This window comes from Phyllostomus discolor, chromosome X (genome assembly GCF_004126475.2).
Source record: "Phyllostomus discolor isolate MPI-MPIP mPhyDis1 chromosome X, mPhyDis1.pri.v3, whole genome shotgun sequence".
Taxonomy (NCBI): Eukaryota; Metazoa; Chordata; class Mammalia; order Chiroptera; family Phyllostomidae; genus Phyllostomus; species Phyllostomus discolor.
This window is the reverse complement of record NC_050198.1, coordinates 102762505-102906683: the sequence shown is the minus strand read 5'-3', so window position 1 is coordinate 102906683 and position 144179 is coordinate 102762505. Positions and strand designations below refer to the sequence as shown.

The 144179-nt window shown below is 35.7% G+C and overlaps 1 protein-coding gene and 1 pseudogene across 1 annotated transcript; both read left to right on the top strand.

Annotated features, from left to right (window-relative positions):
- Window positions 1-30924: 30924 nt before the first annotated feature.
- Window positions 30925-143604, top strand: RPS6KA6 (ribosomal protein S6 kinase A6). Its single transcript, XM_028522999.2, is given in 23 exon segments — window positions 30925-32078; window positions 56148-56207; window positions 64817-64933; window positions 71997-72078; window positions 73028-73108; window positions 73913-73992; window positions 83562-83668; window positions 83950-83987; window positions 94329-94471; window positions 97800-97870; window positions 98106-98194; window positions 98966-99024; window positions 101986-102088; window positions 102666-102796; window positions 103932-104054; window positions 104557-104596; window positions 104599-104645; window positions 108189-108350; window positions 110364-110525; window positions 124346-124422; window positions 126033-126150; window positions 137191-137331; window positions 137999-143604. Coding segments are annotated over 23 exon segments (2235 nt in total). The 5' UTR covers window positions 30925-32000; the 3' UTR covers window positions 138125-143604.
- Window positions 105513-106645, top strand: LOC114505117 (annotated as a pseudogene).
- Window positions 143605-144179: the final 575 nt, after the last annotated feature.

Here is a 144179-nt window from a genome sequence, read left to right as displayed (position 1 = left end):
TGTTTGAAGACAAATAGCAATTCTAAATTATCCTGTGAGAATAAGCCTATTAGGAAAGGAGATAAAGATGACAGAGGTTCTAAGATGTCTCTTGTAGTTACTGCTCTGGAATTGTACCAAAAATGTATAATGAGAAAAAAGAGGGTCTAAAATTAAAATTTTAGATAGCAGTAAGTCAAATACTATAGAGCATACTAACAAGTGCCTACAAACAGTGGTGGCTGAATAGTTAGTGTGTCTTTGTTCTACTATATGCATGCACCTTTACTCCAAAATCAGTTAGTTGCAACTGTGAGCAAAAACAAGGCAACCATAGTCATTTATTGCAGAACAGTAATTTAGAGCAATAGAAAATGCAAGGTAATTAATTTATCATCATTTCTTTCAAATCAGGAAAGCAGAAAAGCAAATCAATCCAGATAATATGACTATGGAACAAGTTGTAGATTCAACAAATTTAGGATTTTGAAATTAAGGATGTGTGTATAATCATGAAAACAGATCACACAAATATCTGAATTCTGGTACAGTGTGATCAATATAAACTAGTGACAGGCTAGACATACATTTGTAATAATTAACCATTAACATGTCACCCTTCAGTCTCATTTCCTCCCCCACCCAAATGTAGATATTTTTTAAATTGTTGTTCAAGTACAGTTGTCTCTATTTTCAACCCACCATGGACCACTGCCCCACCCATCCCCACCTCCCACCCTTGAACCTTCCCCCTTTGGCTCTGTCCATGTGTCCTTTATACATGCTCCTTGATGACCCCTCCCCTTTTATACCTCTTCCCCTCCTCTCTGGTTACTTTCCCCTCCTCAATGTATCTGGTTGTACTTTGCTTGCTTGTTTGTTTTGTTGCTTAGGTTCCTGTTAAAAGTGAGATCACATGGTATTTGTCTTTCACCACCTGGCTTATTTCACTTAGCGTAATGCTCTCCAGTTCCATCCATGTTGTCATGAAGGGTAGGAGCTCCTTCTTTCTTTCTGCTATATAGTGTTCTGTTGTGTAACTGTACCACTGTTTTTTGATTGACTTGGTTACTGATGGGCACTTATGTTGCTTCCAGCCCTTGGCTATTATAAATTGTACTTCTATGAACACTGGGGTGCATAGGTTCAAATGTAGGCATTTTTATACATGTTTGCTGACATAAGTTTAAAAATTGAAGAACTGGAAGTTAAAAGAGCTTAAAGTATCTTTCCTAAGATGACATAGCTAATACATGGTACAAGGGATAATTTAAATCCAAGTTCATCAGATGCTATATCACTCTACTACTTGTTGATGAGAAAAAAGATATGTAAATAGAGCAGTCATTAAAGCAGTTGTCAGTGAATAGATGCCACCATTTACAAATGCATCTATTATATTATGAAGTTTTATTTGAAATCCAATTTACAATATTTACTATCTCTATGATTTGGGGCACATTTTTATAAATGGGCCCAATTTTCCTCATTTACAGAAAAATATGAAAATCTCTGAAGCTTTTCTTTGGTGCTTCCATTTATATCATGCATGTAATTTCATCAAAGCTTTTTCGCTTTGAAGCTAATCAGAGAAATAGGTATGTACACAGATAATCACAGATAAGCACAATAGAAGAGATATGTACAAAATAAAGAGGTGGCATAAGGGATCCATATTTATTCATCCAAGTTATTTACTGAGCATTTAATCTATGCTAGGAGCTGTGATGTATTATGGAGTTATATACTGTGAGAAAAATCAGACATGGCTCTGCCATTTTATAGCTTATATTTTTAGTGGAAGAATCAGACTGTAATAAAATAATCTCACAATCAATGTATGTATACAGACTGTAAGTGCTATGATGTAAAGGTATGTGATGTTACTAGAAAAAAAAAGGAGAGGAATTTGACCTAATCTGCTGACTTAAGAAGATTTCAGAGAGAAAGGGGTTGCTTATATTAGGCTATGAGAGAAACTTGGGTTACTTGGATAAGGAGGGGAATAGAGAGATACAGAAATGGTTTATACAAAGACACATAAGCTTAGGCAATGTGGCATAGTTAGGGAAATATAAGGTATAAATGGGGATTTATCAGAAGGTAAGGCTAGAGAATTATAGAGGCACCAGTTCATAGAAAGTCTTGTATGCTACTAAGTTTAGATTTAATTCTAAATTGATGGACAGTCATTGAAAGTTTTTAAGCCAGGAGATGACATGATCAGTTATACATGTTAGAAAGATCCTTTTTTCAAAGTCCAACTCAAATCTTAAATTCTAAAAGGCCTTCTTTGATTTCCCCATACTCTAGTAAGAAAAATATTTTCATTTTCATACTGACAGTATACAATCTACTTTTTAATAATATTACAGACATATTAGTGTCTCCTCCACATTAAATTGTGCACTTCTGAAGGTCAGGAAATATCTTGGTCTCCTCGTAGCACATCTGCAAGGGAAGCATATGTGTGAAGAGCCAGAGAGATGAAAAGGGAAAAGTCTCAGAGGGTTTATAAGCTAGACTCCCAATGTAGGTCCAAAAGGTAAGTTAAGGAGTCTACTTGGAGGGTCCTGAATGACTCCATATGAGATATGATGAGTGACTGAACTGGAACCAGTAAAAGGGGGAATGGAGAAAACAGCTCTAAGGGACTCTTCATATATACATTATTTTTTTCACAAATATTTACTGAGCACCTTTTATGTGCCAGGAACCAACTTAGCTGTTGAAGATACAGCATCAAACAAGACAGATATTTATCATCCTCCACAATGTGGATGAGGTGTAATATGGTGGTTCAGAGCACTGGCTACCAGTTGGATTGTTAGGATTTGATTCCTAATTACTTGTTAGTTGTGTGAACTAGGACAGGTTCCATTACTTGTTAGTTGTGTGAACTAGGACAAATTATTTAACATTGTGAAGATTCCTTACCTATTAAGTAGAGATACAAATATCACCTATTTCATAGTAAGTTCTGATATTAATAAGTGACATAAAAGGAAAATAGAATGCCTTGAAAATACTAGACAGGAGATTCTAATGCACTGGAAGGGGTGGAGTCAGAAAAAACTTTCCTAAGGAGAGGAAAGAGTCATCACATTGGGTATTCATGGATTTCCAGGTAAAATATAAGGCATAAGGAAAAAAGGGTGGAAAATAATCAGTCTTCCCAGAATTTAGTAGTAATATGAGGCAGGAGAGCTGTATAGAGCCTTATAGATCATTGGATGGAGTTTGGAGTTTGTTTTACATACATTCAAGGTCCATTGAATATTTTCTGGAAAAAAGATATAATGGTATTATTTGTGCAAAACTGTCCAAATTTTTCAATTGGATGTGGGAAATGAGGAAAATGTAGGAGTTAAAGATAATGACAATGTTTCTAGCACAAATTACTGTGTACAAGATGATACATTAACAAAGGTAAGCAAAAAATACCAATAGTAGAATTTTTATGAGGGAAGAAATAATGACTTTGGTTTTTGACACACTGAATTTGAGGTGACTGAGGAATTTCATGTAAAAATGTTTAGCAGCTATTCACAATTTATATTTAGAGTCCAGGAAAGTAATCTGACTAAAGACAACGATCTAGGAGTTATCAGTTTGTAACAGGATGACTGAAGCTATAGGATGATTGATGGGATGGGGGGATGAAAGGAAAAATGTCTATATTTTATAGGCCCTCATAGAAAGAGTAGGCATCATAGAAGACTGGAGAAGGGTCAGAAAGTTATGAGGGAACCTAAAGGGTACATTAGGGAAGAACCTAAAATTATATATAGTAAAGCCCAAAGATATTTTATAATCATTTAGACACATTCTAAAATGGATTATCCAGTTGACTGTTTGGCATAAGCACTCTGGCATAAACATTTATAGTAGGTTTTTTTCCTTATGAAATCTGGCATCCATCAACAGTCAGTCCAGCTCCAAACCCACCTTTCATTTGTTGCATTCTTAGAAATGACCATTTGTCTTTGAGGAAATAATTTGTCTATCAAGTGCTAAGTATTGCTGATTTCCATCATTTAACTACTAGGATAGTTACATGTGGGTGGAAGAATACAGGGAAAGGGTAAAACAGGTGACTTATAAAAGAAAATGGTCAAATTATCAGGGAAAATTCAATGGATGAATAAATGATGGCATCATGAATCCATATTTTCCAGAAACATTATGCATCATGCATGTCAGAGTTCACACACAAAGTTACTTTTGCTCCAACACAAAGTCACCCTATTTGGTTGCCCCAAAACAACAGGCTTTCTCATGCCTCAGGACTTTACACATACTGTTTCCTTTGCCTGGAATATCTTTCTATCCACTAATCTTCCTCTCTCCCTGTATTCCCTCCCTGCATCCTTGGGGCATGCGCAAACCAAGTCAAACAAATTCCCTTTTTTTTCCTTTAAGACATATCCTAGGAACTCGCACAACATCTGTCAATCAGTCCACCCACTGATTGCCACAACACTGATTTTTGCACCCTTTTTATATTCTCTTAATTGCCTTGTGTGTATTTAGATTATAAAATTTATTGCAGAAATATGCATTTATCCATTCTTCAGTATTCTTTTCCCACTCAACTTTTCTAGTGAACTTTTTGTTCTGAAACAGTTTTAGATTTCCAGAAAAGTTGTGATGATAGTATGTATTTCCCATATACCTGACACTAATTTACTGTACTGTTAACATTTTATATAAATAGGTATATTTAACACTAATGATTGATACATAACTGCTAATTAAAGTCCATACTTTATTCAGATTCCTTAGTTTTTACCTGATATATATTTTTTTTGTCCTAGGTTCCCATCCAGGACTTCACATTAAATTTATTAGACTTCTTGTTGACATGAGCTGCTGTATTTTGTTCACTTTACTATCACCATTACCTAGTAGACTGCCTGTAGATGCTTAGGAAGTATTTGTTGGATTGATAGAAGAATGAATGAATACATACATTGGTGAATAATATGCACAATACCAGGCATAGATAGATTCTATGTACTTTATATATTAAATATTTACTCTCAATTTATATATATGCTAAAATCCTTTGGTTTCTCTTCAGAATGAAAAAAAAAATCTTTAGCCAAAAAAATATATATGTGGCCAAAAAGTTCGTGCAGTTTTTTTCAGTAAGATGGCTCTAGTAGTGCTTAATTGTCTTTAACTTCATTTGAAACAATTTTGTTAGATCATATTGTGACAGCTGTCATGTCAGTGTGCATTAAAAATTATCAAAGTTGGTGGATTTTTATGTAGCCATTTTAATATTGAACATGGAAGAAGATAAGTGACATTTCCAGCACATTATGAAAGGTAAAGGTAAAAACACATCTGAAATGCAAAAAAATATTTGTACAGTGTGTGGAGAAGGTGCTGTAGCTGATTAAATGTGTCAAAAGTGGTTTGCAAACTTTTGTGCTGGAGATTTCTCACTGGACTCTGTTCCATGGTTGGGTAGATGAGTTGAAGTTGATAACAATAAAATAAAGACAGTAATTGAGAATAATCAATGTTCTACCATGTGGAAGATAGCCAACATACTCAAAATATCCAAATCAATAAAGTTATTGGTGAAAATGAAAAGTGTGTCTTTTATTTTATGGAAGAAACTAAATGGACTTTTTGGCCAACCATATATATATAAACTTCAGAGAAGAGAATCAAGAGGTAATATAGTCTCCATCAAGAACAACTTTATGATGTCTCTTAATAACAATGTAATTAGAAAATAAATTTGTGACTTCAACTACATGAAGATAAAAATTTGCAGATTTCATAGTATACTACACATTATTAAATTTCCAATTACAAAGTCAGATATTCAGAATGACTACGAAGGCCAGTTTTAAAGATGACACATTGAAACAAAACTAACTAATTAAATGGCATTGTAATCCCTTGCAGTTCTATAATACTCTATTTTGCAAAACTTTTACACATGGATTATTGTACTTTAGCTTCACAATAGTTAGTGAGATATCGCAATATAAATATTTTTAAACACCATTGCCAAGAATAGTGCTGTGGTAACATAGCTTTAATAAAATTTACTACTGTCAAACTGACACAGCACTGCCCAGTAGGAGCTAATGAGTATCAATTATGCTGGCAAGGCTCAGGTTAACAGAAAAGAACTGAAGTGAAACTCTTGTGGATTTCCTTCTTATGCACACTTGACACACTGTGAAAGGAAGGTGTCATAACCACGTAGCCAACACAAAGCTGTTGGCAGCTAATTTCTATTTCTACACAGAATAACTGTGGATGAGACAGGCTTGCCTCCAAGGTGAGGGCTGGGATCTTCCCTGTGGAGTTGGTCTCAGGCTGGGTCTATAAAAAGGATAACACACTTGCATAATCAAAAGTAGTAGGTTAGAGATTAGGATTGATAGAGGTTAGTTCTGGAGGGAACAAATAGTAAAGGAGTCTTCTGGGGCAATAAGGTTTTATCTGGGGAAATGGGTAGAAAGTTAAATCAAAAGGATGGGTGGGGGGCTGCTGGTACAGATGTCAGCTGAGGTTTGACTGAGGTTTTTGCAGAAAGAGCAGCTGATTCTGGACCAAATGTTACAATGGGGGAATTTCCCAAATGGAATAGTTGGTTGACAGGAGTTTGTAGCCAAATATTTCTGGCAGCAGTGTGGTCAAGGCATTTCTTTGATATAATAGGCACTGAGTGAGCTATTCTGGTTTTAAAGACTCCCAGCCTTTGGGGACAGGAGTTTATGCTTTATTTATTCTAGGAGTTCCCGCCTTCTTCACCCCCAAAATCTGTTTTAGAACAAAACCATTTTGGAGATTCTGACAGGGAATGGTTGACAGTTGAAGGAACCGAGAATTGTTCCTTTGGAGTAATGCCAGCCTCCTGGCAGCACTGCATTTCACTGTGATACTGACTACTCAAGCCAGTGGGGAATAGTACTGGCAATGTAAATAAGTTTTATATTATGATACTTTACTCATGATTCTTTCCTACAAGTTATCCTTAGTTATTTTATCCATTTATTTCTAAGAGAGACTAAAGCAGAAAACAATTATAAATATTTTAGCTAGAAACAAGCTCTTTCCCAAGGACTGAAAAAAAGAACTATGAGAACATGTGTCAGTGATATACAAAGTTCATTTCTCTAATGGTTATAAGGTCAGGTTGATTAAATATTTTTCTGGAAGCTTGATACTTATCTCTGAAAACAACATTGGATATGTATCACGATGAATGAATATTTGTAAATCAAGTAAATGGGACACACCATATACAATGGATCTAACTCTAATTTATTCATTAGGCATATAATTCAAAATGCAGATTAGTTTTAAAAGTACGAGTTGAAAAGTAAAAGTAATCTGCTTTTAAATTGCAAGCATATTAGCTTCTATGGTAGATGGAGATAGTCTAATCTAAGCAGAGCCCTGTGCTTTTGATAAAGGTTTTAGTGCTGGTTCTAATCAAGTTGAGATCAATAGTGCATTGTTCTCTTTCTATAGTTCAGATGAAAAGAAATGGGTGACATTAATTCAGGCCTGAGTAGATGGATAGCCATATCAGAGTAAGACAATTAGGACTGATAAGTATCATTATTTGAGGAGTTAACAGAGATGCAAGGGCTGAATAGACAAATTATAAAGACTCCATGCACCTATCTAGTCATTTGTGTAGAGATTATAAAAATAACAACTGCCTGAAATCTCTGGGTAGTGGCAGATAGAATCAGCATGCTAGGAAGAAAAACATACTACCGGTTGGTAACTGAATTAAGAATGACCTTTGCCAACAGCAGATGATAGCTATGGGTAGGCCATCACGTAGGCACAATGGTCTGATGGTCCCTACTTATTTGCCAATGGCAGAATTAAAGTTTTCAGTGACTACAAGTACTGTACTGACTCAGGTCACTGGAAGTCAATATTGCACAGTCAATTTATTCACTAGAAATTTTATAACCACTACACTTCCAAAGGTTTAAAGAGAGTGTGGCCCCAAGTTTTTCTTTTATTTTATTTTAATCATTGTTCAAGTATAGTTTTTTGTCTTTTACTCCCATCCCAGCCCACCCACCCAGCCCTCCCCACCTCCCTCCCATTTGACCCACCCTTTTTTGTCCACATGTCCTTTATACTTGTTCCTGTAAACCCTTCCCATTTTCCCCTGAAATTCCCTCCCCTCTGGACACTGTCAGCCTGTTCTCTATTTCAGTGTCTTTGGTTATATTTTGCTTGTTTCTTTGTTTTGTTATTTAGGTTCCTGTTAAAGGTGAGATCATATGGTATTTGTCTTTCACTGCCTGGCTTAAAATACTATTTTTATTTTTTCACTGCAGTTTCAGGTTTACAAGAAAATAGGAAGATAGAGAGATTTTCTATATGCCCCCTGCCCACACACCTGCATAACTTTTTCTATTATCAACAGTGGTACAGTTTTTGTATCAAGGATGAACCTACATTGACACATAATAACTATCCAAAGTCAACAGTTTATCTTAGAGTTCACTGTGGTGTTGTAGATTTTACAAGTTTGGAAAAAAGTATAATGACATGATTATCATTATAATACTATGCAGAATATTTTCTGTGACCCCCCTAAACCCTCAGTCCTCTGTGCCCAAATTCTTATTTATTTTTCATAAAGTATTGATGATCTTTATTCTTTCCACAGTTTAGCTACCACTAGTTCTCCATCCCGGTCACTGAAGGAGAAATGTGTTTAGAAATAGTCTTACCAGGAGATGTGATACATATTTTTTTCAAATTTCTTATATAAAAGCATGCCTGTTGGTCTTTCTACCGCCTTACTAAAATTGGAAATTTGATTATTTAACATAAAATATGTTCTATAATTCTCCTATCCATTTATTAGGCATACTCAGCTGTTCTAGCATCCCATATTTATATTATATCATGTTGTAAGGATAATAGAAATCAGAACACGTGAAAATGGGAACTCAGTCAAAAGCATGATGGCCCATATGCCAAGACAGGTGAGTAATTAGAGTTTAACATGGGCAGTAAGATAACCACTTTAGAATAAGTTTACCTGCAGATAATGAAAAGACATGCTAGAAGGCAGGTGCAAGTGTTCAGAGGGCATGGTGGTAGCCAATAGCTAGTAATCAAAGTAATATTAACAAGGTAGTTGACGAGTGGCCCTAAAATCAGATAAGCACCTAGGGCATCAGGGCAGGAGATCAGGAAAGACATAAAGGAGTGAGAGAGAAGGTGACAAAGAGTTAGGATCTGGGTCCGGTGAGAAAATGTTGAGGTAGTAAGGAGACAGTACAAACGAGAGAGTAAGAGTATATTGTCTGGGAGCAAGAGTGGAATAAGGGGATGGAGAGGGTGCAAAGGGGCTGAGGGAGCCTGAACATACAATGCGGACAGAAGGAAGTGGGAAGGCAGAAGTGGGAGGGGACTGGGAAAAGAGGCGAGTGAGGTTGATAGAGGTGGAGTACTGTGAAGGCAACCAGCTGGTTATTACAAATTTGATGTATTCAAAGCAAAGAGGATGGGTGGCATCTATGGATAATTTAAGTTCTATCAATATGAGTCATTTATTTAATTCCCATTTCTTTGCTCCAGTGAGTATAAACAATCTGGCTCCTCAAATCATTTTGGGGCATAGGCAGGTTAAATAAATTACATGTAAAGTATATATTAATGAATAATTCTAACACTTCCACTACTAATCTACCTTCTAAAAAAGAGCTATAATTAAGATTGAGCAATGGAATAATTAGCATGGCATGTAGCCACCTGGTTGGGAGGGGTGTTAGTACTGAACAGACGGTATTGCGGCTAGTTTTTTATCTTCAAGGAAGTTTTTGTTTTTTTTTTTTTTTCTTTTTATGAAACACTTCTATCTTAAATGCAATAATGCAAAAGTGCTAATATGATAATCAGAGTTGGTAGATATTTGTAAATGGTCATCAGAAACTACAAGAGGAAGTATGTAAGAAGTAGCATTACTTTTACTTAGAAATATTCCAACATCAGTATTTATGAAATCTCTACATATAACCATATTTATGTCTGTGATATTGATATGAATGTTAATTTTAATGATATTTTTCCAAATATACATTCTTAACCATATATATTTCACACAGATTCCAAAGAAAATGAATCTAAGAGCACTTGAATAATGACTTCTATTCTTCTTGTATAAGTAACTGAATGTGACTAAAGCACTTAGGAAAAGTGATTTCTCTGCCAATTTAATAAACTAATTTCAGCTCTACTATAGCTACATTAAAAAACATTGTACAAATATCTATCCACAGATCAAAGGGATTTACTTAAAATAACTGCTAGTCAATGTCTCACTGATCTCATGTAATATTAAATTCTTTTTAAAATTTTTTCTTAAATAACTGTTAAACTCAGGATGTGAATATGATCTACTTTCAGGGCACTAATAATAGTCATCTCCTTTTTATGATAATTTTTTAAGTATTTATTTTTTAAGTAATTTGAATGTGCTCCTTTCTGAGTCTATCCATCAAAAATCATTAGGTGGGGCAGTTTGAACCTAGGGTATAGCATATCAGAGCTACCCCTCTGGGCCTCCAATTTTAGGATGCTCTGCACTATAGCAGGCAATATGTTGCTTTGTGCTGCACAGATACTCTGGAAAAACAATGACTCAGTATGTTAGTGGGAGGGAAAAATCAGGGACATAACAGGCTATTGCTAAAAAGGATTTGATGTGTTCTTATGTAATCAGCACATAAACACCCACACCCATAACCAGGTAACAAGGCTAGTTTGGTCACAACGGTTTTCCTATCCTTAACATACCCCTTCTTCAAGCCTCAAAATGCCATGTTTGCAACATCCATTCTTTGTTTGTCCCAACAAATCCTCAACCCTCTTAAAATTCCCTTCCACTATTGTTCATATTTTTGTATATCTACATGTTGTGTATTTTTTTTTATCTTGGCCTTACTTATATTGCCCTTGTTACAAATCAGGTTTGTATTACTGAATACTTTTAATACAATAAACACCACTCTGTTCGATACACTTCTATAATTTGATAAAAATTTTTTTTTTTTTATTTTTTTTTTTTAGGTTCCCCCCCCCCCCCACATAACACAACTACAGAACATTTTCAATAACCCCCCAAAGATCTTTAGACCCTTTGTATAAACCCTTCCTTTATGTCCAGGCTCTGGCAACGCGCATGTTTTCTGCCCCTATAGTTTTCCTTTTCCTAGATGTCATACAAATGAAATAATAGAGTATGAAGATTTTTGAGGCTGGCTTTCTTTTTCATTCGGAATAATGTAGTATTTGCAATTCTTGCATATTGTTACAGCTACCAGCAGTTCCTTCATTTTTATTGCTGAGTAGTATTCTCATCAATGAATGTACCACAACTATACATTCTATAGTTGAAAGGGATTTTGGTGGTTTCCAGTTTTTGGACATTATGATTAAAGCTGCTATAAACATTCACATACAGGTCATTGTAAGAACATATAACCTGGGTGCTAGGTTATATGATAAGTGTATGTTTAACTTTGTAGGAAATAGTCAAACTGTTTTCCAAAGTGGCTGTGAAGTTCTGCATTCCAGTCAGCAATGTAAGAGAGTTCCAGTTACTGCACATTCTCTTAAATACTTGGTATTGTCAAATTTTACTTGTTTGTTTGTTTTTTAGACATTCTAATAGATGGTGTCTCCATCCACTTGGGCTGCAATAACGAAATACCATTGAATAGGTAGCTCCAACAACAAACATGTATTTTTTACAGTCCTTGACGCTGGAAAGTTCAAGACTCAGGTGCTACAAGCACCAACTTCCTGGTTCTTACCATCTTCTCATTCTGTATTCATATGGCAGGAGAGAGGGAGAGAGGAGGAGAGCAAGAGCACTCTGGAATACCTGTTATAAGGGCACTAATAGCATTCATGGTGCTCCATGTTCATTATCTAATCACCTCTCAAAGGTCTCACCTCCAAATACCATCACATTGGGTACTAGAAATTCAAAATATGAATTTTGGGAGAAAACATTCAGTCCATAACAGGTATTCAGTGATGTCTTATTGTGGTTTTCATGTGGATTTCCCTAATGATTAATGTATTTAGATTTTCTCATATGATTTTTCCCCATCAGTATATCTTCTTTGGTGAGGTGTCCAAATAATTTGCACTTTACCTAAGTGCCCATCAGTAAATGAATGGATCAAAAAATTATAGTACATTTACACAATTGAATACTACACAGCAGAAAGAAAGAAGGAATTCCTACCCTTCATGACAGCATGGATGGAACAGGAGAGCATTATGCTAAGTGAAATAAGCCAGGTGGTAAAAGACAAATACCATATGATCTCACCTGTAAGTGGAACCTAATCAACAAAACAAACAAGCAAGCAAAATATAACCAGAGCCATTGAAATTAAGGACAACCTGACAGAAACCAGAGGGGAGGTGAGAATGGGATAATGGGGGAAGTGTTTTCAGGAACAACTGTAAAGGACACATGGACAAAACCAAGGGGGGGGGTAGGGATGGAAGCAAGGGAAGGAAGTGGCATGGCTGGGGTGTAGGGGAATGGTGGGGGGGGTAAATGCAGACAACTGTACTTGAACAATAGAATAAATTTTTAAAAGAAAAATATATAAAAATAAATAAAACAAAGGAATAGTAAAAATTTTTAAAAATTAAACATTGTTTTTCTTTGTATTATTTTTAAATTTATTTTTATTGTTAACACTATTACAGATGTCCCTATTTACCCTTTGCCCACCTCCACCCAGTCCTCACCACCCTTCACCACTGTGTCCATGGGTCATGCATATGTGTTCTTTGCCTAATACCTTCACCTTCTTTCATCCAGTCACCCTCCCTTCTGACAGCTGTCAGTTTGTTCCATGTGTACTATTTTGTTCCTCAGTTTATTTTGTTCATTAGATTCCTCATATAACTGAGATCATATGGTATTTGTCTTTCACCAACTGGCTTATTTCACTTAGCATAGTAATCCAGGTCCATCCATGCTGTTGCAAAAGGTAACAGTTCCTCTATTTTATGGCCATGTACTATTACATTGTATAAACGTACCATGGCTTCTTTATCCACTCATCTACTGATGAGTACTTGGGCTGTTTCCAGATCTTAGTTATAGTAAATAATGACCCTAGGAACATGGGGGTTGCATATATTCTCTCAAATTGGTATTTTAGGATTCTTTGGATATATTCCCAGAAGTGGGATTGCTGGGTCAAAAGGCAGTTTCATTTAAGTTCCTTGTATGTTATGGATAAAAGTTCTTTGTTTGATATATGATTTGCAAATATTTTCTCCCATCCTGTGATCTGTCTCTTCATTTTTAAATAGTGTCTTACAAGAGCAGACATTTAAATTTTCTTTTAATCTGATCTGACTTCTCTATTTAAAATCAGTTTTTATTTTTCAATTAAGTTGGCAGGCATTATTACATTAGTTTCAGGTGTATACCCCAGTGATTAGACATTATATAACTTACTAAATGATCATTCTGATAAATTTCATACCCATCTGACACCATACATCATTATTAGAATATTTTTGACTATATTGCCAATGCTGTACTTTACATCTCCATGACTATTTTGTACTACCAATTTGTACATCTTAATCCCTTCAACTTTTTCACCCATCCCTCCAACCTGCCTCCCATCTGGCAATCATCATTTTGTTATCTGTATCTATGAGCCTGTTTATATTCTGCTTATTTGTTTGCTTTTTAGATTCAACTGTTGTTAGATATGTATTTTTTTGCCATCTTACTGCTCATATTTACCTTTTCTCCCCCTCCTTCTCTTCTTCTCCTTCCTTCTTCTCCTTCCTTCTTCTCCTTTCTTCTCCTCCTCCTCCTCCTCCTCCTCCTTCTTCTTTTCTTCACCCTGTTAAAAATTCATATAATATTGTTTTGGTGGTGATGAACTCATTTACCATTATCTTATCTGGGCAGCTCTTTATCTGTCCTTCAGTTCTAAAGGATGTCTTTGCTGGGTAGAGCAATCTTGGTAATAGGTCCTTGCTTTTCATCTCCTTGAGTATTTCTTGCCACTCCCTTCTAGCCTGCAAAATTTGTTGAGAAATGAGCTGACAGTCTTATCGGAGCTCCCTTGTAGGTAACTAACTGCTTTTTTTCTGGCTGCTCTTAGGATTCTCTCTTCGTCTTTAAACCTTTGCTATAACCTTTAATTATGATGTGCCTTGGTATGGGCCTCTTTGAGTTCATCTTGTTTGGGACTCTCTGAACTTCCTGGACTTATATGTCTGTTTCCTTCACCTAGTTAGGGAATTTTTCTGTCATTATTTTTCCAATAGGTTTCCAATTTCTTGCTCACTCTCTTCTCCTTCTGCCCCCCCCCCCATAATGCAAATGTTAATATGCTTGAAGTTGTTCCAGAGGCTCCTTACACTATCCTCATTTGGGGCCAGGATTTTTTTTTTTTTTCTGTCCTGATTGGGTATTTTTTACTTCCATATATTCCAATTCACTGATTTGACTCTCGGCTTCATCTACTCTATTGTTGATTCCCTGTAAATTATTATTTTTTATTTCAGTTACTGTATCCTTCATTTCTGACTGATCCCTTTTTTTTAAGCTGTTGAGGTTCTCACTAAGTTCATTGAGCATCCCTATAACCTGTGTTTTCAATGCTGCTTCTAGCAGATTGCTTGTATACATTTTGTTTAGTTCTTTTTCTGAAATTTTGTTTTATCCTTTCATTTAGGCCATGTTTCTTTGTCTTCTCATTTTGGCTGTTTCCTTGTGGTTGTTTCTATGCATTAGATGGAGCTGCTACTTCTCCAAGCTTGGTAGAATGGCCTAATGTAGTAGGTGTCCTCTAGGGTCCAGTGGCACAGCCTCCCCTATCACCCTGGGCACTTGAGGTTGGCCCGCTGTGTGGGCTGTGTACATCCTCTTCTTGTAGTTGAGTCTTGATTGCTGTTGGCATGTCAATGTGAGGGATTTGCCTGTAGACTGATAAGCTGCAAGGACTGGTTGCAACCTCCAAAAACCAACCTCTGACCACACTGCTTCTGTCACAGTGGAGAATCTGCTGTGCAGGGGTCTCACCATAGAGCAGGACTTACTTCAGTAGGCTCTGGTACCCACTGAATCTGTCCCTTGAGTGTGTTGCTTATGGAGGTGGTTGGGTGGTACTTTGATGTGGTCTGAAGCTGTCTACTGGGTGAGCTGACTCTGGGGGCTCTCAGAAGGTATAGGCCAAGGTCAGCCACAGCCTGTATTCTGCCAGGAGCCACCCAGCATAAGCTACAAAGTGATCTGCAGGTGGCTGCTATTTGTGTTGGGCTTGAAGGTACCCAGGCAAAGCTAGTCTGTAAACCAAGGCCAGCTGTTGCTAGTGCCAGGCTTGGGGACACTTAGTGAGAGGGACAGGGCTCCCTGAGGCCAGATGCTGCTTGTTTGAGAGGTGTCAAGAAAATCTGAAGTATGAGCCAAGACAGGCCATTCATATGGAAAAGCTGCTGGAAACAGCTTGGGTGAGCCCTAAAGTTGGGTGGGGAAGGGTCTCAGGGAGTCACCAGAGTGGAGCAAACAATGTTTGACAGGTTGATGGAGTCTCAGATATGGCCCTGCCTGCTGGCTCTGTGGGGGAAGAAGAGCTCAAAAAATGAACAATGGTGTTTGCCAGCACTTCTGTCTGGGAGAAAGCTGCCCCTAGCTCTCACCCTGATGCTGGACAGTTTATTTCCTCCCTGTATGTCTCTGGCACCTTTCAAGCTGTTGTCACCATGCTGGAGCTCAGAAGGAGTGAGTCTGAGTAAGTATGTGTAGGCCCTCTAAGGGGAACTCTGTGGGCTTGCACTCTCCCCCGTGGGAGTATGTTCATGTCATTTTTCCCTCTCAGGGGTGCATCTCCTAAACTCTAAGGATCCCCACAAAACTTGCAACCAGGGGAGCAATGGACAGCAGTAGCACATCCTGGGCTAACCCCCTGAACCTCTCTCCAAGGCCCCATTCTCTCTGATTTCTTTCTCAGTGAACCAAAGCATCCCCTCAATGCTGTCTGCTGTTACTTCTTCAGTCCAAAGCCCTTCCTTGTTTCACTGTCCCCAGATTTAATAAATGTACTCTTAAAATTAAAAAAAAAGTTACTGCATTGGACTGTAGCAGCCTCCTCATTCTTAATCCCCACTGGCTTTTTACAGCCAGAAGTTATAGAGACTTCATGGTACTGGAAAAATGGGCTGGGGGGCCTGGTGTGGGTATGGGATACTTCACTCATCAGGGGGGACCTCCAGGCCAACATAGCCCTCCTTATTTTTATGTATGACACATGGACGTGGGACCAGACCATTCTGTGTCTCCACCTTTTCTACCAGTTTTAATGTAGCCTCTTTAATTCCCTAGTCATTCATTTCCATTCAACTTGATTTCTGTCAGTTATGAATGATGGTTGTTTTGTAGTTTAGCTATAATTTTGATGTGGTTAGTGGGAGGAGGTGAGTACCATGTTTACCTATGCTGCCATCTTCTATACTTTTTATATTTTGATGACTTCCTTTTTTTTTCTTTTTATGGATAGTGTGTTCAGGGTCAAATCTAAGAAAGTTTTGCCTAACAGAATGTCACAAAAATTGTCTTGCCTTTTATATTCATTTTTTAAGAAATTTTATGGTTTAAGGTTTTACACTTATGTTTATATCCATTTTGACTACTCTTTGTGTATGCTGCAAGGAATGGACCAAAGTTCATTTTCTTCCACATGGGTGCCCAGTTTTTATAATAGCCACTGTTGAAAAGTCTATTCTTTCTCCATCCAACTGCCTTTACAACTTTGTGAAAAGTCATTTGACCATGTATGTATGCCTTTATTTTTGAGTCTGTATTGTGTTTTGTTTATTCATTTGTCTTTCTTTAATAATACAGTTTTGATTACTGCAGCTTTATAAGTCTTGAAGTGTGATACTGCAAATCTTCAACTTTGTTGTTTTTACAATTGTTTGGCTCTTGTAGGTCTTTGCCTTTCTGTATCAATTGTAGAATCAGCTTATCAATTATCTGTGATTTTCATTTGAATCTATAGATCACATTGGAGATAACTGACATCTTAATAATACTGTCTTCAAATCATTCTATGAATTTAGTACATCTCTCCATTTATCTATGTCCTCTTTGATTTTTTCATTAACATTTTGTAGTTTTATCATACAAATCCTGTACAAATTTGTTAGAATTCTAAGTATTTCATATTTTTGCTATTATAAATGGTGCAGTTTACTTAATATCAACTTCTAATTCATTGATAGTATACAGACATTAAAAGATTTTTGTATAGTGATATTGTAGTCTATGACCTTGTTAAATTCACTTACTTGTTCTAGTAGATTTTTAATATTTTTTAAATTTTGTTCTATGTAGACACTCATGTCTTCTATGAATGGAGTGTTTTATTTTTTCCCTTCTGTGATCTGTATACCCTTTGATAACCCCCAGTGCAATGTCAAATAGCAGTGGTTAGAACATTGTGCCTTTCTTGTTCCTGATCTTAGAGGGAAGAACATTCAGTGTTTATCATTATCCATAATGTTAACTGTATGTTTTTCATAGATATCCCTATTCATGTTGAGAAAGTTTCTTTCTGTTCCTAATTTTCTGAGCCATCTTTTGTCATCATGAATGGATGTCAGATTTTGTCAAATGCTTTTGCTACATCTACTGAAACAATCAAGAATATTTTTCTACTTTAGTCTCTTAATATGATGAATTACATTGATTTCTTTTCCAATGCTGGACTAACCTTTAATTTTCGTGAGACATCTCTGTTGGTCTTAATGTACTTTCTTTTTTAATTAATCAGTTTGTGGACTCTGCCTATATATTTATCGAAAATACATCTATGCTCTTGAAGTACATTGGTCTATACTTTTCTTGTAATCTTGGTCTTTTCCAGTATTAGATTAATATTGGATGATAAACAACTTGGAAACTGTTTCCTCCTTTTTCATTTTCTAGGAGAGCTTGTGTTGAATTGATATTATTTCTTAATTAAATGTTTGTTAAAATCGAACCACCAAGGTATCTGGGCCTAAATTTTCAAAACTATGAAGTACAATTTCTGGATCATATGTTAAAAGTTTTGTTTTCCAAATTTGATGTACCATTTTGCATTCCCACCAGCAAGGGATAAAAGTACCTGTTGCTCTATATCCTTGCTAGCATTTGGTGTTGTCAGTGTTGAATATCTTTACATATGTGCTTGTTCACACATTTCCCCTGCTTGGTGAAGTGTTTGTTTCAGTATTTTTCCTAGTTTTAAGTTGCATTCTTTGTAGTTTTTCCCTCTTGTTTACAGAATTCTTTATACATTCTAGAAACAAGGCCTTGTCAGGTATGTGATTTGTACATATTTTTCTGAGTTTGCAATTTATTTTTTATACTCTTAATACTTTTTGCATAATAAGATATATTTAATTAAATTTATTGAGGCGACATTGGTTAATAAGATTGTATATGCTTCATGTGTAGCATTCTATATAATCTCTATATTATATTATGTGCCTACCACCCAAAGTCAAATCTTCTTCCATCACCAGATATTTCAGCCCATTTACCCTTTACTACTAACTCACCCACCTTCCTTCTGGTAACTACTGTACTGTTTTCTGTGTCTATGAGTTTTTGTTTGTTTGGAGTTTTTTGTTTGCTCATTTGTTGCTTTGAGTTTTATGTCACATATGAGTAAAATCATATGGTTCTTAATGTTTTCTGTCTGACTTATTTCATGTAGCATGATATTCTAAAGATACATCCATGTAGTCACAAATGGCGGTATTTTATCTTTTCCTATGACTGAGTAGTATTCCACTGTATAATATGTACCACATCTTCTTTATCCACTCTTCTATGGAAGGACACTTGGGTTGTTTCCATATCTTGGCCACTGTGAGTAATGCAGCAATGAATATAGATGTGCATATATCTTTGTGAATAACTGTTTTCAAAATTCTCAGGCCGATACTTAGAAGAGGGGTTGTTAGGTCATATGGTAACTATGTTGTTAACTTTTAGAGGAACCTTCATACTGTTTTCCATAGTGGCTGTACCAGTTTTTATTCCCACCAGCAGTGAATGAGGTTTTTTTCTCCACAACCTCTCCAACACTTGCTATTACTTGTCTTCTTGATTATAGCCATTCTAACGGGTATGAGGTGGTATCTCATTGTAGTTTTGATTTGCATTTCCCTGATAGTGATGTTGAGCACCTTTTCATATATCTGTTGGCCATTCGTATGTCTTCTTGGGAGAGCTGCCTGTTTAATGGAATTATTCACTTGTTTGTTTGGTGTTGAATTGTATGAATTCTTTATATGTTTTGGATATTAACCCCTTGTAGGAGAGGTCATTGGCAAATGTCTTCTCCCATTTGGTTGGTTGTCTTTTGTTTTGTTGGTGGTTTCTTTTGCTGTGCAGAAACTTTGTAGTTTGACATAACCCCATTTATTTATGTTTGCCTTTGCGTCAAATTTATAAAATCCTCCCTAAAACTAAAGTCCATAAATTTAGTGTGTATGTTTCCTTCTATGTAATTTTTTGTCTTAGTCTTATATTTAGGTGATTGATTCATTTTCAGTTAGTTTTTGTATAGGGGACAAACAGTAGTCTAGTTTCATTGTTTTGCCTATGGCTAAGAATAAAATATTTTAATTTGATGAGGTATAATTTATCGATTTGTTCTTCCATGGATCATGGACTTGGTGTCATATTTCACAGCTCTTCACTTAAGACTTGTGACCCTAAGTCACAGAGATTTTCCCTATGTTTTCTTCTAAAAGGTTTAGTTTTTCATTTTACAGTATGACTAATTTGTTGTTGCTTTTTATTTTGTGCATGCTAGCATGGTTGGTGGAACAAGGTGGTTTCTCTATTGTCCTGGTTTAACCTCAGTCTTAGGCCTCATGTCCCTGATTTTCAGAGTAGAGGGTTTTGTTTTTTTGTTTTTGGGGTGTTTTTAGTGATGCCACCTGTCTTCCATATGGCAGCAAAATTTCATCTTGTATATTTGGTGTGTCTTTGATGGAAGGAGTTTTCTGTCCCTCCTTACTGGTAGCAAATCTCTAATTGTCTGGGTCTAGGACAGCCTTCTGCCCCTCTGCTAAGGAATAAAAGGATTCTTTTCCTTCCTCCTCCTCCTTCCCCTCCTCCCCCTGATCACACAGTAGCATTTGTGAAGAATGTTTGCCTTTGCTGCAACAGTGCCTATAGCCCTCTTGCATTCCTGCGATGTTCAGAAAGGCTTTATCTGGTATTCTGCCCTGCCACTCATCTCTTTCATGATCACTAGATGTTAAGTTAAGCCTGTGGAGGACAGCCTGAGAGTGGATGTCAATGTCCCTTACCTCTACAGCTCCAAGGAGTTCTATAATCTCATGCTTCTAGACATATGGTCTGTAGCAATTCATTAAAATTTTTAATTCAATTCTCCTTAGTATTTTATGGTACCCTATGTCTCTTACCCCTGTGTTCTGCTATAGGTGAACCAGTGCTTGCTTTCTTTTTCTCCTTAGATTTTAGGCTACTCTGTTGCCCTGTGACCTCAACTATCTGATGGGTATGAGAAATGTTATGATTTTGATTTGGATCTCTCTGATGACTAGTGATGTTGAGCATCTTTTCATATGTCTATGGGCCATCTGTATGTCCTCCTTGGAGAAGTGTCTATTCAGGTCCTTTGCCTATTTTTAAAATTAGACTGTTTGTCTTCCTGGTGTTGAGTTGTATGAGTTCTTTATGTATTTTGGAGATCAGACCCTTGTCTGAGGTATCATTGGTGAATACATTTCACATATAGTTGGTTCCTTTTTCATTTTGCTGATGTTTTCTTTAGCTGTGCAGAAGCATTTTAATTTTATAGTCCCATTTGTTGATTTTTTCCTTTATTTCCCTTGCCCTAGAAGATATATCAACAAAAATATTCCTACATGGGATTGACACAGATACCAGCCTGCAGTATCTGTGGCGCTGTGGATGGCTGAGACATGAGAGAAATTCACACAGACTACCAAGTCCTCTGGAGGAAAAGGGATGGCACTGCCACTCTCTCAAGAGGAGAACGCACTGCTGCCCTGCCTGAACAGGCTTTTACTAGTTTGGGGGGTAGGAATACAGATACAGCTTATTAATCATTGTCTGGCAGTGAGCATCAAACAAATAGATAACATTCAAAGAATTAAAAAGTGCTCACACTGAGCTGGGGTCTATCACCTAAAAAAAATACAAAACTTAAGGGGCCAAACTCATTTCCTGCCCAGGCCTTTATAATCTAATTAAGAGCATCCTCAGCAAAGCAGGTTTCACAGGATTTTACATATCCTTCCTCAGGCCTAATTACCCTGGGAAGTTCGCCATTTCCAGCATAGGTCTGCACCACCCCTTGTCATTGCTACAGGCTTGAGTCAGGCGGAAGAGACAAGACAGCCGGGAGATTTGAGAGTGCTCACAGGCAGAATGAGGACTCAGGCTTTGTCAAAGCCTAGGGGTGAGGGTCGATCACCCCTCTTTCCACAGCCCTCCAAGTCTCTCCCTGAGGGCCTTCCCACATGATCGTGCCTATCTTAGATGACCCCTCCCATGAGAGATCTTACCCGTCATTGGCTAACCCACCAAGCAATGGGGGCCAGGCAAGGAGCAGAAACAGCGCTCCTGCCAGGGAGATAAGCTTGTCTCCTCAGTGGCTTCTGGTCTGGAGGTCTCTCACTCAGCCTTAGCCATGGGGGGTTACAGCTCCTGAAACCAGGCAGGGCGGTTCCCAACATGGGATATCTGAAATTTCCCTGCCTATGTTTTCCTCTAGGACTTCTATTGTATCACAACTTATATTTAAGTCTTTTATCTATTTTGAGTTTATTCTGATGTATGATGTAAGTTGGTTGTCTAGTTTTATCTTTTGCATGTACCAGTCCAGTTCTCCCAACACCATTTATGGAACAGACTACTTTTACCCCCTTATATGCAAATTAAAACTCCAATGAGATATCACCTCATGCTGGTCAGAATGGCCATCATAAACAAATCAATCAACAACAAGTGCTCGTGAGGAGGCAGAGAAAAGGGAACACTGGTGCACTTTTGGTTACAATGCAGGCTGGTACAGCCACTATGGAAAATAGTACAGAATTTCCTCAGAAAACTAAAGATGGAACTGTCTTTTGACCCAGCAATTCCACTATTGGGAATATACCCTGAGCATCCTGAACCACTATTTCAAAAGAATTTATGCACCCCTATGTTCACAGAAGCACTATGTATAATAGCCAAGTGATGGAAGCAGCCCGAGTGCCCATCAGTAAATGAGTGGATCAAAAAACTGTGGTGCATTCATGCAATAGAATACTATGCAGCAGAAAGAAAGAAGGAACTCCTACCCTTTGCCACAGCATGGATGGAACTGGAGAGCATTATGCTCAGTGAAATAAGCCAGTCAGTGAAAGACAAATGCCATATGATCTAACCTATAAGAGGAATCTAATGAACAAGTTAAACTAACAAGCAAAATAGAACCACAGGTATGGAAACATAGAGCCAACTGAAAGTGACAACAGGGGATGGGTGAGGAGGGTAATGGAGGAAAGAAGGAGAAGGGACCAGTCAAGGAACATGTGTGAATGACCCATGGACATGGACAACAGTGTGGGAATTGACTGTGGGAGTAGGGGGTGAAATGGTTGGAGGAGGGGGAAGGGGGGGAAATTGGGACAACTCGTATGGAATAACAATAGAAAATGATAAAAATGTAGCCCTGGCTGGTGTAACTCAGTGGATTGAGTACAGGCCTGTGAACCAAAGGGTTGCTAGTTTGATTCCCAGTCAGGGCATATGCCTGGGTTGTGCACCGGGTCTCCAGTAGGGGGCACGAGAGAGGCAACCACATATTGATGTCTCTCAACATCTCTTTCTCCCTTCCCCTTTCTCTAAAAATAAATAAATAAAATATTTAAGAAATGATGAAAAATAAAAGTTATGATTTTGTTGCTTTTTGCCTTTTTTGTTGTTGTTAGGCTAGACGTGATGCACTTTCCATCTTTTTTACACCCTAGGCTGAAATGTAACTCAAGTTGCTATCATCATTTAAAAATCAATTTGTTTAAAGAGTGTTGATGAAGAGGACATATATGAGTGTCCTTTGGTGTCATTCTTCCTTGTGTATAGGCCTCATTATCTATTCTAGTTCTAGATTGTTTGCAGCCTTAATATTTTATTATTTAGAAGGCTGCCAAGACTCTTATGACTTAAGGTATATTATTTATGTTTTTAATGAATTTTATTTTCATTTCAATGTCATATGATAAACAAGAAAGTGTTTCTATGGTATATTAGATTCAGTTTGAATAGCTTTTCATTTAAGTAAGACTGTAACTTAATTATTTTATTCAAATGGATTAAAATTCAGAAGGCAAGAAATGCCTTTATGGGACCTCCAATTAATGGTAAATTTTACTAAAGCTAGAAATTAGATGTAATCCAGCAATCCCTCTTTAGGGTATATACATAAAAGAAATGAACTCACTGCCTCAAAGAGATACCTGTATTCTCAAGTTCATTGTAAACTGTTCACAATAGCTAAGATATTGAAACAAACTAAGTATTTGTGGATGGATGAATGGTTAAAGAAAATGTTATATTTGGAATATTATGCAATCATAAAAAGGAGGAAATCCTAACATTTGTAACAACATGGATAAACCTGAAGGACATTATGTTATGTGTAGTCCTGTAGACACAGAAAAGAAAATACTGCATGATATTCCTTATATGTAGAACCTAAAAAAATTGAATACATAGAAAAAAGAATAGAATGGCGGTTACAGGGGCTGGGGGTGGGTAAAGGAAATGAGGAGCTCAAAGGATACAGAGTTGCAATTATGTAAGGTAAATAATTCTAGATATCATCTACAGCATGATGGCTACAGTTAATAATACTGTACTGAATAATGAAAGTTTGCTGAGAGAATAAATTTTACATGCTATTACCACATAAAAAGTGATAACTGTAAGAAAATATGTAAATTAGCTTGACTATAGTAATACTTTCACCATGTATATGCATATCAAATTATATTGTACACCTTAAGCATATGTAATTTTATGAAAGATAGGTTTTAATCTTGTTTCAAATAAATGTCCATTTAAGTATAGTAGATCATACTCTAAGACATAAAAAGCAAAGAAATTAGATAGAAGATATGCTGCCTTTATGAACTTTTCATGCTTATGTAAGATGCACTTTCTAGGAATTTTTAAAGGAGTTACAAGATTATTTTGCATAATATTTATTTTAAAAACAGCTTGACACTACACAATAAGTCAATTCAATAAATAATTTAGGAACTAAATGAACTCTTATTCACTAAATGCAGGAAAAATTATAAAACTAGTTATCAGTTTTAGGATGGAAACTGATTCTTGGTTTTTAAAAGTGTTGTTTTGTTTAAATACATCAGGATCCTGACATAGGCCCACTTGGGATTATGGATGTCTGTGTTCCTCTAAATTATATCAAAATATGTACCCCTTTCATCTGACAGGGTGTTCAAATGCTACTTGGAATATTAAAATAATTCTCCACCCCCTAGTTCCCAAGGACACAAGCTTACATAAATGTGTGGGCTCCTTTAGCATTCAGAATTCTAACAAGAAATAGGGCTCTAAATAGAAAAAAAAGGCTTAATTTGGTAAGACCTGGCTTTGATTGAAAGCAACTTCTTTACCACGGAGCTATCCAGGGTACTACACCACATCTACTTGAAGCTGTCCTGATCCACTGGACAAGAACCCTATGCCCATATCCATATCAATGTCTACCTATTTTCCTAATTTTAATCTGCTTATCTTAGATTTGTTGCTGACCTCAGCTAACCTAGAAGTTTGACACCTGCCCCTATCTGTCCCTATTTGTGCCCAGTCTGAATGAAATATATATATATATATATATATATATATATATATATATATATATGGAGAGAGAATCTGTCCAGAAGATATCCGGCCATATAATATGAAAAATAGACATTTATTGAAGAAGATGCAAGAAACATTGCACATAGGACAATGATGGCTCAATCCCCTTCAAAGTAGGCACCTTGGGACCTCACACAGTTCTCCCAATTACCATCAGCTGCCCCATTGTATTTTCCTGAATCTCATCAATGGTCTGAAACCTCTTCTCTTTCAAAGGTGATTTTAATTTGGGAAAAAGGCAGACATTGCAGGGCACCAAATCTGGGCTGTGGGGGGCTGAGTCCCCTCGGGGATTTGATGTTTCACCAAAAGCTCTACATAAGACATAATGCATGAGTGGGCACATTGTTGTGATAAAGTTGCCAATCACCATTTTCCCATAGCTGCCTTCTGAATGATCTGAATATTTTCCGTGGAGGAATGCTCAAGCTTAATGCAAAATCTGATGTAGAGTCATTGCTTTATGTGCTCAGATGCTTTCAATGTGATGGCACATGTTGCACATGCTCACTCAATGGCACCTACCACCCCCACTGACTAGTACAGTGAAGTCATCATTGTTCATGCTTGTGCATTCCAGTCCACTCTCCTTGGCTCCCAGGTCACATTGATGTCGCACAAACCATTCTGATTATATTAACAGTGTGTGTGTGTGTGTGTGTGTATTTTTCTTTTGTAGCCACCACATTTTCCCATCTTCCCAGTTAAATTTTTAAACAGGGCATGAGGGAAAAGGCATTTTTATTACATTCAGCTATGTACACTAATAAGTAGATATTAGCATGCTAGCTGTTTTTATATGAGGTCTTAAAGTGCCTCAATAGAGTTTGTACCTTATATAAGATTTCTTTTATAAATTCATTTGTAGTTTTAATTTTCATTTATTTTCCAAGTCCCTATGCATTGTTGATATGAGTTCAAGATATATAAAATTTGAATGAATCATCTAGGCTTTTTGAATGAAATTACTTTAAAAAATATCTGTCTCTTACTTTCGCTAATTATAACTTAGGGCAGTGTTTCTAGAAGTGTGGTCTCATTTGAGCACCATTAAAATCACCTGAGAACTGGGTAGAACTGAAAACACTCAGCCACTGACCCAGATTTACTGAATCAGAAACACTGGAGCTCAGTAATCTGTGCTTTGATAAAGCCCAGCAGATGATATACACTTAACCAATGACTTCGAGTATGATGTTAATAAGACCATGACTATGAGTGTGAAATTATCTGGTTCAGTTTAACATAAACCATATTTAAAAGCCTTAAATACCAGAGAACCCAGTGAGCAGGTATGCGTGGGCTCATGGAAATCCTTTGTACTTCAGTCATGGTATTTCTGATCAAATGTGTTTATTATAGGTGATAAAACCTTTGCAAATTATATGCAAATGACAGTCTGAAACTAGGTACATTGATAGATGTGCAAAATCAAAATTTTTATTGCTTTACAGATTTTTTTAATATGTCAGAAGTTTGAATAGGGTAATATAGTGATTCCCATATCCTTACTCAAAGACTGCTTCAACTTTTTTTCATAAAGAACTCTCCTCAACAGAGTTCCTAGATTTGCAAGGGACCTAAATGGAAAAACGAGTTAGGGAAGAATAACAAATCACATGGGCTGACTCAACCTTGGTGAACCTGTGGAAAATGTGGGCAGCTGGATTACCTTCATATCTTGCATTGTTGCTTTGGCTTATAAAAGTGTATCTGTTTTTTAACTATGGCTGATTATTACATTTATGTATGTCACCCTTGAAATTCACTTCCTGTTTAGTAGATTCATCATTCTAACATTTTGGCAAACCCACTGGTAAGATCAACTGTGTTTTTCCCCCAGAAAATAACATTATAACCAAATATGTTGAACTTATTTTAAAAGATTTAAAAATAACAATAAAATTAAAATTTTACTATTTTGTATTTTGTTTATACATAATAGAGCACAACTCACTTGTAATAGGTGGCATTGTTAAAATTAAATGATATGCAGTTCCAGCTAAATCATGAAATGTGAGTATCTTTCATAAAAATCTCAAGTTAGACTACAAACAATGGTTACTACTCTTCCTGCTCTCTACTATTTTTAAGTGATTTCACTCTCTATGTACTATAAAATTTACTGTTCAAAGAGGAAAAACTATTAAACTATGCTCATAATTATTTATTTAACATCATTCATTGCAACAACAAGGTAATAATGAGCTTATATTCCACAAGTATGTATTAATTGATCCCCCTCCTGAAATTGATTTTAGGGGACCCAAAGTCACTTAGTGTTTTAGAGAATAAAAGTTCTCTGACACTCCTAAGAATGAAAAATAATACATATTTGTTAAAACTTAAACACTTAAAAGTACCATGGCTATGTGCACAAATCCCATTTTTATACTTTAAATCAGAGTACCTTCAAAATAAAATATTTTAATATTTTTGTGATAGTGCTTTTACACCCTGTGTTGGCTCACCATTTCCCAGCTATTTGGAGTATAAACTTTTGGGAAATAGTCAGAGAATACTGATAGACTGTATGACTCTTTCTATAATTATATCCCAAACGTGCATTATTTTGCATATGTCACAGTATAGAAATCAGAACAACAGTGTAGGATCTGTGGGTGGTCTGTGAACTGCTGATGAAAGGCCCTGGGTTCATATTTCACACTCTCTTAGTAGGGCAAGGTGAATTGGTTTTTATTTCCATAGGGAAAAGTTAAATTTTTCAGTTAAATTACATGTCTTTCACCCCTAGTCCTAGTCATCCAAAGTGTATCATTTGTCCCAGGGTAAAGAAGTCAGTGTGGAGGCTTAAGAATACCCTTCCCTAGTCCTAGAAATACTCAGAACACATTCTAATGTTCTAATGGTGGTAGAACCCATCTTATTATCTTTTATTATGAATAACATATTATTTAGAAACTAGATATTGTACATTTCCAGTTCCAGAACCACCAAAATATTGCCAAATGTGTAATTTTTAATGCAATGCTGCAATAATCGGAAATACAGAGATGCATAGTTATGTAGAAAATTTTCCTGATGACTGAAAACAAAGCAACAATCTCTTCTGTGTACAATTTGCAGAAGATTGAGAAGGTCAAGTGTTTCCTAATAATTGCTGTTGTGCTAAAAATAAAGTCATCAGGATTTTCACCAATAATCCAAGGGCCTTCTCAGCTAGTAGAATTAGATCCAGTAGGCCCTGTTTACTAGTAACTTAAAAAATCAAATGATAGGTCTTTGATATATGGAGTCAACACAGAACCAATAAGCATTAAACTTTGCAGAGTTAAGTACTGCCAAACACTTTTATATCAGCTTTAATACAATGTCTGGCTAGAGTAGAGAAATTTTGTTTGTTTAATATATTTATTGAACACCAGCCATATGCTGTGAATGAAGAGCTTAGTAGGTTAATTCACTCACACAAAACAAAATTAAAAGTTTGTTGGTAAAGAAAGATAAAGACATACTGAAAATATGGATATAGAAAAGATGTTATTGAAGTACAAAGGACTGGGTGATTCATTTTCCCCAGAGATGAGTGAAATGAGAGTATGGTGTGGGGTAAGATCAGAGAGGCTTCACAGAGCATCAGAGTGGGGTAGAACATTTGGCATCCAGGCAGACCTAGTTTTAATCCTAGATTTCCCATTTATTATCTGTAAGGTCTTGGAAAAATCACTGAGACTTTTCCAGGCTCAGGGTCCTCATCTGTAAAATACAGATAATATATATATATATTTTTTTACAAATTGTCATGAGGACTAAATGATTTCATGAAGAACATATGCCTGGGGCATAGTGAGTTTTCAGTAAATTATAGTTGTTAGTATTGATTGCTATTAAAAATAAGTTGCCCAGGGAGATTAGGATAAGGAAGAGACAATAACATGTGCATAGATTTGACTGGAATATGAGGTGGTAGATGAAGCTGGAAAGACAGTCAGAGGCTAGATGGTGAAAGCATTTGCATTCAGAGATAAATGAGTTTGGATAATTCACTGGAAATGATTGAAAATCATTAAAGAATTTTGACCACTGGGCTGCCAGTGAGGAGAATGGATTGGAAAGAGAGAGAGTATAAATTTAGAGTCAGAATTACCAGTAGAGGTATCATTAGTATCATTAGTTCAAAGAAATGTATGAGTTGAATTGGGGCAAAGGCAATGGGGATGGAACAGACATTTAAAAAATATTTGAGGTAAAAATAAAAGACTTGTTAACTGATTGAAACATCTGAGAAACAGGAGCCTATTAAAATCATTGAGCTGAGGATAGAGTTTTAATAATTTTTTTTAATGAGAGATGTGTGCATGTGTATACGCTAAGGGGAATGTTGAATAAATGGACATAGATAAAGGTTAACTTTTATATAGAAGCAAAGTAATACATTCACAGTGAATAAGCTTCCTAAAATAGGTGATATGGTGTATTTATTAAATGCACAAACAAAAGAGCAAATATATTCATTCAGAAAATATTTACTAGTCCCATCATGTTCTGGGCATTATGCTAGGTGCTGTGGGGAATAAATTAAAACTGTATCATAACCACATGCTGATTGGTGTTATGAAGAAAAAGCGGGATGAGGCTAGAGAGCATGAAGATGGTGTTTTAGAAAGTGTGGTTATAGAAGGATTTGGAAGTGACATTTGAACAGTAAACTAGGTGGATGGCGGACATCATTAATTCACCTGGAGAAGTCTGAAGGTCAGCTTGGTTGGGGTTGAATCAGTAATCTGGTTTGGAATAGGTTAAGTTTCACATAACTGTTAATCTCCAAGTAGAATAAGTAAGTTGCATATACAAGTATTGGTCTTAAGAGTTTGTAGTTGAAGATAAAATGTAAGAGTCTTGAACATGCACGTGGGATTTAAAGCAGTGGAACTGGATGGGGTATGGGGATATTCCATATAGGATGTTGCAGGAAATAGAGGTGGAGGACTGGGCCTTGAAGTCAATAACTTTTAGGGATTGGAAAGATGAAGGATGATCCAGCAAAGAACACAGAGAAGAAATGGCCAACGATGTAGGAGGAAAATGAACAAGAGAGACAGAGTCATGAACTGCACCAGTAACTTGAAATCAGTGGCATCATGCTTTTTGCTGATGGAGAAGTTCAGTAGAGGGATGAAAATAGTTGCTGTGAAACAGAAGAGGGTGGGATTGCAGGACAAAGCCTTTGAATAGGCAAGAAGGGATGCAATCCAGTGCTCAAAAAGTTGGCCTTGGTTAAGAACACTGTCATTTTGACCAAATACAACTTCATGCACGTGTGCGTGCATACTCATATATTTTCACTATTTATAGCCCTATTCACCCACTATTCTCCAATCTTTCAGTTTTACAGTATCATATTCATAAAGCTTTCTCCCTGGGATTTTACACAGAGTAATTGGGAGGGCACTATTAGTGATCCTTGTTCGCAATTCATGGCGCCAACCTCTGTAGTCCGCTGGAGCCAGATGGTGAAATAAATGGAAGGCACACTTCATTGTTTTCTGGGGGCACAACACAACAGCTTTAGGTAGGGAGTGCTGTGTTGTACCTCCACAATTAGAAAACTGTCCAAGGTACTGAGCCGCCTTAGCCGCTGCTACCATTTTCTTTTAAGTGTGTATGAAGTGTCGAAGGTATAACTTTACCTTGGGTTCTAGAGTGTTTTGATGAGAAGGATCTTCATCATGTCCCGTGTATGAGAATGTACTTCATCCCAGTTATATCACTAGCGCCTAGTACAATGTGACTTTGAGTAGCAAAGCAGTAAAGCGGGGTGGGAATGAGGTTATCTTTTACGGGGTGGGCAAAAGTAGGTTTACAGTTGTTTGAATGAAAGATAACATAATAATTAATAAATAATAATACAAAAATAACCTAAGTGTTTTATGTTCTGGCAACCACAAACCTACTTTTGCCCACCCATGCATATTTTACCTTTATTGCTGTGTGTCTAATAAGTGACGTATGTGTGTTTGTGTGTGTGCGAACACCAGAAACAACATAATGTTTCTAGTGTTCACCCAGTAGGAAGGCAAACCGCTGAAACAGCCTGAGAGGGTCAAGTCAGAGGTCAGGGGAGTTAGGGACGACAGATACACTAATCTGTTTCAAATGCATTTTCTTCCTGTCTCCCGCTTCTTGTCGGCTAATGTGTAATGGACTAAAATCCTCACCCTAGTATTTGTGACTAAGTATTAAAATGGGCGTGGTTCGGTGCATAGGACACCTGCTTTTGTGCGCCTTGCAAGCAGCTATTCACGGCGTCCTCCCTTGACACCGACTCCTACGGCGTCTAGAAGGGTCCCCAAGTGTCCGCATCTTTTTTGGGAATCCTCCCGCCGGCAAGGCTGCTTCGTAGACTTGAGAGGGCCTGCTGAGCATGTGTGAACAGCGCCGCGCATGCTCCGTGGAGTGGGCAGGTTTACCCAGGCGCTAGCACTGGCTTTTACTACTCCTCTCCCGCCTCCCCCGCCCAGCACGCCCCCCTCCCCTCCTTCCCACCCCCCACCACGAGGTCCTCCGCAGCCACCCCCTCCCTTCTTTCCCACACCCCCATCACCACGGGCTGGGGAATCTCCATTGACGTTCGGGTGACGCTGCTGTGCCGCCGCTGTGGGGGGTTCCAGGCGCCGCACAGGTAACGCCGCCGCTGCCGCCATATTGACAGAGCCGGGAGCGGGGAGGGGGCCCCCGAGAAGCAGGGTGGGGGCGGGGGCAGTCAGAGCCCGGCGACAGTCGCGGCGGCGGCGGCGGCAGTGCTGAGCGGAGCCCAGCGGCAGCTACCGGAGAGACAGCATAGAGTTGTCTTCTCTATGGGGAGCAGCAGCCTGCGGCGGGGGTGACCTCCTGCTCCCAGCCTGTGGGGGACACTGTGGCGAGGGCAGCGGTCGCTGAAGGCGGGGCTGGGAGTCGCGGCGGCGGCGGCGGCGGCGGCGGCGGGCAACCTCCAAAGACAGGATGCGCGGCGGTGCTGGAGGTTGGCAGCTCCTGGTCGAGTGCTCCTGAAGGGGCGATGCTACCATTCGCTCCTCAGGAGGAGCCCTGGGACGAAGACATGGAGGTGTTCGGTGGCAGCGCGACCAGCGGCGAGGTTAGTGTGGTGGCCACCGCGGGCTGGAGCCACCCCTCCTGTTCCCTCCAGACCCTGGCCCGGGCTGCAGAAAGAAGGGGCGTGGGCCCACCCTGGGGAGCGGGGTGCCCAGGCAAGCCCCCTGGAGGCTGCAGGGCGGTGAAACAAGCACTGCCCCGAGTGTGCTTTCTCTCGGAGCAGGCAGGGACTACGGAGCTGGTTCAGGCGTGGGGAGAGAGTGCCTGCCTCGCGGGCTCCAGCGGAGTTGAGACTAAGTTTCTGCACTTTTCAGCCTAGAGTGGGACTTGGGGGAGCGTCAGGTGTCGCGCTGGGGTCCGCACGTCCCTCTTTCTCCGCTGCTCCCGGTCTCGCTGGCAGCACTTTAGGGGACAGCTGCTAACTCCGGCTCGATATTGACTCCTGGGTGCTTTAGGGACCCGGCGCAAGAAAAACACACCAAGGTGACTAAAGGAACTCTCGGGACATTTGCACCTAGGGATGCGTGCTCCTTAGTTAGCTTTCTCCTTTTTGTGCGGCTTCTTGCAGTTCTTTGTAGCAACCCAGATGCAGATTAACTGCACGCCAGATTTCTTAATCTACATTCAGGTGATGTTCTCTTGCCTCTTCTGTGGTCCCCTCATTCTGCCGCCCTCTTCCCTCCGCCTCTTCTTTCTGCCTTTCACAACTATTGTCCCCGCCCCCGTTGGTCCATAAAAGACGCAAACTAAACCCCAGCCTTTACGAGACGTGTCTTTGCTAAGACAGCGACATTTAACCATGATAGTTTGGTTCTCCTCTCTTCCCGCTCTTCTTCTAAAACTGTTCTGGCTCAACTTTGATCAGCTGTGCAAGTAAGAACTTAGATGTGCGCAGGTACTTTGCTTTATTGTTGTTTGTTGTTACTATTAAAAGCGGGCAGCATTTAAACACAATAACGAGACTTTTGGGACAGAAAGTCTGGTCCTTTCCTGACAACTTAATCAATTGACAGCTGAGTACTCCTGTAGAGGCCACCATAGACCTCCTAAAAATACTTGAATGCCAAACTGAATCCCAGTAGGATATTTTGAGGTAGAACTCAAAATCCTCAACGTCTCAAGGTGCAAACTTGTCTTTAAGTGTTTCTGGATCCTTAACAACACTCTTTGGACTCTTACTTGTTTAACTCGTTCTTTTTTCCTTTTAATTTTTCAGCCGAACTGGGGTTAAAAGTGCCTGCTAGGATAACCTTTAACAACAAATGTAGTGGAAACACATTCAGGAGTCAAAAGTTGAGCCTTCTGTAGTTATAAGAAATATTTTAATACAAAATTAAGCAATTCCAAAATACTCTTTAATATTGTAAATCTCTTCAGAACAGGACAGATGAAGAAGAGTTCATTTCTTCTTGGATTATGGGAAAGTTTTATGCTTGCAAGAGTTTTCTAGCAAGACTCTTGAAGAAGAGAGGAATTTTGTTTTATTCATGTGTGTAATCTATTGACATAGACCCAGGCATCTCATTTATAAAAACAGTTGAATGCATGGATATAAGGATGGGATGGGAGGTGCGGAAGGAGCCTTTCGCATGCCTATTACTTCATTAGTTTTGTTAACTTTCAATGTAGAAATGTTTTGTATTGTAATTACCACATATGGTTTTTTATTGTTTGCAGTATGTTTTAGGTGTTATAGAGATTTAAACAATGGGTCTTTCTACCTCAGCAATTTGGAAAAATACTCAAGTGGAAATTGTTAATCCCTGTGAAGTAAAACGAAAGGTAAACGTAATGTGAAGATAGTATTTCTGCCTTCTTTGTCTAAAATAGTTCATGTTTGGTTATATTTAACCCTAAAAGTAACTTAATTAAAATATTCTAGGTGAAAACTAAATGCTACATATCACCAGACCTGCTTAGTACTTACACGAGTTTTTTTTTTTTTTTTTGATAATTGTATTCTTTTGATAAAAAGGAAACAATTTTACTTCCCTGAATTTATATTTAATTACATGTTTATTGATGTTGGCTTTAGAAATATTAACCTTTGAGCATAAGCTTTGCAGCCCTCAATTGTGATAGTTTTGGGGACTGAGGGTTCTTTCATTGTAGAACATATACAGGGTCCAGCAGAAGTAAGGCCTGCTTGAGTGCAGTTGGTAGAGTAATAATATGGATGTAATAACTTATAGTTTTATTTTGAACATTTCACCTAAAATGTCAGATGGTGTGCTTGAGTGTGATGTTGTTATGTTACAGAATTACATGCTTATGATTTTGTAATAAAGGATTTTGTAATAAAATGGGTGTTATTTATGCTAGACCTTGTATTTTGAAATTATGTTAGAATCCTTAAAGAAAATGTAATTAAGAATCTCTTAAATTTAAAGGCAAATGAGATAATTTCTGTCGATTTCTGGTGTGTTGAATTATGATAAAATTAAAGATTAGATACACTATCATGTTGTGGAGTGTTTTTCAGCGTCTTTTACCTGTCTCATTTTGTGGGTCTTTGTTAACTTTTGAATCATCATTCAGAAGTGTGAAAATTGGTTGTTTAAGACTCTTAACATATTTTCCCATAGGAAGAGTTATTAAGGATAGTTACATTTTCAGACCACTACACAATAACAATGCATAATGATGAAGAGCCTAAACACTGTAAAATTGGCCTACGGGAAAATGTGTTGGAGGTTTCAAACAAGAACTAGCTTGGTTGTAGTGAGAGGTGGAGAATGGACCTGAAAAAGGGAAATATGGGCTCTGTTGGCTACTGGGGAAAGGGTTTTAGGGAGAAAGGAAATAGGATAAGCAAGATTTGATTGTGAGAGGTCTTATAGGGACTGTCTCAGGTAGGCCTACTGGGAATTGGGACTTCAAAGGGCATCACCTCTCAGGCACCCACAGTTTTCGCTCTTGCCTGATTGTCAGGATCATGGAAGAGGTGTTACTTGAGGTATGATGGGTATTGGCTATCTGGTCAAGGATCATAAAAGAACAACATGTTTTAGTAAAGTGAACTTTTCATGAGTTAGTACCCTGTTCATTACAGCTTGTGCAGTCAGTTGTGTGTTTTTTTGGTGAGAGTGTTTGTTTCTTGATGGACGACTCAACGGTAGAGTTTTAAAATTGAATATATCATTATATTATATTGTGTATTAAATTATAATTGGTACTTTGATATTTATCAATACTACTTCTGTCTTAGTAAGTTAGTTTTGAGTGTAATATAGTTCACTGAAAAAAACAGCATGGTATTAAGGCCACATACTTTAAAAATTTAACCAGGATTACAAATATATGGCAAATTAGGAAAAAACTGCTAGTTTTAATTAATTTCATGACACCCTGTATTAATAGAGAAAATGACACAGACTTTGGAGTGGTTAATCTAGGTTCCAATCTCAGTTGCATTCATACTAGCCATGTGACCCACTGCAAGTTACCTGATCTCCCCAAGCCTCAGTTTCTTCTTTTGTAAATGGGAGAAAAAAACCTCTTAAAAGATTCATTATATTTTTTTAAATGCTGTACTGGCTTTAATACACTTCGTAAGGTACTTTGCACATAGTCGCTCTCTAGTACACAGTAGCTTCTTCTCTTTTCCTACAGTCATCATCATGCCCCTTTCTGTGCCCCTAAACTCTGGATTGTTGTCACCTGTATTAAAACCTTAGGGTTTAGATAGCCACTGCCACAGCTAAAAGAGAGAAAAAATTAGCTTTCCCAATTATGAGCAGTTTTTAAGATCTTTTTCCTAGATCTGATCATTTCATCTGAGCATGGTAATCATATTTATAATCACAGATAGGGTGATTCAGGGCTAAATGTGAGGTTATAGTTAGGAATACTTTGGGGGATAAGAAGAGACAATTTCATTTCTTATTACTGTCTAATGAAGTCTTTCACATTTCATTTTTAGTTTTTCCCCCCTAGTGTGAAATTTTGTCATAGTAGGAATTGGTTTAGTTCATCCAGTGTTTATTGGGTACAAGGCAGGTAGTCTACCCCACCCCCACGGGTTAACATTCAGATAAGCAAGATAGACACATGCAGAAATTGTTATTATACAAGTCATAAGACAAATGATAATAAGGTAGTTATGGTTGTGGTTTAGGGATTGATCTGGTAAGGCCCTGTCAAAGACGCGGAATTTGATCAGGGCCTTAGGGAGTCTATAATATTTTCACAGAGATGAAAGGACCTTATTTATGGTGGGTAGGGACAATATAAGCAAAGTCATGGAAGTACTTTTGGAGGAAGGGAGGATCCGATATTGCTAGGATATAAGGCTGTGATGTGAAAGTGGGAATGTAGTATGAGATAACGTAGGCAATGTATTGAAAGTAGTAGGCTAAGCCCTTATTGTATGGGCTTTTAAAGACACTTTAAGTCTTCAGTATTATTCTGTAAATTGGAGTTACTGAACTTCTTTGAAGACATGAGTGACATGACCAGATCTACGCTTTGAAGAATAACCAGTTAGTGTGTAGGATGGGTTGGAGTTGGGGAAAGACTGAAGGTGGGGAATACCAGCTAGGAGGCTATTGTATTAGTCAGTGGAAGTAGTAGTGAGATTTCTGAACTAGGGCAGAAGGGGTAGAAAGGAGAGGACTGATGGTAGAGACCTTGCACAAATAAAACAGTTATAATATGGAAACTGACTAGATGTTGGGGACTAAAAGGAAAGAATTAAAAACCACAGAGATTAGGAGTATTGTGGTAGGACTTAATTCAATTTAACAGATATTGAATACCATTCTGCCAATATAAGTGTCTATACTAGCCACTGGACTAATACAAAAATAAATAGATTTTTGCAGAATGGGGAGATAGAAAGCTAAAATGAACTTCCTCATTCACATTGTCTTGAATAGGAGGAAAACACCCTAAAACACTTTAAAGATTTCTGGTCATGCTTGGCATGCTTAAAATTTTTTTTTAAGATTTTTTTTATTTATTTATTTTTTAGAGAGGGAAGGGAGGGAGAGAGAGAGAGAGAGAGAGAGAGAGAGAGAGTGAGTCATCAATGTGCGGTTGCTGGGGGTTCTGGCCTGCAACCCAGGAATGTACCCTGGCTGGGAATCGAACCTGGGACACTTTGGTTCCCAGCCCGCGCTCAATCCACTGAGCTACGCCAGCCAGGGCTTAAAATTTTTACTACCAATGGTGGGTGTGCTTATTACTAGCTAAAAAGTTTTGCATGCTTTTTAAATAATCCTTAGACCTGTAATTCTTGCTTTATCAATATTCATCTGAAATAGTCAGCAGCCCCTGGGTGCAGAGGGAGGCTCTAAAATAGTGATTGGTGCTTCTTTCTGTAATGTGGAAAAGACAATGGGGACATCTGTATTTCTTATATGCTTTCACAAGGTTTATTTCTAATAGAAAGGGTGCTATTGGCCCCTCCCCCTTGCTGGTCCCTTCCCAGTTCCTCTAAGACTATCTTCTTTAAACAAGTTTGGTCTGGAAATATTCAGGTCAGTTCCTTCAGGGCAGGGCCTCTGTGTTTCCCTACCTTGATTATTTCATCAAGAGAGCTAATCATTACCTCATTCCATAGTAAGGCCTGTCTTGGTGCTGCTGCTTTCTTAGGCCATATTGTTTGAATACCATTCCTTTCATAGCCTCCCTCATCTGTAATTTTGAGGAGGAAATACAAGATTTTTTTCCCTTCCTGTAATTTCTCATTTGGTGGGTGCTGTCATTTGTCTTTAGCAGCATTTCTGAAGATCTGGAGAGCACTTGCAATCTTGAGATAAGCCTTTTAGTACTTTATTAGAATTTCCTATACAATGTTTACACTTTTATGTAATTTCCAAAGACTATTTAATGTTCTTGCTGATAGGAAAGAAGTCGAATATGAGATAGATTTAGAGTTAAGCCTAATTTGTCTTTTGTAGATAATAGAGATGTTTTCTGAGTTGTGGTGAAGGCATTCTGTATAACTGATGTTTTGCTGCTAGATTTTAGTCTCTATTTGTGTACTTGATGTCCTGCTGTGTGTGTGTGTGTCTGTGACAGAGAGGGAGAGAGAGTTTATGTATGATTTGCTTCATTTCAGAGAGTATTTGAGATGGTTTATAAGAAATACAATTCAATAGAGGCATACTTTGGAGATCTTGCTGGTTTGGTTCTGGACCACCATAATAAAATGAATATCTCTATAAAACAAGTCACAGGGATTTTTTTTTTTTTTTTGGTTTTCCAGTGCATATCAAAGTTATGTTCACACTATACCGTAGTCTATTAAGTGTGCAATAGCATTATGTCTAAAAATGTACATAAACTTAATTATAATATCTTATTACTAAAAGCATGCTATCATTTGAGCCTTCAGTGGATGGTAATCATTTTGCTGGTAGAGGGTCTCACCTGGATGTTGATGGCTGCTGAATGACCAGGGTGGTGATTGCTGAATGTTGGAGTGACTGTGGCAGTTTCTTAAAATAAGACAACAATGAAGTTTGCCACATTGATTGACTCTTACAAACAATTTTTCTGTAGCTGCAATGATGCTCTTTGATTGCATTTTACCAGTAGTAAAACTTCTTTCAAAATTAGAGTCAATCCTCACAAACCCTGCAACTAGTTTTTCAATTAAGTTTATGTAATATCCTTTGTTATCATTTCAACAGGCTTCATAGCATCTTTACCAGGAATAGATTCCATCTCAAAAAACTACTTTCTTTGCTCATTCATTAGAAGCAGGTCCTCATTTATTAAAGTTTCATCATGAGATTGCAGAAGTTCAGTCACATATTCAGCCTCCACTTCGAATTCTAATTCTTGGTATTTCCAGCACATCTGCAGTTACTTCCTCCACTGAAGTCTTGAACTCTTCAAAGCTATCCATAAGGGTTAGGATCAACTTCTTCCAAATTCCTGTTAATGTTTACATTTTGACCCCTTCCCATGAATCACTAATGTTCTTAATTGATTCTAGAATAGTGAATCCTTTCCAGAAGGTTTTCAGTTTACTTTGCCCAGATCCATCAGCCGAATCACAATTTGTGGTAATGATAGCCTTACAAAATGTATTTCTTAAGTTATAAGACTTAAAAGTCTAAATTACTCCTTGTTGCATGGTTTGCAGAATGAATGTTGTGTTAGCAGGCATGAAAACAACATTAATCTTGTTGTACATGTTCATCAGAGCTATGTATAGGGTGATCAGATCATTGTCAATGAGTGGAATCTTTAATTAAGTTATGTACATTTTTAGACATAATGCTATTGCACACTTAATAGACTATAGTGTAGTGTACACATAACTTTGCTATACACTGGAAACCCAAAAATATTTTTGTGACTTGCTTTATGGTGATATTCGTGTTATTATGGTGGTCCAGAACCAAACTAGCAACATCTCCAAAGTATGCCTCTATTGAATTGTATTTCTTATAAACCATCTCAAATACTCTCTGAAATGAAGCAAATCATACATAAAACTCCATTTCTCTCTCTCTCTCTCTCTTTCTTTGTGTGTCTGTCTCACACACATACACAGAGCTGTATGTAGGGTGACCAAGTCATTGTCAATGAGTCAAAAGGAATCTGAGCAATAGGTCTCAACAGTGGGCTTAATTATTCATTCAGTGAACCATGTTGTAAACAGATGTGCCATCATTCAGACTTTGTTGTTCTATTTATAGAGCAGAGGCAGAGTAGATTTCACAGAATTCTGAAGGGCCCTAGGATTTTCCAAATGATAAATGAGCATTGGCTTCAACTTAAAGGCAGTAGCTGCATTAGTTCCTAACAAGAGAGTCACCCTGTCCTTTGGAGCTTCGAAGCCAGGCACTGACTTTTCTCTAGTTATGAAATCAGAGATAGCATCTTCTTCCAATGTAAGGACATTTCATCTACATTGCAAATCTGTTGTTTAGTGTAGCCACTTTCATTAATTGTCTTAGCTAGATCTTGTGGATCAATTGCTGCAGCTTCTACATCAGCATTTGCTGCTTCACCTTGCAATTTTTTTGTTTGAAATTTTTTTATTGTTGTTAAATTACAGTTGTCCCCATTTTCCTCCCATTACTCTCCCCCTGCCTTTCCCACCCCCACCTCCCACATTCATACCACCCCCTCCATCACCTTGCACTTTTATGACTTCTTTCCTTAAACCTCATTTACAACTTGGCTGTTAGTCTCCAGAGGACTAGTTTACAGCTTATCTAGGCTCTGACATTCCCTCCTCACTAAGCTTAATCATTTTTAGTTTTTTATTTAAAGTGAGAGACATGCAACTCTTCCTTTCACTTGAATTCTTAGAGGCTATTGTAGGGTTATTAACTGCCCTAATTTCAATATTGTTTCATCTTAGAAATAGGAAGATCCAAGCAGAGGGAGAGTGGGGAATGGGTGGTCAGTATAGGGGTTAGAACATACAAAACATTTATCAACTAAGTGCACCATATTTATATAGACAGTTTGTGGCTCCCCCAAATAATTACAATAGTAACATCAAAACAAAGATCATTGATTACAAATCATCATAACAATATAATAATAATGAAAATGTTTGAAATATTTTTAGAATTACTAAAATATGGCACAGACAGAAATGAGCAAATGCTTTTGGAAAATGGTGTAGGTAGACTTTCTTGATGCAGGGTTGCCACAAATCTTCAATTTGCACACAAAAAATGTAACATCTGCAAAGCACAACAAAGCAAAGAACAATAAAATGAGGTATGCCTGTACCAAACTATTTTGATATTGAAGATTAGGAAAAATATAAATTAGGAAGTATATGAAAAGAATGGAAGATAGGTTTAGAGGGTGAAATAGAACAGAGGTAAGCAGGCTCTGAGGGTATACTACACATTTGAAATATAGTTGGATTGCAAATTTGGCCTTGGATTTCCTCAGCCTGGTGTTTCTAATCACTCTGATTGCATTTTAAATATACCTAGGAGTTTAAAAATTCCATGATAGTGCCTTACTTGCTAAGATTCATAATTAACTTCTCTGGTGGGAGCCTGGGCATCATTGCCCAGATTATAATGTATAGCCAAGGAAGGATACAGAATCACAACTTGAGGCTAAAGTTAAAAGAGAAATATGTAGTTCTCATTCAATAAGAAAAAAAAAAACAATATCAATTCCTAAGCAATTATTTTTAAAATACATTTTCTGTGAATTGTAATGTTTTTTTTAGTATATTTTATTCAGCTATTTTAAGATATGATGAGGCAAAGGACATATTTGAGCTGTCTTGTGTGCTTTTGCTGTGTAGTTTGAAATTTTGCTTTTTCATAACAATAAAAACAGAATTTTAGTGTTGTCCTGATTTTGACATAGTTTAGCCTTATAATTCAGAGGTTGTATAATCTGCATACCTTATTACTAGCTAACTAAGGGGATAATGACTTCATTTTGAATAAACTATCTCTCAAATCTCTAACAAAAAGTTCAAAGGTCATGGATAATTATTCTTATTATAGGACCTATCTACTTCTCCTATATAGTACTTGGGGATAGACTTTAAGAGTAAATACAGTAATTTTAGCACTCAATGTAAATGCTTTATTTACCTAAAGAGATGTTTTACCTTAAATGTGTCTAAACTTAAGGGAGAAAGATACGACATTTTTTTATTGTTGCTCAATTACAGTTGTCCCCATTTTCCCATATTGCTCTCCCCCGCTCTACCCACCCCCACCTCCCATATTCAATCCTCCCTGCCTTTCCCCTTCCCCTTCTATCCCCTGTTATCCCCCTCCCCTCTGGTTAGTGTCAGTTCTTTATTTCCAGGTCTCTGGTTCTATTTTGCTTGCTTGCTTGTTTTGTTGATTAGGTTCCACTTATAGGTGAGATCCTATGGTATTTGTCTTTCACTGCCTGGCTTATTTCACTTAGCCAAATGCTCTCCAGTTCCATTCATGCTGTTGCAAAGGGTAATAGTTCCTTCTTTCTTTCTGCTGCATAGTATTCCATTGTGTAAATGTAGCACAGTTTTTTGATTCACTCATTTACTGATGGGCACTTAGGCTGTTTCCAGCACTTGGCTATTGTAAATTGTGCTGCCATGGACATTGGGGTGTATGGGTTGTTTTGAATTAGTGTTTCAGGATTCTTAATGTATAATCCCAGCAGTGGAATTGCTAGGTCAAAAGGAAGTTTGATTTTTAGTTTTCTGAGAAAATTCCATGCTGTTTTCCACAGTGGCTGCAACAGTCTGTATTCCCACCAACAGTGCACTAGGGTTCTCTTTTCTCCACAACCTCACCAGCACTTGTTGTTTGTTGATTTATTAATGATGGCCATTCTGACCGGTGTGAAGTGGTATCTCATTGATGTTTTAATTTGCATCTCTCTAATGGCTAGTCATGTTGAGCATTTTTTTATGTGTCTTCTGAGGCCTCTGTATGTCCTCCTTAGAGAAGTGTCTGTTGAGGTCCTTTGCCCACTTTTTAATTGGATTGTTTGTATTCCTGGTGTGGAGTTGTGTGAGTTATTTATATATTTTGATATCAAACTCTTGTCCAATATATCCTTAGCAAATATGTTTTCCCATACAGTTGGTCCTCTGTTCATTTTGATGATATTTTCTTTAACTGCACATGCTTTTTAGTTTGATGTAGTCCCATTTGTTTATTCTTTTCTTTGTATCCCTTGCTCTATGGGACATATTGATGAAAATATTGCTACATGGAATATCTGAGATTTTCCTGCCTATGTTCTTTTCTAGGTCTTTCATGGTGTTACAACTTATATTTAAGTCTTTTATCCACTTTGAATTTATTTTTGTATATGGTGTAAGTTGGTGACTGAGTTTCAATTTTTTGCATGTAGCTGTGCAGATATCCCAACACCATTTATTGAAGAGGGCATTTTTACTCCATTTTATGTTCCTGCTTCCTTGTCCAATATAATTGACCATAGAGACATGGTTTATTTCTGGGCTCTCTATTCTGTTCCATTGGTCTATGCATCTGGTCTTATGCCAGTACCAGGCTGTTTTGATTACAGTGGCCTTGTAATATGGTTTGATATCAGGTATTGTTATCCCTCCTACTTTCTTCTTCTTTCTCAAAATTTCTGAGGCTATTCATGGTCATTTATGGTTCTATATAAATTTTTGAAATATTTGTTCTTGATCTGTGAAATATGTCATTGGTATTTTGATAGGGATCGTGTTAAATCTGTAGATAGCTTTGGGTGGTATGGGCATTTTGATGATGTTAATTCTTCCAATCCATGAACATGGTGTATGCTTCCATTTATTTGTGTTTTTCTTGATTTCTTTCTTCAGTCTTGTGTAGTTTTCTGAATACAGGTCTTTTACTTCCTTGGTTAAGTTCATTCCTAAGTATTTTTCTTGTTGCTATAGTGAATGGGATTTTTTTCTGATGGAGTCAGTTCATGTGGAGTTGTTTCATATTTTTTTTATGCTCAAGTTTCTGTCTTCCTTCTGCATCATTTCTAGGTTTGTATCTTCTACAGCACTAATTACTTCATTTGGTTGACTATTTCCTATGCTTGCTTGCTTATTCTTGATCTCTTTTATTGAGTTCCTCATCTCCAGAATTTCTGTTTGGTTCTTTTTGAAAGTTTCAATTCTTTTGGTAAGGTACTCATTTTGTTCAGTGATTTTTCTGTGCTTATTAAATTGCCTGTCTATATTTTTTCATAACTGCATTCTTGAATTCTTTTTCATTTATATCACACATTTCCATGTCTTGAAGTTGTTTTTTCCCCCCCTGGAGATCTTTCCTTTGTGAGCTGTCTTATTAGTGTGATTATTCATGTTACTTGATGGATTCTTTCTCTGTGTAGGCATCTATGTATTACTGGCACTTCTCTAGCAGATCAATATGAAGAGTTCTTTCTATTGATTTTTAGTAGGTGGAACTGAATCACCAGTTTCTAATTAGCTCTCTTGCTCTTCTCTGGCTATTCAGAGCTCCACCTGGAGGTGTTTGCTGGGTAGGTTGATTCCTCACTTGTGCTACGGTTGCCCCAGTCCCAGGGGCCCAAAACTGCAGGGGAATGCAGTGAGTGTTGGGTCTCTAAATTCGTGAAATTCCAGGCTGTCTTCTGGGGCCAGGTGCTGTCATCAGTGTAGCAATGTGTGGGTTTGTACTGATCTACGGGATCCCAGCTGGCTTCTTTGTTGTTTTACTGTCTTTGTTTGCTCTCTTGATAAAGGTGATCTCAACCTCTGTGTGGTCCCCACTGTGTCCTGACCCCAGGCCTAGTCACAGAGTGCAGTTTTTGGTCAGGGAAGTAAGTGATTCTGTAGTATAAGTTGTCAGGTTTGCAGATAATGTACTCAACAACCTGACACCAGGGGCAAAGGCAGGTGGGCTCTGGGAGGTTACAGGGTGGCTAGGCTCTGTGGTTTCGTTTCTCTGCCTGGAATGTGGACTGCCTGACAACCATGGCCACAAGGCGCTATGTCCCTGCCCAGGTCTTTGGGTTCATCCCCAACTTGTACTGCTCACTCTTGCAGGAAAGCCCACCAAATCTCTTTGCTCCTACCAGCTGAAGTGAGTGCCAGCCACAGCCTGATTCCTCCCGTGTTTGGGCTGAGCCCTGCCATAAGCTCCTGGCTGTAGGTCTGCACCTGTGTTTCATCTCAACTTCTCTCCCTTCTTGCCTCCCCAGTTTGCTCCTACTTGCCTATCTTTAGATGACTCAATGAGTGGGTCTCTCAGATGTGTTTGTGCATTAGCAGGGAATCCTTTGTTGAATTATAACTGTTCAAATTGTTGAAACTTCAAGGGAAGAAACCAAGGAGATCTCTCATGTTGCCATTCCTGTGTCATCCAAAATTTAATTAATTTATAAATATTTAAAAATATATAGTTTAGACCAAGGGCCAGATAAATATTTTATTTTTTATTATTGTTCAAATACAGTTGTCTCCATTTTCCCCCACCACTCCTGCCCACCTCAGCCATCCCCCACCTCCCACCCTCGATAGGATCCAGATAAGTATTTTAGAGTTTTAGAATTCATTTGCTGAATATAACCTCTATCACATATTCTTTTTCTAAAAACATCTCTTTAAAAATATAAAAAATAGTCTTAGGCTATTGGCCCCAGTTTAGACTTATAGCTTCAGAATATGTTTTGTGAAGTTAAGTTTGTACTAATGCTGCTGACAAATTTTAGGGCTATGACTCTAACTGAAAAATATAGTCTTTTGAATTAATTTGCATACAGGTATGAAATACCAAGAATTTGTCAGATACTTTTAAAAAGTCTTATGAATGACCCAATCTGTGTACAGGTTCTTTTTAAAATGATTTTGAAAGAGCTGACTTTCTGTTATCTATCAGAATTTAAAATTCAGAATTGAGAAACAAAGTGACTCATAGGAAATACGTTATAAAATTAGGTTTGAAAATGGCTTTTAAATGTTTCAAGTAAGAAAATAATATCTAAGAAAAATCTATGGCAGTTATTTATTATTGAAGTTATTTTTATATTTATTCACATTACAAATTCAGTCATTCCACAAGTATTTTTCTAGGCTCTATTGTGTTTCAGAGAATATACTATTACTGGGGTTATAGAGCATCATTAGATGTGATCCCTTCCCTCAGTGAGCTTGTAGTCTGTTAGAGGGATGGAACAGATACTTAAAGTAATACAGTATTTATGGGTAGAAGTTGTGTATGGTAAGGAGGAAGGAAAAAGGGAAGATATGACATCGAATCTTGGTAAAGATCAGTTGATGTTCAAAAGCACAGGTAACCCAGAATGGTAAATACTTCAAAAATCATCCGTATTTACATTTGGACTCTGTTTTTATCATTTGATTTGAGCATGGAGATGTTTTATCAACTATTTTTTATAGCAGATTCTCATAATTGGTTTTAAATACCCAACTAAATGAATACCTTGGAGGTCATGCACACTTGCCGATCCTGAGACTCTTTAAAAGACAATTCCATCAGATCAATTTCATACAGGATTGTTATTTCTTATATCTTCACTGAAGAAATGGCAGTGGTTAGGTGAGTGGGTTTCAAATGATAAAGCATTTGAGATAAAAACTGCAGGAGTATTATATAATTAGGAAGCCATATAAGATTAAAAGAAATAATTTTACATGAATGTTGTAGGCACTATCCAATTTTCCATAGGTACTGTGGTGAATATAGAGTTCAATTTAAAAGATTAAAAAGATAAAGTGTCTACTGGGGAAATGGTCATAACTATTAACAAACCTATGAAAATATGTAGTATTTTAAAGCTCGAGATATAAATTAAAACTTCTATGTGGAATGCAAAAAAAACAAAGAGACTCATAGTTTTGGAAATGTGCCCCTCCCCCCCAAAAAAGACTGTTAGTGAAAATTATAAAATTCATTATACTAATATAAAAAGATACTTTGTACTTCTCTTTAATTTGTGTTTCTCTAAAGCAAGGTATATATGCATTAGTATGTACATACCTTTTTGGATTGGTTTGGAAGATTTTCCCTTGGGAGATTATTGTAAAGTTGACCAGAAATGGTTCTATTGGTAAAAGTAATCATCCCATAATAATATGACATGTCAAAAGTAAAACTATTAAGTCAGTAATGTATGATAGAGTAGTAGTAAGGTTTGATTCACAGATGTATTATTTTGTATACAGGTAACAGTATTCACCTTTGGTGAATTATTAACTAAAATGTTTCATATACTTTTTCTGTATTTTGTTTTGGCAGGAAAACATTCACACATCAGGAATTTATTGGGCACATATCAGATACTGTGCTAGGTGCTTTAAGAACATTATATTAATGCTGACAACAATCTTAAATTGTTTATTTTACAGATGAATAAATTGAAACTAAAGAAGTTGTAGAAACTTTTTCAAGGAATTGAAACCTAGGTCTGCTTGCAACCAAAGCATTGCTCTTTTTGTGATATTACTATTCTGCCTGCCTCATGAATAAAGCACAGTATCTGTCCACAAGTAGCTTTAAGTTTAGATGCTTATGACAAGAAATTTATGGAATATGGTAGAATTATTATTTTACTATTTTTATAGCATTTGAAATTGTTACACAACATAAAATTTGCCATCGTAGGCATTTTTAGGTTTACAGTGTCAAGTACATTCACATTGCTATACAATCAATGTTCAGAACTCTTATTTTTTAAGATTTTATTTATTTTTAGAGTGAGGGGAAGGGAGAGAGAAAAGGAGGGAGAGAAACATTGATGTGAGAAAGAAACAGTGATCTGTTGGCTCTTGTATGTCCCGACTGGGGACCGAACCTGTGATCCAGGCATGTGCCCTGACTGGGAATTGAACTGGCGGTCTTTTGCTTTGTGTGACAACACCCAACCAAGTGAGCTACACCAGTCAGGTCCAAAACTCTTTTCATCTTGCAAAATGGAAACTCTTTACTCATTAAACAATAACTTCTATTTCTCCTTCTGTGGCCCCAGGCAACCAGTATTGTACTTTCTGTCTCTATGAATTTGACTGCTTCAGATACCTCACATAAATGGAATTATACAATATTTTCTTTTTTGTGACTGGCTTATTTCAGTTAGCGTAATGTCTTTAAGATTCATCCATATTGTAGCGTGTGTCAGAATTCCCTTTTAAAGGTTGAGTAATATCCCATTGTATGCATAGAAAGGGATGATTCTTAAGACACTGCAATATCCCTGATTGTTAAAAGAATATGATATTTTACTTTCTATGCTGTGTTTATAAAGTTGGTAATTGATTTTCTCAGAAAATAGGTTAAAGGATAAAAATATAACCACTCAATCTTAAGTTAATTAAAACCAAAATTATTTAGGTAGTCCTATTATTACTTTTTGTTTAACAGGAATTTGGCTTTACTTGATTATTTTTCCTAGTTCATTTACTAGTATGTAACTTATAGTTTGATGTCTACCAAATGAGAACAAAGACATGAGTTTAATAAATAAAGATAATATTGCAAAATATTAAACTAAAATTGTTTACAAAGTGTGTTTTAGAGGGTAATTTTAAATTACATTTTTATACAATAATAATGTTGATTGTATTAATTACTCATTGTTGCATAACATTACCACAAATTTAGCAGCTTAAATCAAGATATTCATTATTTCACAGTTCCTGTTGGTTAGAATTTCAGGCATTGCTCAACTAAATCTTCTTCTTAGGGGCCCACAAACAGTTATCAAGATTTCAGCTGTCCTACATTCTTATCTGGAGGACTGACTGGAGAAAGTATGCTGTACTTTCTCAGATTCTTGGCAGAATTCCTTGTTTTGTGGTGGTGGTACTGAGGACCCTGGCTTCTTTTGGGGTGTTCACTGGAGGCTACTGACAACACCTAGAGGCTGCCATGCTATGTGGACTTCTTCGATGTGACCACTTCAATCAGGCCAGCAAAAAGAGTCTCCTGAGTCTTATATCACAGCATAGAAATAAAATCCCACCACCTTTCCAATATTCTATTGATTGTGGAAGCAAGGCACAGATGCAGTCCACTCAAAGCGGTGAGTGTTTATGCAAGCACATGAACACCAAGAGGTGAGAATTGTGGAGGCTCATCTTAGAATCACTTTGCCTCATTGGTAAATTGGGAGCTTTCTTTAATTTTGCCATGGGCAAATTCATTATACAGACATAGTTCTTTATTCCAGACAGATGTGGACTCACTTCTAAGTTTAGATCCAATTTGCTGTAGTTATTTAAAGGAAGTGAAAAAAATTGAACTGTTCTTTCCATATCTGTCAGTGGCTAACCTGTAAACTTGAAGCTCATTTGAGAGAGCACATTTTCTCTAGAAGTGAACTTCTTAAACATTTTACCATTAGGTACTATATAAATATAGTGCTTTTGTTGACTAGGTGGAATTTGGGGATCCTAGAGATCACTTGAAAGTTTATAACACTATCAAGTCTGTTGTGAAGACTGGTGTCCTGTGTATGTTTTGTTAATAATTATCACCCATATTTCTTCTTACCCTTACCTTGTTCTTTTTACTTGTTTATCTCTCTACTTCCTTCTTCAGTATGTCTTTCAGCACCAAGCTATGAGCTCTGTTCATTGGTCTTGACTTTAACACTGAGGAACAGAGTTATTGTGGACAGATAATAACCCTTTTATAAAACTATATGTACTTACATGTTCACTTCCCACACCGCCTCCAATTCTAAGGATCTGAGGGGAAAATATATATATTTTTTGGTTCAGTCTTCCATGCTTAACTGCTTTTGTCATTAGTAGTAAGAAAATGAGAGGTTCAAGATGACCTGTGTGATTTTCTGAGATTGAGTGAGTACAGTATCTCACTTTAGTATCCCTATTTGACAACAATCTTTTATTTACTTTTTAAAATAATTTTTATTGTTCTATTAGAGCTGTCCCAATTTTCCCACCTTTGCCCTCCTCCGCCCATCCCACCCCCACTCCCACAGTCAGTTCCCACACTGTTGTCCATGTCCATGGGTCATTCATATGTTTGTTTTGTCTAGTCCCTTTGCCTTCTTCCCTCTGGTCAGTTTCAGGCTGTTTCATGTTTCCATGCCTGTGGTTCTATTTTGTTCATTAGTTTATTTTGTTCATTAGATTCCTCTTAAAGGTGAGATCATATGGTATTTGTCTTTCTCTGACTGGCTTATTTCACTTAGTATAATGTTCTCCCAGTCCATCCATGCTGTTGCAAAGGGTAGGAGCTCCTTCTTTCTGCTGTGTAGTAGTCCATCATGTAAATGCACCATGATTTTCAATCCACTCATTATTTAGGGATGGACATTTAGGCTGTTTACAGCACTTGGCTATTGTAAATAGTGCCTGTGTGAACATAGGTGTGCATAAGTATTTTGAATTGGTGATTTGGGATCCTTAGGGTATACACCTAGCATTGGAATCACTGGGTCAAAAGGCAGTTCCATTTTCAGTTTTTTTTGAGAAAATTCCATACTGTTTTTCACAGTGGCTACACCAGCCTGCATTCTCACCCACAGTGCACTAGGGTCCCCTTTTCTCTACATCCTCTCCAACATTTGTTATTTGTTGATTTGTTTATGATGGCCATTCTGACTGTTGTGAAGTGGTATCTCATTGTGCTTTTAATTTGCATCTCTCTGATGGCCAGTGATGCTAGGCATCCTTTCATATGCCTCTTGTCCCTCTGTATGTCCTCCTTGGAGAAGTGTCTGTTCAGGTCGTTAGCCCACTTTTTTTAACATTTTTTATTGTTTTTCAAGTACAGGTTTCTGCCCTTCCCCCCCCCCCCCCGCCACCATTCCCCACTACCCCAGTCCTCCCCCTTTGCCCATTTTTTTAATTGGATTTTTTCTCTTCCTGGTGTGGACTCTTGTGAGTTCTTTATATATTTTGGAGATCAAACCCTTGTCTGATGTATCATTGGCAAAAATGTTCTTTCATATAGTTGGTTCCCATTCCCACTTTGATGATGGTTTCTTTCATTGTTCAGAAGCTTTTCAGTTTGATATAGCCCCATTTGTTTATTTTTTCCTTTATATCCCTTGTCCTAGGAGATATGTTGGCAAAAATATTACTATGTGGGGTATATGAAATTTTCATGCCTGTATTTTCCTCTAGAGCTTTTAGGGTGTGAAAGAAGAACAAAGCAGGAGGAGTCACAATACCTGATATCCTACAAAGCCACTGTCAAAACAGTTTGGTACTGGCATAATAACAGACATATAGATCAACGCAACAGAATAGAAAATCTGGAAATAAACCCAAGTCTCTACGGTCAATTAATATTTGACAAAGGGGGCATAAGCATACAGTGGACTAAAGACTGTGTTTTCAACAAATGGTGTTGGCAGAACTGGACTGGTACATGCAAAAAATGAAACTAGATCACCAATTTATACCATACACCAGAATAAACTCAAAATGGGTAAAAGACTTAAAAGAAGCCAAGAATCTTTTAAAGTGATCTAGTTCATTATTTTTTGAGAAGATGAGAGTAATTTTAAAGAATTCTTTACTAAGATAGCCTGTTCACTTGGGTTTGGAGTACCTGAGTTAGTTATTGTTACCTTTATAATTGTTGATAAGCTTTTCAGAGTCTTCTGTAGGAAATTGTTTCTTCCTTATTTGGCACTTAATTGTGGGAAACAGTGTTTGTAGTTGTCTTTTCAAATTACAAATGCTATTTTTGAAATAAATGTTTAATGTCCTCTAGAATTATGAAAATATTTTTGTTTTCATACAGGTGAAAATGACTTACATTGTAGTTAATATCAGTGAATACTGAGGTCTTCTATATGAATTAATACTCTTATAGTGACAAGATGGTACCTTGCTGAATGTGGATGAGGTGGAGGTAATGGAGGGTCTGTTTTTAAAAGGCTCTTTCTGTACACTGAAATGATTTTTAGGATACAGTGATCTTTTTGGATTATTTAGATTTATTTTATTTCTAGTTCCTTCAGACTCACAGTTCTATGATAAATTAGTCATGAGATGGAATCAATGGGAAGTAACCAGTAAGTAAGCAGTATTACCTTTTTATATGGGTCATCCTGAGAGTTATTTTGTAGTCAAATTTCATTTATCAGAATCCCATTAAAATTGGTTTGTGGACTGCTTTGTTGAATGTGCCTTTTCCTATATGTTAATGATAAATCCATCACTGTTTTCTTCCCACCCCCCATAGTCTATCTGTGCTTTTGAGATAAGATGGTAGATGGTGTTATGTATTGAAATTGGTAACCCTGGAAGGAAAGCAGATTTAGAGGGTCACCAACTCCTTTTTGTATTGGTTATTTTTGAGAGGCATATGAGATAAGCAAGCGGGAATGTCAAATAGGCACTTGGATATATGGGTGTCAAGAGCTGAGAAGAGTAGTCTCAGTAAATGTGAGTCTTGTCAGTAAATTAGCTGTCTGGAGTGAGATGAGGAGACCAAAGTCCATTTCCTGAGGATCTAAAATGTTTCAAGGACTTTGAAAAAGAACAAATAAATTGAAGTAAAAGAAAATGAAAGTGTCATCATAGAAAACAAAAACTCAAATAAGAGAAAATGGTCCATTGCAGCATGCTGCAGCAAGATCAAGTAAGATAAGGACTGATGGATCTATTAGCAAAATAGACATTATTGATGACTTTATGTATTCTTCATTTGGTTTTTTAGAAGAAAGTCCTAGTCAAATAAACAATGCTTGGTAATTTACTTCCTAATAATTTATTTTAAAATTTACATGTAGTGAAATTCAGTCTTTTTTTCTTGCATGGTTCTGACATTAGACAAATGTATAGACTTGTGTAATCACCATCACAATCAAGATAGAAAATAGTTTCATCATCTTCCCCGCAAATTCCCATTGTTGCATCTTTGTAGTGCGCCCCTACCCCTAGGCCTAACCTCTGGCAACTGCCAGTCTCTTCTCCATACTTTATAGTTTTACCTTTACAGAATGTCACATAAATGGAATCATACAGTATGTAGACTTTTGAGGCTGTTTTTTTTTTCATTTAAGTACAATAATATATTTGAGATTTATCAATGTTGTTGAATATATCAATAGATCATTCCTCTTCACTGCTGAGTGGTATACACTTTCTTCTGCCCCTTCCTATGGAAACCAATGATATAAATTCTTTCACTATAGGTTTGAATTTTTCAGAGGGTCATATACTTGTTGTCATACATATTATTCCTTTGGGTTTAAATTTCTTCAGTTAGCAAAATGCATTTAAGATTTATCCATTTTGTCACAAGTATCAGTAGTTCTTTCCTTTTTATTGATGAATGGTTTTCTATTTCCCTACTTAACTTCTCTGTCCTTAGAAGGACATCTGGAATGTTTCCAGTTTCTAATAATTATGGACAAAGCTTCTATACATATTCATGTATACTTTTTTGTGTTACATAAATTTATGTTTACTTCACGTAAATATTCTTCCAGTGTTTTCTGACCTTCATGACTTCTTGCAAGAAATCCATAGTTATTTAATTTGATATATATGTAATATGTTGTTTTTCTCTTACTGATTTCAAAATTTTACCTTTTTCCTTTTGTTTAGAATAGTTTATTAAGATATGTTTTGGAGTAGCTTTCTTTAATTATGTTCTTGCTGGTGTTCACTGAGCTTCTTGAAGCTGTAAATTTATCTCTCACCAAATTTGGGGAATTCTCAACCACTTTTTACTTTTTTTAAAGATTTTAATTATTTATTTTTAGACAGAGGAGAAGGGAGATAGAGAGGGAGAGAAATATCAATATGTGGTTGCCTCTCGCACACCCCCACTGGGGATCTGGCTTGCAACCCAGGCATGTGCCCTGACTGGGAATCGAACCAGTGACTCTTTTGTTCACAGGGTTACGCTCAATCCACTGAGCCACACCTGCCAGGGTGAAATTCTCAACCATTTTTTAAAAGAAACTTTATTGAAACATAATTTATAGAAACATACAATTTGCCCATTTAAAATGGACAACCTAATTGTTTTTAGTATATTGTCATATATGTACAGTCAACAGTACATTCAGTTTTAAAACATTTTTTATCACATCAAAAATAATCTTTTTACTTTTTAGCTCTCGCTCACATCTATCCATCCCCCAGCCATAAGGAACCAATAATGTATTTTCTGTCTCTCTAGAATTTCCTCTTCTCAACATTTTATATGAATGGAATTGCCATTATTTATGTATTTTTTCTGTACCACCCTTTTCTTTTTCTTGTATGTTAATGAGATTGATTTTAGATCTTTTGTTGTTGTTCTACATGTCTCTGAGGCTCTATTGATTTGCTTTGGATAATTTTTCACTTTCTTGTTCATATTGGTTAATTTCTGTTGATCTGTCTTCAAGTGTACTATTGCAGTGGTACCTCGGTACTTGTTAATTCATTCTGGAACTTGAGATGAGTGCTGAGAGCAATGAGTACTGAACAATGAAGCATTTTCTCTTGCCTCATGGCATGGTGACCGATACAAATTCTAGCCAAGTGCTATGAGTCCCGAGCAAGCACCAAGTGCTAAAACTTTTTTTTTTTTCTTCATAAAAATGGTTTGACAAGTTCTGAAGGTGATGAGTAATGAGGTACACTGTACTTCTGCCATCTACATTTTTTATTGAGCTCATCCAGGATTTTATAAATTTCATATATATAATTTTTAGTTCTACAATTACTTACATTTGATTCTTTTTATAGGTTCTGTTTCTCTGCTGATAACTTTATCATTTCATTTGAGTGTGTTTTTCACCCAAAAGAGCATATTTTTTATTTGCTTAAATCCTTGTTAGATACTTCAATATGGAGTTATTCTGTAATTGAAGCCTGTTGATTTTGAGTTTTTGTTTTGTTTTTCAGCAGAAAATTTACCTGGGTAGGTTGAGGCTTTCACGTTTTATCTCACCTTCTCTGGATGATGGTTCCCATGTTAATTATGCTTTCAGAGTGTTTGTGTTAGCACCCTGCATGTGCCACTCAGTACATGTGCTAATTCAGTGGCTAGTCTGAGGCTTGAGCAGTGCTTGATATTGCAGTTCATTTTCCAAAACTTCGTTAGGTGCCTTTGGTTCTATTCCACAGTTTGTAGTTGACACCAGGACTCCTGTCTCTTCATAGAGGGAATTAGGGGATCTCCTACCATTCTATCCTCCCCATGATCTCTTCTATGGATTCTCCAGTTACCGTGAACCCATTATCATTGTTCATCTGACCAGAAATGTGAGTTTCTCTCAGGGCCTTAGCCTTTCATGCTGTCACACAGCTCTGCCCTTTTGGGGCTACCCTTGGAGTGAAGTGAAGGAGAGAATGAAAAAAAAAATAACAGTGATTAACTCCATACTTTTCTTATCCTATGGGCCTCTTTTTCTGGTTCCTCTGACTACAGAGATATAGGCCTTATCTTGATTGGGGCTTGTTTTGGACCAGGACTGGGAGTCAAAAAAAAAAAGTGGGGAAAAATTGGGATTCTTATGTTCACCTGCTCAAAGTGCATCTTTTCTTGGTCCTCTGGTCAGAAAGTGCAATCTCTGTTTGAAAAATTTTTATGCCCATTGTAGAATGCCACGAATCAGTCTCTCTTTGGGTCAAAGTCAGGAGATAAAGGTGGAAAGTAAACTTGAGCAACTCACTACAGTGCTGGTTATTCTTCAAATTTTGATCTCCCTCCATGAACTTCGTGTTATTAATTTTCTGAGTACTCAGGTAGTTCATGTTGTATTTTGTGTAAATGTTTTGGTTTATAATCAGAAGAGGGATAGGCTTATTCCACCTCAGTTGTCACTAAAAGCTCTGTTTAGTTTTCTCTATTTATTTATATTTTTTACTTTTCTGTGGGCTCATAAATAGGCATTGGTAAAATTCATTTGTTTAGACCATCTTTCTGTTGCTTAATTTTAAAACATCTTAGATCAGTGGTTGGTAGGCTTTTCCTATAAAGAGCCAAATAGTAAATATTTTAGGCTTTTTAGGCATAGGGTCTCTGTCAACTGCTCAACTCTGCTGTTGCAGTGGGAAAGCAGCCATAGATAATATGGAAACAAATGGATATCTGCATTCCAGTAAAAATTTATTTACACAAACAGATAGTGGGCCACATTTGGCCCGTGGGCTAGAGCTTATAGACCCTTGTTCTAAGTCCTCTGCACTTCCTCTTTCCTGAAGGACTGCTTGGAGAGTAAATATTATTACCTACTGAGCTTTGTATGTTAGAATTTTTTTCCACAACCACTTACATTTTTCTCCCACAGTTCATTCTTCTGTAGAGTAACTCAATATTTAATAGAACTGAATGAACGGAAGGGGATTCACAACAGTGTAATTATGTAAAACTCTTCCCATCCTAACTTGCTTTGAATATATCCCCACAATAGATTTTTCTCTGTGACAGTTTTCTCTCATCTCATAAATATTTGGTTGAGGACAGTCTTAATGAAAGTACACATGTCATATGTTCATTCATCACAGCAAAGCTCTAAATAATATGAAATGAAACATTTGGCTCTGAAATTCAGTGATCCTCAAAGACAATCTGGAATCTATATTAATATTGTTACTTTTCTAAGTACCTTCTATATGTCCTTTGTCCTTTTGTGTTTCAGTAAATGTGGATATTGTTAGATCGTGAAGAGAAATGCCTAGGGTTATATTTTTCTTAGTTATTACTCTTGTTCTAGTATTCTCAAACTTCAGTTTTTGAACAATATTTTGCAGGTCAATCATCTTAAAGTGGTTGATGAGCCAATGGAAGAGGGAGGAGCAGATTCTTGCCAAGTAAGTACTCATGCTACTTTATTAAACTACATTTTTAGAATCAAAGGAAAAAGAGTAATTGGAAAGCAGAAAATTTGTCAGTTAAAGGAATTTATTCAGGTACATAATGATAAGCAAATCCAATATTAATAAAACAATAGGTCAAAATACAAGACAGATTTCTTGTCAGACACTCTTACACATGAATTTCTAAAACAACTTTATTCAGATATCATTTTTATGCCATGAAATTCATCCATTTTAGTGTAATGGATGAAATTTTCACTTGCTAGTATATGAGTAACTATTACTTAGATGCATAATCCTCTGAGTTAAACTTTCACTCATATGTGGACTCTAAAACAAACAAAACAAATGAACAAACAAAACAAAACAGAAACAGATTCATATAAACAGAGATCAAACTGATGGTTGCCAGAGGGAGGAGGATAGGGAGATGTGTTTGAAAAGGTGAAGGGGAATATAGTCGATAATATTGTGATAAATTTTCACTGTGACAGATGATTAGATTCAGTAGATGAGGTGATTGCATTGTAAGGTTGAGTCACTATATTGTACACCTGAAACTAAGACCAACTATACTTGAATAAAAGAAATGCAATGAAAAGTGAAAAAAATTAAATAACATTATATTCATCTTTGGGGTAGAAAGGAGACATAACATGGACATGCTTACAAAGATAACATGAGGTTATTTAAAATCAGTTTGCCTTCTTTCAAAAAGGATTACATCTAAATTATTTTAGGAATTTCTAACTAGTTTTAAAGAATGCTTAGCTATTAGGTTGTTCTATGTGAGGCCTATATACTAGTCTCTCATTTCACAAGATCTAGTTTTACAGAAGAGTGATGGTAAGATTTTAGGGAGGGTGTGGCTAAGGTAGATATCTCTGTTTATGTTGTTATTTTATGATTTTCATTTCTGTATATATTTTCATAGAATTACAGTTTTTTTTAGGCTGTAAGTAACCTGAGATACGGTAGTTTAGTATCTTCATTGTATAGATAAATCTACTGAGAGCTGGACAGGTTGTGACTTACACTAGGTCATAAAACTAACAAGTAGCAGAATCAAAACTTATGATTCAGTGTGCCTCATGTTAGGTCAGCCATATATTGTGCAGATTCAAAGAAGTGGGAAATAAGGAAAGCACATTCCTTTTCTTATTTAGTTGTGGATAAAATCAACTTTGATGTCCCCTTCCACACAAAATTGGTTCATAACTGAATTTCTCTCGGATAGGAACCAGCTGAGGGATTTAAATTAGGTTTGTTCAAGACTCTCCTTTGAAATGTGTTGTATAAAAATCAACTGTCTCTGCAGATAGTGGTGATGTTAAAGTAATCTCAGTTCTTCCACATTATTTTTTATTGTTGTTCAAGTACAGTTGTCTCCATTTTGCCCCTACCACTCCCCCCGACCTCAGCCACCCCCACTTCCCACCCTGGATCCTACCCCCTTTGGTTTTGTCCATGTGTCCTTTATACACGTTCCTGAAAACCTATCCCTCCTTCCCCCCATTTTTCCCTCCCAAGTCCCCTCTGGCAGCCATCAGTCTGTTCTCTGCATCTGAGTCTGGTTCTGTTTTGTTTGTTCATTTATATTGTTCTTTAGATTTCACATATAAGTGAAATGATATATTTGTTTTTCTCAGACTGAGTTATTTCACCTAGCATATTTAAAGGATGGGATATGTTGATTTTAATTAGGAGAAGAGGCATTGGACAAACATTTTTATTTGGAAGACTTCCTTAGATTCAGTGAAATTAACTGAAATAGAGTACAGCTGTTTCATAACTGTGAACAATTTTTTAAAAGTGGTAATCCAGGTTTATAATGATCTTCAACACTGCTGAAACTGAAGTGCCTTCTTAAACGTAAAAATACTGTATTGTGCTCAATGTAGAATCACATACTTGGAGGGGACCTTAAAGATCCATCTAACATAACCAGTTTGTTATGTGAGAGCACTGAAGTAGAATAATTTCTGACTTGGTGAAGGCTGCTTCACTTACACATGGCAGAGGTAGGAACAAAATTAATAAAGTCTATTGACTCTTCCAGCAATGTTCTTTTGGCTAGAGAAAACTTCCAAACAGTAAGTTTTTGTTGTGTTACATTTTTTGAAAACTAAATTCATGATATGTGATAAAAACTCAGTTAACTATAATATTAATAAGAGTATACTATCCGATGTTTCTTTTGGTACACATATATTGCAAGGGTTTATACAGATATGCTATACTTTAAAATAATCAAAAAATGTCAGCTACAAAGCATATGTATTTTCATTTAAAAAAGTTCTTTTAAACTTTTTATTAAATGTATTGGGGTGACAATGGTTAATAAGATTATATAAATTTCAAGTGTATATTTCTGTGATATTTGATCTTTGTATTGCACTGTGTGCCCGCTATCCAAAGTCAAATCATCTTCTGTCACCATATATTTCACCCTCTTTACCCTTTAGTACCTGCCAATCCCCTTCCCTCTGGTAACCACCATGCTGTTGTCTGTGTCTATGAGTTTTTGTTTGTTTTTCTTGTTTGTTCATTTGTTGCTTTCAGTTTTATATCCCACATAGGAATGAAATCATATGGCTTGTAACTTTTTCTTTATGACTTATTTTGCTTGGTATAATCTCAAGATATATCCATGCTGTTGTAAATGGCAGTATTTTATCCTTTCTTATGGCTGAGTAGTATTCCACTGTATACATGTACTACATCTTTATCCAATCATCTATCAAAGGGCACTTTGGTTTTCTCATGTTTTGGCCTCTGTGAATAATGCCGCAATGCACATAGGGGTGCATACATCCTTGCAAATAAGTGATTTCAAATTTTTTCGTGTAGCTACCCAGAAGATGGGTTGCTGGGTCATACGGTAACTCTATTCTTAAGTTTTTGAGGAACCTCCATGTTATTTTCCATAGTGTCTGTACCAGTTTATTCCTACCAACAGTGGATGAAGGTACCTTCTTTGTAATTTATTACTTCAGATCTTATATTTAGGTCTTTGATCCATTTTGAATTAATTTTTACATATGGGAACAAACTATAATCTAGTTTCATTCTTTTGCTTGGGGCTTTCTGATTTTCCCAGCACCATTTATTGAAGAGGCTTGCTTTTCTCCATTATGTATTTTTGACTCTTTGTTGAAAAATTATTTGTTCACTTGTATGTGGGTTTATTTCTTGGTTCTCAATTCTGTTCTGTGGTCTGTGTGATTGTTTTCCTGTCAATAACATGCTGTTTGATTTTTGTTGCTTTGTAGTATAATTTGAAGTCAGTGTGATACCTCCAGTCTCATTCTTTTTTCTCAGGATTGCTTTAGCAATTGGGGTCCTTTGTAGTTCCATACAAATCTGATGATTTTTGTTCTACTTCTTTAATATGCATCATCACAATTTTGATGGGATTGCATCAAGTCTGTATACTGCTTTGGGTAATATGGATATTTTAACTATGCTGATTCTTCCAATTCAAGTACACAAAATATCTTTCCATTTCACTGTGGGTTTTTTTTTTTTAATCTTGTAATAATGCTTTGTAGTTTTCAGTATGTAGGTCCTTCACATCCTTTGCTAATTTTCTTTCTAGACATTTTATTCTTTTTATTCAATTGCAGAAGGAATTGCTTTTTTCATTCTTACTCTGAAATTTCTTCGCTAGTATATAATAATGTAGTGCATTTTTGTACATTGATTTTGTGTTCTGCAACTATACTGCATTTGTCAATTGTTTCTAACAGTTTCTTTGGTGGATTCTTTAGCATTTTCTATATACAGAGTCATGTAGTCTGCCAAGAGTGACACTTTTACTTCTTAATTTTTAATTTGGATGCCTTTTATTTCTTTCGCTTGCCTAATTGCTCTGGCTAGGATTCCCAGCACTATGTTGAATAAGAGGTGAGAGTGGGTATACTTGTCTTGTTCCTTACCTTAGAGGAAAAGCTTTCAGTTATACACCATTGAGTATGATACTGTCTGAGTGTTTTTCATGTATGGCCTTTATTATGTTGAGATACTTCTCTTCTGTACCAATTATATTGAGTGTTTTAATCATAAATGGATGTTGTATCTTACCAAATACTTTTACTGCACCTAATGATATGATCATCTTGTTTTTCTCATTATTCTATTAAAGTGGTCTGTTACACTGATCTAATTGCATATGTTGAACCATACTTTTGCCCTAGGAATGAACCTCACTTGATCATGATGTATTAATTTTTTAGTGTATTATTGTATGTGATTTGCTAGTATTTTGTTTAGAACTTTTGCATCTGTGTTCATAAGAAGATACTGGTCCGTCCCTTTCATTTTGTGTGTATGTGTGTGTTATCCTTTCCAGGTTATGGTATCAGGGTTGAGTTGACCTCATTATATGTGTTAGGAAGTATTGCCTCTTCTTCAGTTTATTGGAAGAGTTTGAGAAGGATAAGTGTCTAATCTTCTTTGAATGTTTTATAGAATTTACTAGTGAAGCCATCTGGTCATGGACTTTAACTTTTTAGGAGGTTTTGATGGTTGTTCCAATTTCCTCACTGTTGATCAGTCTATTTAGATTTTCTAATTCTTCATGATTCAGTCTAGGAAGGATATATATTTCTAGGAACTTATGTATTTCTTCTAGTTTATTGAATTTGGTGACATATAGTCTTTCATAGTATTCTAGCATGAATCTTTGTATGTCTGTGATATCTGTGGTAACTGCTTCTCTTTAATTTCTGATTATTTATGTGAACCTTTTCTCTCTTTTTTTTAAGTGTGTCCCACCAGGGGTTTGTCAAATATATTAATCTTTTCAAAGAAATTGTTCTGTTTTATTAATTTTTGTATAGTCTTTTTGTTCTTTATTTCATTTCATTCTACTCCAATTTTTATTATTTTGTTTCTTCTACTGACTTCTTTTCTTTTCTAGTCATTAAGATATAGTACTAGTTTGTTTACTTGAGATTTTTCTTGTTTCTGGAGATAGGCCTGTAGTGATAAAAACTTTCTTATTACTGCTTTTGCTACATACCTAAACTTTTGGTATGTGTGTTGTTATTCTCAGTCATCTCTGTAAAGAAGAAAGTAACCTATAAAGGAAAGGCCACTAGATTATCATCAGTCTTCTCAGCAGAAGCCCTACAAGCCAGAACAGAGTGGAACTAAATATTCAAACTACTAAAAGAGAGAAATTACCAGCCAAGAATAGTATATCCAGAAAGATATTCTTTGGCTATGAGGGAGAAATAAAGACTTTTCCAGACATACAGAAGCTGAGGGAATTTATCACCAGATGTTCTCCACTGCAGGAAATACTCAAGGGGGGTTATTCTATCTGTAACAAAGACCAAAATGTCACAAAAATACAAGTAAGATCACCAAAAATCTCACAGTGTAAAAAGGAATAATGTATGACAACAAAAATATAAAAGGGACAGAGCTAAGGGTCTGAATTTGCAAAGGAGGATGGAGATGAGATGCATTCAAAAGTAAGAGGATTACTATATATATATACATGAAACTCTTTTTCATAAACCTAATTGTAACTGCACACACACACAAGAAAAACAAAATTGAGACACATAAGTTTTAAAAAAAGAGAGGAAATGGGGAAAATATGGAATACCACCAAACAAAAGCAACAGACAGAAACAATGAAAAGAACCGATGGAGGCACAGAGCTATCAGAAAATGTAAGATAAAATGGCCGTAGGAAATCCTCATACATCAATAATCACCCTAAATGTAAATGGATTGAATTCACTGGTGAAAAAGGCACAGAGTAACAGACTGGATCAGAAAACAAAACCCAACCATATGCTGCCTTCAGGAGACACATCTGAGCTGAAAAGACAAATATAGACTCAAAGTAAAAGGGTAGAAAATGATTCTACAAGCAAATGGCATCTACAGAATGTAGGCGTAGCCATACTTACATCTGACAAAATGAATTTCAAGATAACAAAGGTAACAGGACACAAAGATGGGTATTTTATAATAATAAAGGGGACAGTACATTGAAAAAACATGACACTTTTTAATATATATGCATCTAATCAGGGAGCACTGAAATATGTGAAGCAACTACTAACAGAACTAAATGGAGAAACTAATTAAAACTCAGTCATTTTGGGGGACCTAAATACTCCATTGATAGCTATAGATAGATCATTCAGGCATAGAATCAATGAAGAAATATCGACCTTTAATGACACATTAGGCCAAGTGGACATAATTGACATTTACACAGCCTTTATTCCAGAATATCAGATTACACATTCTTTTCCAGTGTACATGGAACATTCTCCAGAATAGACCATATGTTGGGTCACAAAACTAGTTTCAAAATTTAAGAAGGGCATTAAAAATGTTCAGTGTCACTAGCCATCAGAGAAATAAAAATTAAAACCACAATGAGGTATCAACTCACACATGTCAGAATGGCTGTCATCAATAAATCAACAAACCAGTGCTGGCAAGGTTGTGGACAAAAGGGAACCCTCGTACACTGCTGGTAGGAATGAAAACTGGTGCAGCTGCTATGGAAAGCAGTATGGATTTTCCTCAAAAAGCTAAAAATGGAATTGCTGCTTGACACAGTTATCCCACTTCTGGAAATATATCCTAAAAATTGCACAACACCAATCAGAAAGAATATATGCACCCCTATGTTCATAGCAGCATTATCTGTTAATAGCCAAGATCTGGAAACAACCCAAGTGCCCATCAGTAGATGAGTGGATAAAAAATTCATGCTACATTTACATAATGGAATACTACACAGTTGTAAAAAAAGAAAGAACTCTTATACTTTGCAACAGCATGAATGGACCTGGAGATTATTATGCTAAGCAAAATAAGCCAGTCAAAGAAAGACAAGTACTATATGATTTCACTTATATGTGAAATATAATAAACAAAATAAGCTCAGACAGGTGAGGGGTGGGGGGACTGGAAGAGATTAACCATAGAACATATGCGTATATGCATAGCCCATGGATACAGTCAACAATGAGGTAAAGGCCACAGGGAAAGCAGGGACTGGGTGGAGGGAGTCAAAGTTTGAGAAAATGGGGGACATCTGTAATAGTGTGAACAATAAAATAAAAGAAGTTTGAAATCATGCCAAGCATATTTTCTGAACACAATGCTTTGTAATTAGAAATGAACAGCAAAGAGAAGTAACACCCCCTCCCCACAGATATGTGGAGATTAAACAACATACCACTAAAAAATGACTGGGTCAAAGAAGAAATAAAATAAAATCATAAAAAGTTCTTGACTTTAAAAAAGGTGAAAATCAGTCTCATAGCTACTTAAAAGGGTCCCGTGAAATGCTATATTGACATATAAAAACATCCACAGTTATTGTTTTAGAGTTGATTCTCCATATCTGACTGATTAGTGGTCCCTATTAAGTAAAGATAACATTTCTCTGCCTAGATACTCCTCTTGAGAGAGTGAATGTCTGACTACCTGTGTAACATGGAAGTTATTTTAGGTATCATGAGGCCTAGCTTACTTGGGACTATGCTCTTGCTCACTTTGGCCAGAGTCACCATTGGTTAGTCCATTAAATAAAGGGTAAATTTATTGAGAACATTCTTGCCATCCAGCCCACAATGATATGGCACAGGGTATGGCAAAAGTAGGTTTACAGTTTTGCTTACATGAACCACAGACTTTACTCTTGTCTTATTTTTTATTAATTATTGTGTCATTTTCCATATGAATGAGTGTGAACCCACTTTTGCAACATCCTGTATAAAATGGAAAGCTATCAAGACTTCTAAGCATTGTGGTAAACTAGTCATGTGAACTTAAAACTCTAGATATCAGTTTTCTCCTCTGTACAGTGAGAAGGTTGGATAATCTGTCTCAGCTCTTATTTTGTGATATGTAATACAGGTGAAGTCTTTTTTATCCTAGCTGTTGTGCTTCTCTAGTGACAAGCATTGCACCTTGCTTGAGTGTAGTCTTCACAGAGGAGTAGAGTGCTGCACATCCAAGAGAAGAAACATGCCCTGGGTGGTTTCCTTTCTGCCTCAACCAAGTATTAGGAAATCTGGCACATAGCTTATATACAATGTTTAATAAAAATAGGGTTGTTTGGGCTTTGCAGATTGTGTGTCTGTCAGGTGTTTTTCAATGATGTGGCTAATTGGACATTTAAATATTTACATATCACTTAAAAGGGTTTAGAGAATACTATTTAAAAGAAATCTCGAGGTTCACACTTGCCATGCTCTACAGTTTACAAAGTTTTATTTATCTTTTGACTTTCTCTGCATCCACCTCATAAGTTACATTGAAGCGAGGATCTTATGACTCTTCGTTCTTTATGTTTTTTTTTTTTTAATAACTCATTGGAAAGAAAGGCTGAAGCATAGATTTTATTTCCTTTTATTTGCATGAAATTATAAAATAAGGATGTTGGTGGTAATGTATGTTTGTTAGGAAACAGGGAAATGGGGATAACAGTGGCCTGTAAAACTCTGTGCTAGATTGAAGGAATTGGATATTAAATTATGTATTTCCAGTATGTTTTCTGTCTCTAAGCTTATCATAAACTGCAACTGGATATGAGTATTCTTTGGATTTTATTTTTACAGGATGAAGGAGCTGTTAAAGAAATTCCCATTACTCATCATGTTAAGGAAGGATATGAGAAAGCAGACCCTGCACAGTTTGACTTGCTCAAGGTTCTTGGTCAGGGATCCTTTGGAAAGGTAATGAATGCTTTTTTCCACATTCATTTCTCTTCTAAACACAAAGCAAAAAAGTGTACACATAGATAGAAATCTGTTAATTGTGCAGTTTCTATACTTATCAAAGGATATGCACAGATAACTTCCCAAGTTTACTCATTTTATTTCTATTGTATTTTTGGTCCCATTTATTTATACTTCTTTATAACAATAAAAGTTTTCCAATCCCCTGAGCTCATGCATCTCTCTAGAACAAAATATAGCAGACTATTTATTAGCTGTCTAAATCAAGGTAGTTTGGTTTTGGTAAAAAAAAAAGTTGTTTCCCTGTTCACATGCTAACATGATCATAGCTTGTTCTCTCCTGGTGATTTCATCTATGTTCCTTAGCTCTATCACAGAAGTCAGAATGTATGTATCAATTCATGTATAAATGCATGAATTCATCTATCATCTGCTAGAGCAGTATGTGTATAAAGTATAGCAAGGGTAGGTACTGAGTAATAATTACTATGTGAACCTCCTTCCTTTCAAAGTGCTTAAATTTCATGTAAGAAAGCAAAATTGAGAAACATCATCTGTGACACTTGTTATTAAAATTGTTTATTAAGTGCTCAATGGCATGCAATTTTTGAAAAAGAAGAATGTAGGTCTGCTTCCTGACTTTTGTGCACCTAACATCTAATACACGAAAATCATTACACACACACAGAGTAACAGCCTTTAGGAATATGTCAACAAAAACAATTTTTAAATTATTTATTTTTATTGTTTATGCTATTACAGTTGTTCCTGCTTTTTCTGCCTTTCCCCACCTCCACCCAGCCCCACTCTCTCTCTTCCCTAAGTCAATCCCCATATTGTTGTCCGTGTCCACATAACAACAGCAATTTAAAGGAAAAAGAGAAGGAGAAACTACTAATTTTATGGTGGCTGAGATTTCATTTCAAAGGGAAAGAGTAAACCAGTGGAGTAGTGATTTATTATGCCCTGAAACATTTTAAGAGAAAGATACTTATTGAATACCCCGTGCATGCCAAACAGTTGCTAAAGCAGTATTGGTAAATTTAAAACAGACATTAATTGTCTTAAAGTAGCCCAATGTGTATATGGTATTGATATAACAGCTAACGTATAGAGAAAATTTTCCAGGACACAGAAGGACAAATTAAAGTGGATTATAGTTCAACAATGAATTGGTACAGGAGACACATGAAGACAAGGAGATAGGACTTGAATAGTTGTCCTGGGGAGACTAAAACTAGAAGGAGCTTTTAAAAGATTGTGTGTGTTGGGGATGTTTATAGAATTGACCTGTAGAGTAGGTGTGTGCATTCTGCACACCTTTAGTTTAAAAAGGTTTTAAAAATGTAATACTCATTTAACTATTTACATTATATTTCTGTAATATTAATTTTAGAATATAGATGAAGTTGTTTCTTATCCCAAATGTATATGTGCTTAAATACCAACTTAAATAAAATCATACCAGGCAAATATTTCAAGCTATTAAGAGTAATTGTATATATTTATTTACATGTATATTTATTTATATCCAGCTTTGTTTCTGAAAGCATTTAACACTTTTATAGATGAATGGTAAATAAAATAAAATAACTGGAGAAGATGATGGAAGCAGGAAAATTAGACCAGGAAAGATTAGATGAAGCCAGAAATAAACTCTGTTGTTCACAAATGCATAGCATAAGGGCCTATACATCTTCTAGAAGTAGGACAAAAATGAAGATTTAAAATTTCTGGCAGCCATTATAAAGAAACTGATGTTTAACTGTATGATTATTTGACAGTACCTTCAATGTACAAGGAGATCAAACAGACCAGAGAAGTTTTTCTCATGGGTCTTCTTTATAAGAAGAATACAGTATAATATAATGAAATGTGTTCAATAACATTTTCACTTTAAATATAGCAACATTCTGACAAGTTGTCAATGTAGTCCTTAAATTCAGGAAACACTCAGCTTTGTCTGTGCTTTAACAAGTATATCATAGAAGCCTTTGTAAAATCCCAAATACTAAAGTACAGAATAGTGATCTTTATGCAATTCATCAACCAAAGAAATTTTAAGAAGGTAGCTTTTTTTCTTCCCAGCATGTGAACATGCTCGCTTGTCAGTATTACATCATTTGTGTAGGCATTGTGTGGGTGTGACTTGTTATATGCTGAACCTATTTAGGAATTTGGCCAAGGCTGTGAATCAGAAAGGTGTAGGAGCAATTCCAAGAAATTTTGGGCTGCAGCCTTATTTAACTTTTTATGCAAAAGTTCATTGTTAAAACACAATAAAAGGAATTTTAGCCTTTATAAAGCCTTGAAGCATTAAGTATCTTTATAGTCCATTTAATAGGGGAAAATTCTAATCATTTGTAAAATTGTACTTTAAGGAAGCATGCATTATCATCATGAAAGATGAATATAAAATTCTGTACTAAATGCATTAAGTATATTGCTATTATCATTTATGTTGTATGGATTGAAATGTAGTGTATCAAACAACTTACTTTAATTATTTTAAAACAATCACAAATGGGGATGCTTCATCAATAAAAAGCTTATATGCATGGCTAAAGAAAACATCAGCAAAATGAAAAGGGAACCAACTGTATGGAAAAATATATCTGCAAATTATACCTTGGACATGGGTTTGATCTCCAAAATATGTAAAGAACTCACACAATTCCACTCCAGGAAGACAAACAACCCAATTACAAAATGGGCAAAGGACCAGAACAGACACTTCTCCAAGGAGGACATACAGAGGGCCCAGAAACATATGAAAGGATGCTCAGCATCACTGGCCATCAGAGAGATGCAAATTCAAACCACAATGAGATACCACTTCACGCCACTCAGAACGGCCATCATAAACAAATCAACAAACAACAAGTGCTGTCAGGGTTATGCAGAAAAGGGAACTCTAGTACACTGTTGGTGGGAATGCAGTCTGCTTCAGCCTCTGTGGAAAAGTGTATGGCATTTCTTCAAAAACTAAAAATGGAACTGCCTTTTGACCCAGCAATGCCACTGCTGGGATTATACCCTAAGAATTCTGAAACACCAATTCAAAAGAACCTAAAACACAATGAAATAAAACACATTAATACCTGTTTGAAATTGTAACACTAGCCTTCCTTGTATTTCATATGCTAAGGCATATGTAAACAAAGCATACATTTTAACATCCTTGGATTATACAATATTTTGGCTTTCACAATAGTAAAAACTTTAAGTACAGGACTTAAAATGAATTTTTGAGAATACTAAACCCTTCTCCTGTTAAGTAATTGATTCATTATAAAAAAAAACTAGCTGAAAAAACATGCTTATATCTTTAAATTTCTTGTAGTTGGTATTTTGTCTTTAATCATTGTTAAAGCTGGGTGTTTTTTTGATTGTCTTCCACAAACACTGAGTAATTGTTAATGGAAAATATAAAAGTCGACTTCCAGACAAGATGGAGCTGTAGGTAGACACACTTTGCCTCCTCACACAACCAAAAGAAGGACAATGACCAATTTAAAAATAAAAAACAACCAGAACTGCCAGAAAATTGAACTGTATAGAAGTCTCACAACCAAGGAGTTAAAGAAGAAACATTGGTCCAGAATGGTAGGAGGGGTAGAGATAGGCAGCCAGGGCAGAGAGGACTCATGGCAAGGCAGCAGATGGAGGACTGGGCAAAGCTGAAGCTGGTGCAGCTGGCATTCCCACATTTGCGTGCAGATAAACCAGGAGGAACAACTGGGGATAAAAACAGACCACGAAACCCAGCATTCTAGCACAAGGAAATAAAGCCTCAAAACCTCTGACTAAAAAAACCTGTGGGGGTTGCAGCAGCAGGAGAAACTCCCAGCCTCACAGGAGAGTTCTTTGGAGAGACCCACAGCGTCCTAGAATGTACACAAAACCACCCATCTGGGAATCAGCACCAGAAGGGCCCGATTTGCTTGTGGGTAGCAGAGGAAGTGACTGAAAGTCAGCTGAGAGCTGAGCAAGTGGCATTGTTTCCTCTCAGACCCCTCCCCCACATACAGCATCACAAAGCAGCCATGTGGGTTGCCCTGCCCTGGTGAACACCTAAGGCTCTGGCCCTTACTATGCAACAGATATGCTGAGAAAAAAAAAATGGCCCAAATGAAAGAACAGATCAAAGCTCCAGAATAAATACAACTAAGCGATGAAGAGACAGCTGACCTATCAGATGCACAGTTCAAAACACTGGTAATCAGGATGCGTACAGAAATGGTTTAGTATAGTCACAAAGTAGAGGAAAAACTGAAGGCTATGAAAAGTGAAATAAAGGCAAATGTACAGCTAAACAACAGTAAAGGGAATGAAACTGCGACTCAAATAAACAGTTTGGACCAGAAGGAAGAAATAAACATCCAACCAGAACAGAATGAAGAAACAAGAATTCAAAAAACATGAGGAGAGGCTTAGGAACCTCCAAGACAACTTTAAACATTCCAACATCTGAATCATAGGGTTGCCAGAAGGAGAAGAGGAAGAGCAACAGGTGTAAAAGTTACTTGAACAAATAATGAAGGGAAGCTTCCCCAATCTGGCAAAGGAAGGAGACTTCCAGGAAATCCAGGAAGCCAAGAGAGACCCAAAGAAGTTGTACCCAAAGAAGAACACACCAAGGTACACCATCATTAAGTTACCCAAGATGAAAGATAAAGAGAAAATCCTGAAAGCAGCAAGAGGAAAGGAGGCAGTTACCTACAAAGGAGTGCCCATAAGGCTATCAGCTGATTTCTCAAAAGAAACCTTGCAGGCAAGAAGGGACCAGAAAGAAGTATTTGAAGTCATGAAAGGCAAGGACCTACATGCAAGATGACTCTATCCAGCAGAGCTATCATTTAGAATGGAAGGGCAGATCAAGTGCTTCCCAGACAAGATAAAGTTAGAGTTCATCATTACCATGTCCTTATATATGAAATGTTAAAGAGACTTATCTAAGAAAAAGAAGATAAAAAAATATGAACAGTAACATGACAACAAACTCACAACTATCAACAGCTGAATGTAAAAACAAAAGTGAAGCCCTGGCTGGCGTAGCTCAGTGGATTGAGCGCGGGCTGCGAACCAAAGTGTCGCAGGTTCGATTCCCAGTCAGGGTCCATGACTGGGTTGCTGGCCATGACCCCCGACAACCACACATTGATGTTTCTCTCTCTCTCTCTCTCTCTCTCTCTCTCTCTCTCTCTCTCTCTCTCTCTCTCTCTCTATCTATCTCCCTCCCTTCCATCTCTAAAAATAAATAAATAAAATCTTTAAAAACAAAAAAAAAAACCCACAAAAGTGAACTAAGTAAACAACTAGAACAGGAACAGAATCACAGAAATGGAGATCACATGGAGGGTTATCAGCTGGGATGGGAGGGAAGGGGGATGGGGGAAAAGGTACAGGGAAAAAGTAGCATAATTGGTAGGTACAAAGTAGATGGGAGGGGGTTAAGAATAGTGTTGGAAAAGTATGTCGAGCAGCCAAAAAACTTATATGTACAACCCATGGACATGAACTAAGAGGGGGGAATGTGGGTGGAAGGGAGTGTGCAGGGCAGATTGGAATAAAGGGGAGGGGGAACAGGGCAACTGTAATAGCATAATCAATAAAATATATTTAAAATAAAGAAAATATAAAAGTCTATATCACCAGGAGAAATGTATATTGGAATAACTCACTTATTTCTGTCGTGGACAGTTTCCAATAATTGGATTAGAATGAATGAAAATAAACCTCTCTGATCAGGATAGATATGTTTTTATATATAGTAATTTGAAGCCATGCAACTTCTGTAGTTGATCATCAGGAAAAGAGCTGAGTAACATGTGTTTTTTTTTTGCTAGGAAAGTTCACCCTTAATACCTCAAAAGAACAAATCATGTGATGAACAAATAAACAGTTACTTCTCTAGTCTGTGAATGATGGCAACATATGAATAGCACTTGCTAGATTTGGAGCCCTGGCTGGTGTGGCTCAGTTGGCTGGAGCATTGTCCCATAAACTGAAAAGCTGAGAGTTCAGTTCCCAGTTAAGGTGCCTACGAGAAGCAACCAATCAACATTTCTTTCTCCCATTGAAGTTTCTTTATCTCCTGTATCTCCTTCCTCCCACTTCCTTTCTCTCTAAAATCAATAATCATGTCCTCAGGTGGGGATTTAAAAAAAGCTGCTAGAGTTGGGGAGGCATGTTGAAGCAGTGAACAGGTTATACCAATTATTTTTAAAACCCCATTTTACTGATAACTCATAAAACTGCAGTCTATTCATATTTATCTTTATAGCAGACTTTTCAAAACTTAGCTTTCCATGAGTCATATTATTTAAGCTTGATTGGTAACTTTAAAGAATTTAACTTTCATTTGTTTATTAAGCTAATTTGTCATCATGATTCTTTTAAAAATATTTTATTTATTTATTTTTAGAGGGGGGAAGGGAGAGAGAAAGAGAGGGAGAGAAACATCTATGTGTGGTTGCCTCTTGTGTGCCCCCTACTGGGGACCTGGCCTGCAAGCCAGGCATGTGCCCTGACTGGGAATCAAACCAGTGACTCTTTGGTTCACCGGCCAGTGCTCAATCGACTGAGTTATACCAGCCAGGGCTCATCATGATTCTTTTTACCAAGCAGATACATAAAAGTGTACCCGATTTATTATTAGAAATTAAAATGCCTGGTGACTTTTAGAATGGACCAATAAGGAAGTAGAAATCATGATATCAAATTAACAGTCACTACAATGGTTTCTCTGTATCAAGTTAACAAAATGGAGCTCCTTTAGCTTGAATTAATTTTTATGTTATTTATCTTTTATATCAAAAACTTCTCATAGTCCATACCATATCACCTATTTAATTTTTTACAATAGTATGTATGTATGAAAGTGTGGTTTAATAAATGAATAAAAATGAGAAAGTATTAACTAAGAGTAGATAATTTATAGGGAAAGGTACATATCTTTATGAAATTAAAAAATATAAGGACATAATGTGTATGCTAATATATGTACAGCAAAAATGACTTGAAAGTAAATTTTACTTTTTAAAAATTCTCCTATTAGGTTTTTCTTGTTAGAAAGAAGACTGGTCCTGATGCTGGGCAGCTGTATGCAATGAAGGTGTTAAAAAAAGCTTCTTTAAAAGGTAGAAAATTGGAAAGCTTATTAAAATAAAATTTGGTAAAACTTGTTTTAAGAAATATACTGTGTATTGCTTGCATAGGTTCAGTAGATTTAGTTTTATTTTTTTTCTTTTTTAAATTAAATTTATTGGGTTGGCATTGGTTAATAAAATTGTATAGGTTTCAAGTGTACAATTCTGTGAGACGTCACCCAAAGTCAGATCTTCTTCCATCATTATATATTTGAGCCCTTTACTCTTTACTACCCTTCTACCCCCTTCCCTTTGGTAACCACCATACTGTTGTCTATGTCTATGAGTTTTTGTTTGCTTTTCTTCTTCTTCATTTGTTGCTCAGTTTTATATCCCACATATAATTAAAATTACATGGTTCTTGACTTTTCTTGTCTCTGACTTAGTTTTTTTTTAGTTAGTAATCATTATACTTTTGTAGCTAGGAATTGCTATTTCTAGGGTTGATATGTCTTAATTTAGTGAGAGTATACCTTGATAAAAATTTAATGGTATAAAAAGTGACACATTTTATTTAATATGAATTTATTTTGTTAAGTGATATTCTTTTATTTTTTTTCTGTTCCATCTGTGTGCGTATTACCTATTGACTGCACAACTGCCTGCATACACTTTTTGTGTATGTCCTGTAGACTCTGATAAAAAATAGCACTGTATATAGTTTTAATTACTAAACTCATTTGAACACTTAGAAATTAATAAACAATAAATGCATATTAGTCATATACCTGTTTATGTCACTTTACCCCATCTTGAGTTGTAAACTAATTTATTGGCTTTCTGAGAATATGGTAATTACTGTTAAAGAATATATAGACTTCATATTTAGGTACTTATAAAGTTATATTTCATATTTTTATTTTTTGTGTGATGAATTTTATAGGATCTCTATGGAAATTATATATAATAGTAATATATTCTAACCCTCTGTAATTTTTAGTTCGAGACAGAGTTCGGACAAAGATGGAGAGAGATATACTGGTGGAAGTAAATCATCCATTTATTGTCAAATTGCATTATGGTATGTAATCTCTTTTTTCAACTTTATTTATTGTATTTTTAGAAAGAGGGGAAGGGAGGGAGAAAGAAAGGGAGAGAAACATCAGTGTGTGGTTGCCTCTCATGTAGCCCCCACTGGGGATCTGGCCTGCAACCCAGGCATGTGCCCTGACTGGGAATCAAACTAGCAACCCTTTGGTTCACAGCCCAGCACTCAATCCACTGAGCTACACCAGCCAGGGCGCAATCTCTCCTCTTAAGAAATGTATAATTACACAGAATATAGACATGTGAACAAATTATACAAATCAAATGGAGTGAGTACCATAAGAGAAACATAAATAAAGTACAGTGAGATCTCAAAAGTGGTAGCTAGTAATGATTATTGGGAAGAGGGTAAGGATGCTGTAGGGAAATGTGAAAAATAGTAAATCTTTAGTAGTGGAAACTTTAATAGATAAAGCAAGGAGGCAGCATTTTGGCTGAGCTTGAAAGAATTACTACATTTTCAATAGGTAGGGATGCAGAGTTCAGGCATAGCAGTATAACATGATGTTCAATAAATCAAGAAAATTTAGGGTGGTAGAAGTTTCTGTGTAAAGCCACATCCAAAGTTGATTATGTTCTGGGAAGGGTTTTATAGCTTATTTTAACAGCAGATCTAATTTTGACATAATGTTATCCAATAATAGACCATATGAGTAAATGCTGAATTGCCATATTATGTTTAGGGATACAATTCTAAACATATATCCTAATTTAAAAGTATGCTAAGCTTTTTAAGACTTTAAGATTGTTCTGTTACTATATTCTGTTTTTCGACTAGCCTTTCAGACTGAAGGGAAGCTGTATTTAATACTGGATTTTCTCAGGGGAGGCGATGTCTTCACAAGATTATCCAAAGAGGTATCTGTTTGTTAATCTTTACTATATTGTCTTAAAGCAAAGATGAAAAAATTACTTTTGTTTTTTCCTATAGAAAGTTTAAATGATAATTATTCTGTTTGTTTCATTGCATAGTATTTAGTGCATATGCCAATTAATGGCATTTTCTGTGCCTGTTATTTAGATCACCTCAGTATGCTACTCATTATTTTCTTAGGCACAAGATCAATTAAATAACTGGATGAAACATAAGGGCAAGCCTAGATCTTTGGCTACACAAGCTACCAAAATGCCTCTGGGAGTAGTATTTAAATTATTTATGTTTAAAACAGTTTTATGGTGGTATAATTGACACACAATAAACTATGTGTATTAAAGCACACGCTTTCATAAATTTTCACCTTTGTATATACCTATGAAACCATCATCACAATCAAAATAATTAGCTTATCCATCATCCCAACAGTTTTCTTGTGCCTCATGATAAAGCTTTTCTGTTTGGTTTGTATTTCCTAGGACATTATATAAATGGAATCCTATAGTATGTATTTTTTGTCTGACTTATTTCACTCAGCATAATTATTTTGAGATTCATCTATGTTGTTACATGTGCCAATAGTTTATTCATTTTTATTCCTTAGTAATATTCCAGTGTATGGATACATTACGACTTGTTTATTCATTCAAGTGTTAAGCAATATTTGACTTGTTTGCAGTTTTTGGATATTACTAATAAAGCTGCTACAAATGGTCACATACAAATGATTGTATGGACACATGTTTTCATTTTTATGGTTAAATATCTAGAGTATAATGACTAGGTTATATATATTTAAAATTTTTTTTTATCATTCAAGTACAGTTGTCTCCATTTTCCCACCACCACTCTTCCCTGCCTCACCCACCCCCACCTCTCACCCTTAATCCTATTCCCCTTTTGGCTTTGTCCATGGGTCCTTTATACATGTTCCTTGATGACCCTTCCCCTATATTTATATATAAATAAATTTGTAAATATATGTATGCGTATAAATATATTTTCATAGTTTACATTAGGTTTTATTCTTGGTGTTATATGTTCTGTGGGTTTGAAAGGATGTTTAATGACGTGTATCTATCATTATAGCATCATACAGAGTAGTTTCACTGTCCTAAATATCCTCCACGTTCTACTTATTCATCTGTCTTTCTTCCCAATCATGAGTGGGTTATATAGTAGATGTACGTTTTAACTTATTTTAAAGACACTGGTAAACTGATTTCCAAAGTGGTTATATAATTTTTACATTCCTACGAGCAGCATTATGATCCTCAGTTCCTCCACATCCTTGCCAGCATTTGGTGTGGTCAGTCTTGTTTTAAATATGGCCATCTCATAAGTATGTGCCAGTACCTTGTGGTTTTGAATTTTATTACCCTAAAGATGAACGATGTTGAGCATCTCTCTGTGCACGTATTTGACATCTGTGTATCCTCTTTGATAAAAAGGCTGTTTAAGTCTTTGGCCCATTTTTTATTGGTTTGTTTCTTACTAAGTTTTGAGAGTCTTCATATATTTTGGGTGGTAATCCTTCATCATATATGTTGTTTGCCAATATCTTCCTCTGGTCCATGGTTTGTCTTTTTATGCTCTTTAACAGTGTCTTTCTGAGAGCAAAAGTTCTTAATTTTGATGAAATCTGATTTATGTTTTTTTTTAAAAACTTTAATACAAATATACATGTAGGAAAATGTGAATGTCCTCCTTAGCCCCTAATTCACTTTCATTCCCACTTCCTGGACTTTTCCTGCTTTACAGTTTGTTGTTGTTGTTGTTGTTGTTGTTGTTGTTGACACTGTTACAGATGTCCCCTGTTTTCCTCCCTTTTGTCCAATTCCACCGAGCTTCCACTCTCCTCCTCTGGCCTTCACCACACTATTGTCTGTGTTCAAGGTCTATGAATTATGTTTTTTTAATGAATTATGTTTTGATGTCCTGTTTAGAGAATACTTGCCTAATACCACATCACAAAGATTTTCTCCTCTTTCACAGTTTTAGGTTTTACATTTCAGTTTATATACCATTTGAATTCATTTTTGTATTGGTGATATGTATGTGTTGTAGCTGAAGTGCTTTTTTATACAAGGTGGAACAAAAGTAGGTTTACAGTTACTTGTGTGGAAAATAACAATAATAAATAATAATACAACAATAAACTTTGTTTTGCATACTTAAAATTGTAAACTTACTTTCGCCCACCATGTATATAGATATTCATTGTTCTACCATCATCTTTGGAAAAAACTGTGCTTTCTTCACTGAATTACCTTGCATTTTTGTTGAAAATCAATTGACTGAAATAAAAAGGTATACAAGGTCTGTCCAGAAGGTATCCAGCTGTATACTATGAAAAAGAGACATTTATTAAAGAAGATACACAATACCAGAAACATTGTACATAGGACAGTGACACCTCAGTCCCCTTCAAAGTAGCAGCCCTGGCACCTCACACAGTTCTCCCAATTGCCATCAGCTGCCCTGTCATATTTTCCTGGATCTCATCGATGGTCTGAAATCTCTTCCCTTTCAAAGGTGATTTTAATTTTGGGAAAAGCCAGAAGTTGTAGGGGCCAAGTCTAGGCTGAAGGTGGGCTAAGTCACCTGGATGATTTGATGTTTCACAAAAAAACTCTACATGAGAAGTGATGCTTGAGTGGTTACATTGTTGTGACGAAGCTGCCAGTTGCCCATAGCTATGGCCTTTGGAATCATCTCAATAATTTCTGTGGAAGAATGCTCAAGCTTAACACAAATTTGATGCAGATTAGTTGCTCTGCTTGCTCAGTCATTTTGGATACCACAGCCACACAGTACACATGCTCACTCAACGATGTCTACCACCCCCACTGACTGGTACAGTGTAGTCACCATTGTTCACACATGAACATTCCAGTCATCTCTCTTTACTGCCAGGTTACATTGATGTCACACAAACCATTCTCATTATATTAACAATGGCTGAACTTTCTCTGGACAGACCTTGTATTTCTGGACACTTTACTTATTCATCTTTCTTTATGCTAATTACATATTTTTAATTAAATTTATTGGTGTGACATGGGTTAATAAATTTATGTACGTTTCAGGTGTATAGTTCTATAATATATCATTTGTGTATTGCACTGGCTGTTCACCACCCCAAGTCAGGTCTCCGTCCATCACCATTTATCCCTTCTTTACCATCTTCAACCTCCTCCCACCCCTTTCTGGCTGGTAATTACCATGCTGTTATCTGTCTATGAGTGTTTTCTTTTTTTTTGGCTTAATCCCCTCAGCCTTTTCACCAAGCCCCCCCAACCTCCCTCCCCTCTAACACCTATCAGTCTGTTCTCCATCTCTGAGTCTGTTTCTATTTTGTTAGTTTATTTTGTTTATTAGAGTCCACATATAAATGAAATCATCTGGTACTTGCCCTTTTCTGACTGGCTCATTTCACTTAGCTTTATGCTCTTTAGGTCCATCCATGCTGGACCTAAAATTTCCTTCTTTTTTATGGTCAAATAGTATTCCATTTTGTAAATGTACCACAGTTGTTTTATCCACTCATCTCCTGATGGACACTTGGGCTGCTTTCAAATCTTGGCTATTATAAATTACACTGCACTGAACATAGGCGTGAATGTATTCTTTCAAATTAATATTTCAGGTTTCTTCAGATATATTCATGAAATAGAATCTCTGGGATGTAAGGCAATTCAATTTTTAATTTTTTGAGATAACTCCATACTGGTTTTTGTAGAGGCTGCACCAGTCTGCATTCCCACCAATAGTGCACTAGGGTTCCCTTTTCTCCACATCCTCTCCAGCACTTGTTTATTTATTGATGGTGGCTATTCTGACAGGTGTGAGATGATATATCATTGTGGTTTTAATATGCATTTCTCTGATGATTAATGATGTTGAAAATTGTTTTATATGTCTATTGGCCATCTGTATGTCCTCTTTGGGGAAGTGTCTATTCAGGTCCTTTGTAGATATTTTAATTCAATTGTTTGTTTTCTTGGTGTTGAGTTGTATATGTTTTTAAATATATTTTGGAAATTAATTTCCTATCAGGTGTATCATTGGCAAATATGTTCTCCCATTTAGTGGGTTTTCTTTTAATTTTGTTAATGGTTTCCTTTGCTGTGCAAAAACTTTTTGGTTTGATGTAGTCCCATTTCTGTATTTTTTCTTTTGTTTCCATTGACTGAGAAAATCATAACAAATATATCTTCCAGAAATGTCTGAGATTTTGCTACCTGTTTTCTTCTAGGACTTTTATGGTTTTCAGTCTAACATTTCAGTCTTCAATCCATTTTGAGTTTATACTGTGTATGGTGTAAGAAAGTGGTCTAGTTTCAATTTTTTTTGCAAGAATCTGTCCAACTTTCCCAACCCCATTTATTGAATAGACTATCTTTACCCCATTGTATGTTTTTGTCTCTTTTCTAAGATATTAATTGACCGTAAAGGTGTGGTTTATTTCTGGTCTCTCTATTCTGTTCCTTTGATCTGTATCTCCATTTCAATGCCAGTACCGTGCTGTTTTGATTACTATAGCCTTGTAGTGCAGTTAATAGCAGGTAGCATGATTTTTCCAACCTCATTTTTCTTTCTCAAGATTGCTGTGGCTATTCAGGCTCTTTTGTGGTTCCATATCAATTTTTGGAAGATCTTATCTAGTTATGTGAAATAAACCATCGGTATCTTGATAGGAATTATGTTGAATCTCTAGGTTGCTTTCAGTTCTATGGACATTCTTATGATGCATATTATTCCTTTCTATAAATGCGGTATATGCTTCCACTTATTTGTATCTACTTCAGTATCTTTCTTCAGTGTCTTACAATTTTGTGAGTATGGGTATTTTACATCCTTGTTTTAATCATTTCCTAGGTATTTTATTTTTTGATGCAATTGTAAATGGGATTGTTTTCTTAATTTCTCTTTCTGACAGTTCATTATTGGTGTATTAAAAAAACCAACTGATTTCTGGATACTTATTTTATATCGTGTTACTTAATAGAATTCATTTTTTATCCATTCTAGTAGTTCCTTGGAGGAATTTTTAGGGTTCTCTAAAAATGCACAATGTCATGTCATATGCAAATTATGTCTCACCCCTCTCTGCACTGCTGCTTGAAACAAAGTCTTTCCAGGTAGCAAGCTAGCACAGATGTAGGGCTTATCTCGTTTGTTTCCCATCTGTTAGTATTCACTGTCCTTTTGTTGCCTGATGTTTAATGTCTTGAAAAGCGTCATTTCATATATTTTGTCCTGTTCTTTACTGGTTTCAGGTAGGAAAGTAAAGCCTGTCCTTGTCTCCTTCATTTTGTTTTAAAGTGGTAGTTTTGGGGGTAGCACTTTAAATTGGGTGAATGTGGTTCAACATCTCACTTGCAGAATTAAACTGTTGAGTGTGGGAGAGCTACTGTTGATTCCCAGAACTTTGGAACTTGCTGTTTTAAAAGAAGTGTGCTTCTGGGATGCTACCCAGTGTTAAGTGGCTAAGATCTCTGGTTTATATATGTCTCCCTCTAGTGCAGACCATGCCATGCATGCACATAGACTGTGATCTTGGTATATTGTTTACTATAGAACAGAATTCAGTTTGTGGTAGTGTCTGTCTAGGGCCCCCTTCCAAGGAGGGTCTTTAAAGGACCTTGTTAAAAGCTGGTCCCAAGACATAGAGGGACAAACAGTTATAACAAGGCTCCAGTATTCATGAACTCTTTAGTTAGAGTATAGAACTTTCAATAATGTGTTTGAGAATCCTTGTAGTCATTTCTAATTTTCTTTTAAACTCTTCAGACCTCCATTCTCGATGTGGGACTATCTAAACCCATACTAGCACAGAGATGCAGTCAGTAAGTTTTGATTCCTAAGTCTGGAATATTAGGTAAGAGCAAGCATTTTAAATGCATTTCCCAAAAGACAATAAATTAGTATATTCATTGAACAGGCTTTGAAAAATGATTTAATGGTTACCTCTATAGACAGCTTATTAATAAGTTGTTTATTGGTTATACTTCACTTGCGTATTCAGACAACTGTTATATCATCCAAAATAAGGACTTATTATTTATGCCTTAGAAAAAGATTTTTAAAAATTACATGTTTTACATGTTAAAGAATTTTATAATGTGCCTCATGTGTATTTTAGAGTGAACAGTATCTCCTTAAATTTCTCTTGTCCAAAATACACATGCACACAAACACACAAAAGTCTTAGGTTATGCCCTACTTTGCTAATATAAAGAAAATGTATTGGGATAAGTGACTGATGATGGTAATGTTGCCAATTCTTTAGTTTATAGGCTTAAGAAAATCCAAACAGATTCCCAATAGGAATTTTTATTTGTTTGAAATTGACAGAATGATTTTGCCACCTTTTCTGGAGAAGTAAACAAATTAAAAGAACTAAGACATTTTAAAAATAAAGAATACTCTTTTCTTGCTCTGCCTTTTGTTTTAAACTTTATAAACCTACTGTTTTAAGCAAATCATAGTATCAACAGAAGAGTAGACACATACTGTATAGCCCAGGAATATTCTGGTATATATGACTTACCATATGTTATTAAGCTAGAGAAAGAATCAGAAGTTAATGGCAAAGAGATTGATTGTTCAGTAAACATGTATATGAAAAATTGGTTCAATATTACAGAAATATCATTTTATTTATTTACTTTTACTTTATTTTTGTTGACACTATTACACACACACACAAAAAAACATTTTAAATAGTCATCTGTACCCAAAGATAAAATTGACTTTTGTTAAAATGCTAAGTCTGGGGAAATAATTATCCTAAAAGCAAATGTAGCTGAATATATAGTAGACCATTGAATGGAGGTCTTTTTAATCATTAAAGTAATGAAGGAAATTACAGAGAAATGATATATAACTGACTACATAAAATTGTGAATTATTGAACATCAAAAACCATCACAAATTTGGGGAAAATACTAACAAATAATATATAATGGAGAACTGACATTTTTAGTATTTAAAAGCCTTGTACTAATTGGAAAAACATTTAATTCAATACTAGAAGATATGTAAAAACATTACTGATAATTCATTAAAACAATAATCCACTAGTGTGAAGAAAATGTGTAGCCTAAAAATAAAAATGTAAATTAAAACAATTGATGCCATTTTTAAAATTCACATTCGAAAAGATTTTAAAAAGGGCAATCTTCAGTGCTATTGTGGATGTGGTAAGAAAAATGCTTTTATAAGCTGCTAATGGGAGTGGGAATTATTGTAACCTTTTTGGAAAATAATTTTGTTTTATTTATCAAGAATCTTGGACAATTTAGTCTCTTGACCCAATATTTCTTGTTTTATTTCTCAGGAACCCATACTGGAGACATAATCATAAATATAAATGCATGTTGAATAATTGAATACATAAATGCATATTGAAAAATATGTGTGCATATTGAATATTTATTTAAAATAATAAAAAACTGAATATAACCTAAATTTAGGTAAATTATGGTAAATCAGTATGTTGATATTATAACACTATTGAAACTTCTTTATAAGTTTTAAAGATATGGGACAATGCTTATAATATAATAAGTAGGGGGAAAGGAGTACTAAAAACCATTGGTGTGTATATGTATATATGAATATGTATATACACACATTTATATATCCATATATATGTACATATATAGTTTGATCTCAAATGTGTTAAAACACACATATACTCATACACACACGTATACATACATACATACTTACATACATGATTTGGGGATAAGAGAGCAAAAGGATAGCAGTGCTTATCCCAGGGTACTAGGGTTTTAGGTTAATTTCATTTTCAGGGTCATTTATGATGGAATGATCAGTGAATAGGAAAAAATTAATGGTAATGAACCTAAAACTTAAAACAAAGTTGTGACATAACATATGGTAGAAGCCACTTATGGGGAAGAGGTAGTTCTTAGGGAGAAGTATTCCTGAGTTCAAATCCTGGGCCTGCTCTTTCATTCTAGGCAAATTAGTTTCATCACTGAATGTAAAGTGATGATGATACTTACCTCATAGCATTGTTTGGAGGACTGTAATAACCTAATAAATGTAAAGTGACTGGCACATAACTTCTACTTAGTAAGTTTCTTATATACATGCATCATGAGGCTTTCCACGGAGACACCTTTATGACAAGATAATATGCTTGCCATAAACTGTAACCTAGGCATAGTTTCTTTAATTTAGAGTTTGAAAGATTTTTGCTTAGGTTTTTCTTATGTGTTAGTTTTCATTGAACATTTTATTAGCCTTCCTCAGAAGTTAAATAAGTAACAAATATTTTTATTCTTAATAAAATATCAAGTGAAAATGATGTTCTCATACTTTATGTGTTATATTAAATGAGCTCTCTTGAAACTTAGATAATGAACAGTCATTTTATATAAATCATTTTTAAAAATAGAGTATCAAAATTTATATTTCACTGCTCCTCCTCTGCAAATTTACTAGTAACCTGAGTCTGCATCGTGTAATTCAGTGACCATAACACTAAATGGGCAAGTCAGTTATAAAATCTTTGATATTTCACTCAAGTTTTACCCTTTCCTAATAATCTGCAAATTTCTTTAATGAAAATAACCAATTTCTAGACAAGTTATTTGTTTTGCCAATTGGAAGCCCTTGATAAATTTAAAAATTACATCTAATGATTGAATAGTGCTAAATTTTGTGTGTACATTAACACTTAGGAAAGAATATAGACATAAATCTGTAATAATACCTCATGGTTGCACACATAGCATTTTACAATGTGTGAAGTCTTTTTCCCACATAAACTACTTTGACACAACAACCTTCTTAGATAGATATTACAGACATTACTCTTGTTTATCAGCTTTAGAAACTGAAGGCCAGTGGTCTAAGTGACATGTCAAACATTTATTAATTCTGGTTCCAAGTCTAGTTGCTCTTTTCACTTCATCATAGCAGCTGTATTCTCAGGCACAAAAGACTGAGGAATGCATTACCTTTAAACTCATCTAATGTACCAGCAGAAGAGGCCTGGAGCCACCCCTGAGATCATAGATTTGCTTTATGACTGTGTTTAATATGAGTTGCTAATCGAATACCTTGTGTTGGTATACTAGAAGCTTTGACTCAATAGAGCTGCTCAGAGATATTTCTGAGACGTAATAGACAGTGAAAGAAAAAATTGTAGAAATAGCAGAATTGCCAATGCTAAACCACAATATCCTATATACTTCAAAGATCTTGCAGGTATCACTGTACTGTGGTGGAATACTAAAATAACAATCATATTATGACACTATGCCATTAAGAGAAAGAGTAAATCCTGTGCAGTGTTTTCAGTGTAAGAAGATATACAAACTACATAATATGTTTTACGAAGTTTAACATTAAAATAGTTAATATTGAAGAGAAGGATTTTTAAAGGGGTTAATTTCATCTATCTACTCATTTTCTTTTTTGTTAGATTTGTCTGTTGGTTTGTAAAGAAGTAAGTTTTTAAAATTTCAACATTGAAAAAACAATCAAATGGTAAATTATTATTTTATTTTAGGTTCTGTTTACAGAGGAAGACGTGAAATTCTACCTTGCGGAACTAGCCCTTGCTTTGGATCATCTGCACCGATTAGGAATTGTGTATAGAGACCTGAAGCCTGAAAAGTACAGTTATATTCTCTTATATATCCCTCTTACCAGTGTTATATAAAAACTTTTTTCTCCATTAAGTCTTTTATTTTAAAGATTATATGAAAATATATGTGAATTTTATAATTACATGAAACTTATAAAGTTAATCTTCACAAGATACTCATTGCTTTTAAATTTATTTTTTTAGTATTTCAAATAAATACTGACCTATTTTAACTTTGTGATGGTTTTTATGTAATATTTGATATAAACTATTTTATTCCATCTTGTTGAATGTGAATTTTGATTTACAGCATTCTGCTTGATGAAATAGGACATATCAAGTTAACAGGTATGCAAATTTTCTTACTCTACTCTAAGTTTGTTTTATATTTTTCATTATTTTATTATATATTTATCTAAGCCTGTTTTCTTTTTTCCTCTTTTTTTTATTTAATTTGCATTTTGTTGATCTATTTTGTGAACTAAATTTCATTGAAAAGATAAGATAGCTTTCAGTATGTCCTAATTATACCAAAAATTGTACAATAAAGTTGTTGTCCTAATTCAGAAGTGACATTTGGCTTTCTAAGTAAAAACACATCATCTTAGTTTTAGTCTAGATTGAAATATTATCGTAAGTAGTTATCACATTTGAAATACAGTGAATTGTTGACTTTTACACCAAGTGTTTACAATCAAAGGTTCATTTTCTTCTTTATTTGCAAAATCATGTTTTATTTTACTTTTAATATTGAGCGTTTATATACTGTGCTAGTTTTCATAGGTCTCTTAGGCATAAACTATCCTTATTATAGCATTAAAAAACACTTATTTTGAAATAATTATAGATTTACAATAAGTTACAAAAATAGTATTGAAAGTTCCTATGTACCTATCACCCAGCTTCCTTAAGTGGTGACATCTTACAAAACTGCACTGCATTATCAAACCCAGGAGATTGGTCCAAATAATTAGACTATATTCTTTACTTGAATTTTACTAGTTTTTGTATACATTTGGGTTTTTTTGTTTGTCTTTGTGTATAAGACATTTCATCACATATATAGATGCAAATACTACCAATACAATCAATGACCAAAACTGTCCTGCAAGCACAAAAGAACTATCTTGTGCTGTACATTTATTGTCACTCACTCCCTACCTTTTCCCTAATTCCTGGCAACCTCTTATTGGTTCTACATCTTTAATTTTGTTATTTTGAGAGTATTATATAAATAGTATATAAATATACTATATAAATAGTATAAATATACAGTAGTCACACATCCGGGCATTTGCCCTAGAGAAACAAAACCCATGTGCACACAAAAACCTATACATAAATTTTCATAGCAGCTCTATTTGTAATAGCCCAAGACTGGAAATGTCCTAAATGTTCTTTAAAGAGTGAATGAATGAACAAACTGATACATCCGTGCAATAGAATACCACTACCCACTTCTAAAAAGGAAAGGATTCTTGATATGTACAGCAACTTGGATGAACTCAGGGCATTTTGTAGACTGAGCCAATCTCAAAGGATTACTTATGTTTTAAATAGATAGCAAATTATGTATTTAATTAACAGAATGTTAAAGCAGATAAAATTAAGATGTGGTTTTACAGAGAATTGTGGATGAGTTCACTTTAAAGGTAAGTCGCTTTAAAATTCCTAAGGATACTGCTTCACTGTAAAGATAAAGTATGAAGCTGTTAACTTGAAAACTCAAGCAAATCTATAAAGTTCAGATAAAGTTTAGTGAATCGTACTAAACTTTAGTGACTCATAGCTTCATTCCCTTATTTATATATAAAGACAGCAAAATAGATTTGAAAGGATTGAAGGGAAAAGAAAAAAATATGAAAACATTAGAGCTTTGACATTTTTACTCAGTATATGATTTTTATTTTATAGCAATTGAACTTTAGTTGCAAAGCTAATTAGAATTTAATGCTTTTCATTTTTTAAAACTAAATCATACCTGTTTGTCAGTTATGAGGAAGGAAGGTGCAAACAGAGTAGAATAACTCATATACCTGTATCTCTCTTCTACAGTAAGGTTAAGTGGGTGAATTCTGCTCTTACAGCTTTTAGACTCAAACTAGATGAGGAGGAAAGAGTAGTTAGAATCAGTGTTAATTTATAAGCAAGGGACACAAGGCTTGTAACAGGAAGAAAATGTAATATATATCTTTTTATTGAATTTATTGGGGTAACACTGATTGAGAAAACCATACAGGTTTCAAGTATATAAATCAGCAAAACATCATCTGCACACTGCGTTGTATGCTCTTTGCCAAAAGCAAAATCTCTTTCTGTCCCCATTTCCCCCACATTTACCCACCTCCACCGACCCCCACCTCCACTTTTACCCTGGCTATGACCACACCGTTGAGTGCATTGCATAATTCCGTCATCTTTTTAAACCCAGTTTCCCAGTTCCCCTCCCCTCTGACAGCTGTCACTCTGTTCCATGTGTCCATGCCTCTGTTTCTGTTTTGTTCATCAGTTTATTTGGTTTAATAGATTCCACATGGGTGAAATCATATGGTATTTGTTTTTCTCTGACTGGCTTATTTCACTTAGCTTAATAATCTCCAGGTCTATCCATGCTGTCAGAAAAGGTAAGATTTCATTCTTTTTTACATCCAAGTAGTATTCCATTGTGTGAATGTTTCACAGCTTTCTTATCTACTCATCTACTTATGGGTACTTGGACTATTTCCAGATCTTGGCTATGATAACACTGCAGTGAACTAGGGGTGCATATATTCTTTTGAATTAGTGTTTGGGCTTTATTTGGATATATTCCCAGAAGTGAAATCTCTGGGTCAAAAGGTGGTTCCAGCTGGCGCCTGGTGGCTTAGGTGGTTGGAGAGTCATCCCATACACTAAAAGGTTGTGGGTTTGATTCCCAGTGAGGCCACATTCCTAGGTTGTTGGTTTGATCTCAGGTCTGGGAGAGTATGGGAGGCGACCAACTCTCTCTCTCTCTCTCTCTCTCTCTCTCTCTCTCTCTCTCTCTCTCTCTCTCTCTCAAATCAATAAACATATCCTTGGGTGAGGATTTAAAAAAGGCAGTTCCAATTTTTTTTTTTATAGAACTCTGTACTGTTTTCCTCAGTGGCTATTATCAGTCTCCATTCCCACTAACAGCGCACAAAGATTCTATTTCTCCACATCTTCTCCAGCACTTATTGTCTGTTGATTTATTGGTGGTAGGCATTCTGACAGGTGTGAGGTGATATCTCATTTGTCATTGTGGTTTTAATCACGTCTCCCTAATGATTAGTGACATTGAGCATTTTTTCATATGTCCATTGTCCATCTGTATCTCATCTTTGGAAAAGTGTCTATTTAGACCTATTGCCCATTTTTAAATTGGATTTTTCCCCTTTAGTGTTGAGTTTTATAAGTTCTTTATATATTTTGTATATTACCTCTCTGTCAGATGTATTGCTGGCAAATATGTTCTCCCATGCAGCGGATTCCCTTTTTGTTTTGTTGATGGTTTCTTTTGCTGTGTGAAAGATTTTTAGTTTGATGTATTACCTTTTGTTTATTTTTTCTTTTGTTTTGCTGGTCTGAGGAGATATATTGGCAAATATATTGCTACAAGAAATGTCTGAGATTATACTGCTTATGTTTCCTCCAGGATTTTTATAGTTTCACAGGTTACATTTAAGTCTTTAATCCATTTTGAGTTTATTCTTTGTATCCTGCTACTTAACTCAATTTATTTATCAGTTCTAGTAGTCTTTCGGTGGAATTTTCAGGGTTCTCTATAAATAGTATCATGTCATCTGCAAATAATGACTGTTTTACTTGTTCCTTTCCAGTTTGGAAGCCTTTTTTCCCCTTGTCTGATTGCTGTGGCTAGGACTTCCAATACTATGTTGAATAAGAGTGGTGCAAGCAGACATCCCTGTCTTCTTCCCTATCTTAAAAGAGACATTTTTAGTTTTTGCTCATTAAGTATGATGATAGCTGTAGGTTTGCCATATACAGCCTTTATTACATTGAGGTTTGTTCCCTCTATTCCCATTTTGCAGAGAATTTTTATCATAAATTGGTGTTAGGTTTTAGCAAATGCTTTTTCTGCATCTATTGATAAGGTCATGTAAATTTTATTCTTAATTTTGTTTATGTATGGCATTTATTGATTACTGAAAACTGTAACAACCTTGCATCCCCAGAATAAATCCCACTTGATCATGACATATTATGTTTTTAGTGTATTGCTGGATCTGGTTTGCTAATATTTTGCTAAGGATTTTAGCATATATGTTCATCAAGGATATTGACCTATAATTTTCTTTGTAGTAGCTTTATGTGATTTTGGAATTAGCATAATGCTAGCCTTATACAATGAGCTTGGAAGTCTTCCTTCCTCTTGAATTTTTTAGAATGCTTGTAATATTCACCTGTGAAGCCATCTGATCTACGACTTTTATTTCCTGGGTTTTTTTCTTTTTAATTTTGATTACTGCTTCAGTCATTAGTTGTAATTGGTCTATTCAGATTTTTTTGATTATCCTGATTCAGTTTTGGAAGATTGTATATTTCTAGGAATTTGTCCATCTGGCCCATTGGGGGTGGTACTGGCCAAGCCCGTAGGCTGGGGGCAAGCTCCGTGCCTCCTCCAGCTCCCTAGCCATGCCCACTTGAGCCCCAGACTGGAGCCTCTGAGGGAGAAGTGCTACAAATGTCCCAATCTTACCAGCCATTCCTCTCCCTCCACTCTGGGGGAACTGAGCTCAGCAGGGTGTGGCCACCAGGACTTGGGAAGATAGTACAAAACAACCCTGCAGGAGGGGTGAAGACTGGCCCCCATTCCAAAGCCTCATAGTTCAATGTCTGTCTCAGTCTATAGTTTCTCCAGAGAAGGAGTACACCAGAGGTTCCTCTTGGGTGCAGCCACTGGTCTTTTCTGCTGCACTCAAACCCAGCAGGGTGCTATCACCAGTATTTGGAGGATTGGGCTGCTGCACTCCCCAGGCTGGTGCAGTGAAAACAGGATTGTTTGGCCCTGGAAAGGTGGCATCTAAGGGTGGTATGTGATAGGGACTCAGAACAGGGACCTCAGTAGCTGACCCTCCAGATTTCTGTTCAGAGCCATGCCACCCAGATATTCTCCTTAAGACTCCTGTGTGCCCTGAGTTGTCTTCCCTCTACCAGAGCCCTGGGTGAGTTTTCCAGAGTGCATGTCAGCCTTTTAGGAGAGCACCTGGGATGTTAGCAGACTCCCTCCTCTTCCCAGCAGATAGAGTCCCTGCTGATTTTCAGTGCCAGATGCTATGCAGGCTCCACTTCCTGGCCCTGATGCTCTGGGGTGTACTTCCCGACATGGGGTTGAGACCTCATGCTCCTCAGGGGATTTTGCTGCCCAGCTATCCCTCCCGCTTCTCAGCTGCCACATGTGGGTGCAGGGGCCAGCCCTTTCTGTGTCTCTGCTCTTCTCACCAGTCTCTGTGAGGCTGCTTCTGTGACTCCTTGGATAGAATACTCCTGTTCAGCTGTCCTTCCATTGGTCATTCAGGTTGATTGCTCTATAATTCACCCATAAATATAGTTTGGTGCTGGGAGGACCTGAGTGTAGTTTCCACCAGGTCTGCAGCCATCTTGAGAAATGTATATACATATATATTCATTCTTTAAAATGACTCCAATAATAAATATATAGATAATTTACACTGTTTTATGATCATAACCTGATTCATGGTTTTGTAATGAATAATAAACTTACAGATTTAACATCTGAACACTCCAATATGATTGGTTAACATGTGACCATTCACAGCAGGTATTTTAAAAATAGTTTTAACTTTCCATTCTTCCATTTTCCATTCTTTCTTCCTGTCTTTCTCTTTCCTTCTTTTTCTTTTTTCCTTTCTTCCTTTCTGTGTCTTTTTTCCCTCCTTCATTCCTTCTTTCTCAATCTCATTCCTTCCTTCTATCTTAAATACTTCAGTCAAAAGTACTAGATTAATTACTATTTGTCATTTTTAGCAGTGGGCTGTAGTGATATAGGAATGTCCTATCTGGGCATGGTCTTCACCCTCATTCTGTGTTTCCCCATAATAATCTTAGGAAAGGGCAATACCTTTATTTTTATAAGTCCACTTTAAAATTACTCCAGACACAAAAATGAACATAATGTTTAATAGGTTGCTCTGAATGGCAGTGGACTATAGAAAGGTGCCTTGGTATGACTGTGCTTTGACCTTGACTTACCTCATTACTGAGATAATGATTGTATAGCAGAAGATCAGTATAATGAGAGTATATACCCCCCCAAATATCTGCATATTTGCTAGTGTAGTATTTATATCATCTTTATGTCTTTTCTGTAGCACCCACCACTAGTCTGTTTAAAAACTATTTAATATGACTTCCTCAGTTTATAAAAAATGTTTACTCATAATTTTCTGTTAAAATTATGTATTGGATACACAATTGATTTTAACTTTCTGTGGTTGCAGTTGTTTGTTTCCTGAGGGGCATAACTTGGGGGTAACTTCTATAAAGAGAGGAAATAAATACATACAGTGTCAGAAATTTAAATCACACTGCACTTCAGCTAAATATTTAAGTGACAAATGTGTATGTAAGAAAATAATTTTAAGTAATTTTATGATTATCTGCTAATTAATCACTGAGATTACTTTTAGTAATAGCAAATACTCATTAAATTATTGTGTTCTGGGCATGCTTTTAAAATTTTAAAGCCTCATAAAAGAGTTATTTATGGTTACACAAATATACTGTCCCCAACCCTCCCAAAAAGCTTTATATACCCAATTTCTACATTTTCTTTTTATTTCAAATTAGTGACTTGGAAAAACCACTGATTAACATGTCTTTTTAAATCCTGTAGCTAATCCTTAATGTAAAATAAATGTTCAGTTCATTACTGAGCCAATTCTAGTGTTAAATATCATTTTGTCAGAAATAGTACAGCAAAGGACCTCTACAAAGTGTCATAAATTTCTGAAAACTAATTGTGGACAAGAAAATTCTCTTCCCTTTCTTCTTGTCACTGGAATGTCAAAGATGCCAATGTTCTTCTGTGCAAGGTTGTTATATTCAGCTGAACTGACCTTGAAGAATTGCTTTTATTACATTTACTTTTGAAATGGGATATGCAGCAGGGTGGGGGGGAATGGTGGGGGGAAAATGGAAATAACTTTACTTGAAAAAACAGTTAAAAAAGAACATAGTAGGACATTGAAAATATTTTTAAATATGCTGAAAATCATAATACACTGTTATTATACAAGGATAAGAGATTTTGAAATTAAAATACTGACCATGATGAGAAAATCAGTTTCTGTGGTCTCTAAATTGAAGTATTAATGTTGATATTTTATTTAAAATAATACAGGGTTTATAGCTTTCCTTATTTATAGAATTAGGGTATAATTTATAGAGAGTAAAAATTAGCCTTTAGATCTTTATGGTACTGGATTTATTCTGTATCTTGACAGCATTGTTGTCAATACTGTGATTGTGATGTTGTCATATGGTTTTTGTAAGATGTCATCATGGGGGAAACTGGGTGAAGGGTAAACAGCATCTGTGTAGTACTTCATATAACTGCAGTAAGTTTTTAATAGTCTGAATATATAGAGTTTAATTTAACAAAAATTACTCTTTCATGTATAGTTTGTTTTACAACCTTGGACAAATGCATACAGTCTTAAAACTACCACCAATATGAAGATATAAAAGTTCTATCACACCCCACCCCAAATTTTCCCACCATAAGTCAATCCTCCCTTTATCCATAGACAACCAGTAATTTGCTCTCTGGCCCTATACTTCTGCTTTTTCCACATGTAATATAGACTTAAAGTACATATATAGTCTTTTTGATTCTGGCTTCATTTATTTAGGATAGTACATTTGAGATTCATCTATATTGTTGCATGTACCAATGTTTGTTATTTTAATTGCTGAGTAATGTTTTGTTTTATAATGGTACCATTATTTATCTAGTCCCCAATTAAGGGACATTTGGGTTGTTTCCTGTTTAATTCAGAAGTGAAGAATAAAGCCACCATAAATACTCATGTATAGGTTTTATATGAACATAAACTTTTATTTCACTTGAGTAAATACCAAAGGAGTGGGATTGCTTGGTCATGTGGTAAGTGCATGTTTCACTTAATGAGAAAAGTCCAAAATGTCTTCAAATGTGGATGTGCCATTTTGCATACCCACGAGCAATGTATGAGAGCTCTGTTTGCCCTGCACCCTCACCATTATTGGTACTGGCAGCATTTTTATTTTAGCTCTACTAATGGACATATAGTATCTCATTGTGGTTTTAATTTGCATTTCCTTAGTAGCTAATGACATAGAGCATCTTTTCATGTATTTATTTCTTTGGAGAAATGTCTGTTCAGATCTTTCTCCTATTTAAAAAAATTGTATTGTTTGTTTTCTTATTATTCAATTATGAGTGTTTCTTTATGTTAGTGGAAAAATTTAATTTTAAAAAATTGACATTACATAGTTGCAAAAGAAAAAAACAGTTATAAATAAATCTAACAAAACTTGGGCTAGACAAATATTTATTTATTTATTTTTGTTGTTGTTCAGTTACAGTTGTCCTGCCTTTTCCCCATTGCTCACCCCTACCCCACCCCCTGACTCCCACAGTCCACTCCCACAGTGTCCCTCTATTCCTGTTGCTTCACTTTTACTCTGAATATAAGTCCTTTATCAGATATCTGATTTGAAAATATTCTCTTTCAGACTATAGCCTCCTTTTCATTTTCTCAATGGTATCTTTTGAAAAGAAGTTTTTGATTTTGATAAAGTTCAGTTACCAACACTTCTATTTTAGGGATTGTAGTTTTGATGTTATATCTAAGAAATCCTTGCCAAATCCAAAGTCACAAATATAGTCTTGTATTTCTTTGGCAATTTTACAATTTTAGGTTTTACATTTTATATTTAGTTCTATGATTCATATTGATTTAATGTTTATAGTATAGATATAGATTTTTATGTCAATATCCTGTTGTTCTGGAACCATTTGTTAAAATGACTGACCTTTCTTCATGGAATTGCTTTTAGGTCTTCATCAGAAATCAATTGACAATATATAGCCAGTTCTATTATAATACAACACATTTGATCTTAAAAATCATTGCATTATGCAGTATTGCATAATAAAAAGCATGGGACTTATGTTGAATATGGGTTAGGAGTTTAGTAGTAACTATATAACCATTGACACATTAGAGCAAGATAAGGAAACTGATAAAAATGGTATCATTGTTTTACATAGTCTAAATTATTAAGAGTATATAAATACTGCAAGAAATATGGTACCTCACCTTGAAAAATTCTTAAATTCGCTTGTAGAATTACTGTCAGAAAGGTTGCAGTTTTTAAGTTATTGTGAAGAGGTGAAAAGCAGATTATTTGGAGTTGGGAGGAAAGTATAACACTACAGGTGGACAAGAGTGTCTCATAACCCACATGATGAGCTGAAATCATTCATAGATGTTTAGGGTGTGTGAATGTATGAATTTCTACTGGGCTTGGTTGAGCTAAGTGCAGTTTTCTGGTATTTCATCTAGTGCTTCTTACAGACAAATTGAACATAACCCAACATAAAATTTAATATTCAAACTCATGTTATCCTCAAGTTGTTTCCTAATGTATCAATTGCATTAGAAAAATTTGTGTTTTCAAAACAAACATTATAGCAGAATTGACTGTATGTGCTAGTCTATTCTTGGAGACTGTTCATTTATTTGTGTACATATGTCTACCTTTTCTTCAATACCACATTCTCTTGATTACTATAAGTTTATAATAAGTATTGAAGCCAGGTAGTATAAGTCCTTCAATTATTTTCTTCTTTTTCTAAATTGTTTTGGGTATTATATTGCTTTTGTCTTTTTATATAAATTTTATTTATTTTATTCAGCTTATTAATTTCTATAAAAACTTGCTGGGGATTTTATTAAAGTTTAACTGAATCTTTAGATCAGTTTGGGGGGAATTGACACCTTTAACAAGACCAAATTTTCCAAACCATACACACAGTGTGTCTTTCCATTTACTAAGGTCTGCTTTAATTTCTTTCATCAGTGTTCCTAGTTTTCAGCATATAGGTCTTCCATATACTTTGTATATTTATACTTATGAATTTCAAGCGTATTTTTGGTGTTATTATAAATGGTACTTTTAAATTTCAATTTCTAAATTTTCATTGCTAGTATATAAAATAAGATTAATTTTTATATATTCATAACTTTAGCTTTTTGAAGCCCTTAAAAGTGGAAACTCACCAAAGCTAAATCAAAACAAGGTTTTTTCAATATTTTTTAAAAGTATAAGTTACTATCTCTTTTGTTTTAGTATATTTTAAAACCTTAGACCTCTATGACCACTTTGATTTAATTGTTGACTCAAAATTGTTGAATGTCACTCTAGTATAGACATGAAAACATATTTTCAGATGAGATTTAACTGAGCAATCTTTAAATGCTCTTAAAGAATATCATTATTAAATACAAGCTATTTTCTATTGGTATCACAGCTTTCTTAACAGTAATTGTAGACCATCCATGAATAATTTTAAGGTTTGAATACACAATTTTGTTTCTTTTGGTATTTTCTGTTTTCTGAAGATCTTCAGATATATTTTTATGTAAATTGTTATTATAGATTTTGGACTCAGCAAGGAATCAGTAGATCAAGAAAAGAAGGCCTACTCATTTTGTGGTACAGTGGAGTATATGGCTCCTGAAGTAGTAAATAGGAGAGGTCATTCCCAGAGTGCTGATTGGTGGTCATATGGTGTGCTTATGGTAAGTAGTGTTATTTTTAAAATATATACTAATATAAAATTAGTAGTACTTAGAAAATTTTAATTTAAATTTGAGGAGGTGTCAGGTGAGGATAGGATTTCAATAATTCATGATTATTATCTTAAAACTTGTGTTTGGCTAGCTGTTTACAGTAAGAATTAGGATTTTGGTGTTCTGATTTATTTTAAAGTTACCAGATAAGAAGGCAAATGGCAGCTTTCCTTTGAAACCATAAAGTGCCTAGAAGAAAAACAGGCAGTAAACTTTTTGACGTTGGTCTTAGCAATATTTTGGGGGGAGAAATGTCTTCCAGGCAAGAGCAACAAAAGGAAAAATAATCAAATGGGACTATAACAAACTAAAAAAACCCACTTTTACACACCAAGGGAAACCATCAACAAGATGAAAAGACAATTTAATGGGAGAAAATATTTGCAAATGATATATATTATCAGGGGGTTATATCCACAATATATAAAGAACTGATACAAGGCAACATAAAAAAATCTGATTAAAAGATGAGCAGATGAGCAGAAATATCTATTTATAGATATGTCTCCAAAGAAGATATGCATATCCCAGTAGATACATGGCAATATTCTCAACACCACTAATCATCAGAGATATGCAAATCAAAACCACAATGAGATATCACCTCACATCTGCCAGAGTGGCTATTATCAAAAAGTCAACAAATAACAAGTGTTGGAGAGGTTGTGGAGAAAAGGGAACCCTCCTGTGCTGTTGGTGGGATTTTAAATTGGTGCAGTCTCTGTGGAAAACAGTATAAAGTAACCTCAAAAAATTACAAATGGATCTGCCATACAACCCAGCAATTCCATTTCTGGGTATTTATCCAAAGAAAATGAAAACGCTAATTTGAAAAGATATATGCACCTCTGTGTTCAGCTCATTATTATTTACAATAGCCAAGATATGGAAGCAACTTAGGTATCCACTAATAGATGAATGCATAAAAAAAGATGTGACATATTACTTGGCCATAAATAAGAATGAAATCTCACCATTTGAGACAATATGGATGGATCTAGAGACTGTTTGGCTTAGTGAAATAAGGCAGAGAAACACAAATTTTGAATGATTTCATTTTCATTTGGAATCTAAACAAATAATACAAACAAATCAAAACAGATACAGACTCATGGAGAACGAACTGATGGACTGGCAGCTGCCTCAGGAGGTTGGTGGGGGATGGGTGAAAAGGGTAAAGGGGATTAAGACATACAAACTTTTAGTTATAAAATAAGTCACAAGCATCTTATAACATGTACAGCATAAGGAATATAGTCAATAATATTAGAATAATTTTATAGTGACATGGCTCCTTGTAAGATACATAAATGTTTTATTATTATGTGATACTCCTGAAGCTTTTTAATATTGTATTTCAACTGTAAAAAAAATAGAAAAAGGTCTACCAGGTTTTAGTAGTTATATAGCATTTTAATTAATTATCATAGAATTTAACACCTTACCATATATTGCCGTATTGTCAAATTGTTTCAAGCATGCCTGCAGTAAGATTTTCAACCTCTTGAGGAGAGCAGTTATATGTCACACTACCCTTTGTCTCCCTCGTACCTACTGTAGTTGGCATATTGACTAACTAATCTGGTAAAAGATTAGGCATACAAGTTGCGGTGTTAATTAGGATAATAAATGAATAGCTATTGAATTAGATAGAATTTGCTTTTGAAGTCTGATCATCCATTTTGCCTATTTATCACTGAATGACACTTAATATGACACACATCAGTATTTTGAGGGCCTTTTATAAGACCGGCATTTGGGGAAGGCAGTGGAGTGGGAACTGACTAGAAGTACAATATTTGGCATTTTCTATGACCTAGGAAGGCATGCAGTCTGGTTGAGGAAACGATTGGGATAGCTAAGTAAACTGACTGGAAGTACCTTAGAAATTTAGGCTAAAATTAAATATAAGCTGATGTACAAAACATGGAGGGGGGACCTCAAAATCAGCTCTGAAAGATGGATAAAATTTAAATAGCTGTGTCAAGAAGGATAATATTGTGATCATATCAGCAAGGACCTGGAGAATAAGTTGACTAGAATGGTAGTGAAGAATGAGGGTGATGGTGGAGGAAATGGGGCTATAAAAGTCTTAAGCATTTGCATGCAATTTTCTGGGTAACAGGAAACTTTTGCAGATTCTTAAACAGGATGGTAGTTATAGGAAAAAAATGTTTTTTAGGGAGAGATTAGCCTTGACAGAATTATATAAATAGATTGTAAATGGAGGAGACTAGAAGTGACAACAAGGTCTCCTTACAAAACAGTTGTAAAATTATAGAATATAGAAGAGAAAATCTTAAAGACATTTCAAAGGTTTGGGGGTGGGAGATTGGAGCTTGAGAGAGATGATCCCCATACATCACAATTCCTTCCTTTTTCCCTCTTCTTTGACTCTCATAGCTACCCCTTCAGTCTCCAGTTGAGAACCATTAGTATCAATTTGGTAGGGAAAACTGGGGCTTGAGAGACATTGAGGCTGAATCAGATTTGAAAGTCATCAGGATATAGGAAAGAGTTGAATGGATAAGCTAATAACTAAGGTTGTGAGTTCACAAATGAATAGAGAACTGAGGCCAAAGCCATTATTGAATCTAAGTTTAATGTTTTAATATCGATATAAAAATTTTTAATGTACTATGATGATCATTTTTATACCTGGTCTTTTTTATACCATTAATTAACATTCTAATCATTTGCATTGCAATTAAATCTTTTAGGGAAAATGTTTTCCTCATGATGTGTACAACTGTCTCAATTTTTTCTTTTTAAAGAAGTTATTGGTGAGTGTGTGTTGTATGTATGTGTGTGTAACCTCTCCTTTTTGGTTCCTATTTTTAGAGGAGTGAGGGGAATGAGAATGGTTAAACCTTTCTTGATAATTTATGAATTTGAAATTGTTTAATGCTTATTTTTAGTTTCCTTTGTTGGTTAAATTGTTTGCTTTAAGAGCATATCTTTGCAAAGAAAATGCCTTGTGTCTATTTCCAAATTTCTTTGGTAACTTAACCAAATCCAACAGTACTGAAAACAATTGGCTGGTTTAATTTACTAGTGGTCACCTATCAGTTGAGTTATATATAGTGGGGTACCAGAAGTGTATTTCCTTAAGTGACCTAGTTTTTTGCTCCTATTTTGTCATACTGTCATGTGCAATAGATTCTGTGTGATTTGATGATCACGTATTACAAGTCTCAATTTTTTCCTAAAGAATTTCAATTGTATATTCTAAGTTGTGCTAAATTGATTATGTTATCTTTTTGCTTGTTTGTTTCAGTTTGAAATGCTTACTGGTACTCTGCCATTTCAAGGTAAAGACAGAAATGAGACCATGAGTATGATATTAAAGTAAGTGTAAACATTATTTTTTTCTTTTGGGAAAATTTCTTGCTTTCAGTTTTGAGAAATTTGTTGTGGGTTTAAATTCATACAAAAGAACATTTATACACTGTATTTTCTTTTCCTATCATATGGGGGACATTATTTACCAATGTGAAAGAATTCTTTAATGTTCTTTTGGAGATTTGTAAATTAAGAATTGTGGCTAGATTTAAATGCAATTTTCTAAAATCATCTTTTCCAGAGCAAAACTTGGAATGCCTCAGTTTCTTAGTGCTGAAGCACAAAGTCTGCTAAGGATGTTATTCAAAAGGAATCCGGCAAATAGATTGGGTATTGTTTATTTTCTTAGCTTTTGTAATAATACACTGCATGCTTTGAGAGGGTAATTATAACTTTATGTATTCTGGCTTAAATTCTTTATTGCCACTATACATTTATACCTATAACCTTGTATTTTGTATATGCAGAGATTCCAGTTAGTTCTGTTATGTCTATGATTAAAAATGGAGTGATCTAGCTATTCAGTACTTCTATTTAATATACATTATCATGTATAGCATGTGGATTTCCTCTTTTGAAATAATTCACAGAATGGGACAGATAATCCTTTTAGATATTTGAAGATAATTATTTTCTCCTCCCAATGTACTTCAAGGTATATACTATATTTTCATAACTGCATGTTATTTGACCACTTTCAGGTAATCCTATTATCTATCCAATTTATGTCCTTATGTTAAAATTTCAGTCACTTTATTATGTTTTACTTTTTAATTTGGCATGGAAATATGAGGTCATAAGTTCATTATGAAGAAAAGAACATTTATTTACATTTTGATGTCATTTCAAACATGATTTTGATTTGCTTTGGAAGGTATTTTAGTATTTCATGGTATTCTATGTGCTTAATATATATATAATTTATTTCTTCATATTAAATTGAAAGAACCAATCAATAAAATATCAAATGAGAAATCATAAACCTTACATTACAAGGAATGTATAAAATATGTGTACTCCTCTTTATGGATAACAGCCTGAAAGCCACATATAAAGATTTAAGAAAGTCACACCAGTAAAAATGTCTTTCTGTTTTTATAGGTTCAGAAGGAGTTGAGGAAATCAAAAGACATAACTTTTTTGCAAATGTTGACTGGAATGTAAGTTCAGTAGAAAGTTTCTTATCGAGTAATTTTAATATGATTCAAAACTGAAGAGTAAATGGTAATATATGGACTTTGCTGATAAATTCATTTGTTTTGCTAGCATGAGAATTTTTTTATTGGGGCAACATTGGTTAATAATATAAGTTTCAGGCATGCAACATTATGATTAGATATCTATATACACTATAGCATGCTCACTATCAAAAGTGTAGTTTTCATCTGTCACCATATATTTGATCATCTTTACCCATTTCACTCTCCCCCCACTTTCCTTCTCTTCTGGTAACCAGCAATCTGTTGTCTGTATCTATGAGCTTTTTTTTTTCTTTTGGTTTGTTCATTTGTTTCTTTTTTTGTTGTTTTATATTTCACATATGAGTGAAACCATATGGTTTTATCCTTTCCCTGACTGATTTCACTTAGTATAACACCCTCAATATCCATCTGTGTTGTTGCAAATTCATTCAGACTTTTTTGGGTCAAGGTAACTACCATAGTATGCTACACCTGTAAATAAAAATACCTTGAACCACTAAATGTGTGGATGATATTACTAAGTTTTTGTTTCTCATTTGTTTTACCTGTAAGTATGGTTAATATTCTCCCGTGTTCCCGGTTGGAGAATGTGGAGGAGGAGAATGTGAAGGGGAAAAGGGATGAATGATAGTGCGATTATTATACAAATGAATTCTGTAGAATCTAAGATGTTATTTGATTTCAAGTGGTTCGTTGTCAAGTATTAGAAAAATTAAATTTCTTAAGGACTGAATATCTTACTACAGGTATTTCACTAAATTTTGAGAAGATGTGAAAACAGAAACATTGTGAAACTCTGCTAGGTCTGTGTGTGTGTGTGTGTGTGTGTGTGTGTGTGTATTTATATATATATAAAGTTGCAATTCCTAGGCTAGTAAGCTTTTCTTAGACAAACCCATTTTTGTTTTTTATTTGGCAACACAGCTTTAGCTATTTTATGTACTATCAATCATATGTACTATCAGGTACAGTGTTTTTGATTTTCTAGTTCTGGTATCAGTATTGAACATTTTTTCAAAAGAAAATGTCTTGAATTCTGGGGCAGAGGTAGAGAGCCACTATTTGCTGATCAAATCACTATTTTATCTGGTTTATAGAACACATTTTAGAAGGCAGTATTTGATTTATTTTTGTAAATCATTAATGTTAATACCCTAAAAGGCTACTCAGTTCACATGGCACATGGCAGTTCCCTTCACCATATTTGTGTGCACAGCTCTTTTGGTGTCCTTGTATACATGTGTCATTTTTTAGTAATGCTTCTATACTCTTCCTTTTCCCTAACCTGGACAAACTAGATATTTTTATTTCAATCATTCTTATATCTAAAGAGTTTATGTTCATTGCTCATGATTTAAATAAACAATGGAATGTTCATATAAAAATAAATTAAAGTTACTTTAATTTTCTATTAATTTTCCCCTACTATGGGTCTGTTAGCATTTAAAAAATGTAGAGTTACCCAAAAAGGTAGATGTTCATATACTGCAAGATTTTATGTCTTTCATAAACATAAATTTTAAGAAGTTAGATTGTTAGTCAAGATTAAGTTTTGATTTGTATAATAAGACCTTTAATGCCCATTTTTATGGGAAAACAAAATATTTTAGGTGAAATACTAGGTCTGTCCAGAAGGTATCCAGCCATGTACTATGAAAAATAGAGACATTTACTGAAGAAAATACAAGATACAAGAAACACTGTCCACAGGACAATCACGCCTCAGTCCCCTTCAAAGTAGGCACCTTGGGACCTCACGCAGTTCTCCCAATGGCCATCAGCTGCCCCATCGTATTTTCCTGAATCTCACTGATGGTCTGAAATCTCTTCCCTTTCAAAGGTGATTTTAATTTTGGGAAAAGCCAGAAGTTGTAGGGGCCAAGTCTGGTCTATGGGGGCAAATCTGGGCTGTAGGGGGGCTGAGTCACCTGGATGATTTCATGTTTTGCCAGAAGCTCTGCTTGAGATGTGATGTATGAATGGGTGTGTTGTCATGGTGAAGCTGCCAATCGCCATTTGCCCATAGCCACGGCCTTTGAATCATCTGAATAGTTTCCATGCAGGAATATTCAAGCTCAGTGCAAAATTTAATGCAGATTTTGTTGCTCTACTCATCCAGTCATTTTGAATGTGACAGCCACACAGTACACATGCTCCCTCAAGGGTGTATAATGCCCCCCACTGACTAAACAGTGACATCATCATTGTTCATGCTTGTGCATTCCAGTCCACTCTCTTTGGCTGCCAGGTTACATTGATTTCACACAAACCGTTCGCATTATATTAACAATAGCTGGACATTTTCTAGACAGATCTTATATATAGTTATTGCAGATAGTCTAATTATTACTTTGAAATCATTGAGTGTTGTTAGTTATTTCTCCATGGTAACAGTGTGACATATTCTGTATAGTATTTTACCAGCAAAAATTCAAAACTGTTTTTGATATCCAAAACTCAGTACCATTATTCTTATTAAATGCAATGTGTGGCATCAGTATTTGTTTGTAATCTCACTTGATTCTGTTCATTTTCCTCTCAAGTATTTGGAATTTGGTTAACAGGTATCTGAATCTTATTGAAATTTCATTTATGAAATTGTGATTTTTCTGTTCAGGACTGTACCATATTTTGCTTTCCCTTAAGAAGTATAACAATTTTTTAAAGATTTCATTTATTTATTTTTAGACAAGGGTAAGGGAGGGAGAAAGAGAGAGAGAGAAATAGCAAAGTGTGGTTGCCACTCGCGCATCCCCTACTGGGGACCTGGCCTGCAACCCAGGTGTTTGACCCAACTAGGAATGGAACTGGCGACCCTGTGATTTGCAGGCTGGTGCTCAATACACTGAGCCACACTAACCAGGGCGAGGATAGTAATTTTAAATGTTAATAAGTTTGGTGTTGTCCTGTTGTTCCTAGAAATTATATAAAAGAGAAGTTCAACCTCCTTTCAAACCTGCTTCTGGAAAGCCAGATGATACTTTCTGTTTTGACCCAGAATTTACTGCAAAAACACCTAAAGGTAATGCCCATTTATGGGTAACATCAGAGCTTTTATTCAGTTTCACGGGCGTCAAACTCATTTTCACTGAGGGCCACATCACTTGCTCTTTATGGAAATGTGGATTCTACGTACACCTTTGCTTGGGTAACATTCAACTACAAGCTTTAAATGGGAAATGTTTATGCAGAGAAGCAGGGACTAGAGCAAAGGGTAAAATGTGTTTGTTTTAAAGGTCTTTTGATATGCTGATTAATGTATTCAATGGTAAGGGATAGGTGGCAAGGCATGAGATATATTATTCTGACTCTTAGGTTTACTTTAATAGAATCTGGTTCATACACTAGCTCAACAAATACTGAGTACCTATAATACACTCCCAGTGAGGATGCAGCAGTGAACAGAATAAACAAAAATTTCAATACACATGGATCTTGCATAGTAGTGGGGGAGACAAATAACACACAATAAATCAATAAGTGATATAGTGTGTCTGATGATAACATTTACTGGTTTCATTTATATTCAGAGAAATGCCACCATTTTATATCATATGAGTTTTTGTAATTCTAATTACATATAATTATTTGGACATTAGATTCTCCTGGTTTGCCAGCCAGTGCTAATGCTCATCAACTCTTCAAAGGATTCAGCTTTGTTGCAACATCTATTGCAGAAGAATATAAAATTACTCCTATCACAAGTGCAAATGTATTACCAATTGTTCAGGTAAATTTTACTTAGATTACTTGTTTAGGGATAATTATATATTTTGGTTAGTTTTAATGGATTTATAATAATTTTACATGATTTTTAACTTCATTTATTTCTGTGTATGAGGCCAGAGGGGACCCCAAAAAAAGAAATTTACTTTTAAATAACTGCATACTTATTCTCACATGTTAAAGTTCAGTCACCTTCCAAGTTCTCTCCATTTGATGCAGTACACCTATCGAGACCTTTTTTCCACTGCTCAAAACATTTTTCAACTTATTGATCTTGATACCTTTTAGTGCTTCTGGCTTTTTTTGGTTTTACCTCATCACATCAGCAAAATGTTCCCTTTGAGGACTTTTTTCATCAGGGGAGGGAGGCAAAAAAAGTCACTTGGAGCGGATAAGGTGAATAGGCAGGTGGGGCACAGAGGTCCTGCCATTTTTTGGTCAAAAACTGCTGGACACTCAGAGCAGTGTGGGCTGGTGCGCTCATAAATCACGCATCATGAGATGGACGAATGTGTTAAAAGAGTCTTCAAAAAAATTCACCGAAGCCAACCACAGCCTCTTACAACAATGCCATCTGGTCCACTGATACATATGGATTCTAGAACATTCACCTAGCGGGGAAAACCTGTACTACAGGGGACCCACCCAACAGAAGATAATTCCAGCTTTTTGGGGGTACCCCTTCATATAATAATGATGAAAGATGTTCCCATATGTTTTAAAATAAGTCAGATGGTAGTAACCTTTAATTATATTTATGCAATCTCTTTTGACAAGGAAATGTAATGGTGATATGTAAAATGGTGATTTATTGTGTTGGCTTTGGGGATCTAGAAAGCCTACAATTTTGGATCAGCTCAGAGCTGGTTAATCCCTTGATATATACTGATAAAACTTTTCTAGAATGGATTATTCCTGATTTTTAAAGATTTAAGATGAATACAGGGTGGGACAAAAGAAGGTTTACAGTTGTAAGTACACAAAACACAGTTTATTCTTGTATTATTATTTATTGATGTATTATTTTCCATATGAACAACTGTAAACCTACTTTTGTCCAACCATGTAAATATTTAGGAGAAAAGATAAAAATGTGAAAGTATTTCATTATTCTTAGTATTTTACTTTGAAAAAAACAGATAAATGGAAATGCTGCACAATTTGGTGAAGTATATGAATTGAAAGAAGATATAGGTGTTGGCTCATATTCTGTTTGCAAGCGATGCATACATACAGTTACCAACATGGAGTTTGCAGTGAAGGTATTGTCCCTGAACATAACTGTTTTTGTCTTATATATGTGAGATAAATGACAAGTTAACTGACAGACATTTTCCAGTGGAGCCTGTGAAGAATTGCAAAGATAAGATAATGACGAAGAACTATTAAAACTAATATTTTCATTTTCAATTTTTTCTAAGGCTTTATTTGGGGAAACAATGTATTTTGAGAATGTCTTGATTCTGAATAGTTTTATTTTAATGTAGTATGTTAAGGTGAGTAATTGTGACAATCACTGTTAACATGTGGATCACATTATGAGTTAGTATAGCTTCAATTAAATGGAATATAATGTTGAAGAAAGTGGTCTTTTATTATTGTTTTAGTTATAGGACATTTCTAAATGTTAAAATAACATGAGACAAGCATCACTCTTGAGTTTATGGATTTACTTAAAAATATAATCAAATTGAAAATAATATCATTAATTTTAGGCAAAGAAAATTTCTTTTTACCTAAACCTTTTTTTGCCTTATTGCTTAGATCATTGACAAAAATAAGAGAGATCCCTCGGAGGAAATTGAAATTTGATGCGATATGGACAACACCCCAACATTATCACTTTAAAGGATGTAGGTATTTAAAAATCTAAGCTATTTCAAGAGCTAAGCTATGAAGCTATAATTTTGCACTTTATTTTCTTTCTGACTTCATGTCTATGGAATATTTACTGTCATCCACAAAATCTGAAGATTCTTAAATTTGCTATTTTAATTCTTCCCCCCCTCCCGTTATTCTGTATTCCTAACTTCCTTATAGAACATCAGAAAGGAACTATGTTGTTGGTAAATGAGAGTGCCCCTGATTACATGAATATAGTTAACATTATAACCAGCACCATTTATTATTCTGTGGTACTATACATATAGACACTGGGAACCTATGAAATTCTAGATTTTACTTTCTTGACTGTGCAGAAATGGGCTGTTAAATTGTGATTTTTTTTGCATAAAACAGTAATACTCTATAGTTTTATAAAGTGAACATATAACTTGTATTTAGAGATATTACAGAGTTTATGCTCCCTGGTTGGTGCCCAAGGTCTTTAGGGTCGTGGCTGACACAGCGCTAATCATACCATGGCTTGGGTCCCAACCTCACCACAACCTCTAGAGAGACATGGGTCCTCACAGCCTTTTCGTGCTGAAGCTCAGGCTGCAGGCAGTTTCGTGGCAGTGAAACAAAACCTCTGAATGAATGGACTCTTCCAAGCACTTGGCTAATTTGTAGCATTTGGACAATGTTCCTCATTAATATCTCTCTGTGAATGTAATCATCACATCATTTCACTCTAGTGGCAGGGATTCAGCTCTGAAATCTATATAGAAAAAGCACCTTGGATCCCAGTCTTTCAGTGGCTTCGAGACTATCAGAAGTGCCTGGTGGAGGAAGGAGAGGCCAGTGGTGTCCTGGTCCTTCCATGATCCTGTCATCGGCCCATGGACAGTATGGACAATGTCTCTCTGGTGAAGGCTAAAGCCACCCATGTCATCATGATTCTCTCATCACAAAGCAAACACAGGAGAGTATTCAGCATTTTGAGCAACAGGTAGGGCTGAGAGATACTGGCTACAACCCCTGCGATGGCCTTAGCACCAAGGAGACCAAGGTACCTTTGAGTGGCAGAAACACTTCCACAAATTAAAACCACAGAGTGGAGGTAATGAGAAGAGATACAGCTGGCCTTAGCTCAGTCCTCCTTCAACAGCCCACGCTTTTCCTCTAAGCAGAAGCCTAGAGGCTGTTTCTCTTCTGGCTCTTCCACAGCCTTACCTGGCCTATATCTTAGCACATGGATTCTGGAAGCAGGGATAAAGACAGAACTCAGCAGATAAATGGAGCCTCTTTGGACCAAGAGCCCTCTGGAAGTCTGATTCAGGAGGTTTTGCCACCCAAGCCCTAGAAACCTTCTCCAATGGAGCTGATCTCCACACAGGTCACCCAGATGGCAGAAGATCCATCAGCTTCAAGTTGCCAAAGATGGATATCCAAGTGATCAAAGGGAAGAAACACCATCATAGATAGACCCATTGTCTAAAACCCTGTGTCTTGGTTGTGCTCACACCCACCAGCTTCTAGAGCTTTCTTTTTCCATGACTCTGGATAGAGGGTAACATGCACCCACCTCCCTATTACCCTGTCTCTGACATAGGAAGTTTTTTTGGGGGGCAGTTAACCCCCTTAAACTGAGGCTAGAACTGGAGACATAATTGGTTTTTGGAGAAACATTAGTATAAAGCCTGTCCTTGTGTTTAAGAAGGCATGTGTGTTGCTTTAATATAAAGTTAGATAAATAATCTCAGCAGGGATGTGTGGGGGCCTCATCACCTGTGTTACATCATTTGGCCTAGACAAGAACCTGATCATCTCCCTCCTAGGTGGATGATGTTTGTGTTGTTCCTTAGCACGGTCAGTGCGTGCATGGACTAGCTGTGACAGAGAGGCACTCACTGACTAGTCTCTGCCATCTGGACTGCTGGGGCTGTGTGCTCCAACCTTGTGGTGATGGGACCTACTTTCCGTTTTGATCTGGGCACAAAGAAAAGGCAGACTTGGCAATGGTCCTCCTCCTGTGTGGAGACCGGAGCCCTCACTATCAGGCAGAGCCAATTCTTTTTATTATTATTTTATTTTTTTACGTTATTTTTATTGTATTTTTCCATTACCATTTATCCCCCCTATACCTCTTACACCTCCACTCATCCCCCTCTACTCCCCCGCCGCTGCTGCAGTCACCACACTGTTGTTCAGGTCCACGAGTTTTTTCTCCTTTTTTTGGCTCAATCCTTCTACCCTGCCCCCCACCCCAAGAGCTGTCAGCCTGCTCTGTGCTCTTACTGCAGTGCCTCTGGGGCAGTTCTGCTGGGCAGTGTTTCTTTTCATGTGTCAACAAACACAAGTCTTGCATATCCTTATCCTGTTGCACTTTAAAGTGAGATTAAGTTACTCTAATTTGGTGGAAAGCCCTGTAAGGAAGAAAACTCAGCCTACTGCTTTGGTATATAGAAATGAATGTTAAGCTGTTTTTAAAGTAAAGATGGTCGTAACTGTACATAGATCATAGTCTGGACGTTCATGTGAAGCAGGTGTCACCAGGGCCTGAAACTATTTCTGAGAGGTGGAAGGATGGAAAAATTTTCTACATGTCATCTTTTCCCTCCAAATGAGCCTCATACCTGTGTAAACACAGAGCTTCCTGAGGAAAGGAACCCGGGAAAGCACCTGTTCGTTTCTGCTCACTGTGGACGGGTTCGGTCATTATCCTGAACACTGTCTCAAATCCCTGCTGTTCTTATTTGGAAGGGTCATGTCTACATAGCTAGCTGGGTCGACCTTTCCATAGAGAGTCCCTAAAGTCTTGAATGATAAGAAAAAGTAATTTATTTGTGCCTTCTGTTATGTTCGAATATCTTACTTGTTTTGACAAAAATCTGCTCCGTTAAAAAAACAGTTGTTACTGAATGCTGACTGTTCACATAACAAAATAATGCTCTTTCTCATTAGAGAAGGCTGGCATACCAGCCATCACCTCAATCAGTTTGTTTTGGATATATGATAAAGCTTTTGATTAGTAACCTTTAAACAGTAGCTTACATCCCTCTATTTATTTATCTAATGTAATCTACCTCAGAGGTCCTGAGTGAAAGTGTACACATGTTTTTCCTATTTATTCTCTTTGATATAGTGTTTGAATTCAACAAACATTTAAGATACCATGTCAGGTAATGGACTGTGGGGAGGATATTAAAAAACTAATAATATATTTGCTGCCAGATGGAAGCATGCTATTAGTACGGAAGAGAAGTGTCTATAATATGATCCAAAATGAGATAGATGCCATTTGAGAGGCACAGAGTTCTGTTTTTCCATTTATATCCTTTGATGAAGTATAATATACAGCCTGAAAAGTTAATAAAATTATGTTGAGCATGGTGTCACAGGACTGTATAAGAGGTTGTTTAGCCACTTTAATCCTCAGTACAGCCTGTACTATATTAGCAGTACAGAAATAATTATTTTTTACCATTAGAGGTTCACTAGAAAAGCAAATGTAATCTAAACATTTCTGAATTGTAATTATAATAATAACATTTTTAAAATGCGTTCTTTTTTAGGTTTATGATGATGGTAGATATGTTTATCTTGTTACGGATTTGATGAAAGGAGGAGAGCTGCTCGACCGTATTCTCAAACAAAAATGTTTCTCAGAACGGGAAGCTAGTGAGGTGCTGTTTGTAATAACTAAGACAGTTGACTATCTTCATTGCCAAGAGTAAGTTTGTGGTTATATTCTTCCCTTCAATTCTGGGACTTATATATCATAAAATAATATGTAAGTGCTGCCACTTAAAATGAATTACTTTTTCTGTAACATATTTTATAGAAAATATCCTAATAAAACTCATAAAGTAGAGAAGGTTATAGATTTAGGAAATCAGAAAATGCTTTCTTAATTCTCTTCACTCTGCCTATTGGCCCTAATTTAATAGCAGATTGGTTTTAAAAAGTGATTTGGATTATATAAATGTATGTAACCCTGGCTTTCAAATTATTAACATAATCAAATTTAAAAATGAAACATAAAAAATTATTCCAGGACATGTGGGTATTATTCAAATTATTCTATACCTAACATACCTTCTGGAGTAAGTGACTATGTATCTTGATCCTTGCCAACCCCTCCTCCAAATACAGTAAAGAAATTTGGATTCTAAACCTTTGAGGTATTAATCTAATCAAATGTGTAATAATGGAGCAAGCCTGTTTTTTGCTTCTCATCTGTTCATGAATAAAGGAAATATTACCCAAAAGGTCAATTTTTATTATGTACACCTCCACAAGGGAACAAAGTCATAAATAATTTAAAACTTTAAGTTTGAATTAGTTGTAATAGTGGACATGTATGCATGTACGTATAAACAGTAAAAGAATGGACAACTCAGAACTGGCACAGTAAAAATTCTACATGGTTCCCTTTTATACAAAAGAAAAATAAGCCAGTACTCAGTTTTGTGTTGTTTTAATAGAGTACATTTTTAGTATTATAAAATATAAACTTTAATAATAAGGGAGTAAATCTTTTATAATTTAATTGCTTGTTTTTATCAATTAAGCCAAAGTAAAATAAGGATAGCCAGAACTTTTAAGAGGAAAATGATAACCATCTTTTCTTTTTATGTATGTTTATTTTTATTCATTTATTTTTAATTAACACTTATTGAGGTGACGTTGGTTAATAAGATCATATGGTTTCAAGTGTACATTTCTATAATACATGATCTGTATATTGCAAGGGGGCCAAATATGTGGTGGTGGAAGACTATCTGACTTTGGGTGGTGGGCACACTAAGCATCTTTTCTTCAGGTTATTATTTTAGAAAACCTTCCAGTTCTTATATCAATTAAATAAATGATGACAGAGCTATACTGAGCATTTCTATATAACAGGCATTATAAACAGTGTTGCAGATTCAAATGTAAATAAGACTAGGTCCTTGTCTTTCAAGATCTTTCAGTGTAGTAAACTGATTAAGGAATGAAATAGATAGTAATCAGTAGGAAAGTCATCGTATAGAGAATTTCACCACAATGGAGTGCCATATGCACTGCACTAATCCTAACCTAAAAGCTATTCATATAGCCCCTGTATTCCGTCCTTCAACCAAGTATTCACTCCCCACCAGAGTCTCTGTGCATCTGTTTACTCCCCAGTACCTTCAGGTAGTTGATTTTTTAAATTATGTACAGGTTTTGTAATTGTTTACTGTGAGGAGGGGCATGTTAAGTAGGGTCTTAGTCCATTAGAACCAGAAGTGGAAATGAGACCTGAGTTTTGATACTTTGAGATTGGAAGCTGTTAATGAAACTGGTTGCTTCAATAGAAAGTAGAGCATCTATCTGATAGAGATTATGCCTTCTGATTCCTTCAGGCTTTCAACACTGTAAAGGTTGGACAAAATATCATTGTCAAAATTTTATGATTAAGAAAGGTTGTAGCCCTGGCTGGCATAGCTCAGTAGATTGAGCACGGGCTGCAAACCAAAGTGTTGCAGGTTTGATTCCCAGCCAGGGTACATGCCTGGGTTGCAGGCCATGACCCCCAGAAACTGCATATTGATGTTTCTCTCTCTCTCTCTGTCTATCTCCCTCCCTTCCCCTCTAAAAATAAACAAAATCTTAAAAAAAAAAGAAAGTTTGTTTACCTGGAAGAATATTAAATGAAAATATTGTATTTCACAGAGATTTACTTAGCTATAGAAATACAATGCTGTTTTTATTTTATGTTCCAGGTTGTTCATCGTGATCTTAAACCTAGTAATATTTTATACATGGATGAATCAGCTAGTGCGGACTCCATTAGGATCTGTGATTTTGGATTTGCAAAACAGCTTCGAGGAGAAAATGGACTTCTCTTAACTCCATGCTACACAGCAAACTTTGTAGCACCAGAGGTATTTTTCAAAACTTCAGTTTTGCTTTTCAGTCCTTTTTCTTTAGTTGAATGTATTTGACGGCATATATATGCTATAGTGGGTAGATAAAATCTGTGTTATCTTGCCCATTCTCAACTATAAAGCTCTTTAAATGAGTGAATTTTGATAACCCCTAATATAAATATTCAGACTAGGAGGTAGCATATGAGACCATCTTGAGTCTAATAATCAGACTTTATTTTGTTAGGTTGACATACAAGTTTTAGAATTACATCCTTTTAGAGCTGGGAGAGTAGAGATAACTCTACCTTCGACATATGAGACAGAGGCTTAAAGTACCTAAATAGCATTTCAGGACCCAGCATTCACTTAGTAACAAAGCCAGGATAGATTTCAAGATATTTTGGTTTGTACTGGACATGAGGTAGTTTATATTGTTTAGTATTATACGTAATATATAAAGCAGTGCTCTCCCTGATTGTTTTTAGGAACTTCCAGTTCCTGGAGAGAACAGCTTCATGGGAGTTTTATAAGCGTCAGGTTTTTTTCTTGGCAAATAACATTCATACACAGATCTTGAAGGGAAGAGTCAAGAAAGGTGAGGCTGGGGAGGTTCTGATCATGAGGAGTTTTGACAGTACCAACTGTCATAGCAATTGAAAGTATGGTTGATAAAAGAATGAATCAAGGATGGCAGTGCTTACATAGATTCTTTTTAAGTTTTATTTGTAAGTCAGAAATGGTTCTCATGTGTTACTAGTAATGCTAACTCATATGAATCATTATATGTTCAACACAAACCAAAATACCAAAAAAATCCTCACATTTGAAGAGTTAAAATTTCCAAGTCACAGAAGAATAAATATTTTGAGGATGAATTCTGACCTCATGGCATGTTTTCTGATTTTATTTTTATATCAAATTCTAGCCATTGTAGGATAATATAGCACATCAGATTACCATGAGCCATTTGCATTTATGTCAACAAATATTTATTTTAATGTAGCTGTTTGAAAAAGAAATAATACTTCTAATAATGAAAATAGGAATGTAGAAAATAGAACAGTAAGTTTCTGAAGAAAATTATCCAAGTTAAAATTTGTTAAATCTTTAAGATGTTGATGCTGAGGAAGAAACATAACACCTGCTTTACAGGATTTTTAGAACACATTTGCCCTATGAGAAATTATGTGCATATCCAGAAAATGTGCTTTAATCTGTATTTTAATTCAGTTCACAGAATAATGAATATACAAATTTTTATCAAACTAAAATATGTAGAAACTATATTTCCCCAAATACAATTTGCAACACATGCATGATCCAAAAAGGGATTATTGTATTTACCCCTAGTGAAAGAGATATAACTTAGACATTAAAAAATTAGCCTTTCTCAGGCATTTCAGTGGTTTCATATAGGACAAGAGGACAGAATATTTTATATTAGGGCTCTTCTGTTAAATATAGGATATATAGTCATCATAAATATTCTAGCATGTTTATGTGGTAGGTATAACAGAAGAATAAAGAATAACCATTTTAATAGCCAAATTCTTAATACTGACTTAATCTTATGGACCTGGACCCATGGGTGTGATGAAAATGTCTCATTAGGAAAAGGTTAGGAGTGAACATGTTCCAAATGAACATCTCAAAAAGAGACATTAAAATGAAAAATATATGGTCTGTCTGTCTTCAGATTAATGGTTAGGTAAACATTTTTAGATTAATGGCTTGGTAAATATTTTTAAATGAGTGTAGGCCCACAGACTAGAATACAGACCATTGATAATTTTTTATCCTAACAGACTTCCATTGTGGTAAGACACTCTTAACATTGTAACAGTGGAGATTTTTAGGTGGGCGTGTGGATACCATTGTCTCTGTAACTAGTGTCTGAACTACCTTTGGCTAATATTTATATTTTCAAAAATGTTATGAGGGGGTGATCAAGATGGTGGCAGAGAGGTGGATATGATATTCACCCATCCACCTTTTCCTAGGACCAAACTGGATTTACAATGAAAATATAGAGCAATCAACCTGAATAACTTATAACCAAGGATTTACAGAAAAAGCAATGCCAAGACTGCTAGGGAGGTCAGAGAGGTAGAAAGGGCAAGCCCGACGCCCATGGGTGGTGGCTGACATTCTGGAGGGATATCACAGCTTCAGGGGATTCCCCTTGAGAAGTATGGGGTGTCAACTCCAAACCAGCCTTCCCAGCCCAAAGGCACTAGACCCAGTAAGAGGTGCCCACATAACTTCTGCTGTGAAAATCAGTGGGGAGGGAGAGACAGTTGTCTGCTAGAGACACAGGCATCCTCTTAAAGGGCCAATGCACAAATTCTCATTTGCAGCCACTATGGACTCTAGTAGGGAGAGGGTGGAGCAGACTAGAATAGCATGAGGAGAGACTGGGTTTTGTGTCTCTGGGGAGAAAGCTGAAGGTATAGCCACCAGGACACCTGTGCTGAGTCACTGTCCCACCCTGCAGACACCATCTTTCTTGAGTGGAGCACTCCTCTCCATGTGGCATTAGCCAGAAGGAATGCAAAAGCCCCACCTTCTGGACTCCCTGTCACCCCACACTGCAGAGCCTGTGCCCTGCTGAGGAGGCAGCTGCCTGGGCCGGGGTGTAGAAGTCTGGGCAGCCTCAGTGGGCATCAGTGATTGAGTTGTGTAGCATATGTTGGAGGCCATTGCCCTCAGTTTCCCATGAACTTGACTGGCAACCTCCCCTCACAGATCTGCAAGCTCCACGTTCTGGGCTACTGACAGCCCCACCCTCCCAACTCCTGACAGACCCACCATGCCAAACTCTGGGCAGAATCTGGGACAGACTGAGTTGTGTGGATCAGGGTCAGGGACTACTCTTTCAGTAACTGAGTTGAACAGACAGCAAATAGGCAAAGGCTGGTAGAGGTGGATCTTGTGGTGCCTTAGGACTTTTGGTGACATGCCCCCGTGCCTGGTGCTGGTAAAAGCTGGACTTGCTGTGTAGATTGGTCCTTCCTGGGCAAACCTAGGCCCAGCAGAGGCAGCCACAAACTTTTGATTGCTTTGTAGCTCAAAACAGGTACCCATGGCCAGTCACAGGCAGCATTTGACATTAGACAGCACCAATCAGAGTCCCTCCCAAGAGTCCCCAGAACCATCACACCCAGTGGCCAACTTCAGACAGTATCAGAGCAGGATCCAATTAGCTTTATAAATGGCATATCCAAAGGGAGATCTTGGTAGGCAGAAGACTCTGATGAGGTGAATTCTGATTTGTGTCGTCAGCACCTGTAAAGCAGCTCGTAAACTGAGGCACAGGTTGATCCTTACAGTCATACAGCATGACAGTCAACACCATGTATGTACAGGCCAATGGAAATCAACACTGAGTTACAGCATGAGGGCCCACATACTCCACACAAGGGACATTCCTGGAGCACCCACCTCAGGTAATAAAGGAGATTGTACTACTGGGTCCCACAGATCACCTACTATATAAAATCACCCTACCAAAACTGGCAGTTATAGCAGACCTGCCTAATATACAGAGACAAACAAAGAGGCAGCCAAAATGGGGAAACAAAGACACATATCCAAAATGAAAGAAGGGGAGCAATCTCTTAAAAAAGAGCTAAATGAAATGGAAGTAAGCAATTTACCGGATATAGAGTTCAAAAGAAATGATTATAAGGAATCTTTAGGGACTTAGTGAGAACTTTGACAAAGAATAGCAATGATAAAAATTACATAGAACCCTTAAAAAAGAACCAGTCAGAAATGAAGAATATAATGTCTGAAGTAAAGAATATACTAGAAGTAATAAATAGGTTGGATAAAGCAGATGATCTAATCAGCAATTGGAAGATGAGGTAGCAGGAAACACCCAATCCGAGCAGCAAGGAGCAAAAAGAATTTTAAAATGGTGATAGTTTAAGGGACCTTTGGGACATCATGAAGTGTAACAACATCCATATTATAGGGGTAGGAAAGAAGATGAGAGAGAGCAAGGGATTTAGAACCTTACTGAAGAAATAATGACTGAAAACTTTTCTAACCTAGTGATGGAAAAAGACACTCAAGTCCAGGAAGCACAGAGATTCCCAAACAAATTGAACCCAAAGAGACCTGTACCAAGACACATTATAATTAAAATGACAAAGGTTACAGGCAAAGAGAGAATATTAAAAGCAATAAGAGAAAGATATACCTACAAGGGAGCTCCCATGAGAATGTCAGCTGGTTTCTCAACAAAAAAAAACTTCAAGCCAGAAGGTTTGGCATGAAATGTTCAAGGTGATGAAAAGCAAGGACCTACAAACAAGATGACTTTACATAGCAAGGCTACTATTTAAAATTGAAGATGAAATAAAGAGCTTCTCAGACAACAGAAATCTAAAGGAGTTCATTTTCATCAAACCAATAACACAAGAAATGTAAAAGGGTCTTCTATTTTTTTTTTTTTAGAGAGAGAGAGGGGAAGGGAAGGAGAAAGAGAGGGAAAGAAACATCAATGTGTTGTTGCCTCTTGAGCAGCCCCTACTGGGGAGCTGGCCCACAACCCAGGCATATGCCCTGACTGGAAATCGAACCAGCGACCCTTTGGTTCGCAGGCCCATGCTCAATCCACTGAGCTCCACCAGCCAGGCATTAAAGGGTCTTCTTTAAGAAGGAAAAGGAGCCCTGGCTGGTGTGGGTCAGTGATTTGAGTGCTGGACTGCAAACCAAAGGGTCACCAGTTCAATTCCCAGTCAGGGCATATGCCTGGGTTGCAGGCCAGGGTCCACAAGTAGTGGGCACATGAGAGGCAACCACACATTGATATTTCCTTCCCTCTCCTCTCTCCCTTCCCCCTCTCTAAAAATAAATAAAATCTTTTTGGAAAAGGAAAGAGGAACATAGTTCTAAAGAATAAAATGACAATGAATTTGTGTCTGTTGATAACTCTAAATGTAAATACTTGAATGCTCCAGTCAAAATGGCATAGGTTAGCTGAATGGAAGAGAAAACAAGACCCACACATATTCTGTCTATAAAAGATCCACTTCACATCAAAACATACACACAGACTAAAAGTAAAGGAATGGCAAAAGATATTTTACATAAATGGAAATGATAAAAATGATGGAGTAGCAATAATTATATCTCACAAAATAGACTTTACAGCAAAAGACTATAGTAAGAGACAAAGGATACTACATCATAATAAAGGGAGCAATCCAATAAAAGGATATAATCCTTGTAAACATTTATGCACCCAAAATAGGAGCACTTAAATATATAAAGCAAATTTTGTTGGACATAAAGAGAGAAATCAATAGAAATACAGTTATATTAAGGAACTTTCACACCCCACTGACTTCAATGGATAGATCTTCCAGACAGAATATCAACAAAGAGGCAGCAGCCTTGAACAGCACACTAGATCAAATGGATCTAATTGATACCTTCAGAGCATTTCAACCCAAACCAGCAGAATATACATTCTTTTCAAGTGCATGGAACATTTTCTAGGATAGACCACATGTTAGGACAGAAAAACAAGTCTCAGTAAATTTAAGAAGATAGAAATCATGTCAAGCATCTTTTCTGACCATAGTGTTATGAAAGTACAAATCAATAACAGGAGAAAAATGGAAAAACACAGAAGACATGGAGGCTAAATAACACTACTAAACAATAAATGGGTAAACAATGAGATCATGGAAAAAATCAAAAGGTACTTTGAAACAAATGAAAATGTGAACACAACCACCCAAAAATCTATGGGGCACAGCACAAACAGTCTTAAAAGGGAAATTCATAGCATTACAAGCCTACCTCAAAAAATGAGAAAAATCTCAAATCACTTAACTTTATACTTAAAAGAACTGTTCTTAAAAGAACTGTAAAAAGAACAAGAAACATAGCCTAAAGTGAGTAGAAGCAAGGAAATAATAAAGATTAGAACATAAATAAATGAAATAGAGTATAAAAATATAAAATATCGATGAGAAGAAGAGCTGATTCTTTGAAAAGAGAAACAAGTTTGAAAAACCTTTAACCAGATTCATCCAGAGAAAAAATAAAGAGAGCCCAAATAAACAAAATGAGAAATGGGGAATTCCTGTCAAGATGGTGGCACAGACCCACTTGGCTTACCTCTTTGCACAACCACAGCAAAATTACAACTAAGATATAGAACAACCATCATTCAGAACTGACAGAAATGAAGTTGAATGGAAGTATGACCAATACAGAATTAAAGAAACTACATCCACCCAGACTGGTAGGAGGAGCAAAGAAGAGGAATAGGTTGGTCCCACATCCACGGGTGATGGATAAAAATTCAGGAGAGATATCTCAGAAGTGAGTAGTCATAACCCCACATCAGGCTCCCCAGTCAAGGGCTCCAGTGCCAGGAAGATAAGTCTGCACAACTGGCTGCAAAACCCAGCAGGGATTGATTCAGTGGAAGAAACTTCTGGAGCCCTAAGCAGTTCCTCTTAAAAACCCCACACATGGACGCACATACTCAGACTCACTCCCTATAGGCTCCAGCAACTGGGTGATGGTTGAGGGGCACCAATGGTGTGCAGGGTGAGGCTGAGATGTTTGGCATCAAGGCAAGCAGAGGCAATTGTCCATTTTCTGAGCCCTTCCCACACAGAGCTGCCAGACTGGTGCCATATCTAATATTCCATCAACCTGGCTAACACTGTTTGACCTGCCTCGGAGATTCCCAGACTCTGCCCCACCCAAGCTGCTTTTCCATATGAATGACCAGTCTTGGCTCTTGCTTCACAAATTCCTAAATCCTCCCAAGCAAGCAGCAGCTGGCCTCAGTGAGCTCTAGGGCCGGAATTGGCAGCCTAGATTCACAGCTGGCTTCGCCTGGAAATCTCCAAGCCAGCCCAAGAAGCAGCCATCTCAGATTGCTTTGTAACTCAGGCAGGGTGGCCCTGGGGCAAAACACAGGTTGGAGCTGACCTTGGCCTGCACCACCTGTGAAACCCCAGGTGCCACCACACCCAGTGAACAGCTACAGACCACCTCAGAGCACCACTACCCTGGCCCTGCACAGCTGATCCTCCATGGAGGGTGGTGGTTGCTGGTAAGTGGTCATAGCCAATCCTTGCAGCTAACTGTCTTGGGAAAATCTCTCCCATTGATCTGCCAACAGAAACCAAGGCTCAGCTACAAGAGGAGGGTGTACTCAGCCTACATGAAGGGTGTGCCTTGAGTACCCAACTTGGGTGATAGGGGAGGCTGTGCCACAGGACCCTACAGGACACCTACAGGACACCTACTACATTAGGCTATGCTACCGAGACACGGAGTCAAAGCAATTCTACCTAATACATAGAAACAAACACAGGGAGGCTGCCAAAATAAGGAGACAAACAAACATGGCCCAAATGAAAGAACATGTCAAAACTCCAGAAAAAAGAGCTAAATGAAATGGAGATAAGCAATCTGTCAGATGCAGAGTTCAGAATACTGGTTATAAGGACACTCAAGAAACTTAGTGAGGACCTTAACAGCATAAAAAAGATGAAGTCAGAAACAAAAGACAGGGAAACAACAGTATAGCAAATGAAGCCAACAATCAAATCAAAGATTTGGAACATAACAAAGCAAAAAACAACCAATCAGAACAGTAACAAGAGAATCCAAAAAAAAAAACAAAAAAAAACAAGGATAGTGGAAGCAGCCTGTGGGACAACTTTAAGCAATCCAACATTCACTTCATAGGGGTGCCAGAAGGAGAAGAAAAAGAGCAAGAAGTTGGAAATCTATTTGAAAAAAAACAATGAAAGGTAACTTCCCTAATTTGGTGAAGGAAATAGACATGTAAGTCCAGGAAGCACAAAGAGTCTCAAATAAAATGGATGCAAAGAGACCCACCCCAAGACACATCATAATTAAAATGACAAAGGTTAAAGATAAAGAGATGGGTTGGTGGGTGTATGGAAGGGGCGAGAAGTGATGGGATTAAGAAGTACAAATATGTAGTTACAGAATAGTCACATGAATGTAAAGTACTGTATAGGAAAGGGAGTAGCCAAAGAACTTATACACATGACCAGTGGACATGAACAAGGGTTGGGGAATTGCCTGAGGAAGTTGGGGATGCTAGGTGGAGGGGAACCAAGGGGGGGAAATAAGGACAACTGTAATAGCATAACATATAAAATATAATTTTAAAAAGAAATAGAAATAAAATATCAATAAAATATAATTTTAAAAAGAAATGGAAAAAATAACAGCTGATTCCACAGAAACACAATGTTCTATAAGAAAATATTGTGAACAGTTACATACCAACAAATTGGACAGTCTGGGAAAAATGGTTAAATTTCTAGAAACATATAACCTTCCAACAGTAAATCAGAAACACTCAGAGAATCTAAATAGACAGATTATAACTAGTGAAATTGAAGCAGTAATCAAAAAACTCCCAACAAACAAATGTACTGGAACAGATGTCTTCACAGGAGAATTTTACCAACTATTCAAAGAAGAAATAACACTTACCATTCTCAAGCTATTCCAAAATTCAAGAGGAGGGAAGGCTTCCAAGCTCATTTTTATGGGGCTGACATTATCTTAATTCTAAACCCAGATAATGACACTATAAAGAAGAAAATTATAGGCCAATATCCCTGATGAACATAGATGCTGAAATCCTAAACAAAATATTATGAAACCTTATCCAATAATATATTAAAAGATCATATACCATGATAAGGTAGGATTTATTCTGGGAATACAATGTTGGGAACCTGCAAATCTGTAAACATGATACACCACGTAAACAGAATGAAGGATGAAAACTACATGATCATATCAACAGTTGAAGAATAAGCATTTGATAAAGTACAGCACCCATTCATGATAAAAATTCTCAGCAAAGTGGGAATAGAGGAAACTTGCCCTAACATAATAAAGGCCATATATGCTAAACCCACAGCCCACATCATACTCAATGGGCAAAAACTAAGAATTTTCCTTAAGATCAGGAACAAGACAGGGATATCTGTTTTCACCACTCTTATTCAACATAGTACTGGAAATCCTAGCCACAGCCATCAGACAAAAAGAAATAAAAGGCACCCAACTTGGAGAGAAGAAGTGAAACTCATTATTTGCAGATGATATGATACTGAATATAGAGAACCTGAAAGATTCCACCAAAAACACTACTAGAACTGATAAAGTGGCACGATACAAAATTAATATCTCAAAATCAGTCACATTTTTAGACACCAATAGTGAACTATCAGAAAGGGCAACTAAGAAAACAATCCCCTTTACAATTGCATCAAAAATTAAAATACCTAGGAATTAATTTAAACAAGAATGTAAATGATCTGTAGTTGGAAAATTATAAGGCACTAAAGAAAGAAATTGAAGAAGACACAAATAAGTGGAAGCATATACCGTGTTCATGGATAGGAAGAATTAACATCATTAAACTGTCCATACTACCCAAAACAATCTATAGATTCAACACTATTCCTATCACGTTACTAATGGCTTGTTTCACAGAACTGGAACAAATATTCCAAAAATTTATATGGACCACAAAAGAACCTAAATAGCCACATCAATGTCGAGAAAGAAAAATAAAGTTGAAGAAATCTTACTACCTGATATCAAACTATATGACCATAGTAATCATAGCTCAATGAAGTAGAATATAGGACCCAGAAATAAACCCACCCCTTATGGTCAATTAATGTTTGACAAAGGAGGCAGAAATATACAATGGGGTAAAGATAGTCTATTCAGTAAATGGTGTTGGGAATATTGGACAGATGCATGCAAAGAATGAAAATAGACCATCTTCTTACACCATACACAGGAATAAACTCAAAGTGGATTAAAGACTTAAATATTAGACTTGAAACCATAAAAATCCTAGAAGAAAACATAGGCAGTAAAATCTTAGACATTTCTCATAGCAGTTTTCCCCCTCCCCCATTTGAGCAAGGGAAGCAAAAGAAAAAAATAAACAAATAAACTACATCAAACAAAAGTTCTTCCACAACAAAGGATACCATCTACAAAATTAAAAGACAACCCTTGAATGTGTTACTATCCTAAATTTATAAAGAACTTATACAACTGAACACCAAAAAATGAAATAATCCAATTAAAAATATTTAATGGATCTGAACAGACACTTTTCCATGGAGGACATAGAGAAAGCCAATAGACATATGAAAATATGCTCAACATCACACACACACACACACACAATGGAAATGCAGATTAAAACCATAATGAGATATCACCACACTGGTCAGAATGGCTACCATCAATAAATCTACAAACAACAAGTACTGGCCGGGATGTGGAGAAAGGGGACCCTAGTGCACTGTGGGTGGGAATGCAGACTGGTGCAGCCACTGTGGAAAACAGTATGGAATTACCCCTAAAAAAATTAAAAATGGAACTCCCTTATTACCCAGCTATTCCACTGTTTGGAATATATCTGAAGAGACATGAAACACTAACATAAATGAATATATGCACTACTGTGTTCTTTGCAGCTTTATTTACACTAGCAAAGCATTGGAAGCAGCCCAAGGTGCCCATCAGTAGATGAGTGGATAAAAAAACCCATGGTACATTTACACAATGAATACTATATGGCTATAAAAAAGAAGGAAGTCTTACCTTTTGTGAAAGCATGGGGGCACCTGGAGAATATTATGCTAAATCAAGTCAGTCAGTTAGATAATGACATGTACCATATGATTTCACTTATATGTGGAATCCAATGAACAAAATAAACTGACAAACAAAATAGAAGCAGAGGCATTGGTGCAGAGAACAGACTGACAGCTGTGAGAAGGGAGGGAGGTTCGGAGGCAGAGTGAAAAAGGTGAAGGGATTAAGCAAAGAAAAGGAAACTCATAGACACAGAAAACAGTTTGGTGATTACCAGACGGAAAGGGGGTGGGGGAGGAAGGAGAGGGGAAAGGGGGGTGATAAATGGTGATGGAAGGGGACTTAACTTGGGGTGGAGACCTGCCTTGTGGTGGTGAACACACAATACAGTATACAGATGGTTTATTATAGAAGTGCATGGTTGAAACCTAGGTAGTTTCATTAGCCAATGTCACCCAAGTAAATTCAATAAAAATTAAAAAGAACTCTCTGAAAAGTTTTATTATCAAGTTCTGAAGCCTCTGCTAGCAAACAGTGAATATGTGTAAATTGTTATGAATGAGGTTTTGGGTAAGATTTGTTTGTGAAATTTCAGACCCTTTAAAAAATTAGTATTGAAGTATATGAAATGCATCGTCTTTTAAACTAGAATTAGAAATATTCAAGTACATATGCAGATATTTGAATATATGTAGCACTGTGGGGATATATATTGTTTCATTATAGTGCATAAACAGTCCTTTTTTAAACTAATTACAATTTCATCACAATTAGGAATGAAATCACTTTTTGATATGCATCAGTTCAATCAACCTCTTAAGAGTTGCATACTTGATGTGCTTTTCTACAATATCTATGTCACAAAATAAATATCTCCACAAGTATTTTATTATTTTATAAAGTAAGTCCTTTATAGTATGCAACTGATAGTTAATGTCTCTGGAGGCCTAAAATTTATCCAGACTAAAGGAACTTACAATAAATTGGATGGATGTTGTTCCTTCAGCTTTTTATAAAATAAGTGTGAAATTAATTACTCTGCCTTGCTGCCCTCTGGGCTGTTATATGTTTTGCTCCAAATATGAATTAAGGGGAACTTCAGAGAAAGGAAATGAGGATCTTTGTCTATGGTACTTTTTGCTCATTTATAAAACCAAGTGAGAAAAAAGGTAATGGTATTAACTACTTTAATTCTAACTTCTCTCTTCTTATATTTCACTTGATGCGAGTGGGAAGGTATTAAACCCATGTTCTGCACTGCACTCATGATTTCGTCCATCCCACTACCTTGCCCTTTTTCTTTTATGGGCGTATGTTCTTAACATTTTAGGTCATTGAGGCCCTCTCTAGGGCAAAAGTGGACTGCCTCTTCTGTACCCATACAAAATGGGCTTAAGTGTGTGGTAAATATGTAAAGCAAGTTTTTCATGGTGGGTCCTAATTAGAGTAGGCAATATGACACATCCTGTGCCCTTTTTCACATTACCTAGGAAGGAAATGGGAGTGTCAAATACCTATAGCTGACTCAGTGATTAACCTTCACCTGTCCAACAAGTTCCTGGGAAGTCCCTCAGTCTTGGCTGTAGACTGGGACACTTTAAAAATACTGTCCTCAGCCCTGGCTGATGTGACTCAGTTGATTGAGTTCTGGGCTGTTAACCCAAGCATTGCTGGTTGGTTTCCCAGTCAGCAAATGCCTGGGTTGTGGGCCATGTCACCAGTAGGGGGTGCACAAGAGGCAACCACACACTGATGTTTCTCTTCCTCTCTTTCTCCCTCCCTTCCCTTCTCTCTAAAAATAAATAAAATCGTTAAATTTTTTTTTCAAGTAAACATATTGGCCTCAGTCAGACCAACAATAAACAAAACTACTGTCATAAGGGAACCAGCTGAAACATGGTGATGGTGCCTGGAACTGTAAGAGTTGTGAGAAAAGAAATAGAGTAAGAAAGAAAACAAGAGAGGTTTATGTTTTATTAATGCGTGCCAACTTTGGTTACCCTGACTTGAGTGGTTTAGCTGTGCCTCATTATTTATTAGAGCTGTTGTAGTCCCTACTTGTGTTATTTACATAAGCCAGTTATCTAAGTATTTTGATAGCCTCTTCAGCTTTTCAGGTTTGCACATATGTGTGTTTACATAAATCCAATTTAACTAGGAAAAAAACATTATATCTTGAATTTTAAGTTAGAAACTCATTATTTATGTCTGGCAATTGTCAAAGACAAACATTAATATATTCAGCCTTTTCTAAATGAAATGTCCATGCTGGTAGTTATACAGTCCCCACTGTTAATACATTAATAATGTGTCTATTTTGTTCCTATGCCTAAAGGCCTTAACAGTGCACTTATTATTCCAAATAAAAAGGCTATATTTCATCTGTTTTTCTACAAACTTTATTAAGCTCATGGAGAAAACTCACATGAATATATAATAAATGTATTATTTGATTTTTATTAACACTAGTGCCAAGAGCAAAAACATGAGCTACCTAAATTGTTGTATGAAAAATTAATGAAACCATTCAGAATTTATCAAATGTGTATTTGTGTTCCAGAAATATACTGCTCTTTTCAATACATAAACTTTGTATATAAAATATAAATTCATCTTCCTTTCATGAGATCATATATTATCTTACCATCTCTTATGTAGTAAAGAGGCAATTATCATAGATAATAAAAGCACAAGCTCTAGAGTAAGAAGACCCGTTCTACTGCTTACTAGTTTTGTGGTATTGGGCAGATTACTGAACATTTGCCTCACTTTCCTTGTCTTCAGAGTGGAAATAATATCTACCTCATAGAGTCAGTGTCAGGATTAGAGAAAGTACTATGTGTAGTATATATTAAGTTTTCTGTATATATTAATCTTAAATTTTGATGTCTGTATTTGTTTTTCCTAACAGGAGAAGTGAAAGCTCATTAAGGTCAGGGATCATATTTTACAAGGGTGTTTTTTGTATAACCCATGTTACTTACCTTATTAATAGCCATTTATTCAATACTTGCTAGTAGCAAAAGATTTTCGCTTTTAACATTATGTCAATCTATTTTTGAAAAGATTAAAATAAGTAAGTTTTTAAATTGCAAACATTTGTGACATTATTAGAAGCACAACTTTCATGTGAGAAGACGGAGATTATACTGGGTAATACCATTTAAGTATTTCTTTCTCAGGTTCTTATGCAACAGGGCTATGATGCTGCTTGTGATATTTGGAGTCTGGGAGTCCTTTTTTACACAATGTTGGCTGGGTAAGAAACCTTTTCTACACAAAATAATCCACACCATTATTTAAATTTCACCTCTTTATTTTGTAAGATGAGGACAGATGAAAATTACCTTAAGGAAAATTCTATTAACATTTCAAAATATTATATATTATTTACTTATAAAATTGAAAAAACATAAGGCAAGGCATTTAATGAGGCAATATGCAGATACATAATTAAAAGAGTTTTCAATGGAAATTGAAGTAATAGTTTTTAAAGTGCTTGAATTCTGGCTCTCCTGGCACTAGAGATTTAGTAAGATTGAGCTTTATAACAAATATATATGATAATGAAATGCTAACTTACAGAAATATACATAGTTACCTTCTCTTAAAGAGCTAAGAAAAATACTTTAAAAAGGTAATAATTGGATTATGTTAGTGTTGGTAATTTACAAGTGTTGTTTTACTCTCAATATTTTTATTTAGGAGTAAAATTTATGGCTGTAAAAAAAGCCTAAGTTTAACAAAATCTAATGCATAGAATGGAATTTGAAGAATTATATGGTAGTTATAATGCATTTGTGCTTGACTTTTCAGAAAAAACATTTAGTATACTTGAAATGTTCTTGATACAATAAATGATTTACAAATATGTTGTGAAAATGGTGACTAAATTATTGGCTTGGTGATGATTACATATGTCAGTGTATTCCACATACTTTTAATATACATTAGTAAACTTTTGCAAAATATTTAGTTATAGCCAAAAGCAAGTGCTAAAATTAAGGATAAGCAACATTTGCAAATGAACTGTAGGATACCATTTCTGGATTACTGCTTCCCATTATTTATTTTATGACTAAACAAAACATGATTGTTAGTGTATATATGTGTGTTTAGTGATATATCAACTTAATTATTACATGAAGAAATTAAGTCATTGAGATGTTAAGATATATTTCTCATACTTTTTAACAGTAAGTCTTTTTGTTCCTAAATTTGAATACTATTTTTAGTTCCACCTGTTGAAATGGTACAAAACTGATCACTTTTTGTCACTCTATAATTAATTTTTGAACTACTTTACCTTTGTACAATGTATTTGTCTTTTTGTCTATGAACATGGATCCACATAATAATTTTAATGGCTATAAAGTTTTTTTGTTATTTGATATGAATATTTAATCCATTTTCATGGACATTAATTAAATTTATTATTAATATTTTTTCACTGATAATGTTTTTAAAACGCTAATGAATAAATTTGAACCAATATAATAAATGCATTTAAAATTAACAATTTCCTCATAGTAGATATATTTGTTTTGCTAACTTATGCCTGAGAGAATACGAAATTTGTGTATTTTATTCTGGTCTGATTTTAATACTAGCTTTACATGAAAAGCCACATTTATTTTATTTTACATTGATCAAAGGCAAAAAACATTGATATAGATAGGACTCAATTAATTAGGATTAAGTTCATTGTTCAAAGTATCAAATTGGATATGCACAGTGAAGGGAAATATTAGATGATATTCTTAATTTGCTATAATAAATATGTGTATGTACTCTTATGTTCACCACTTTCAGTTAGATTTGATGTGTATACTAGGCCCTTATGTTTATTAAAATCTATTTTATTAATAGCTACACTCCGTTTGCTAATGGCCCCAATGATACTCCTGAAGAGATACTACTGCGTATAGGCAATGGAAAGTTCTCTTTGAGTGGTGGAAACTGGGACAATATTTCAGATGGAGCAAAGGTATCAATTATAAATGTTTCATGTTGTCTCATTAATGTTAAATTGCTGAAATCTTTAAGTTATAGTCTGTATTTGTCAGGTGTATTCTGGGGTAAATCTCATATCCTGATCATTGTAGAATAAATAAGTGGGGGATGTGATTGTCAATATCTTTTAAACATTAGAAAAACAGAAGGGATTATATGTGGATCTTAGCAATAACACAGTGTGCTGTGTGGTGTAGTATAAGGAACACCTGATTAGAAGCCAGAACTAGAATGCTAGTTTTGATCTACTAACTAGCTGCAAATTGTGGGGACTAAATTCTCCCTTTGATTCCTTCAAAATTCAAAATCCATGTCCATGCATTTTGGTTTATTTATGATTTGTCATATTTCCACTTTGGTAAAAATGAATGTAATGCTGAAATACATAGGGATTTATGTGCCAGTTGTGCTTAGATTGTTAGTTTTCCGTGTTCCATGTGTATTATGCTTAGATATGTCTAGTGTGCTTAAGGAATAATATATATTAAAGTTCGGTCTTATTCTGACCTTTTAGTCTGATATTCTGAAGACATAACATAGGAAAAGGTACTAGGGAATATTGTTGAAATATATCACAAGGCCTTTCATGTAGTCTCTTTTTATGGATGATGTGACTTTAGTTCTGTCTTCAAAACTTTTCTAAAAATGGTGGCAAATTCCTGAACAAATGGACTCTGTGAATCTTTTTAAAAACTATCTTCTGTACATTTTAACACTTTAATTTTTTTCTGTTTTAAATTAGTGATAAAGTCAACTAATCTTCCCTTGCTCATAATCCCTTAAACTAGTTTTGTTTAGTTGTGAGGACTGTGATAATGCTGTCACCTGATAACACTTGTTTTATTTAATTATAGTTCCTTACAAGCTACTTTTCCCTTTCAAATGCTTTCCTTGCTATTAGCACTACCAGCAGAGGTTTACAGAAGATTGCTTCTGTTTGGCTCCTGTCCACGCAGTTTGTAGACCTTGTTTATTTAGTTAAATGGTGGGAGTGATAGTGGAAGTCATATTAACTTCGTGTCTTACTGCTTAAATAGTTTCAGCCATCTCCTCACCTCCAAACCCAAGGCTTAGATAACATTAGCATTGACACTTCCCTTTTGTAAACATGGGGAGACAAGGAGAAGAATGTTTTATGGTGTCACTCCATATTAAAAATAAACACTACCCTTACTGGTATGGCTCAGTTGGTTGGGCGTCATCCTGCAAGGAGAAGGGTCACCAGTTAATTACTGGTCAGGGCACATGCCTGGGTGGTGGGCCTGGTCCCCAGTTGGGGTGCATGTGAAAGGTGGCTGATTGATGTTTTCCCTCCCACATCAATGTTTCTCCCCCTCTCTCGCTCCCTTCCCCTTTCTCTAAATATAAATAAATACAATCTTTAAAAAGAATAAACACAATAATGCCTGAATAATTAAAGGCCCATCCTATCTAAATTTTAGAATATTTTAAATAAGTAAAATGTTACTTATTTCATGCACATATACCCTTGGCCAATAAAGAATTGCCCAGTAGAAGTTCTTGTGGGGTGATCATTTATGGCCTCTTCCGTTGCCTCCTTTAAAAAAGAGTAGCTTCTACTTTTCTTCTTACTGTCCACCCATTACAACATTATATATGCTTTATTAGAGAGCTTATTACATTTTCCCTTCTCACATGTTCATTTGTATACATTTTTAGTCTCCCCACTTGGAGAGCTTTAAATGTCATATTCATTTTTGCATTTTGCTATACATCATGCATAATGAATACTTTTTCATTAGCTATTTAATATTTTTAGATTATTTTTAAAATTTATCTTTCAGTTATAGTTAATATACAATATATTAGTTTCAGGTATACAACATAGTGATTAGACATTTATTTAGTCTTTTATTTATGTATACCATGCATTGTTAATTTACAGAGTAAGCTTCTTCTGTCTATTATATAAACAAAATTTTTTTGAATGACTAAATTTTAAATAAGTGGTCAAGTTTTACATATATATTTCCTTTCCATTTTGGCTTTTGGCTGCATTTAATAGAAGAGTAGTTTGTTAAGGTATTTATAAGTCATAGACTTCTAGAGGTTGAAGGGATCTGTCCCACTATTTTGCAGATAGATAAACCAAGGTGTGTAGAATCTATCTTGTCCATAGTCAGACACTAATCATTGGCAGAGCTGGAGCTGATTATCAGTATACTGAAGCCTATTACCCTTTATATAATCTATATTGCAGAGCATTTTTACAATTAAAAGAGTACGTTGAAATCTTTCTAGAACTTCTAGTACCAGGGCTTTCAAATACCTTGTGACAAATTATACTGGAGAATGACTATAATGTATAAACTAAGGTAGGGAAATACACAGGCAAAGGCAATCATTAGAGTTCTTTTAGTTTTATTCTGAGAAATAAGTTATTTGTTGTTACGTGTGATCAATACACAAAGTGTTCAGTATATGTGGAACTTGGTCTTTTATGCTGAGGAAGTACGAATTGTAATACATTTAACCAAATGAAGTGCTTATAGTGTAATTGGTAATGAGTGTGATAATATGGTTTACCTCAGTCACATGATTAAAACTGAAACAGAAATGATGAACTATTGTTTCTAAACCTAAATTGATTTTGCCACCTGAGTACTGTGAAAATAGGAAAATTACTATTCTCCTGTATTCATATGTGTTTAATGAATTTGGAGTCTTGCTGGCTTTTACTTAAAAAGAGTATAGAAAAGAAATCATTAAGGTCTAGGTTAAATTACATTAATCATTTTCATTAGTAATGGCTCTCTTTCAATTAGGTTATCTAACTAAATACCCAAGTGATTATATATAAGTGATCCTTCTTGTCATAGCTCAGTATCTTCTTTTTTAACTGGCCAGCACTACTGCACCCATTTGAAAAAATGGAAAATTATTCATAGGGAAGTGACAGATTTTTGTGAACTGTGGGTAAGCTCATTTTCCTCTTAGCTATCAAGAAAATTCAGTGAATATTACTTAAGATAATGACACTTCAGCTCTTTCATTTGTCATCCATCATCTACCTGTCATTCTGTCAAGGAGATCTTGCTACTTATTTCTAAAGAAGGTTAAAAAGAAATAAGTTAAATTAAGTCCTATTAAAATTACTTCAATTTCTTTAAAAGAACGCAGCAAAATGTTATTTCTGCTATGATGCCATTTGATAGCATAAACCAATCAGCATTCTGTTCATATCTTTCCTAGGAAACAGTAATTATAATGTATTGTAAGCATTTAGTATATGGCCATATATTTGTTTTCCTTTTCTTTTTAAAGTATATTTTATTGATTATGCTATTACACTTGACCCAATGTTTTCTCCCCTTTTACCCCCTCTCTGTCCTGCACCCTGCCACCCTCCAGCATCACCCCCCTTCGTTCATGTCCATGGGTTATACACATAAGTTCTTTGGCTTCTCCATTTCCTATATTATTCTTAATCTACCCTCTCTATTTTGTACCTACCATTTATGCTTCTTATTCTCTGTACCTTTCCCCCCATTCTCCCTCTCCTCCTCCCCACTGATAACCCTCCATGTGATCTCCATTTTGGTGTTTCTGTTCCTGTTCTAGTTGTTTGCTTAGTTTTTATTTTTGTTTTTTAGTACGTCGATAGTACATATTTAGTACAATTTCAGTTGTCGATAGTTGTAAGTTTGTTGTCATTTTACTGTTCATATTTTTATCATTTTCTTAGATAAGTCCCTTTAACATTTCATATAATGATGGCTTGGTGATGATGAACTCCTTTAACATTACCTTGTCTGGGAAGCACTTTATCTGCCCTTCCATTCTACTTGATAGCTTTGCTGGATAGAGTCATCTTGGATATAGGTCCTTGCCTTTCATGACTTGGAATACTTCTTTCCAGCCCCTTCTTGCCTGCAAGGTTTCTTTTGAGAAATCAGCTGAGAGTCCTATGGGAACTCCCTTGCAGGTAACTCTCTCCTTTTCCCTTGCTGCTTTTAAGAGTCTCTCCTTAACTTTCATCTTGGGTAACTTAATTATGATGTGCCTTGGTGTGTACTTCCTTGGGTCCAACTTCTTTGGGATTCTCTGAGCTTCCTGGACTTCCTGGAAGTCTATTTCTTTTGCCAAATTGGGGAAGTTCTCCTTCATTATTTGTTCCAATAAGTTTTCAATTCCTTGCTCTTCCTTTTCTCCTTCTGGCACCCCTATGATTCAGATGTTGAAATGTTTAAAGTTGTCTTGCAGGTTCCTAAGCCTCTCCTTTTTTTTTTTTTTTTTTTTTTTGAATTCTTGTTTCTTCATTCTATTCTGGTTGAATGTTTATTTCTTCCTTCTGGTCCAAACTGTTGATTTGAGTCCTGGTTTCCTTCCCTTCACTGTTGGTTCCCTGTGCATTTTCCTTTATTTCACATTTCATAACCTTCACTTTTTCCTCTATTTTGTGACCATACTCAACCAATTCTGTGAGTGTCCCTATTACTAGTGTTTTGAACTGTGCATCTGAGCTTAGTTGTATTTTTTCTGGAGCTTTGATCTGTTCTTTTCTTTGGGCCATATTTTTTTTCTTGGCACAGCTGTTACTAGCAAGGGGCAGAGCCTTAGGTATTCGCTAGGGTAGAGCAACCCACATCACTGGGCTGTGGCACTGTATGTGGCAGAGAGGTCCAAGAGGGAACAATGCTGCTTATTTAGCTCTCCGCAAGCTTATAGCCACTTCCTCTGCTACCCACAAGCAAATTGGGCCCTGCTGGTGCTGATTTCTGGCTGGGTGGGTTTGTATATGTTCTAGGACCCTGTGGGTCTCTCCAGAGAACTCTCCTGTAAGGCTGGGAGTTCTTCCTGCTGCTTCAACCTCAACAGGTGTTTTCTGTCAAAGGTTTTGAGGCTTTATTTCCCCTCAGTGGAACCCTGGGTTGGGCGGCCTGTTTGCTCCCCACTTGTTCCTCCTGGTTTACCTACGTGCAAATGTGGGACTGCCCACTCTGCTAGCTGCCGCCTCACCCAGTTCACCAGCCACTGCCTCACCTGGTCCTCCAGCCACTGCTTTGCCATGAGTCCTCTCCACCTCACTGCCCACCTCCACCCCTCCTACCGGTCTGAATGAATGTTTCTTTAACTCCTTGGTTGTCAGACTTCCGTACAGTTCAATTTTCTGGCAGTTCTGGTTGTTTTTTTGTTGTTGTTGTTGTTGTTTGTTTTTTTTTAAATCTGTTATCATCCTACTTTTGGTAGGCACAGTGTATCTACCTATGCCTCCATCTTGGCCAGAAGTCTCAAACTCAATGAATTCTGTGAGTATATTGATTACCAGTGTTTTGAACTCTGCATCAGATAGGTTGTCCATCTCCTTATCACTTAGTTCTTTTTCTGGAGTTTTTATCTGTTTTTCATTTGGGCCACATTTTTTTTTTGTCTCGGTGTACCTGTTAAGTTGTAAGGGGGTGGGCAACCCTCCTTTCTGCGTGGTGATGTTGTCTGTGGGGGAGGGGTCAGAGTGGGAACAATGCTGTTGGCTTGCTCTGCTCTTTCCAACTAACTCTCCTTCTCTCAGTGAGACTAGGAGTTTCTCCCACATTCACAACCCCCATAGGATTTTATAGCTAGAGGTTTTGAGTTTTTAGTTTCTCAGTCAGCCAGCCCACCTGGTCCTCAAGCTACTGCCTCGCCACTCATTCTCTCTGCCTGGCTGTCCATCTCTTCCCCTCCTACCAGTCTGAGCAGATGTTTCCTTAACTCTTTGGTTGTCGGAGTTCCATGCAGTTTGATTTTCTAGCAGTTCTGCTTGTTCCCTGTTTTTAAATTGGTTGTTATCCTTCTTTTGGTTTTGCAAAGGAGTGAAACATTTCTACCTATGCCTTCCTCTTAGCTGCAATTCATATCTTGTTTTCTTCAAATTGTGTTTCCCTGGTGATTAGTGATACATAGCATCTTTTCATGTACCTGTTGGCCAATTTTTTTTTTTGGTAAAAATGTCTATTTATATCCTCTGCTATTTTTAAAAATCAGATTATTTGTGAGGGTTTTTTTTATGGTTGAGTTGTAGGAATTTCTTGTATATTTTGGATGTTAACCCTATATCAAATATTTGGTTTGCAAATTTTTCTCCCATTCCATAGGTTTCATTTTCATCTTTTTGACTGTTTTGTTGTGCATAAGCTTTTAAGTTTGCTGTAGTCCCACTTTTTTATTTGTTTGTTTTTGCTTTTGTTGCTTATGTTTTTGGTATCGTATGCAAAAAATCATTGCCAAAACCAATGTTGAGAAGCTTTTTCTGTAGGAGTTTTATGGTTTCATGTCTTAAAGTCTTCAACCCATTTCAAATTAATTCTTGTGTGTCATATAAAATAGTGGTTTAATTTTATTATTTTGGATATAATTTTCCAGTTTTCCTAGCACTGTTTATTAAACAGACTATCCTTATCCCATTAAGTATTGGACCTCTTATTAAATATTGCCTAACCTTAGATTACTTGGTTTATATTGGCCTTTCAATTCTGTGTTTTTGGTTTATGTGTCTGTTTTTATGTCAGCACCATATAGTTTGAAGTAAGGAAAGGTGATGCCTCTACTTTGTTATTTTTCCCAGAATTACTTTGGCTTCTTGGGGTCTTTAGTGATTCCCTATGAATTTTAGGCTTTTTTTCTATGTCTGTGAAAAAATACCATTTTCACATTTTTCTGTGAAAAATACCATTGGTTTTTTGGAGGGATTGCATTGAATCTGTAGATGACTTTGGGTAGTATGGACATTTTAACAATATTAAGTCTTCCAACCCTTGAGCGCATGATGTCTTTCTATTTATTTGCATCATCTTAAATTTCTTTTTATTAATTTTTATCCTTTTCAGTGTATAAGAAATATTCATCTCCTTGGTTAATTTATTCCTAAATATTTTATTGTTTTTAGTGTTTTATAAATGGTATTGTTTCCTTTATTTCTTTTTCAGATAGTTGTTAGTTTGCAGAAATACAGTTGATTTTCATATGTTGATTTGGTTTCCTGCAGCTACTGAGTTTTTTTTATTTTGACAGTTTTTTGGTGAAGTCTTTAATGCTGTCCGTATATGAGATCATACCATCTGCACACAGATGATTTTACTTTTCCTTTCTGATTCAGAGATGTTTTATTTCTTTTTCTTGTCTAACTTCTCTGGCAAGGAGTTTTCATATTGTTTTGAATAGGAATGGTGAGAGTGAACACCCTTGTCTTGTTCTGATCTTAGGGAAATGTTTTCAGTCATTCACCATAGTATTATATTTGTTGTGGGCTTGTCATATATGGCCTTTATTACATTAAGGTGTGTTTTCTCTAAAACCAAAAGGACCTTAAAAATACAAAATTAGCAAATGGAAGGTGGTAATAAAGAGCAAACCAGAAATAATGCAATACAGAATAGAGTTGTTGAGAGTTTTATCATGAAAGGATGTTGAATTTTATCCAGTACTTTTCCTACATTTATTGAGAGGATCATATGATTTTTGCCCTTCATTCTATTAGTGTGGTAATTCACATTTATTGATTTGTGTATGTTGAGCCATTCTTGCTTCTCATGGATAAACTCCAATCGATTGTGGTGTATGTTGTTTTTAATGTAATGTTGAATTTAGTGTACTATAATTTTGTTGAGAATTTTTACATGTATATTCATCAGTGATATTGACCTGTATTTTCTTTTCTTGTAGTGTCCTTACCTAGCTTTGATAGCAAAGTAATTCTGGCCTCATAAAATAAGTTTGGGAGTGTTTATTCCTTTTCTGCTTTTCAAAAGAATTTTAGAAAAATTGGTATTAGTTTTTCTTTAACTGTTTGGTAGAATTCACTAGTGAAACCATCTGACCCTGTGGTTTTCTTTGTTGTGGGGTTTTTGATTACTGCTTCAGTGTCTTTACACCTAATTGGTCTTTTCAGGATTTCTACTTCTTCATGATTCAGTTTTGGTACATTATATGTTTTTAGGAATTTACCATTTTTTAGTTTATCCAGTTCTTTGGCATATAATTTTTTCATAGTAGTTTCTTATGATTCTTTGTATTTCTGCAGTATTATTTGTAATTATTACTGGTATCATTATGGTATTATTTTTATTTCATTTGAGTCTTTTTTTTGAGTAGTCCAACTAAAGGTTTGTCAATCTTTTCAAAAACCAGCTCTTAGTTTCATTGATCTTTTCTGTTGTTTTCTGGTCTTTATTTCATTATTCTTGTTTGATCTTGACTATCAACTTTCATCTGCTAATTTTGGACTTTTTTCTAGGACTTTGAAGTAAAAGTGTAGGTTGTTTTGTTTTTTTGTGGGGTTTTTTTTTTGAGATTTTCTTTTTCCTTAATGTAGGCATTCATTGGTTTAAACTTCCTTCTTAGACCCCTGCTTTTGCTGCCTCTCATAAGTTCTGGTATGTTATTAATCCATTTTTGTTCATTGTTATATTTCCCTTTTGATTTCTTCTTTGACCCATTAGTTTTTAGGAGGTCTATTGTGTTGGCATTTGAATTTTTCTGGTAAGAAATCTACTGCTATCCTTGTCTTTGTTTTACTATAAGCTCCGTACTTGGTGTTCATTGAGTGCCTTGGATCTATGGGTTTATAGTTTTCATCAAATTTGGAAATGTTGGAGCCTTTATTTCTTCAAATATTTTTTGCTTTCCCTCTTTTTCTCTGGGACAGTAAATGTACTAAATGTATTATGCTGCTTGAGGTTGTCCCCCAGCTCACTAATGCTCTTCTCCTTTGCTTTTTTGTTTCACACTCTGTTTTTCTTGGATAGTATCTATTGCTATGTCTTTACCAGTCTTTTTATTCACCATACCAAATTCGCTATTAATCTCATTAGTTTATTTGTCTCACAATTTAGTTTTCATCTCTGCAAGTTCAATTTCTATCTTTTTACACCTACTATGTTCCCACTTAATATTTGAACCTGTGGAATGGAATGTTAAATGTTTTTAATGTCCTTATCTGGTGATTCTAACATGTGTCAGTCATGGGTCAAATTTGATTGATTTTTTTCTCCTCATTGTGCATTTTTTTTCCTTCTTTTTGTATACCTGGTGATTTTTGCTAAGAAGCCAGGCATAGTGAATTTTACTCCAGTGGATGCAGGACATATTTTTATTTCTATAAATATTCTTGAAATTTATTCTGCATCACAGTTAAGTTGGAGAAATAATTTGGTAGTTTTAGGTTTTCCTTTTAATATTTTTTTAGGCTTGGGCTATTCACTACTCAGGCAAGTTGCTTCTAAGTACTTTACCAAATACTTCATGAATTAGGAAATTTTCCAGTCTAGCTGGTGGGAACAGGCAATATTCTCCAACATGGGAGTTCTGATTTCTCTATAATCCTTTTAGATAGTTCTTCCCATTGCCTTTGGTAGTCTTGCCCCACCACCACACACACATACAGGTTTATCAGTAATCTCCTGAATACTTACAGGAGACCTTCTTCAGGTCTCTGTAGTTCTCTCTCTGATCCTCTCACCTTTCTGATAGTCTGCCCTCCTAACTCTCTGTCTGTCTTGCTCTTCTCTAACTCTCTGTTCCATCTCCTCAACTCAGGGAAACTGCCAGGCCCTGCCTGGGTTTCTCTTATGTGTACCAGAGCCTGAACACTCTCTCTTCAAGGTGGTAAGCTGGGGTAATCATATGGCTTACTTGATTTGTTTCCTGTCTTTTAGGGATCACTCTCCTTCATTGCCCACTCTCTGATCTATTGAAAGCTTTTGTGTCCTATATTTATGGGTTTTTTCAGGTGAGGAGATGAGAAGGTTGTTTCAAGCAGGTGGGTGAGTCCAGCCCCTGGTATTCCATCTTGGCCAGAGGGAGAAGTCCGTGTGCTGTTGAACATTTATCATTTTTATGATTATCATTTAGGTCTGTTTTATTGAAGTAACCACTGTTATATTTTTTATATTACTTTCCATTTATTTATTCCCATTTGTCCTTTATTCTAGTAGATTTTTATTGGTTTTTCTACTGCTTTACATAGTTTCAGTCATTTCCATTATTCAAATTCTGGTGTTATTCCTTAGAGTTTTTAGTTTCATGGCTTCTGATACTGATGAAAAGTTTGCAAAATGATGATTTTGTTTCTGTTTTAGAAGATGTTTGTTAAGGAGAGTTTACTTCTCCTTTGTCTAAAATAATGTGCTTGCAGAGTTTATTTAAAATTAACACATAATTTTGCCCTGGCTGATATAGCTCAGTGAATTGAGCTCCAGCCTGCGAACCAAAAGGTCACCAGTTCGATTCCCAGTGAGGGCACATGCCTGGGTTGCAAGTCAGGTCCCCAGTAGGGGGCATGTGAGAGGCAACCACACACTGATGTTTCTCTCCCTCTTTTTCTCTCTCCCTTCCCTTCTCTAAAAATAAATAAATAAAATATTTTTTAAATTAACACATAATTTCATATATTTACAATTGGGTTTCACCATTAGGTTATATTACTTTTATAACCTTTATTATCAAAGATAAAATAAGCATAACCACAGTTATTCTGATGAAAAACTTATGATACTCTGAATACTACTATGCTATCAGTCAGTTTCTAACCTTTGATTTATATTTTGCTTTCTTTAGTATTTTATACAGTAAACCATTAGCTGCTGGGTGAATTAACAACATGAATTCCTCCCTTCCATCTTGTATCTCTATACACATACCCTTATACTTTGGGGCCCACCTTACCAGCTGAGATCACTAATTCCTTTTTCCTCTTAACCATTTAGCACATTCCAGGATAACTCCTGCTACTTTACATTTTCCTTCTCCTTCACTAACCACATTCCAGTTCCACAGATTTGGTACCCCCTGATTTAGAAATAATAGAGATTTATGGTGTATTGAAAAATCTATTTCAAGATTCTCTTTTGACAATTAACTATTCAGAGTATAGGTTTGTTTTTGCTAAGGGTAGGTCAAATCAAAGAGACTGAAAATATGTTGATGCTTTCATATTTTGAGAAAATGTGAAATGATATATATTTACTAACAAATTTATTGATATATTGTGTTTCATATACATATTCATTTAATTTAGGATTTGCTTTCCCATATGCTACATATGGACCCACATCAGCGGTACACTACAGAACAAGTATTAAAACACTCATGGATAACCCACAGAGACCAGTTGGCGAGTGATCAGCCAAATAGAAGTGATACATTAAATGTCGTTAAGGTAAAATATGCTTTTATGTGCCTTCCATATGCTTAATACCTAATAAAGCCACTGCATGCCATCAACTGATGGCACTTACATAATTGCCTTGAACTATCTTTATTTTTTAAAGATGTATTTGTAGATTTGTTTTATTCTGTTTTTCAAAATAACAAACATGGGCTCTTCTTGACCTTCTCAACCTACAGCGTTTCTGATGATAATATTTAAAAGCATATTCCTGGCTGGCATAGCTCAGTGGATTGAGCTCGGGCTGCGAACCAAAGTGTCGCAGGTTCGATTCCCAGCCAGGGTACATGCCTGGGTTGCAGGCCATGACCCCCAGCAACCGCACATTGATGTTTCTCTCTCTCTGTCTCTCTCTCTCCCTCCCCTCCCTCTCTAAAAATAAATAAATAAAATCTTAAAAAAAATTTAAAGCATATTAAAGTAGTGACCAAATACTGATACAGTGATATATTATAAGACACATAGTTATGAAATAAAAAATATACAAGTAATCAGGTATTAATTCATCGAGGGAGCATCAATTACAAATCAAGTATTCTTAATTATTTTCCTGGAGAAAAAAAGTTGTATTCTAGTTAAATCTCTCATGATATGCTTGGACATTTTTTTTCACCTCCGGGGATTTTTATCTACTTCGTGATATTTCTCATTATTTTAGGGAGCAGTAGTAGCCACATATTCGGCCCTGACTCGCAAGACCTTCCAACCAGTCCTAGAGCCTGTTGCTGCCTCAAGCTTAGCTCAGCGACGGAGTATGAAGAAGCGCACCTCAACTGGCTTGTAAGATTTCCAGTGCTTCTCAGCCAAACTGGACAAAGAGAAAATTAAATGTGTGGCTTTTGCCTAATCTTATATTAAAGGCATTGTTTTCTGCTACATTACTTGAATATTCTGTGTAAGCCTCCTTATTTAGGGGGAGTGAGATTAAAAATTAAACATACACAGGTCCACGATATTCATAATGTTGTTTTTCAGTAGTGTCCAAGATTTACTTAAGTATATAATTGGTGTTCATAAAGTCCTAACAACTTCTCTGCACACTCACTTCAATAGTTCCTTTTAAATAATGTTACTTTAATCATTTTTCTGGTTTTATACAATAATGGTTGGGGGGATCATTACCAATAATCAAGATGCAAATATAGTATAATGCCAATCAATTTCAGTTTTTTTATATCAAATCCTGAAGGATAGGCTTAAAAAAAAAAAACGAATTGAAAGTGTATTGTAGAAGCTTGTTATTGTGCACAACCAAAGGACTCCATTCATTTTGTAGTAACTCCACTCTGTAGTTACTGAAATGTAGACATGGTAGTTTGGTGCCAGAGAAAAAGTTTTCTGTGCTAATATGTGAACTCCTGATATGGTTGTTGCCAAAGTTTTTACAGAAGAACTAAATCACAGATAATGTGTGCAGTCAGACCTGTATATTGTCCATAAGTGGCCTCATCTAAAAATAAAGATTTCCATAAGGCTTCTGTAAATTTCACCTCTAAAGGAACTGGAGTAACAGTGAAGAATTTTTTAGTCAAAGGCTTTATATTGGTGTTCTGACCTGCTAAATAGGTCATAATTAAGCCTTTGAAAATAAAATACATGGTGTTCACACTACCTTGGTGTTGTGTAAGCTAACTTTTAAGTGAACCAGTTGGATTTAGACATTATTGTCCTTCCAGAAACTACACTGTTGTTTTTTGGGTTTCCATGTGCTTTGAATTACAGTGTAGCATATTAGTCTACCTTGAATCCTATGGCAATGTAGTTGAAATTTTACTGTAGTGGGCTTGTGAGCTTAGCACACATGATATAGTATAATGCATTTCAGTAAACTTTAGACAATGCTACATAATAATTAAACTTTCAAAAAGATGAACTGAAATTTTAAAATAGGAAGTAATATTAATAATCTACATAAAATTTTAACACATTTTTAAATTAGATTATAAAAGAAATCTGGCCAAATTGATCCGGTCTTATTCAATTTATGATTCAGAACCACTGTGTATTAGGTATTGTATTATCTAAATGATGAAATTTTAAAGAATCTTTTTGTGTTGTTGAATAAGATACCATTACTACTACTGCTACTACTACTGCTACTACTACTACTACTACTACTGACAGAAAGAACACATGAATGTAAACTTGGAGGATTTAACAGTTTTGTTTCGTGAATATAAATGAACTACTTGTGCGTGTTAGGTATACTGTTTGCTGTGTATTTTATTTTGCTTAGTTCAGAGAGAGAGTTGATTTCTGATTGAAGTATACAATTTAGTCTAGGAGACATAACTTTGGTATTTAATAAAAGAAACTATACATATTCTCTATAATGTAAGTGATATATATTCCCTGCACAAAGATCTGTTTTTTGGATGTGATGTATAAAGTATATGTCTTTATTTTGAAATGTCTTTTTGCAGTAATTCAAAGACATTAAAGAACATCTAATGTCACATGGAAAACAGTACTTAGAAATAGACTGGTATTATATCTTGTCGATTTTTATGCCCCAATTTAGCTTTTTCTTTCCTCGTTTTGCTTTATGACTATATGTAATTGCACATAACAATGTGTGCTCATGCACTTATTTTTGTCTTGCCATTATCTTCCTTGTGCTATTATGGCTTCCTATCAAAATTAATATGACAAACTCAGAGGTATGATTTTGATGTTAAACTTTTCAGAACAGAGATACTATTTCCATGTGTGCTTTTCTAGTAATAGAATTAGGGTTAGTAAAATTGGAAAATGAAAACTGATAAAAAAATAACTTTGTCTTTCCATAATCAGTAGTTTTTTTTAAAAAAATAGATGATCTTAATTAATTTGTCAATGAATTTGCACAGAATGGTCATGCCATACAGTCCTTCATGACAGGAACAATCAGAATTAAGCAGTGAACAGCATGATAATACCTCATCACTGAGTGAGGACTGACAATGTGTAAAAGAAATATATATGCCACTGGGTTTTTCTTACAATTGTGCAAGAGTTTTCTGGTGGAAAATTCAAACGTGGTAGCTTAATAGTTGTAGGGAGCAACCTTATTTTAAGTGGAAGGTTTAAACTATACCCTCATTTTTTAGAAGGAACCCAAGTAGTGATGCCGAATCATGTCTATTTTGGCTACAACTGCAACGCAACAAACACAGACATAAATGGGACATTTTTTTTGATGGGGCTTCTATAAATACTTAAACAGTAAAAAATCCTTTTTATAAGATTTCAGAATACTTGGTTTCTAATGGATTCATGAACAATGATTTTGCATTGCTTTTCTTTCTAGTTGATGTTTCTTGGTAGTGTTTCATGATAGCACAGTTTGGGTTTTTTATCGTTGTCTGGAAGGGAGAAGATATTGTAGGTTTTTTTTTTTTTTCCTGAAAGGGAAAAATACCAATTTTACCCAGATAGACTAACAATCTAATGTCCTAAAGCACATAGTATCATGAATAAACTCAGGAAACCAATTGCAAGAAAATTAAAATGTAGTGCCAGAGATGGTAATTTTGTGGGAAAATTGAACTTTAACTTATTTTGTTAGATCCAGTAACACCTAAACATTGATTTTTATAATTTATTGCCTTTGATAATTAAACATAGTAAAACATTTTGATAGCACCTCTGGTTAGCCCAAAGGGATTCCGTATCTCTAGGCAACCCACAAACTTAAGGACCGATGCTTGGTGTTTTATTAAAACATGCGAAAATAATACTGACCACAGAAACTTATTTATATTAATTGAATAGTATTTTCCTGACCATAAGAGACCCTTTATATCTGAATAAGGTAGAGAACCACTTATCTTGGCCTTAAGGTTAACTAGAAAACTTAGGCTTTAAACTAGGCAAAGCATGTCTTTGGCATTCTCAACATTCTCTTCCTCTGGCTCTCCAGCCCCTGCGTGCTATCCTATTTAATTACCTCACAGAGGACTCTATGATTAAATTATTCCTAAAAGATTCTGTAACCCAAAAGAACCTCACATCCTTCCCCTTCCTCAAATCTGAACTTCCATTTTCACAGAGCAGCTATTTTCAGTGAAAAGGGTGAAAGGAGAGCTATTTCATTCCCATTTTTCCATCAGTGACTAGTAGAAAATTGGCATTTTTCAAGAAAGATGTCTGTTAATCAAGCAAGTTTCTACTTGCTGGATTTTCAGGCACTCTAACCAAGTGAGATTAATTTAAACTTTAATTATTATCAGGGAAGACATTTTTGGGCAAGGCATTTACGCAGTATGCCCCAGTAAATTGCCATTTGTTCATTTATTGTTGTTATTTGCACAGTTCTTGGCTTTCTACTTCTCAATTTACATTTTCTCTTAAAACCTTCCATGCTTTTTAATCACAATGAATTTCTATGACAGAATGGTGTGGAGGGAGGCCGTTGTTGTTAAACCAATATTTATCTGTAGTTTCCGTTTCTCATAGTATATGACCCAGAACATAAGAAGTCTTCCCGTGCCCCCGGGCTCCTACTCCTATTGTATTTACAGAGAAAAGGAGAGCACGGAAAGGTTGAATGCAAACTGTCAGTGGGGGTCAAAGTTTCCAGATCCTTTGACTAGATTTCAGGACACAGAGATCCTATTTATCACAATATTTCTTAACACGAATGCAAGCCATATTGAGTATAAATTGGTCAACTGCAATTAAACTTTTAGAACAGTTTCTTACACTTTCAGCTTATTCAGGTTATTTTGGCATGTATCACAAAATGAATGACTGCTATAAATAGTAGAGCAACTCAGTAGTGTGTTTTCTGCATTCCTATGCAAGACTGTAGTTGGCACTGATAGTGATTTTTCACAAATACATTTTAATCATGATGCACTGTTCTTGCTTTTAGTCTTACTATATAGTGAAGTCCATCATATAATTTTAACAAAATGCGTGATTACTTAAAATTCAAGTTGATTGCTAATACTTGGAAGTATAGTAACTCCTAAATTTTAGGCATAACTTTCTTTGAACTCTGAAGAAAAACAGAAAGGAAAAGTATTTTTAGAATACAGAAATTCAAGCTTGCTTACTTATATTCTAGTGCACAAATTATGTATCTTTTAGTTTGTTGACCAGCAAGAAATCTTAGCTAAATTCTTAGAAATAATATATATGTGATTACCGAGTTAGGATTTGCTCTGTATTCACATTTCTAAACCTTGGACAATAGAGCATCTGTTTTGCTTTCATTCTATTTGTCTAATTACGTACATCAGTCTCTTCAAAAATTATTTATTAGGCATCTAATTTCATGTGGAACAGTTCTAGACATTGTACTCAGTGCTTTAGTTTCTTAATAAATTGTCAATAGTGTGACCAATTAGGGTTATTTGCTTTTTTTCTTTTGTATCAACTAATATCGCTCAGGTCACATTTGAGTTTTCAAGTTCTCTCTCTATGAAGTTGAAACCATTTGTAGCAAAAACAAAGTAAATTTGTTTTTTTAATATGATAAATATTTTTTTAAGATCATAAAAGTGTTCTAACAAGAAATAGCCATTTTGACAGTTATATAAGAAATCCTAATTAAATATTCAAATGCCAGCATGGTTTGGAAATGAGAATTTATCTTGAACTAAATTCCACAGTACAAAAAAGGGAGAATATGGTGTTTCTGTATTTAATTTTTAAAAAGCATTATGTAATATTAGTTAACATTGCATTTATGCAGAGTAAATAGTTTGCTGTAGCCACAGTTAAAAAAAAACCACAAACATTGTCTTGCCAACAGTTCCCAAGCACTTTGGGATTCGTACACTTACTTCATGACATAGAAAATATGACATTCACTGGCTTTTTGTTGCACTCTTCAGACAGAAACGGCATTAAATAACAGTCATGTGTAAATTTGATTCATGTGTACTTAAAAATGTAAATGCGGCTATTGAAAGAAAAGGTCCCCAGTCTTCAGATAACTGTATTTTCTTTTTCTGACTACATCATGGAGTTTATACCATCATTTACTTTATAACTGTTTTTTTTAAAAGCATTGCTCTTTTTGACATGAAAGTTTTCATTGTTCTACATTTTTCATGTAAGCCCCACCCCAGTAGTGTACTTGATAGTGCTTTTTCCCCTCACAGTGCTGCTAAAGAAATGGCTATAATTTTGAATTTACAACATGCCAAAGATGACATAGAAATTATATTTATTTTGTTTTTGTTAAAACTCTGTGAGCAACATTTATCAACATATCATGTTAAATTACTGGCATTTTCTGGGTACTAAATAAAAAGGTTACAACTTTCTAACATTTACAGTTGACCTTGCTTGATCATTTCTGAGTATAAAACAGTGTCTTCTTTTATAAACACATACAGCTATTTTCAGATTTCATTGAAAGTAGCTGTATATTGTTTAGGAGCCAGTTATAAAAAAAGTGTTTCAAGATATTTGTTTATATATATACCTTGATATGTTTGAAACTGCAATGTTTTTTCTCATTTTAGGATTACCCTTCTAATATGCTTATAAGGGAAGAGGATTTAAGAAAATGAAGAAGATATGAGGATTGACAGAGGAGGGGAGAGGGTGGGAATGGGTGGAAGGGGGAAAGGGAGAAAAAGCGGGAACAACTGTAACGGTATAAGCAATTTTAAAAAGAGAAAAAGGAAATGAAGAGTTACAATAATTTTAGAACTTATCAGGAAATGCATTTATCTGCAAGTTATTTAAAGTGGCAACTTAACCTTTTATGCATTAAGAACAAATTAAAATCTTAGTCTCTAAGTCTTGAAAAATTATTTTAAGATCAGAGTCAAGTACAAAAAAAGATCGGCATCAAGTAGAATAATAACTTCTGCCTCTCCCACCTCCAACGTTTATAGGCC